This window comes from Pyrus communis, chromosome 7, assembly GCF_041283825.1.
Source record: "Pyrus communis isolate YQ-2024b chromosome 7, ASM4128382v1, whole genome shotgun sequence".
NCBI classification, from domain to species: domain Eukaryota; kingdom Viridiplantae; phylum Streptophyta; class Magnoliopsida; order Rosales; family Rosaceae; genus Pyrus; species Pyrus communis.
In genome coordinates, this window is record NC_142571.1 from 2,138,829 (window position 1) to 2,278,953 (window position 140,125).

Here is a 140,125-nt window from a genome sequence, read left to right on the forward strand (position 1 = left end):
CTTCAATGGCAGCAAAAGTTACACCAATGAAATCATTTATGGTTACTTTTCGTTGAACAGAAAAAAATGTTGGCCCTGCAACCTCAACTTACAAGGCTAAAATCCTGCCAGGCCCTAAGGTTGACATCAAAGTGGTTCCTGAAGTTCTTTCGTTCAAGTCCTTGAATGAGGAGAAGAATTTCAATTTGAGCATTGTTAGAACAGGTTTGCCAGATGGATCTCATGTCTCTGCAGAGCTGATCTGGTCTGAGGAAACTCATAGCATTAGAAGTCCAATTCTCATAAGCAGCTCAGTAATGTAACCATAATTTCATCAGTGGAAACTCCATTGTTGCAAAGCAACAAATTTTCTTGTTATATCTGATCCTTTGTTAAACTAGTTAAGTTTTTAATAAATGCAGACAACCTTGGAACTGTAATGTTACTAGAAAATCTGTTTTTGGTCATCCGTAAGAATTTTTTATTTTTATTTCTTTAGCAACAGTAACTAGAAATTATGCCTTCTGTATGTTTGCAATCTTTCTTTTCTATGGAATTGTGTGAATTTGATGCAGTCAGCAGGAGTTCAAGTTTACGACAACTACTCATAACTACAACAGTTTACTGAATTATTTGCCGATTCTGCGACAATGGCACATAAGATTCATTTTCCGAGCAACAAAACTTTGGTGGTAGCTTTTCAGGACTGATGCATAAGTTTTGGAACTGTTTACAGCTTTCGTAGGGGCTTCCCTCACTCGTTTCCACTAGGTGTCTTCCTCCTTTTTCTGTTATTCTTCTTCCCCTCAAGATCTAGTTTAAATAATTCAAGTCTCAAGATCCCTACGATATTAGTAGGCATGCGCCATTGCTATACCGAAAGCAATATGTTTTCATTATTCTAAATCAACGACGAACGGTTTTCTAACGAAGATGAAAGATATGTATGATAGACTTATGCTATCAGAGCAACCAAATACTTAGCCAATTAACCAGTTATCGAGAAAAAAGAGGAAGAAAAATGTAAAGTAAACTACTACTTTCTTATTGCACTGTATGCAATTTTCAGCTTCGTAATGTAATTACAACAATCACAGTTAAAAGAGTGTGAAATAATTTCACACGGGAAATGTGAATCTTCAGTTGCACACGGGAAATAATTTCTTTGAGTGATGAATAACAAGCCCTGTAATATAGAGCTTCAAAGGGCCGAGTGCAGAACCTACAGTTAAAAGAGTAAACCACACACGAGTTGTGTTAGAGTTTGGTGGCTGAGATTAGAGCCACATTTGTGTCCCACATCGGCTCAAGAGAGAGAGAGAGTCATCTAGTGCTTTATAAGCAATGGTGGCCATACCCATTTCTCTTGGGTGGCTAAAGTTGGTGTGCTTTCGCACAACAATTGGTATCAAAGCCCAGACAACGCTTGGAATTGGTGACTATCATTGAAGTTGAAGAGCTCATTTGGAATTTGGTTGCATGTGCTCAAGGTGGAGCTCTATTTACACTTGTATCGTGAGACGTCAATTTGGTGATGGCTCGAATCTCTCTAAGGTGGAGATTGTTGGCGGTTTGGTGGCTGAGATTATACCTACATTTGTGTCCCACATCGGCGAGAGAGAGAGAGAGATCTAATGTTTTATAAGCAATGGTACCACACATATTCTCAAGGCCTTTTGGTAAAACCCTGTACCCATACCTCCTAGGTGACTAAAGTGGAGGGAATATCATCAACACTGACTCTTGTGTGGGCCCGTTGGTCTCCTAGGTGACTAAAGTGGAGGAAATATCGTCAATACTAACTCGTGTGTGGGCCCGTTGGTGTGCTCTCACACAACAAGTTGAGCAGATAACAATATGGCAAGAGAAAGTGCAACTAACCTTGGAGATGGATTGTTTGCCCTCCCCTCCCATGCCTTCCTGTTTTGTGTGGTCACAGTTAAGCTACGTCAACATTTGTTTTTTGTCTTATTATTTTTCTAAAAAAATTAATATAAAATATTAACGTAGCTTAATCGTGACCGCACAAAACAGGAAGGCATGGAGAGGGCATGTGAAGGGGAGGGCAGACAATCCATCTCCACTAACCTTTGCTGTAAAATAAAGGACAGGGTACAAGAGAAACTGTAGTTCAGTTAACCTTTGCTGCAAGTTGTTAACTTGCTGTAATAATGCAAAACGTAGATTCTTTATTGAACTTGAATCCCAGTTTGAACATGAAAAAGAATCAATAACAACAACATATATGTGCTTTGCTCTTTGCCTCTGAGCAAGCTTTAAATCTCAGGTCTTTTCTTGCGCCCCGAAATCGAAATCATCTTCTCAAATATATCTTCTTGCCGTGAATTAGTTCGCCGGCTCCTCAAAACCGCGATGCTAACTCCTTCGTGATTGTTTTCTTTGACCACCCTCCGGTCTGCATTTAGCATGCACTAACTCTGACATATCCTTGCCTTCTGTTGACATATATAATATTTGCTCTCCACAGGAGTATGGCTGCAGTAATAATTAATAATATTTGTGCCACCAAAAATAATACATAAAATCTTGAAGCTAACTCGTGAATTTTTAACCTTAAGTGATGAGAATGTCCTCATTCCACCCGCAAATCAATCCTCGAGAACACAATCTGACTACAATCTCTCCAAGATCTTCTACTCATGCCAAGTTGAGAAAAGTTAAAGTTATTAAAGATGGGATGAATAACCAAATCCTATCTTTAAAGCTTTTTTTGTTGAAAATAAACTTCATCAAGTAAGGAATCATAATCAATGATACTACGAGATAATTTCAAGATATTATTTAATTCACAATATTTTCGGGATAATTCTTTTCTTCATTCAATGGAATCCAACGGATGATACACCTTGGCCAACTGGACATAGACACATGGCATTGCAATCCCTACACATGTGGCCGACTATCTTCCTATAAATACTCATTCTACACCAAATTTTGGTAAGTTTTTGCTAGGCAATTAAGCCCTAAAAATTCTCTCTTTTCAGATAAACTAACGTAGACATCAGAGATCCATTGGCAACCCCCTACCACCACCACTCTATGGGCTTGTCTTTGGTATTTGACCAAAGGTATTTAATTGTTTAGTAGGTACAATTTCGTCAAAACTGAAGAAGGCGGATTTTTGCTATCACAAATTGGCACTTTCAATGAGAACTTGATTCAATTATGGAAGAAGCTCTTGCAATTTCTTTCGAAATTTCTCCCTCTTTGAATTTATAGCACTCCCAATTTCTGAATTTTTAATTTCGTGATTTGTTTGCCCTAGAAAAAGAAAAACATGGCTGGAAATTCTTAAATCACGACAAACAGCACTCCCTATGTACCTAGACATGGACTGAAGAATGTAGATAACGGCCTGCCCCACCCCGCCGCTCCTCACGGCTGAGCACGTAAGCACGAGGATTCCCTACCACTATAGTAGCATCCCAGTCCACGCAGCCAGCACCGCTTGCCCAAGCTTTAGCAGGTGCAGTAGCCCAGAACCATGCTGCGACTCAGATTGCAGCACGAGCCCATGCGCAGGCACTGCCAACACAAGCAGCTTAGTAAGCCCATGCCCAACTCACCTCACCAGCACCAGCTCAGCACGCGCAGGCCTAAGGCGCGCACGCGGGCTGATCCACTCTAGCGCCCGCTTGCTCAATCCGGACCAACTCTAGTAGACTGCTCTCCAGACCTATTCAACCGAACCGGACATAGATTTGAAAATGTTAGAGTAGAAGTAGAAATATAGAGAACAAGTTGAAGGATGATTTTGAGGTTCGATTTAAATTGTTTTTTTAAAAGTGTTATTTGCCCCACTTAAATGAGTTTGCTAAAGGGTTCTTGGGAAATCACTTTCAAGATACAACAAAATATGAAATATTCGATTAGTAAAACCGAATTGTATTCCTTTAGAAATAACTAGAAAGAAATTGTATGAATATGATGGAGAGAGAAGAGAGAAGAGTGAGCAAATAAAATGTGTAGACCACAAATTTCTGAATAATGTGTGTGAAACATTATGCCACAATAGGTATTTATAAACATTAAAGCACCCGTTCATCGAGTCATTTCATTTTAGTTGAAGATACATAACCATTCTCAATAGTGTTGACCCAAAAGACACGTCTTCTATTTAGAATTTTCAGAAAATAAATATTGACTAATTACATCTTTTAACTCTACTCATACAAGATGAGTAAAAATCATATTTTTAACAAAAAGTTGCAGTTCAACCAAAAGGTACAAGGTTGAATTAAATCCAACATTTCGGTACTATCATTTTTTGCACACACATGCTGCACAATGCAGCACAAGTAATATATATAGCCTCTAAATTCAATTAATATGATTTGCATGTGCATCAAATGAATGTGAAAACATCATTGGTTTTAATGTCGACCAACTTGGCTTTAAATGTCTGAATAGACTCATCTGTATTGTATTTTCTTATAAACACCCACTTACAACCTATTGCTTTTGATCCTTGGGGCAAGTCTACTAAAACTCATGTTTGATTAGATATGAATGAGTCAAATTCATCATATATAGCCTCTTTCCAAAAGATTGCATCTCTTGAAGTCATTGCTTCACTTAGACTTTTAGGATCATCCTCAACATTCAACAATATGGGTATTTTTTTAAAGAACTTTTTTTCTATTTTCTTTGACTGAAAATACAATAGATTGAGACGAAATGAAATCAGAGCCTAGAATCTTTTCTTTTCTTTTCTTATTCTTTGGCTCTTCCTTGGTTCATTAACAATTTCAGACTATTTTCTTTTCTCACCTTGAGAATAACTAGTAGCCGGATTAGAGAAAGGTGTTTGATCATTCTCTTTTCCAGACATTGAGTAGTCGTTATAAAATTTATTTTCTATAAATTCGACATCTCTAGACTCAACTATTGTATTTGAGTCTAAATTAAGCAACCTATATGCTTTTGATTTTTCTACATATCCTACAAATATGCTTTTAATTCCTCTTGGACCCAACTTGGATCTCTTACGGTCATGTGCCTTGTAAAAGGCTACACAACCCCGTACTCTCAAATATGACTAATTTGGTTTTCTTCATTTCCAATTTTCATATGGCGACACATGTGTCTTCGTAGATGTAATTCTATTGCATATATGACATGCGGTAAACAATGCTTCTCCCCATAAATGTTTAGGAGTATTAGCATTAATCATCATGGAATTAGTCATTTTAGTGAATGTCCTATTTTTTCTTTTTGCCAAACCATTTTGTTGTGGTGTATAGGGTGCACTTCTTTGATGTACAACATCATGCTCTTCACAAAAGATATCAAATACATGTGAAAAATATTCACCACCTCTACCACTACGAAGGCATTTAATTTTCCTTCCCTTTTGGTTTTCAACTTCAGTCTTACAACGCTTAAAACACTCAAAAGCTTCATCTTTATGACATAATAAATAAGCATAAGTGAACTTAGAACAATTATCTATAAATATGATAAAATATCTTTTTCCTTCTCTTGTTAAAACACCATTAAATTCACATATGTCAGAATGTATTAAATCTAATAAATTTGTATTTCTTTCGGCGGTTGGAAAAGGTTTCTTATTCATTTTCGCTTGAACACATGTTTCACATTTATCATTGTAATCATCATTGCAAGCAATTAAACCAAATGTGTGCATGTATTTTAAAGATCTAAAATTTACATGTGCTAAACGTAAATGTCATAAATGAGAGGAAGATTTAATAATATAAGCAGAAGAATTCACTTTATTATTAATACTTAGTTTGAACATCCCATCACAAGAATATCCCTTCCCAACAAACATAGTGAACTCATAATATTTGAACATTAAAAATTTATCGGTACCTCTTTTCTCCGTTGTGTACTTGTGTTCAAGTGCTTCCCAAATTTCCTTTGGAGTTGAATGTGTATGTAAAGGCAGTGTTCTAAAACACGGCCTAGGCGCTAGACGACGGTGCTCCACCACAATTATCCCGAAATCATTTACTAAATTGGCAAAGCTATTAGGCGGCGTAAGTTGAATGCCTAGGCGGGCTAGACGACAGCTGGAAGATCTGGGCGGCGTGGGAAAATACGATAGCCTACCCAAAAGTAGGCGAACACTGGGAAATCTGGGCGATGTGCGTCTCGCCGTCTCCTTTAGGTGTGACAATGGTCTACGAGAGAGAGAGAGAGAGAGAGAGAGAGAGAGAGAGAGAGAGAGAGAGAGAGAGAGAGAGAATCTGCAATTGCAGATATGGTGATAAGCAGACGGCGGCAATGGTTTTTTATGAGTAGCTTAGGGTTTTTTCTTTTGAAAGTGACTCGGTGATAACCCGGGGGCCTAAAAACTAGTGTCTAGGATAATAAATGGATTGGATGACTTTGGGTTTTTTGTTAGGGTCTATTAAGCCCATCTATAAATGGACGACATTTCTACTCAAATGTAAAACAAGGAATACATGGCCCAACTTGCATTTTATTTACAGCCTTACAAAATGATACAAAACTAACAAAAAGAGTCTAAATTTTTACATATTTTCATACATATATAATTTTCTTTTTAAGAAATAACATATTATTCAATGTTTATTTACATATTATATAGTAAATTTACTTAAATCCATCTAGGCCTCGCCTAGCCGCCTAGGCGCTAGGCCCCAGTCCGCCACCCAACTAGCGCCTAGTGTTTTTTAGAACCTTGTGTACAGGTCATATAAACGATCAGATAATGTGCCCAAGATGTGTCCTCTACATACCAATTCATCTTCTTCGCGCTTCTTTCGATCCGCAACTATTTTATTCGTGTCTTTGTCACTTGGTTCACAAATAAGCTCTAATTTCGAGTCCAACACATATATGACATTTAAAATAGTAAGTATGAAACGCATCTTGTCCTTCCATCGGATGAAATTTGATCCACCACATTTGTCTAGCTTTTAGACATCTTGATTGATAATCTTTAAAGACATGTTATCATATTTGTTCTCCATGACAAAAATAACACTTTAAGATTGTTAGAGTAGAAGTAGAAATATAGAGAATAAACTGAAGGTTGACTTTGAGGTACGACTTGAATCGTTTCCTTAAAGTGTTATTTACCCCCACTCAAATGAATTTGCTAAAGGGTTCTTGGCAAATCACTTATAGGATACAACAAAGTATATAACATTCGATTAGCAAAACTGAATTGTATTCCCTTAGAAATAACTAGAAAGAAATTGTATGAATGTGATGGAGAGAGAAGAAAAGCAAAGAAATTATGTAGACAACAAATTTCTGAATAATGTGTTGAAACATTATGCCACAATAGGTATTTATAGACATTAAAGCACCCGTTCATCGAGTCCTTTTATTTTAGTTTAAGATATACAACCCTTCTTAATAGCGTTGACTCAAAAGACATGTCTTCTATTTAGAATTTTCAAAAAATAAATATTGACTAATTACATCTTATAACTCTACTCATACAAGATAAGTAAGCATCATGTCTTTTAACCAAAAATTGCAATTCAACCAAAAGGTACAAGGTTGAATTAAATCCAACCTTTCGGTACTATCATTTTTTGCACACACATGTTGCACAATGCAGCACCAAGTAATATATATATATATATATATATATATATATATATATATATATATTATTGAAACTAATAGCTGCAATGCTTCACTCAAAGAGAAGCATCTGTTGGACAAATACCCATCTTTCCAGCCTACGCGAATATATAAATATATTCTTGAAATATTTAACAGAAAATATGTATAATACTACATATATGAGAAAAATAATATACGACAAAATGCCAAGTATTCGAAATAGGGTAGTGCTATTCAATACAACCTTATTTACCTCCCACACATCATTTTTATAAATTGTGTTCATTGATCTTCGATTCGACAGTAAAAATTTGAGAAGGGTGTGTGAAAAGTAAAAATAGGTATGTGAATAGCATCACTGTTCGAAATAATGCATGCTTTTATAATTTTTTTCATTTTAAAAAGCAACTGAAAACCCAAATTACATGTACAAACCGAAGTGTGTGAAAGTGGGAGAATTTGTTGAGTGCTTACTATTTCTAGCTAAAGCTACCCAAGAGCCTAGATACCGAGCACACTAGTGATAAATGGTGTATGAAATATCTGTTATTATCACACACACATATATATATATATATATATATATATATATATTGCAGTCAGTTCAAAGAGCACTTTAACATGCTACCTAGGCTATTATACTAGCACCTGTCCAGTTTATCATGACCATGTTTGATAAAAAATCCAACATTCAAGATAAATGTAGCGTCACCTACGTACGTCTTTGTCACTTGAGTACTTGCCTTCCTTTTCCAATGAATCGTCAACACGCGACCTTCATTTTCTGTATATGACCAGAAGAAGAAGAAGAAGAAGACGAAGCCGCCCTGTTACATCGAATTCGATCGTTTTGGATGCTGAATTCTGGAATTTGTGGAGGATGAATGGTTAGCGATGGCAGACAAAGAAAGCGATCAATGCACACATATTACAGGTGCATTTTTGCTCACCTCACTCAAGTTGATAATATTTCACCACCCTACGACTTTAAATTTGAAATTTGTATCTATTCATTACACAAATCTTGAAATTTAAACTTATCTAAGAATAATTAATGAGATGATGAGTATCATCATTATTTAAAGGTGGTGAGTAAAAATATTCTCCGCACATTACTCCTTGAAGACTTCATTTGGGCCTCATAAAGTGGAGAATATAAACAAACCCGTTTTCATGAAGCTTTATTAATTGCTTGAATTTTGTTGCTATTTACATGTAGAACTCATGAAATAACGAAATACTGGAATGTTCATGATGCTGGTCAGAAAAGTTAGTTGGATTTCACAATTGATCAGGCCCTGCATACACGTTCTCGGCTATTGATTGATGCATTGCAAAACTCACCAACTCACCGATGCATCAACAGTTTCCAACCATTGTTAGAATAATTTCTTCATCATGTGATCTTGCTCTAAGTTGTTGAATTTATTTGTGTCTTCCCAAACCATGCACTGGTGGTCTCACTGTGGGCGCCAAACGATGTTCACCCCAAATTTCCAAGCCAGGGAATAGACCCAGATAAATCAATCAACACAATGATATAAAGTTGAATACTTGGGCACGAAGATATACTTCTAATCAAAGAAATTGTGAAATTTTTTTATAAACAGATAATCCCTAGGTGGATTTGTCGGACCATAGAAATGAGAAATGAATATGGAGAATGAGGGTCATTCAGTCCCATAATTCCAATTGAATTTATGGTGCCAGATGCGTGACTGTAGCCTTTCTGTTCAGATAAGAGAGGGAGTGGAGGTGGAGTCGACGGAGAAGAAAGGGATTGATTGTGTTTTTGGTAATAAAGATGGTGAGAGTTTTACTTGACATATGCAATATTAATCTTATGGGCTACATAAGCGGTCAGTACTCAAATATTATCCTAAAATTATATCATACATTATAATTGATGAGCACAAATATCAAATTCACTACAAATATGTACCCTCCTCGTCCTCATGTGAACTAAACCCAATCCAACCAAATAAAGACAACGACTACCAGACCAAATGCATAGTTTGGTTCCACAACCTTCTGTACATGTAATCACTTGTGTGTTCTTTATAAAGTTTATTAATTACAAAAACCAAAGTGGAACCATTTTTGTTCTTTTAATTATAGGTAGGGTCAAATTGACAAAAGAAAATTATAGGTAGGGTGACACATGAGTTCGTTTACTTTCTTTTCTGTTATTATTATTTTTGGTTCTTGAGGGTCCGGTAGCGGAAGGAGTTGGTCATAATTCTCTAGAAAAGAGGAACAGATACACAGAACCCTAATAGCTAGAGTGGTCGAGTGGATTGCATGGCCCCTTCTCCACCCAGTGAATGTGGTGCCTTGAGATTTTCCAGAAAAAAAAAAGGACTAAGTAACGTGAATGAAGCAGCTGACGATATATATAATAATCAAAGTCATCTTGACAAAGTTATATTGATATATTTGTACCAAATATTTACTGTCATACCTACAATATCTATTAGATATCAATGAAATATTTATTGAATATCAGTGTCGTTACCAAAACATTGATACTTATATTCAGTTTACCATCATTGTCAGCGCCGCTATCTGAGTCATGCGTAATCCATACGCACGACCCATATGTGTAGAAGAGAATTCGAAGAAGAGAGACACCAAAAGATAGAGATCTCACATGCTATTGTAAATTTTTAATAAAGGCTTTTCAGTCAAAATGGTCTTTGAGATTTGCATAACTCCCTTACTTTAGTCCCTGAGATTTGAAATCAATAGAAGTGATCCCTGATTTTGTCCACCATCAATCATTTTGGTCATTCCTATAAAAATTTCCGTTAAATAAATATAAAATGTCAAAAATACCCTCAATTTTAGTCAAATCATTTTAACCTATTATTTATTACATTGAGGCTATTTTTGTCATTTGGTCCTTATTTAACATAATTTTTCAAGGATTGACCAAAATGATTGACGGTGGACAAACTCATAACCACTTCTATTGATTTCAGATATCAAAAATCAAGGTAATGAGTTAAACAAATCTCAATTACTGTTTTAACTAAAAAAATCTTTAATAAATAATAAACAAGACAATCTTAAATTACAATTTGTGGTGCAATATAACCTTAAATATTCTATGGCGATATAAACATAGTACACTTGGCTAAATTAATAAAAAGGGAACACCTCCTCCTCATTACTTGATAACATGGGAATGGCAGGGGAGGGTAGTGGAACCGGGTCAAATCGATTTGACAAAAGACGCACTTAGCTACATAATATGGTCCGGATTCAAAGTTGTGCAAGTACAGATGCACTATTTTATGTCTTTCCTTCGGAAATCAACTAGCTCTTCGTGGTGGTGATATTTCTCGTTCTAGGATTAGATGAGATTTTAAGTTCGAACGTTCATCTATGCTGATGATTAAAGAGAATATATTTGTATAAAGAAAATTTTCAGTGTCAATGTCTCGCTGCATTAGTATGCTAGCATAATGCATTTGTATTCTTTTATTTTCGTTTTTTTATTTAATAAATTTCGGAGATAGAGGACCAGGGTTGTTCTATCAGGGAGTTAGCCTTTTTAATCGTTTTGGATGGAAAGGGAGTAGCCTATTTGTAGTTGATAGCTAATCTAGGGGTATTATTTCTTTCTTTCCACCTTGTGCAGGTTTAGAGAGTAAAGCTACAACTATTGTAGTCCGATGACCAAGCCTTATTTATACGTAGTTTGACTCGCTAATCCATTATCATCCTTTCAATAGAAAAATATCAATAGCTTATATATTTCGTAATAAAGCAAGTAACATCTCAATTTTATTTTCAATTAAAGTTGAAATATTTTTTGTTATTTTCCTTACCACGGAAGAAAACTAAATTTTATTTTTCTTGTTAAAAACAAATATTATCATTCTATTTTAGACTAAGAGGAGAAAGAACGAATTGAACTCAGCACGCAATGTGTTAAAAGAAGAAGAGAATTGAACTCTTGCTCAACATATATAATTCTATGTCATTTTCCCACTCACTTTCACTACTTGGAGTCTTGGACCAATTAACCTCTAGGTCCATGGACTCTTTCCAACTTAAAGCATAAACAAGTTTTGAGTTCATATGACATCATTTTGAGTATCTAGCGTGATCGTCCCACATATTGGTTTCGTGTGGATGGTTGCAAGAAAACTTGATGCCATTTATGTCCTTGTCATGCCCTTGATAAACATGAAATTTTTGAACTTCTCATTCGAATTATTCAACAATGCATATAAATGTACTAGAGTAACACCTTGAATGATAGAGGCAAAACAAAAAACAAACAAACTTTGGTGAAGGTAAATCTAATGAGGAATTAACTTGAGAATCGTATAGTTGTGGCTCCTGAAACATAACACCATATTTACTTATAAGGAATAGGAATTGAATTCGTTTTGATTCTTGAAATCTCTGTATTTATTTACATCTAAAAAGTGTAAGTTTTTCTTTGAAATCTGTAATCAAATATATTGCAAGTGATTCCCTCCTTACTTTCCTTATTTTTTTAAATTCTCCAATTTCTTCCTTTTCCCATTATTGTTAAGCAAACATGGTTAAGTCCACACTCAGTGTATAACTAAGGTCTTCCACAATAGTTTGAATGAGTGTGATACTTATATCTATGAATTAGGTAGACTGAGTTTGAAACCTATAACACTAAGCTACACTAGTGTGAGTCAGTAAGTACATGTGAGTCATACTATTTTTCACAAAAATAGATTGATATATTGAACTCATGAGCTCAGTAGATTAGTATCACACTTAACTTTTCTAGCCCATTGTAGTAGTGTGATTTCTATATGAGTTCAATATATTAGTACCCTACTCACTTTTCCAGGCCTACTGTGGGAGATGTATTATATATATATAGAGTTTGATGGAGTTTCATAGAGTTAAACACAAGGTTTTGAGAGAGTTTACTTGGCTTCCATAGAATTCAGTGGATTTATCGAATTCTACATGGATTGTCGGAGGGGTTTTTTTTTTTTTTTTTTTTTTTTTTCCGGTTAATGGATTGTTGAGAGACTTTTATCATGAATTTTAATAGAATTATGCGATTTGTCATTAACATTTTAATGATCAATATACTAATATGCATTTATGTTTTCAAATTTTCATTATTTGAAACGGTGATTATGATCATGAACTTGATCATATATATGAGATGGTGGCGGAGATACCACATGCTGATTGTTGGCTAAATGATGGTAGTAGAGGTGTTGTCTTTGGTGACGGTAGTAATAGTAGGGATGGTGATTGTGGTGGCTCCATGGTGTTGGGGTGGTGGAGTTAGGGGTAGGAACAATGGTGATGGTGATGGTAGAGTTGGCAGTCATGGTGAAAATGGTGTTAGTGGTGGTCATGGTAGGGGGTGGCGGCCGTAAGAGGTTGTGGAAGTGGTGGAGGTGGCAATGGCAATTGTGGCGAGGATGGGTAAGGTATATAAGGTTTTGGTAATAGAGGTAGCGATCATGGTGGTGGTGACGACGACAAAAAGGTGGGCGTAGGGGTGGGGATGGTCATGGTAAGATGGTGGTGAGTGGTGGTTGTGATGGTCATTGGATTATGGTGGGTGGTGGAGTATATCATCACAAGAGGTTGGATTTTCTATGACAAAAAAACTTACTATAAAAGAATCAAAATCCATCAAAATTCATGATGTTTCAAAATCCTTTAAAATCAATGAAATTTTGAATACACATGGATATTTGTAGACTCACAAAAAACAAAGTTGAATACCACAATAATTTCATAGACTTTTTAGAAAACATGAAAAGTCTGTATTTGATACCCAGTACTACGGTCTGGTGGTATTCCTGTTTGCTTAGAAACGAGAGGTCTTAGGTTCAAATCTCGTGAATGACGAATTCAATACTAAATTAGGCTACCCATTATGTGGCTTAATCAAACTCTTTCTCCCATAGTTTAAAAATATTGATGTACTAAAAAAAAAGTCTATATTTAATGCATAGTGACTTTTATTGCCTCTTTAGACGTTTATATTGAATACATCTATATTTGAGGGTATAAAAGTTCATCAAAGTCATATACAATACACCCCCTAATCTTCTTTATAAAATCAATGACTAATGAAGGGAAAATTAAGATATTGAAAGATTCGAATCATGGAATCATATTGTGAGACATAAGCACCACACACCACTTGTGTGTGCGGTCCCGTCAATTCAAACTCCTTCTCATATTATCACCTTAATTAGTGAGGTTCTCATGCATAATCCCATCATTAATTATTATTATTTTTTGTATATTTTATAGACTGGTGGATACGCACTCGATCATCGTGAAATTGCAGGGAACACCGACTACCAAACTCCACTGTGGAGTTTTATAAAGTTGGAAGAAAATGGTAACCCTAACACTGTGACTAATTATTGTCTTTGACAATTCCTCACAATACATAACTTAATTAGTTCATTTGAGGTCATCCAAATTTACCAATACTATATTCTTGTATTTTTGTCTTCCACTTTCAATGAAATTTATGCATGGTGTCGACTAACACAAATTTACATACCAAACAAAAAAACCAACAAGAATAAGAGAATTTTAATCAATGTTAGAAATTGTTAACCTAAATTAGACATTTAATTAAATAGACTTTTTATATTAGCACTCCACAAAATGTTGAATACACTCCACATTAAAATTTAATATTAAATAACTTATTTATCCTACTATGCAATGACAATTTTGACTTTATTAGGTTAAAAAAAATAAAAAATTCTATATACACCCAAATCATTTTTAATGTATTTAACTATCAAAACCCTTCTGACCCTCCATTGTTGAACAAAGCTCTAACCAATGAAACTACAAACATGTTGATTGAGAAAAATTATTTTTGACGAATGAAACACGAAATCGATGTTTCAGAAGCTTCACATGAGGTAAGACTTCATATTATTTATTGTTTTAGTGATTTTAGCATATCGATAATTATTTAATCTTGCTTTTGATGCGTTATTCAAGCTTCTATGTTCGTATTCATCTTTTAGGGATCACATGGATTACATGAAGAATTAAATACCTAAACTTACCACCAAATATTAAAAACAGACGACATGAGTTTTAATAGTGGAATTGAAAACAACCCACATATACTTTAAATCCCATGCGGCATTTTCGTCAAAATTTTAGCCGGTATTTTTTGTCCAAATTAAAAACTTTATAAGATTTGAAAAATGTGGGGTGTATATAAAATATGGAGTGTATATAGAAAATGTAAGATATATATTAGGAATGTGGGGTGTAAGGGAATTATGAGGAAATATGTGTGGTGTATTAAGATAATTTTTAATTAAAAAAGTAAATGTAAAATGTATTAAATATGTAGGATTTATTCAACAATATGTGAAATATTAATATAATAAGCAAATTAAATATCACCAACCCAATAAGAGGGATTTTTTTCCTTACACAGGCAATACCAAGAGTACGTATAAACAACTATATATAGAGGCATTTGTTATCACATTCCTGATTTATCGTTTTGCACTTCAAATTAATATATTAAAAGTAGGAGATGGATTAATATCTAAATATTTAAAATAGGGGATGGATTTTTAACACTACTTTTCTACAAAAATTTCCACATAAGTTTTTGTAAGACCCATTTCGTAATGTTTTTCAATGATTTAAACAGTCTATCTTTTAGGTATTCTCCAAAAGATTATGTCTACTAAAAATCATCAAAATTTGAAGTCATATGACTGTTGGATTAAGAGTTTAGAGTTTCTTCACTACATATGAATGTCTTAATGATTTTGGATTTGTCTATTTTTTTGCAAAGATAATCTATGAATGACGTTAAAAAAGATAGACGTTCAGATCATTAAAATACATTATAGAGTGTGCCCCATAAAAATGTGTATAAAAAGTTATGTAAAAAAAATGGTGTCACGGATCCGCCTCCTTTAAAGTATTTACGACGAAGCGTTAGAGTGTGTGTGTATATATATATATATTATATATACACACACACTGATACATTTATACTAAGGGTTGTGAGGAATAAATTGGTTGCGAATCATTTTTGAGATTCAAACTTAAGACCTCTCACTTACAAGCGAAAAAAAATACAACTAATGGATTTTCTAGCTATTTGTATGCTATTGCTATCGTTTAAAAGATGGTAGATGTATGATGTATGAGAGACTGCTCATGACTATACAGTGACATGAGTACCAAAGTTCCCAAGTTGTCATTGCTTTTGGGACTTTTCTTGTCTATATAAAGGACCCATAAAACACTCGGAAGCATTTCATCGAGACACTTCCCAAACGTTTTATACCAACCTCCATCAGTCCAGCTCCCTACACCATCACTTTCCCCAAAGACGCCATGACAGAAAATGGCCACCAGATGCAGTTATCCAGCAACAACCCCTCCGCCACCCGCCGCCACAAACCCTCCAGGGGTGGCTGGAACGCCGCCATTTTCGTCATCTGTAACCCTTTAATTTGTTATAATTTTTATTTTTCCCTGAAAAAAGTTCAAACTAATTAAATTACAGATTTAATTGATATTTTTTTTGTTTCGGTTATGTGATTTTCTGAAATATTTATATCTAATTAATGTGCAGTTGTAGAGATAGCAGAGAGATTTGCTTTCTATGGCGTGTCTGGCAACCTCATCATGTATCTTACAAAGGATCTCCACCAGGCCACAGCCACGGCGGCAAAGAACGTAAACATGTGGATCGGCGTGTCGTCACTCTTCCCTTTAGTTGGCGCTGTGGTGGCCGACTCCTACCTCGGCCGCTTCGTGACCATCATTTTCTCATCCTCCATTTATTTGATGGTAATTTTTTTCCAGGGTTAGCCTTATCATATATATAAGGGACGGTTTAGTTATGATCCCTAACGGTTATAGACTCGAACTTTATGCATTTTAGATTTTTGATTGAAGTCTCCTTTCTACTATATAAATTATATAATAATAAAAGAGATACAATAATACCAATAGACTTAACCGTGTTTTTAATTTTAATTTTAATTTTTTTGCTTTCATTTACATTACCAATTTAATTATTCAAAATTGCTTATGGGTTTTGATAAAAAATAAAAAAAAATTAATAATTGCTTATGGGTGCATTCTAGATTATAAAAAAATAGGATTTTATTTTTTAAAAATGAGTACATTTATATAATAAAATTTGGCTACATTTTATATATAAAAAATTGGTACATTTATATAAAAAAACGTGGGTACATTTTATATAGAAAACAATGGGTACATTTTATGTTAAAAAAAACAATGGTATATTTTAGATTAAAAAATAAATAGATTTTACATTAAAAATGAGTACATTTTACATAAAAAATGATACTTACAAAAAAAATAGGGATACATTTTACATGTAACAAAGTGATACATATGTAAAAAAAATGGGTACATTATAAATAAATTATGAGTACAAATAAAAGGTTAAAAAAATTATGGGTACAAATAAAAGTTTAAAAAATAAGGGACAAAAAGAATTAATATATGGGTACAAATTAAAATGTAAAAGAAAATTGGTACAATTTAAAAAATGGTTGCAAATTAAAAATGAGTACAAACTAAAAATAGAAATATATGATAAAAAGTTTAGCCATAAATATAATATATCAAATGTAACGTTTCTAAGACTAAATAAATATATTAAAAAATAAAACTTAATTATCTTGACATGTAAATTTTTTTTTTGAATAATTAATGATGTTTATTAAAACCAAAGAACTTTGATCAAAATTTGAAAATGAATAAAATTTTAATCAATGGAGTAAAAAAAATAAGGATGAAAATCTAATATCTTCTATATATAAACTAATTAATGTGCTCTAGCTAGCTAATGCTGTTTTGTCACATGTAAAGGGAATGCTTCTACTATGCTTATCTGTCTCCGTTATTCCTCGGCACTATCGTGAAGCAGTGTTCTTCGTTGCTCTGTACATTTTAGCAGTTGGCGAAGGCGGGCACAAGCCTTGTGTCCAAACCTTCGCCGCAGATCAGTTCGATGAGGACTCGGACGAGGAGAAAAAGGCTAAGAGCTCATTCTTCAACTGGTGGTATTTAGCGATAGTCGTTGCTGCCACCGTTGCCACACTTGTGGTGATCTACATTCAGGTGACAGACAGTTGTCAAACTATTTTCCCAGTCCCCACATAATCTTGAAATGTTTTGCATTATTAATTATGTTTTAATCGTCAAACTTTATAGATATTATATTTTAGCTGAATTGTTTAGTTAAATTTTTGAATGCATGTCATCTTTTAATTGAATTTCGTTTCGTCATTTCTTAGTTTACTGCTACGTGACAAAAACAAGCCTCAAAATTAATGCATTTTGTAAGATAGGGATCGGAATCTTCAGATCTGTTAAATTTTTCTATCATACTGCAGGACAACGTGAGCTGGGTTGTAGGCTTTGGCATTTTAACCGTGGTTGTGGCAGCAGGCCTGTTATTATTTTTACTTGGAATCAAGAGGTACCGGAGGCAAGCTCCTCTCGGAAGCCCCTTTACCGCGGTGGCACAAGTGTTTGTGGCGGCAGCACGGAAGTGGCGCGTGAAGGAGACGCCTGATTGGGATGTGTATTGTGGGGATGATGAGAGGAGTGGTGGGAGTAATATGGAGGTTCGTAAACTCAAGCATAGGACTTTGGCTCGGACAAAACAATTCAGGTATACGTCACTTTTCATCAATATTTGGATTGATTTTCTGAATGAGAAATACGAAAGAGACTCCTTTAAAAGGAGACTTTTTATAAACTTTTTATCATCTCACAACTTAACGTTAACTCTTGTATTAATATTATGAAGCATTGTGTAAAAAAACAAAAGTGATAAAGAATATTTGAAGAGTCTCATTTTTTGAAAAAATCTCCTAAGATTACACTTTGTCAAATTCTAATTAATTGAGTCGTACCAAAAAACGTTTAATTGGGTCAGGTACGAGTAGTCAGTCCACTTGGCAGGCATGCCCAAGTGTGGGAGGCTTTGCCAAGTTTTCCTAATTGTTGGACTTTATGAGTAAATCACAAGGTCAACGTGCATGGGATAAGTGTTGGAAACGTTTATGGTTGTGGAGAAAGAACCTAAAAACTAAAAAGGTGATGTAACATTGAAAAATAAATAAAATAAAAGTAGATGATGTGAGAGTCGAGTTCAAAACCGCACTGGATCATGTTGTAGATCACATCTTTGATTTAGATGTATCTATAATATCTATTTGTATAGGTGCATTGTCTAGCTCATATGTCACTATATGTGAGTTTTTATTGAAATTATGTCGCTAAATAGTTTTGGAGAATAACTAAGAAGATAATGTCAGAGTTGAGTTAACAAATTTGAATTGCATTATAATTTGGTGGCTATAAAGTTTCACATATCGCTACATGTATACTATAAGCACTTACCACATATATAAGTGAGGGAATAAATAATTGAGTTTATTGTAGGCTTGCAATTTTGGAATTCCCACTTTAGTTTCTTGCACTATATATCATCATGAGTTTATGAGAATTATTAAGTATTCCATCATTTCAGTAGTGTAAAAAATATTGTTGTTTAAAAAATTTAGTATTCAATATGGAGTTTGGTTTTTATTTATGATATAAGCAGATCGACTTATGGTTAGTTTATTATTTTTAGCCTAGTATTTTTCATGTTTATGGACCAAGTGGCTTTAGATTCGAAAGTTATTGTTATAGCCAAACATGAGAGAAATGTCATTTAACCGATACTGACCAGATCATTTTATCGAGAATGGGGTGTAAATTAAGAGTGCCAATGTTATTATTCAAATTAGAAAGGGATTTACATGTTTTGTTTTACATACATACATACATTCATATATATATATATATATATATATATAATTATTTCCATTTGATCATGAACATTAATATACTCGGTTTTTATTTTCTAAACCAAACATGCTTAAAAGTATATTCCAAAACGCAGGTTTTTGGACAAGGCAATGATCATTGACAACCTTGATGCATCAAGCAACGTTAGGAACCCTTGGAGACTATGCTCTCTAAAACAAGTGGAAGATGTGAAGCTGGTCCTGCGTCTTATTCCCATATGGTTGAGTTGCTTAATGTTCAATGCAGTTCAATCCCAGCTCCACACCTACTATACCAAGCAAGGTTCAACGATGATTCGCTCAATCGGACCCCATTTTCAGCTTCCTCCAGCATCCCTCGGAGCCCTAGTTGGCCTCGTAATCTTAATCACCGTGCCAATGTATGACCGGATTTTCGTCCCAATAGCCAGAAAGTTCACGGGACATCACTCAGGCATAACCGTGCTGCAAAGAATCGGCTTTGGCCTATTCCTGTCCATACTCAACATGGTTGTGTCAGCCCTAGTGGAAGCCAAAAGGGTTAGTGTTGCTAAACAACATGGGATCATTGACAACCCTAAAGCAGTAGTGCCAATGAGAATGTGGTGGCTGCTCCCACAATACTTCATCTGTGGTTTATCAGACACATTCACAATTGTAGGACTCCAGGAATTGTTCTACGACCAAATGCCGGAGGCGATGAGAAGTTTTGGAGCAGCTGCATATTTAAGTATAATAGGAGTTGGAAGCTTCATAAGCAGTGCTGTTATATCTGTGGTACAGGCTTTTAGCTCCAAGGCCGGTGAAGAATGGTTAGGTGACAATCTCAACCGCGCACACCTCGATTACTTCTACTGGGTACTTGCAGGATTGAGTGCTTTGAGTTTGTGTGTTTACGTCTTGTTTGCAATGAGTTTTGTGTACAAAATTGTTCAAGGGAAAGACTCAGCCGGGGAGACAGAGGCAAGCACTAGGGTTGGAGAGGCATGAAAGGCTTGGTTTGAACTACTTTAGTGAAAGGAGAAAATTATAGTAGTGATACTTGTACTAAATCTACTAGCTGAGTGTGCAACTATAATACATTCTCTAGCAAAAATTATGTGCATTAATGATGGAATAAGATCCACTTCGAATCTTTGTGTTCGGAGTCCGCAGATCGAAAAATCTGAACCGTTCAAGAAAGAGATTCAAGGAGTTTAAGTTTTTGAATTTTAGTGAAATGAGCTAGTGAGATGGACTAATGGGGGTCGTAAGATTGAAATTGAGTGACATGGATCTCTCGGTCCACGAGCTCCTAACACTGAGTCCGGAGTGGATCTCATTCCATTAATGATAGGCTATTACACAATTCAAAATTTCAAGTTGAGGTTTAGCTATTTCAAAATGGCGTTGGGCCTTAAACCCAAGGGGAAACTCCAACGCCCAACTTGACGAATATCGTACTCGACTTTGAATATGAATTTTTTCAACGAAAATGGGGTTTTGAATTTGGGACGATAATAATTTTTAATTTATCATTGAGAAACACTTAAACAACACTATAACGTAACAATGTTATGCAACATAGCTTTGACATCAAATACTAAATTAACAATTTGTTGTACAAAAATTAGCCTTTGGAGTTTCAGTCGAGGAGGAAAGATTTAAACTTCGGATGTTTTTAATTTTGAAAGTTTATATATTGATGAACAGCTTAGGTTGGTACTTTATAAGGTTTAGATGCTGGGAATGCCATGTCTAATCAATGTGGTTGAACTTAATATTTTTCTGTTAAAATTGTAACTTTTTATAGTTTTTGGGAAAAAAGAAGAATAATTTTTCAATAATTTATAAAACTAATCATAATGCCTCCAACTGTTTGATCTAAAGAATTTCAAATCTAGGCTTTTTTTTTTATGTACGGGTGCATAAATAATGTATCACGCTACATGAAATGAAATCCAAGCACAATTTAATCGATTTTTGCATGTGATGGGCTTTGTGAACAGTGATGACCTGGACTACCAAATGGGCTTCAAATAGCAAGCCCTTTTGGCCAAATATTTTCCTAATGATTTTTATCGTTTCGTTGGCGATAATTTTAGGTGAAAAATAAAGAATATTGGTTATTTGACACCCTATTAGAGATGGACAAAGATTGTCTACCCTCCACTTTCGATGTCCTTCCTCTGCCTTCTTGTTTGTGTGGTCACGGTTAAGCCACGTTAACATTTTATATTATTATTATTTTTATCTTATTATCTCTATAAAAAAACAATATAAAATGTTGACGTATCTTAACATTGATCACACAAAATAAGAGAGCACGGAAAAGACACCGGAAGTGGAGGGCAGACAATCCTTATCCATTAGAGATGACTTAAAAGTTTTATTAAGCTTAACCCAAAAAAAATTAACACGTAAAAAAATAATTTTATGCTTTCGATTAGGTTAAAAGCAGAAGCGGCTTTGGAGAATGGAGCGAAATGTTCGCATGACGTTTTTCAATTTTCACTTTCCTCTCCCTCTTCACGAATCGCAAACCACCCTTTACAAAGTGGTGCACTCTCCATTTTGCCCTCCTTCATTTGACCAAACCAAACAAAATTCTTCGCAAACCAAAACGGTCAACGAGTCCGTTCCAGTCATTTCACACCCCTAAGCCCCCACAAAACACACACCCCCGTAAACCAGTACGGCTCCAAAATTTCAAAAAAATCCATCATATTTTTATTTTATTTTCCTCTAGAAAAACGCGGTTGTTGGGAAGAATTCCAAACATGTTCCGATTTTTGGCCTTAGTCATGTGATGATGGTAACAAGAGGTTGAAATGTCTGTGTGAATTTTTCGATTCCTAAAATGATAGACTGACTTGACGAAGATACTGGCGGGTCCCTATTTAAAAAAAGAAAAACCAGGTGGTGATCTGTGAAATGACCAAAAAGTCCAAAATTCCCAGGTCCCCAACAAAATTCCCTTTCTTTCATGCAAAAACCATTTCACCCTCCCACCATCTCTCTCTCTCTCTGGTCATCACAGTCTCAGAAAAGATGGAGTGAAAGCGACAGCTGAAGAGGGAAACGGCGCCGTTTGAGAGAGTAAGCTCCCTCTGCCGACCAATTTTTGTGTCCGTTTGTGAAAAAAATATACTGAAATTATTTTTGGTTTCAAAAACTTTGACGAGTAGAGCTCTCACTCCGTTGAAAAACCGTTTTTGGTTTTTAGGTTTTTTCAGGGCTTAATCTAGGGTTTTGGAGTCAACAACCCAGTGTCAGAGTACGGAGGAAGCGAAAAATTGTGGTAATTTTTGCTCTAAATTGTTTGCATTTTGCTATTTGGTGTTTGGTGGCTGAGAAAATGAGAGACTTTTTACATGGGTCTTTTTTGTTTTGCTTGGGAAATTTAACTGTGGGGGGGGGGGGAGATGTTGGACATTTGGTTAATTTTCTCTCTGCTACTCAGTGACCAAATGGACCATTCTCTATCTCTCTAACGGTGACGCTAAATGCATTTGTTTGCGTTTTGTTTTCTGGGTTCCAGTTAGGGTTTTCTTGCCTGCGAAGTAGCAGTGAGTACGAACAAGCGCTAAGACTCCGGTAATTTTGCGCTTTCCTATTTCTGCATATTTCTTTTGTGTTTGGTAGCTTAGAAATTGGATGAAATTTAGACCTTGTTTCTGCTTTTTGCCTAGTTGTGCTGGGTTTTTAACTCTTCCCACTTTCTCAGAAACTAAACATACTACATTGGGTCAGATTTGTTGTATTTCGTTATTTAGTTTGCCTTTAACTTATTTGATTATTATTTTAATTGTTTTAGAGGTTGCTTCCTCCCTCAAACTATTTGTTCTTAAATTTTAGCTTAGTAATGCTGTGTGTGGTATACTTGCATGTTGATTTTGCTGTAATAGCTACAGTCCTCCTACATTTATATATATTTCCCTCTCTCTTTCATTGCAGTTTCTTAAGGTTTTGCAAAGGAAATGGAGGAGGCCTCGACCTCAAATATTTTAGATGGGGAAATCGTTGGAATCAAATTTGGTTTAGCAACTCATCAAGAAATTGTAAGTTGAAATTTGACATTTACTTGGGAAGTTATTGAGTTTATGCCATTTGCAGCTGAGAGAGGGCTTAACTGCATTAGTTTGTTTCAGAGAAAATAAAATTGCATTCCTTTGATAGGAGTTCAAGGGAGAATTCTGTTTCGTTTCTTGGAGGGATTAGACTCTATTTTGAATATTTATATTCTGTGCTCATATAAGGCTTCATTTAGGGATTATACCAAAAGATAATTATGGCTTTCTATTGGTCAAATGTAATATGCCTTCAGCAATTTGTTCCCCGTATTGTTCTTAATAAACAAAATAAAGTAAAAGATGCCTTCACAGCTAATGTGTGACTAGTTTCTATGGGAGAGTAAATTAGAAAATCACCTCCAAGTGTTTTTTACAATTTGTTTTATTACTACGAAACTCAACCATTGGAATAATTTGTTTTATATTTTTATGTTTACGTTTTTGGCAGTGTACAGCATCTATTAGTGATTGCTCTATCAGCCATGCAAGTCAACTTTCCAACCCCTTCCTTGGCCTGCCCCTTGAGTTCGGAAAGTGTGAATCTTGTGGCACTTCTGAACCTGGGAAGTGTGAAGGTGCATAAATTTCATTTCTCAACCTTTGGTACAGTGAGTTATATTATACATGTTGTGAAACCAGTCAGATGTAAGAAACATTTTATAAATTGATATTTGAAAGAATATGGTTGGAAATGTAAGTGTATCCTTTATCCCTTTTCAGGTCATTTTGGGTATATTGAGTTACCAGTACCAATATTTCATCCTAATCATGTTAGCGAATTGAAGCGGATGCTGAGCTTATTGTGCTTGAAATGCTTGAAAATGAAAAAGAACAAGGTACCACCTGATTGAGTTCTTCATTGTTTAAAATTGTTGCTATGATCATTACTTGCAGAGCAGATACAATATGTCCCCTTGGTTAGCTTGTTATTTGGACTTTGGTTGTCTGTTAAGGGAAGAGATGCAGATTCTGGTTTGTTTGTTATATTTTTCAGCTGAGGAACAAAATGATTTACATGAAGAAGCAGTTGAATTTTGAAGCTATTTTTGCTGTGTCATCCATTCCAACCATCACTGGGATTGCTTTTGGTTTTTTATTTTATCATTTTGTATAAGTGCCCTTCATTGCACCGTATTTGTAATCTGTGGATTACTCTTGTTTCTTTTCATTTAAATTTCATAAGTTGCTTTAATTTCCCAATTTTTATCAACGAAAGTCTGAAGCTTGAACTTAATACTAGAGAATCCACGATTGTATTATGTGAATAGTTCTTTGTCAACCACAAGTCTCACAATATTTTTGTTGTTGTTATGTAATTGGAGGACAAATTTTCAGTGATGTGGGTTGATCTTCAGCATCTGTAATTATGTAAACTGGTTGTGCGCGCTTTGTATTTGAGTAGCAGTTTTTTTATTTTTATATTTAAAAAGAATACAGTTGACTGGATGCTTTTTGTTATCATAAAAATCTCTGTGCTTATATTCTGTATCCATTTTTCTTACTATTCAGTTTCCAACCAAGAACGCTGGCTTAGCAGAAAGAATGTTAGCTTCATGTTGTGAGGTACGTATAAATTGATCATTTTCTGTTTTTATGATGTCAAGTGTACTTACTGTATCTAGTAATTTTGTGGATCTATTGCTCTCTGAGTTTCTCACGGGCGTACACGCACGTTTACACCCACTCACCCACCCACTAATTCTAATTTAATGAAATACATGTTTTTTGAACAGTAGTTGGACAGCTATCATTACATGGTTCTAGTTTCTAGTTAGAAATGTTTCACTATGCTATGTTTCAATTTCCGGTGTGTCTTTTGTATATTGAAATTCTGTTCCTAGTAATTCAAGTTTCCTAAAAGTTTTATTTGGAATGGCACTACATTCCATGAGCTTGCAGAAAAGATCAATACTTGAAATCCTAATGGAGTCAGTATTCCTGGTTAAGATTGTTTTTCCCTTAAGTTCTTGTAAAAAAGGGTCAATTGATATTAGGATATGTGTTCTAGAACATTAAGTGTGTTATCTCATATGTCTTTCTTTGTTGGGATGCCCCTGCACTCACTAGGGGTTTAGAGTTTTGATTCTTTCAGTTGGTGTACTATGTTTAAAGATCAAACGTAATATAATTAGATAAAGTTGTTTGTTGACCGTCAGTTGTGTGCTTTTTTAGTCATTACATTTGATTTTACAAGCAAAATGTCTGTTTTTTAGGGTAGTCCATGCACGGAATTTAGCATTGTTAATTTGAGTTGGCATGTGGAGGTTGAACGTTTCTGATTTGCTTTAGAAAAGGAGACCTAGTTGTCGTCTTTCTCCTATTTGGGGTATCATGTGTAAAGGGAAAGGAGATGATATATATCATTTGTTGTCCACTGTCCAGGAGCTTTAAATTTGTGATTCTCATTATCCGGAGAGGCTGGAGTGAGTTGGGTAATTTCAGAAGGGTTCCAGTCACTACTTAGTGAAAGTCTTTTTGCTTTTGGTAGAGGTAAGAAGGCTAGACTGTTGAGGGGCTGCTGGTTGTTATGTGGGTGTTATGGATGGAGAGGAACAGGATACTTTATGACAATTCTAAAGGGGGTGGGGTTAGAAAATCTTTCACAATGGGTGATGTTTTTGTCATCTGTTTGCGCTTCAGTTCGGTGTCGTCAGAGTTTTGGGGTTTAACATGTTCTTCTCTTTTGCTCAATTGGAAAGCTGCTATAAGACAACTTGGTTGTTGTATTTTTCAGTTGCAATTATCTAATGAGTTGCATATGTTTCAAGATGGTATCTCTCTCTATAAACTGAGCACGTAATCTTCTGTCAGCTTATTATTGTCATAAACTTTACACCGTCCTCTCCATGGATAACTTTGGAGATAATGCAGTATTAATGTTTTTGTTTTATAGCAACTGTTTAGTTTGTGGGTTTTCCTGTGACTAAGTTAGAAATTTTCTTATCTAAGTTGCTTCTTTTGCTAAAATTGTGGCTCTCTTCATGTTTGGATACTTTTTGGATATAACTTGGAAGACTCTGCAAAATTTTCTCTTCATTTTCCATCTACTAGTTTTATGCCCTCTCATTTCTTATGTAGGATGCTGCACAAGTGTCTATTGGAGAGACTAAACCAACAGATAGCTCTTGTTCCTTGCAATTGAAGCGACCTTCTAAGTCAAGAACACCACCTGGTTTTTGGAATTTCCTAGAACGATATGGTTTTCGTTATGGTGATGATCATATACGGACTTTGCTCCCTTGTGAGGTATGGATCTTACTTCCTGACTGAATTCCTCTTTGCTCATCTCACATTCTTGGATCTTGATTTGAATTTTGTTGCCCAGTTATGTGGATTGAAGTATTTGTTTGATCATAGTTCACTTTCACTTCCATGCTGTTTTTGTTAGTGGAAAAGTTTGATGTTTTCCATTATGAACTTATTTCTAAGTTATTAATTTGACACTAATGCAAAGAAATCCGCACTTGTCACAGAAATAGACAAAGTGAGCACCTTACTTTGGATTCCTCTTTGACTTACTTTATGCATTGATCAGGGGTTGCTGTTGCTTCTGCCAACTTCCTTTGGTGTCAATCCACATGATTGATTTTAGCTCCACTAATTGTTTTGATGGCAAAATTAGTTGAAGTCCTTGTTTGCACATAATTCATTTGTGGGAAATGTTTTCTGGTTTACTGCGATCACTACGTCTTAAATCTAGTATGAGGCACTTACACACATGCAATCATCCCCTCTATCACAGTAATCTGGCAAACTGATTCTTCATTGAATGGATTGATCAGAGGGTGCTGTTGCTTTCATCAGCTCCCTGTGGTTTCAACTGGCACAGCTTATTTAATTCACTAAATAGATGGTGAACTTAGTTAGCAAGATGTACAGCTCCATGTGGTTTCAACTGGCACAGTTTATTTCATTCACTAAATAGTTTGATGGTTAACTTAGTTCGCCAGATGTGTGTAAGTTGATTCTAACAAAATGACTTTAATACAAATCACTCATAATGAAAATCATACTGGTCTTATAGAATTCTGTTGGTGTTTCCTGTTTCTGCTGTTTGTAACTGTTATTTTAATGCTTTTTATCACACATATGATATATTTTCCTGATACATATTATTTTGGTAATGAATACCAGGTGCTGGAGATGCTAAAGCGAATCCCTCAAGACACCAGGAAGAAACTTGCTTCAAAAGGCTATTTTCCTCAAGATGGATACATCTTGCGTCATATACCTGTCCCTCCCAACTGTTTATCGGTACCTGAGATTTCAGATGGTGTTAGCGTTATGTCCGCGGTAAGTTTCTTTAGTTTCTTAGTATGCTAATGGACTGTAAACATTTTTAGTTTGACTGTTTATAACTTGTTTTTCTGTCATTTCCAGGATCCTTCGATTTCAATGCTTAGAAAAGTTCTAAAGCAAATTGAAGTCATCAGAAGTTCAAGGTCGGGCATACCTAATTTTGAATCCCAAATTGTAGAAGCCAATGAACTTCAAGCAATTGTAGATCAGTATCTTCAAGTTAGGGGTACTGGGAAGGCATCACGGGACATTGATGCGAGATTAGGGGTTAATAGGGAGCTTAATGCCTCTTCAACGAAAGCTTGGCTTGAAAAAATGAGGACACTGTTCATCAGAAAGGGTTCAGGCTTCTCTTCCCGCTCAGTGATTACGGGGGATGCATATAAAAGGGTGAATGAAGTTGGCATCCCTTATGAAATTGCTCAAAGAATCACCTTTGAGGAGAAGGTTAATGACCATAACATTAGGTACCTACAACAGCTAGTAGATAAGAAGTTATGCCTAACCTATAGGGATGGTTCATCAACTTACTCATTAAGGGAAGGTTCCAAAGGGCACACATTTTTGAGGCCTGGTCAAGTGGTGCATCGGAGGATTCTGGATGGGGACCTTGTATTCGTAAACAGGCCCCCAACTACACACAAACATTCGCTACAAGCACTACAAGTGTATGTGCATGATGACCATGTGGTGAAAATAAATCCTCTGATATGTGGGCCACTAAGTGCTGACTTTGATGGTGATTGCATCCATTTGTTCTATCCGCAATCGCTTGCTGCAAAGGCAGAAGTTTTGGAGCTTTTTTCAGTGGAGAAGCAGCTGCTTAGCTCTCATAGTGGAAAGCCAAATTTGCAAATGGCCACTGATTCACTGTTGTCATTGAAGATGATGTTTAAAAACTATTTTTTGGATAAATCAGCAGCTCAGCAACTGGCCATGTTTGCTTCATCTTCGTTGCCACGACCTGCATTATTGAAAGCAAATGCTGCTCGCTCATTTTGGACTGCTTTGCAGATATTACAGACTGCATTGCCTGCTCACTTTGATTACTGTGGGGAAAAGTACTTAGTCAATAAAAGTGAGATACTGAAAATTGATTTCAGTACAAGTGAAGTTTCGGCAGTGATGAATGATGTTGCTACCTCAGTTTTCTTCGAGAAAGGTGGCGAAGATGTCCTCAAATTCTTCGATTCTCTACAGCCCTTGCTGATGGAGAACATATTTTCAGAAGGGTTCAGCGTTGGCTTGGAAGATTTTTACATGTCAAAGACATCAATACAAGATATTCAGAAGAATATTCAGGATACTTCAGATTTGTTGTATCATCTGAGGTCAACCTACAATGAATTTGTAGAGTTTCAGTTAGAGAGTCGAATCAAAAACTTGAAAGTACCAGTTTCATGTTTTATCTTGGAGTCATCTGCATTTGGTGATTTAATCGACTCCAAGAGTGATTCGGCAATCAACAAGGTTGTACAACAAATTGGGTTCCTAGGCCTACAACTCTCTGATAAGGGAAGATTCTACTCGAAGACGTTGGTTGAGGATGTGGCCTCTCTCTATCACAACAAGTATTCTTTTAACATGGAGTATCCCTCTGCAGAATATGGACTAGTTCAAAGCTGTTTCTTCCATGGGTTAGATCCATACGAGGAGATAGTTCACTCCATTGCTACACGAGAGGTGATTGTTCGGTCCTCAAGAGGATTGACCGAACCTGGGACCTTATTTAAAAATTTAATGGCCATTCTTCGGGATGTGGTTATTTGCTATGATGGCACGGTCAGAAATGTATGTAGCAATTCAGTAATCCAATTTGAGTATGGAGTCAACTCTGGATCTAGGCCCCCGAATCTGTTCCCTGCTGGTGAACCTGTTGGCGTATTAGCTGCCACTGCAATGTCAAATCCTGCGTACAAGGCAGTTCTTGATTCTACCCCAAGCAGCAATTCTTCATGGGAGCTGATGAAGGTAGTTAGTTTGGGTATTGATTATGATGGTGTTTTTCCTTTCAATACTTGTTTTTATATTTTATATCTTCTTTCACACAATGTTTTTGAGCTGGGGAAGGTACATTCATAAATGTTGATCATAACTTGAATTTGCACTGTGTCTTTTCTACAGGAAATTTTGCTTTGCAAAGTCAATTTTAAGAACGAGCTCATTGATCGCCGTGTAATTTTGTACTTGAGTAACTGTGGTTGTGGTAGAACATTCTGCCGAGAACGTGCAGCATGTTTGGTTAAGAATCAGTTGAAGAAAGTCAGTCTTAAAGATACTGCAGTTGAATTCATGATTGAGTACGCTCTGCCTCTTCATACTTTTTTTGGCAACTTTTTCACATATAGTTTTGTTTAAGGATGTTTCAAGAAATGTATTTCTCAATCCCTTAGTTCATGTTGATATTGTCAATAGTCATATTCCCTGCTTTATCTGCATCAACACCTTTCTTCAAGCTAACACCACCCACAGTTGAACTGGAAATGAGTACCTGTTACTACCTCTTCTCTGCTTTAACTTATTTTCTATGCTGATATGCTTCTTCTGTCTCTTCCCACACTGTAGCACAACTATATTTTAATTTTATTTGTCAGCTTTCTCGGTATCTACTTAAATTTGTTAGATAGCCCTGCAGATCTAATACGTGGTTCTGTTTTCTAGAAAACCTTGCATGTTTCTGAGGAGAATATGCTTTTATAATTCTGGAAGAATTATTTGTTACACGAATAAGTGAATGGAATTCATTTTATTTCTATATATGCCTTCCGTGATTTGCTAACTAGAAAGGGTTTTGCCTCTGCTGAAATATATATTTAAGAGTCTGCAGCTCCTTTTTGCATAATTTGGGTTAACCATGCGAAGTTCCAGCTTAATAATAGTTAGATACCTGAGAGCTGATCAGTTTAGTAATAGTTGTGTACCTGATAGATAACATTTGGTATTTCATCAGATAAGTTGCTATAGCAAAGTCATTAAAAGCAGAGAGTGGAATCTTCTATACCACTTTTATGAGAATATGTTGCTCTATTACTAACAACATATTTTTTTTGTCACCATGTAGTTGACAAGATATTTAGTTTTGCATGTACTACACATTTTACGTATTTGCAGTGGTATAATTAATGTGTGACAGTGGACTTTAAAAAATTGTGTCTTACATGCAGATATAGCAATCAGCTTTCTAGTTTGGGAAGTATGGTAAATGAAGCAGGCCTAGTTGGTCATATTCATCTGAACGAGGTTTGCATTGTTCAAAGTGTTGGAATGCTTTCTTTATACTTTCATTTACAAAGTTTCTTTTAGTTCTCAGTTTCGATAACAAAAGCTTTATTGAACAGGAGCTGTTAAGGGAGTTAAATGTTGGTGTAGACGAGATTCAACAAAAATGCCAAGAAACTGTTAATTCATTTCGGAGGAAGAGAGTTGGGAAGAAAAAGTTCAACATTGGCTATCTTTTCAAAAATACAGTTTTGTTTGCCAGGTCTTTTTTCCCCTCTCTGATTCGATCATATTTATGTTTACCAAGTACCATATTGACTTGATCATTTTTATTTCCTATTTGTGTGATGGAAGATACGTGAGAGGAAAATGAGGCGAAGTCACAGCTTCAATTGATTTTGGTCAATATGATATTAATAATTTTACTGAGGAAAGTGGTGGAACATTATGAGCTATGCTTTTATTTTTATTTATTTTTTATATGTTTTTGGTTTGGATTTATATGGTCCTTCTAGTTATGCTTCCCTAAGATAAAGGAAGGAAAAAATTCTGAAAGGAAAGGGGAGGTGAAAACTCAATAGCTTGATAAGAGAAACATCACCAGTACAAAGTCCACCGTAGTAATTTGGGCTGATCATTCTTGTTGATACATCAAAACATGAATATATACATATATAATATATCTTTTTGTGGTTCGAACCCTACCTGCTTACTGGATTTAAGAGCCCTATAGGTACTGAAATTTCATGTCAAAAGAAGATTCATATTTCAAAATCATTTCCATGTGGCAGTTGCTTACTTTCAAACCATATATAATGTTTATATTTGTGTGACATCCCCTTTCCCTTCCCCTATTCCCTATTGTGTTCCTAAGTTTACTTGTGTCACCACATTAAAACTACTTAATGATAAATGCTTCATTGTTTGCAGTGAGCATTGTTCTTTTCATCATTCCTGTGCAGACAAAAGATCTGACTCCCCATGCTTGATGTTCTTCCTTCAAGCTACTGAAGAGTTGGAGACCACTTCGCAATACTATGCTGACTTGATTTGCCCTGTGCTTTTAGAAACAATAATAAAAGGTAGCTTTTAGAATGACATTCTAAAGAGTGAAAAATAAATTTATTATTTGAGTTTCCTTGTTTTCCAGTGAGTATTGGTCTTTTGGTATGTTTTGCCAATTCACATCTGAAACAGAAATGTCAGTGATTTTATGCAATTTATGTGTTCTGCTTCTCTGTCTGATTGCAGTTCTGCTTTTATTTGTTGTTTGAGAAATATCCTTCTTCTCTTCTGTCTCATGAACCCCCATCTTTACTCTTTTCATCCCATCCCAAGGTAGAAATTTTTGTTTTGTTAGTTGCGTATGAGATGACCATTACTTGTGATCATGTCCAAAGTAAGAGGCCAAATCCGTGCCTATCAATTGTTTGGTGTTAAATGTGCAAGAATGCAGTCCAAATGTTCATCATTTATTTCTAGGTTGAGTTGTGTGTTTTTGTCCTCTTTTATAGTAATTAATTTATTAGTTGAAAACATTATACTTTGAGGAGGCAAATAAAGCTTTGTGGAACTGTGCCGGTATGATATGGTTTTCATTTTGGGTGATTTGGTTGGATACTATTGCTTGAAAGTTGGAGGAAAAGTTTGGAGAGGTGCAGTGGCCTTGACATATAGAGTGAAGCGTTGGACATTTTAGCTTTAAGCATTAGTAATGCCTGAGTTGAGAGATAGTCCTTTCATGATACTTGATCAGATTGGGTGCAGTCAGCCGATCTTTGGAGTTTTGATGCTGGTGATAGGAGCAGTTTTATTTTCTCACTTATTGTAGATTTTACTAAATGGTGGGCATGTTTACTGCTGGAAACTATTTTTCTAATTCTTCTATTACTAAAGTCTTCGTGTCTCTAAAATGGACAGGTGACCCTCGAATTTCGTCAGCAAATATAATATGGATTGATCCAGATACAACAACTTGGATTAGAAGCCCAAATAAATCTCAAAAGGGTGAATGGGCCTTGGATGTTGTTCTGGAGAAATCTGTTGTCAAGCAAAGTGGTGATGCATGGAGAATCGTTCTCGATTCTTGCCTCCCCGTGCTTCACCTAATTGACACCAGGCGTTCCATCCCATATGCCATCAAACAGATTCAAGAGCTGTTGGGAGTGTCTTGTGCTTTTGATCAAGCAGTTCAGGTAAAATCAGAGGTTCACAGTTTTCCATCTTTCTAGTGCGAATCTTGAACTTTATGACCCTGTATCAGAAGCCATGCCAGCTTTTGTGGGTAGTTGTCTATATTATGGGTTGTGATTGGGCTGCATGTATGTTTTGTTGGTTTCATTTAGTAGTAGGCAAGATAACCTAAATAATTTGTTTCAAGCAGTATGTATTTGTGTTGACACTAACTTAAATTTTTCTTAGTCATTTTATGTTTTGATAGCTTGAAACTGAAATTTTCTGACATGGACTTAGTTGTCTCCAAGCCAAGTTCATTACTGAATAGTCAATACATCTTCTGTCAAGTGAAAGTTGCACTCAATCCATGTGTAAGAAAATCTAGGGAAAAACTCCTCATTGTGGAAAGTTTCATCCAATACCAATCAAGTGCACAGGAAAAAATCTGAAATTTTCCTCAGACAATACCAATTAAATTGTTTCTTGTGTCAAAATCTACTGTTTGATACTAACTGAACCTTTTTATTGTTCGTTAACAAGTAGGTAAATTTCAGACACGCATTAAGTAATTGCAATAATATTGTGTTTGGTGGATCATATTTAGCTGCTGTATTGCTTTGGAAATTATCAGCTTTTGTGTCCAGTAGCTTCTATGTGTGTAGTAAGCTTTTCTCCCGTTGGAATTTTTGACTTGCTAGACTTATGTTGTTCTTCACAGCAATTAATTCTTTGCTTCCTTGTGTATTTATTTTCTAGCGGGCATGCTTTACCACATCAGTTGTGTATATATTTGTATGTATACTTTATTATACAGTGATATATTTTCTATATTATTTAACCCCTAGTTATGGATCAGCCTTTTGTGTGACTGATCTTCATTAAGTACGGACCTTCTTATGAATTTTAGATCTTTTTTGTAATTATGTGCTGTATTTGTGGTTCCCTTCGGCATGGCACCTTCTTTTTAGGCCTGTATCATGTACATCGTAGGAAATTTAACTTTTTGAATTGTCAAGGAAAATTGGATCATATTTAGACCCACTCTGGGTGATATGAGAGATATGTCTCCTACTTTTCTATTAAGAACACATTTTTGGATTGATTACACAGCGCCTCGCAACAGCTGTTACAATGGTGGCGAAAGGTGTCCTGAAAGAGCATCTTATCCTCCTGGCAAATAGCATGACATGTGCTGGAAATTTTGTTGGCTTTAATTCTAGTGGATATAAAGCACTATCTCGCGCATTGAATATTCAAGTACCATTTACAGAAGCAACACTTTTTGTGAGTAATTGAACTCTTTTACCTAATTTTGTGAATGGCATGTACCTATAGCTCGTGGTTAGATGAACTACAATCACAACTAATTGTAGTTTCATTACATGTGATTGTAGACACCAAGAAAGTGCTTTGAGAGAGCAGCTGAAAAGTGCCACATGGATTCGTTGTCAAGCATAGTTGCATCATGTTCATGGGGTAAACATGTTGCTGTTGGTACTGGATCCAGGTTTGATATCCTGTGGGACACACGAGAGGTAAATATGTTTTTAACATACTTGTAGTGTTTCTCAGTTGTATGGAGTAGTTTAATCTACTGTTGGAATGTTCCATGCCATTTAATTTAAATATTAATTTTTTTTTTTCAAGGGAGGATTGAATCAAGAGGGTGGGTTAGATGTTTTCAACTTTCTGCATATGGTGAGCACAGCAAATGGAGAAGAAGCAACTACGGGAGCACTGGGGGCAGAAGTTGATGATCTTATGGTGGTAGATGAATTAGCAGATTCGTGCTTGTCGCCAGAACTTGACTCTGGTCTAGATAGGCCCGTCTTTGAAGATATTATTGAATTTGAGGACAAATCAGAAACTCCTCCTGGAAAGTCAAGTTGGGAAAATGATTCCTCTGTATGGGGGACAAATAGTACAAGAGAAGATGCCACATCATCTTGGGGGAAAACTCCAGCTAGAGAAGCTACCACATCTACATGGGGGATAGATAAGGCAGCAGAAGATACCACTCCTGCATGGGGGACAAATACTGCCAGGGAAGATGCGACATCTGCCTGGGGGAAAACTAGAGAGCATATCACTTCTGCAGGGGGCGCAGATAAGACAAATGAAAATGATACATCATCGTGGGGTAAAACTCTAGCTAAAGAACCTGCCGCATCTTCTTGGGGGATAGCCAAGGCAGCAGAAGATACCACTCCAGCATGGGGGACAAATACTGCCAGAGAAGATGCCGCGAAAGCTGGAGAACCTCCCACTTCTGCCTGGGGGGCAAGTAAGGTAAGTGAAAGTGATACACCATCTTGGGGGAAAACTCCAGCTAAAGAAACTTCGACATCCACTTGGGGGATAGATAAGGCAGCAGAAGATACCACTCCTGTATGGGGGACAAGTACTGCCAGAGAAGATGCCACACCTGCCTGGGGGAAATCTAGAGAAAAGACTGCTTCTGCCTGGGGAACAGATAAGGAAAGTGATAATGATACATCATCTTGGGGGAAAAATCCAGCTAGAAAATCTACCACCTCTACTTGGGGGATAGATAAGGCAGCAGAAGATACCACTTCTGCATGGGGAACAAGTACTGCCAGAGAAGATGCCACATCAGCTTGGGGGAAATCTAGAGAAAATACTGCTTCTGCCTGGGGAACAGATAAGGAAAGTGAAAATGATAGATCATCTTGGGGGAAAACTCCAGCTAGAAAACCTACCAACTCTACTTGGGGGACAGAGAAGGCAGCAGAAGATACCACTGCTACATCGGGGACAAATACTGCCAGAGAAGATGCCACATCTACCTGGGGGAAAACTAGAGAACATACCACTTCTACCTGGGGGACAGATAAGGCAAGTGAAAATGATTGGAGTGGTAGAGGGGCAGAGAAAGTCGCACCAATAGACTTCCCGCTGACAACAAAAGACGTAGATGAAAAGGACAATGGATGGGGTGCTGTTTCTTCTGGGGAAACAGAAACAGGTAATGAAAATGCTTGGGAACAGAATAAGTCTTCCGAAATTTCAACTGGTTCTTGGGGGCAGAAAAATCCTCCCGAGACAGAAACTCAACCTGCAAGCTTGTCTGGGTGGGATTCACCTAGTGGAGATGGTAATACTGGTGAAAGACATCACCAATGGGGACAAAACAAGAAAAGTCGTTTTGAAGGTTCAAAGAGTTGGGTTTCTAGTCCCGGGGAGTGGAAGAATAAGAACCGTCCTGCTAAACCACCTGGTATGATGAATGATAATTCCAGTGTGGTTGGACTATATACTGCAACAAGACAAAGATTGGATATGTTCCCTAGCGAGGAGCAAGATGTTCTTTCTAATATTGAACCTATTATGCGCTCTATCCGAAGAATAATGCATCAATCTGGGTTAGTTTTCTATTTATATTCTTTCTTATCAATTAGGATGAGACTAATCAAATTATCAAAGTGTATGATGCTATTCAATTTTCTGAAGGAGAACTGAGTTTTTGACACTTAGATGTCTTGTCTGAAGTAAGAATGCATTTAAATCTGGGGAATTTGCTGACAAAATCCTCCCTCACAGTCGACTGCTTTTTAACATTTGAATTATCATAAATCACATGTAGTGCAATGATGTTGTTTCATATTCATATGCCAAAACTCTAGTTGAGCCTGAGTCTAAGACCGAAGTCCCTCCCAAAATGTCATGATAGAAGGTAGTTGGCTTTACAACTCTTGGGACTCCAAGTTTAAAGACAAAGTTGGGGAGGTTGTGGACTATTTATGAGAGACGGCTTAGGTTTCTGTACCTCTCTGGGCTTCGGTCACGTTTGTATACCATGGTTGCCCTTGCCCATTCTTGTCAATTTCTATTAGAAAACTGCTATATTGTAGTTGTCCTGATTGTAGTATGGGTGGTTTTTGTTCTGTTTTCTACGTTGTTGGATGGTGCACTCTGTCATACATTTAATATCTTGGTTTGCAGGTTGTCAACAGCATATTTGTGGACTGCTTGTCCACTTTGATTGTACTTCCCATTCATATGAAGCCTATCTTTACACAAATATTAAGCATAACAACCATAAAGGAAAGGCATCTAATAGCTTAATGAATTTTACATGTTGCATTTGACTTTCCTTTTGAGATGTCTTAGGGACATCATATCTTCACTCATCTTGATATTAAATAATTGATTTCATTTTGGGGCATTATAATTATTGGTGCGTTATTCTGTAACTGTTTGATTTTTTTTTCTTTCTTTCCTTTTTTGAATGTTTTAGTTGTGGCAACATCATTGCTTGGTGCTTGACAATGTACTAACCTAATATCGGCTTTTAAATTATTTTATCCAGGTACAATGATGGGGATCCACTGTCAGCTGATGACCAGTCATTTATAATTGATAATGTTCTCAATTACCACCCGGATAAAGCTGTTAAAATGGGTTCTGGAATTGGCCATCTCACAGTATGTTTATCTGCCCTGTTCTTGCTTAACTATTTATTTAGAATTATGTTTCTGTGCATATTTGATACATTATGCTTGGAATCTATGACTGATGATTTCATTGTTATATTGGTTAGTCTAATGTTCATTCTACTTTTTACTGAAGTATAACGTTTATACTGAATTTTGTACATTGTCCGTTAAGGTAAACTTCCATGTGTTTTGTGACTTTTGTCGCATGCCTAAATTTGTTCTGCTTCTCAATGGAATTCAAACCCTTTTTTAGTCAATATTTAATTTTTAGCAAAGGGTTGCTACAGATAGGAAGATGATCTAGACGGGGTTTAGTCGGAAAACCATTTTTCTTCTCATTTGGTCTAGCTATTCACTCGTGGCTCCAGCCTGCCAAGGTTGAGGAGATCTAATCTTTCAGATAATAAGACATTAGAGGAGTATATACTTGTCTTTAAATACGAATTATGATTCCGGTCTGTGTCGAGGGTTTTTAAGTCTGGACAAGTAATGACGGGGAAGATGTTTCTTTCATAGTACTTGGAAAACATAGCCAGGCCAGAATACCTCGTCTTATTTACCTTTTCTCAGGAATTATTTGCCTTGTAATGACATACCTCCCCCCCCCCCCCCCAAAATTGCTTATGTTGTGTTCTTATCGAAAACCAAAAGAAACACAAATTTTCGAAGCTGTGTTTTTTTTTTTTTGGAATGAATTTGGCTTATGTATTAATGGATTTATTTGGTCTCATATTGTCCTAATTTACACCGGCCATTGATGACAGGTTGATAGGCACGGCAGTTTCCAGGACAGCAGATGCTTTTTTGTTGTGACAACAGATGGTCACAAGGAAGATTTTTCGTATAGAAAATGCCTGGAGAATTACATTAAGGAAAAGTATGCTGATGTTGCCGAAACATTCATAGGCAAGTATTTTACCAGGAGAGGAGGGAATCGGGAGCGAAACCCCACTCCAAGTCAATACCCCATTCCACAACAGACTCCAAGCCAAACTCCCATTGCAGAGGAAACTGCAAGTCAAACCCCCATTTCGGAGCAAACTGGGAACGAGGAGACGCAGTAGGGCATGGCTATTCCTGGGCATCGGTCATTTTGAGATTCTGATGTAATTAGGTTCTGAACATTCTGCAACTCTGCCTTTTGATTTGTATATATTAGGCAGTCGTTAGCAGCTCCCGACAAATTCAGCATTTCGTTCGTTGCTTTATGTTTAATTCGAGAGCGTTGATTAGTTTAACTAGTTTGTAGCTACTGGATGCAGTTAACCTGAACCCTGAATTGGGAGAAAAGTAAGCTGCTTACTTATGTTGCAGTTGAAAAAAATCAAGTTATTATATATGAAATGCAGAAGTCTTGTCAATGGCCTTCAGTGGCTTCTATTGCTCTGTTTATTATGCATCTGATTTGGTATTTTTTTATTTAATGCTCCTCTTTTTTTTCATTTTTCTGGTTTAGTGCTTCTGGTTATGGATGTAAACAAACCAAATCACTTTGCTCGAGCTTCGACGCGCCAAACACGAGCCCAATCCGATACAAGCTCGAGCTGTTTCGAGCAAACCTGTTTGAGCTATTTGGTTTGGTTTTTCACCAATAACGTGTAAATTGAACCAAGCCAAACCAAACTCGGAGTACATTGTATTTGATTCGTTTTGCCTTATTTGAAAATCGCTTAAACCAAACCAAACGAAAATCACCTACATGTTTTGACACTTCGGCATTTTCCCCTATATGTTATCACAATTTTAGTGAAACCTTAGTACCAAACAGATTCTCAGTCTATTACTATTTTAAATTTAGATTATGAAATTCCTTATATATATATGTATGTATGTATGTATGTATGTATGTATATCTGAGGTGATATAATCGAACCAAATCAAACAAAGCCGGCTAATTGGGCCACCACCCCTACCTGGCATAACCAGGCGAATACTTGTCGGATTCTTTTTATAAGAATCTCCATATCCGTTTATAGTATATTATGCGATCATAAATTATTGTAAATTTTTTATTTAAATTTAAATATAAACAGTACTTAACAAAACTTAACGCACTACAATGATGAATATATATGATTAGAGGACCCGATAGAGTCCTCTAAAAAGATCCGATGAGGATCCTCTCCCTACGATTGAAAAAGAAACGTGCAAGGTTATCCAATCAACCATTATTTTATTTAAATTTTTTGTGAAGGAATATGCCAAATACAACAATCTATACAAAGTCACCATTTTCTTGATGTCTTACTGCTTTATGAGCTCCACTCTCCCACTCCCACTCCAGTCTGAGTGATCCACAACATCTGAGTTTCGGCCATGGCTGCTTCTTTGCCGGGTCAACTCGTTTCCCTCTTAGAGAACGGGCAGCATCACGTGTGGGAGGACCAGTCGATCATCAAATGGCGGAAGAGAGACGCCCATGTCCCTTTACGCTGCCATGAATCAGTTGAAGGTCAGACACTCATGGCATTCCATTTTCAATTTCAGTTTCTTGTTGCTTTGATTTTCTAAAATTTGATTTCTTGAATTTGGTTTTTGTATTTTTAAGCTTTAGGTTGAGTAGTTGAATTGTTTTTTGCTGGGGTTTATTGATGAATTGTTGAAGTAGAACTGTTTGATTGAGATTCACATTGTATTTTGGATGTAAATTTAATGTTCGAATGCGTTTGGCTGAGTTGTTTACTATGAATTTGAGGTTCTACATGCGATACATATTGTAAATGATGATGGTTTAGTAATTTCATGTAAAGTTTTGACTTTGCAGATTATACTCGACTGCGTTTGAGTATAAGGTTTTTGGTCTAAAGTTGTTGTTGGAGTTGTGATATATTAGGTTTTTGGTAGAAATGTTTTTTTTAAATATCTAGAGTGAATAGGGAAAGGTGTGGCATGGTTGTGATGCCGATTTGTATTATCGCACATTGCTCATGAACTGTGCCATGGTTTGGTATGTGAGCATGGTGTTGCATATTGCCAATAGTATGGGCGTCTTGTTCAAGGTTGGGGGCATTAGCCAGTTACACATGATAGTACACATAACTGGGTAGGATTAGGAACATGGGTGAGGAATTTTGTACCCTTCCCAAGCCTTAAAACCGTTGAACCAAATGGTTCCGCGTCAGACTCAGATGTTTGGGTGCACGATTCAGGAGCACCATCATCTAAGTTCTGATTGAATGCCTGACTTTTAGAAGATATCTGACGTGCCTTATGTTGTGCAGGGTCTCTGAAATATTGGTATGAACGCAACAAAGTGAATTTTCTGGTATCCGACTCTGCTGTTTGGAATGATGATGCTGTTCTTGGAGCTCTTGACAGCGCGGCTCTTTGGGTCAAGGGCTTGCCTTTTGTCAAGTCCTTGTCAGGCTATTGGGGAAATTCTTCTTGGCTTCCTGTCCTAAAAATGTTCCCGTAAATTTTTATGACTCTGTGTTTCCTGATATTCAGTGGGAAACTTTGCCTGGTAAGCATATCTGTATCTTTCACCTTTTCTTCCTTATATTTCACTTTTCCTTCCTTATATTTATATTGTGTGTTGAGTAGGAGTGTAGAATTGATAGTCAGCTCGCATCCAATCAAGTTCTAGGAACTGATGGGAAACCAATAAAATTTATCAAGATATATTTATATCTGCAACTACCTTCAAGGACCTATCTCTTTGGGATTCAGTCTCAGTAGATCCAAGGATCCACCACATTCAACTTTTCTGCTAAATTGGAAGGCAGGTCTGGGGGAGTTTCTTTGTGAAGTTCTTCCAGTTACATTTCTTTTGTGGATAGATAGGTCAAGTTTCAATTCAGGACTCCTTCACTGCTACTGTTCCATTTCATGAAATGATTTATGAATTTTGTTTCTTCTTAAAAATGTCTTTCTCAACCGAATGCATAGGTTGTTAGAAGGAGTTCTGTTATGCATATAACCTATAGTATACCACCTAATTATCATGCATGCCAGCGATCTACTGGATCATTTTACTTTCAACATGAGTTTTCTCCACACTGCTTCTTTGTATATTCCTTTTTTGCAACGGTGTAGTTTGCATTCAATGTTATGGATAAGTGAGAGACGTTTGAAGGCACGTTTAGGTTACGCATTTTTAATTGTTCAGTTAACTTATGTTCACATGCACGTTGACTAATTGTTATTCTGGTAGAAGATTTTTGCTTTCATGAATCGGCCCTGTATTTCACCACCCTTTTTCTTTCAAGAGACATAGGCATGTCAGATAGTGAAACTGCTCAATATGTGCTGCTTACAAATGAGTCAGTTCCTTCCAGATACGAATTTGTGCTGTGAACTATAGTTGCTAACTGAAGCTTGTGGAATTTTGAAAATTCTTTGCTTGTATTGTGACTTCATGCCATATTTATCTTTTCATCTTTATTTTAAAAAAATTAGGAAATTTAATAATATTTTTATATTCTTAGTTGTTTATGTCCTTATTCCTTGTAGTGATTTGAGCATGAACAATACCTTTATGTTACAAGTTTGTGAACTGTTTATGTTATTCATCGATCATGATTTTTCCATATCTAGGACATGCAATTTTCATCCAACTCATTATTTTTTTCTCTAATGGAACGGTTCCTTCAAATTGGCAGATGCATGGATTTGATCGGCCTATTTATACAAATGTTCTTTATCCATTTCCACTGGATCCACCTTTTGTCCCTGTGGACAATCCTACCGGCTGTTATAGGACATACTTTGACATTCCTAAAGAATGGAATGGTATGATCAATTTGAATGCTTCCTATTTAGTGACGCTTTTGAATTCTTTTAGTTTTGTCCTTTTTTCCTTCTGTTTTTTGTTTCCTGATCTCTAAACCTGTACCTCCTTATAATTTGTATGCTTCGAAATAATCTTATTTTCAACTTTAAAGTAACCATTTTGAAATGTAATTATATTCCGGAATGTATGCATGCATCATACCACACACTGAGGATTCACCTGCACGACATCCCTTGTGCTTTCTGTTTTATATGACATGTGACTAGCATTTGACAGGTCGCAGGATTTTTTTGCACTTCGAAGCTGTTGATTCTGCTTTCTGCGCGTGGGTGAATGGCATTCCGATAGGATATGGGTAATTATTTAATGGCTTTTTAATTAGTTAGCAATAACCGCACTTGTTGATCTTGTAGATTGTAGCACTCAGTTCATACAGCAATGTGAAAGTGAAGATCATTTTGCGTTTATAAAGGATGCATGGTTTGATAGGAATTTCTGTCAGATACATTAACAAGCTTCATTTCGTGCTAGGTTAGTCAGGACAGCAGACTTCCTGCTGAATTTGAAATCACCGACTACATTTACCCATCCAGTACGGACAAGAAAAATGTATTAGCTGTTCAAGTTTTCAGATGGAGTGATGGCTCTTACCTTGAAGATCAAGATCATTGGTGGTTACCTTGAAGGTTTTATTATCTTCTTGCTTTTGTTTTTTCTTTTAAATACCATTAGACTGTGCGATGGTCTTTTCTTGGAGCTATTATATAGCGGGAGACTGGGGACATGTATCATGTATGCATTGATGATTTAAATCTACAATAAGATCTTTCCATCTCTTCGCAAGTCAGCATGTCAGCGTGCGGATGTGTTTTTGTAAAAAATTGAAGTCATGATCTAGTTCATTAATTCGCTAATACATATTTTACGTTGGTTAGACATATAAAATGATCTTAACTATTTCCTCATTATTTTGAATAACATAAACTGCTGTTTGCTCCTAACTTTACTTGGGCATTGCATGCCATTAAATCCTAAGTTTAACTGATGTGCAGGTATTCGTTGCAGACTATTTTTTTCATATCAACTCTGGCCGAGGACTTTTCTTATGCAGACATACAGGCAAGTATCTATTAATCGAGGAAGGATGTCTTTGTTTTAAATGATTAACTATCTGTCAGGCTTTTGGAATATACCCGTTTATCAATGTACAATATGACGTCATTATGTTCTCTTCTTCATGCTATTTCACTACATCGAAAAGAAAAAAAAAAATATTATTTAATTTAATTTTGTTTTTTCATTTTTTTACCAGGTTGATGTGAAAATAGATAACTCCAGAGAAACATCTAAAGATAGTATTCTTTCCAACTACACAATAGAAGGCTAGAAGCCGAGGCCTTGGTCTGCTGAGCAAGTAAGGGCTCTTGATTTGTTATTTCTTTTTGTTCCTTCCTGTCTTGTTCTTAAGGTAAAAGCAACCATTTTAAGTTATATGCACTTTTTTTCTTATTAGTATTCATTGGGTCGTCGATGATTTCCAAAAGTATCTGTCAGATGCTGGACGTACCTGGGCACTGGGAATATTTTAATGTAATGTGTAGTATTTTTGTGTGCTGCACTTTTTTGCTGGATAACTTATTTTGATTTCTTATTTTTATAGGGAGAGATGGAAATTAAAAGATCGGATGAGGAGGAATCAAAAAAAAAAAAAAAAAAAAAAAAAAGATCGGATAAGGACACATGACGTAATATGAAGGGGTGAAAATCTTTTTGTAAACCTACACGGATTCTAGTTATAGGTGGCACACAATGGCGAAGCCACTAAGGGACCAGTACGTGTCCCATCTTGCCTTTTTCTTTCTTGTTACTATTACAGATGTTGCATATCAATCTAGTATCCTTAAAATTCAAGTGTGTTCTTAATTTAAACTCTTTTACTTTGCAGGCCAAGCCTCATTTTTTTCTCCATCCATCTTTTTGCAGTGCAGTTTTCACTTCCCCTTCTTATTCTATCAACTTTTCCTTGGGTTATCTTATATTTCAAAAAAAAAAAAAAAAAAATCATACTTTCCTTTTACCTCATATTCAAGTTTCTGGATTTGTACAATGTTTTTAGTTTTCTCTATTGAATTTACGGTCCTTCAATTTTTATGCAAATTACTCCAATCTCTTATGTTTTGAGTTCAAATTGCCTATGTATGTGAGAGGCCTCACACACATAAAATTCCGACTTTGCCATTGGTGGCGCAACGTGAGTGATTGAAATTTTTTACAGAAATTAAAAGCAATAATACGGCGTGAAGAATAAAATAAAATAAAACAAATAAAAATATATATTTGCGAATAATAATTGACATAACAATGCAAAACTTATAAAGTTGCACATAAATAATCTCTATTAATTAATGAAATCTTCTTTGTCAACCAAAAAAGGGTGAAAAAACAATTTAGTATTTTATCACAAAAAAAAAAATGATGGGTAATAATGTAATTTCACAGGTTTAAATTTTATTGTTTTTTATTGAAGCTTCATCTACATTTGATGTTAAAATATCTCTAATATTAAAAAAAATAAACCAAAAACAAAAACCTCCCACTCTCGTCCACATTCTCTCTCTCGCTTTCTCCTTCTCATTTTCTAAAAAAATATGTTCATATACACAAAATATAGGTAAATGCTAGTTACTCTTTATGGTAACAAAACAGCTCTCTAAGTAAAAATTGCTTAGTTTCCTCATTTCCCCAATTCGGCGTCACGTGTGGCTGTGGCTATGTCGTTTTTGTTTTTTTTTCCGCCGTTTGTTGGCAACTTTGCCTCCTTAAGCCGAACTGGACTAGACTCTGAAGTGAAGACTGAAGAGACTCAGTTTTGTCTCTTCCTCCAGCTCTGCCAAGTTCAGAACAGAAAATGAAATTCCTCGTACTCGTCTCTGCTTCCGTCGCTCTCGTCGTCGCCGTTCTCGTTCTCAATCCCGACCACCGTAACACTCCTGCTCCCACTCTTTCAATTTTCACCATTTTTTTTCTTTAATTTTCAGTTTTAATACTTGAATTTTATTGCAGAGTGGCGGTGGAGTTTGTGGAGGTCTCCGGTGGCGGACCTGGTGGTGAGAAATGCCAAGATATACACGAGCGACGAGTCTCTCCCTTTCGCCGATTCCATGGCTGTTCGCAACGGAAGGGTTCTTCGTCTTGGCAACTACTCCTCCGTCCAGGTTCACCATGTTTCACAATTTTTTTTTTTTTAAATTTTAATTTTTACAAATTTTGCAAAACAAATAATATAAAATAGTCTAATTTATGGTGAGAGGATTCGAACTTAGGTGCAATAGGGCGAACAGCTTGATTGATATTATTGTTGTTATTTTTTACCACTTCATTCTTTTTGTTCAATTTCATAACAACAATGCTACTTAGACATAAAGCCGACCACATTGTTGAGCACCGGTCTAAATTTAGTACAGGTGGGGACCACTGCTGTACGGCAATGTGGTCGTATGTCTAAGTAGCATTTAGGTATTGTATTTTTTATGGCCTTTTATTAACTACTTATATTGCAAATCCCATAACCTTTTTCTTTACATTATATGAGCTTAGTTTCTAAACAAAAGTACCAAGTTCAGTGAGTTTTGAATATAACCTTCTCAGATGCAGGATATAGTTGGATATTGGACTAAGGAGCTCGATCTTATGGGAAAAATTGTCGTCCCTGGATTTATTGATTCTCACGTCCATCTCATTTTCGGTGGACTCCAGGTACGGCAGAAGTGTCAAATTTAAAATTGAGTTTGGTCTGAGTGTTATGTGCTCCTTTTTTCCTTGAGAAATACTCTCTGTAAGGAAACCTTTGTGTTTTTTGTTTTTGAGAAGAAACATGCTTTATTACAACCAAAAGTTATGTACAAAGATGTGGATGTGACATCCACATACAACTTAAAATAAGAAACTATACAGTAAAGTGGGCAAGTAATCCGCCATAAATAGTAGAGAAAAGGACATTAATTAAAAAAAGCACATCTAGCTTAAGAAACAAGTGATTTTGTGACTCTACTTGTCTTACGCTTGTATTTTCCCTTCCTAATGGGAAATGTAAAGTTCTGTGTGCTTGGGTCCAATGCATATATTGTTTGTGTTTTTAGTTTCTACTTACGCAATCTAAATATGCAAAACCACTATTTAAACTCAATTGAAAGCATAAGCCTTGAAAAATTGAGCATTCAAGAGGCTAGAATTCCTTTCATTATGTATCTTCCATTCAAAACATGTTGTAGTGTTTGTTATTGGAACTTTTTACTTCTCTCAGGTTTGTGAATTGATTTATTGGATATTCCACTGTGTTAGCGTGCGTGTGCGTTCATTTATGTGAAAGTTTAAACATATCTATAAACTATATTGTCTGGAACTTTCTTTCAACAACTTCTATCCTTCACGAGTCTTCAAACTGTGTTTTCCAACTATGCTTTTCCCATAATTTTTGTAATATAAACTTTGTACAATAACCAAATGATTTCTTATTTGTCTATTTTCCTTCTTATTCAAGTTTCTGTATGTGCATTTGAAATGTTGCCAATGGACAACAGATGGGGCGCGTGGAACTACGAGGCATAAGTCAAAAAGAGGAATTTCTGAAGAGGGTCAAAGAAGCAGTGAGAAGTCAGTTCCCTGCCTTTTATGCTGTGTTGTTTTTTGTCTTTTTAAAATAGTATAATGTTTTTCAAATTGCCTAGAATCTTGCGAAACCTCATCGTTGATAGAATAAAAAATGAAAAAATCAGACGCAAAACAAGGTTCTTGGATTTTGGGTGGTGGATGGAACAATGATTTTTGGGGAGGGGAATTTCCAGCGGCTTCTTGGATTGACAATATTACACCTTACAATCCTGTAAGTCTTATAAATAAAAGTTTGGTGCTTTGATAGTTATCATAGTAGGTGTTTTAATGTCATTTGTATACCTCGTTGACAGGTTTGGCTATCAAGGATGGATGGCCATATGGGCTTGGCTAATTCAGTGGCACTTAAGTTAGCTGGCATTACAAATTCATCAGAAGATCCAATTGGTGGAACTATTATGAAAACAACCAGCGGAGGTATTATTTAACTTCCTTTTTTTTATGTCTTAGATGCTTTCAGTTGGGCCATCCTGAATCTTTGCAATTCCTTGGATATACCAATAGGCAAGGGAAACGGCATACAATTCTTTCAATATTTAGGGCGTTGGGTATTTGTTGACATGACACTTGTGATACTGCTGTACCAATAGTATCCTTGACATATTCGACAAAAGTTCAAATTTTTTAACACAATCAAATCATTTTCATCTATTTTCAGTATCCTTAGATCTTTAGATAAGTAACATCTAGAGTGATAAGTTACTTATGTTCCAGCTCATTGTTCTGCAGAACCTACTGGACTGTTGATTGATTCAGCAATGAAGCTTCTCCTTCCGTCCATTCCAGAGGTATCAGTAGAGGAGCGGAGGGAAGCTATGCTTAGAGCCAGCAATCATGCCTTGATGAGGGGTGTAACAACAGTTGTTGATTTTGGTAGATACTTTCCTGGGGCATCAGTAAAGCAATCCTGGGAAGATTTTTCAGGTTTCTGTTAAGTTTCTTAAGGGTTTATTTGCATGTCCTTTGAGTCGAAACATTATTATTCTAGTAAGTCGGTTCACATGACTTTTTGGTCATGTAAAGGAATCGCTATCAACATTAACATACTGACAACAAAAGTTTAATGCAGTTCTTAAGGTGATATTGTAAAAATGATTAGTGTTCAGTCAGACGACTGTTTACAACTCTATTACATCCATGGAACATCAACATGCTATTTTTTTTTTTGGCCATATATATTAAGATTTTAATTAGTCATGCTGCTTCAGATGCTTGTTTACTTGTTTTCTCATTTGGTTACTTTTGGCAGATGTTTACCAATGGGCTGATTCTTCAGGGAAGATGGTGATCAGGGTCTGCTTATTTTTTCCCTTGGAGACTTGGTCACGGTTACATGTATGACTTCTTATCGGTTACTTCTTTGGGGTCTAATCTTACGTAATAATTTATTTTTGAAATGAAGTCTCTTGACATTTGGTTACTTTTGAAATGAAGTCTCTTGACATTTGTTTGACCACTAGGAGATGTCACTATGGGGAATTTTGCATTGGACAACTTACTTTCTAGAATATTTGTTTTTTATATCCAACCAACCTAGTTATTAACTTCACTGAATGTTTTAATTTTTGTGTCGTTTATTGTCTGTCTTAGAGTTTTGTTTTCCTTTTCAGCACCTTGTTAACAAAGTTGGACGTACTCTGAGCCAATGGATTTACTTGGGCGGTGTTAAAGCTTTTGCTGATGGCTCACTGGGTTCAAATAGTGCACTGTTTTATGAGGTGAAGACCTCGGTACTTTTGCATCTTCACTTCTTTTAGTAAATTTAGCATATAAATTTGAAATCCGTTGACTTTGGCCACTTCCATTTATTTTTTATATATTGTCTTTGTCTCATATTTATTCTTCTTTCTCATGCTATTGCTGTTAAGGCAGGGGAAATGTTGTTAGGAAGATAAGAATTCGTTGTAGTGAGCTTATCTAATTCACCTCATACCCTTGCATCATCATATCAAGCAACTTTTTTTATTTCCACATTCAATATATTATCTTCTTGATAGATTTCTTTTAAATTCTGTAGCCATATGCTGATGAGCCTCATAATTACGGCTTGCAAGTGACGGATAATGAAAGTCTCTTCAACCTGACCTTGGCTTCAGATAAAGTTGGCCTGCAGGTGTGGTCTCATCTCTTTTGAAATGTCTCAACTCTCTACAAGATGTAAATGAAATCGTACTTCTAAAATTTGTTTTATGTTGTGTTCAGGTTGCTATTCATGCTATAGGTGATAAAGCAAATGATTTGATCCTTAACATGTATGAGTCAGTGTTTTCAACAAATGGAGTAAGGGATCGAAGATTCAGGGTAAAAATATTTTCTCTGAACGTTGATTGTTCAAATGTAGCATATGCTTCGCAAACTTTTTCCTTTTCAAAATTTTATTATGTCTTGCTTGACTGGAGAAAAAATTGCTTTCAGATTGAGCATGTCCAACATCTAGCACCTGAGACACCAGCCCGATTTGGTGAACTCGGGATTGTTGCTTCAGTACAGGTTTGATCACACTATTATCCTTTGTATGCTGTGGGATCACATGTTACTGTAATTTCACATTGACATTTGCATCACTTTCTGGTTTAAAGAGTAATCTACTTAATAAAATAGTTTTTTGAAAAAAGGTCTTGAGTGGATGAGTTCCATTTTCTTCTTTCATTTTATTGCTATTTTTTGCCCCTTTGGTCTTAATAGTTTTCAAACCTTTGAGTGATTATCGTTACTCCGTTGTTGCTGTGAATAAGTTTCATTCTAAAACTCAAACTTCAATTCTCCACAGCCAGAGCACCTATTAGATGATGCTGAATCTGCGACAAAGAAACTTGGGATAGACAGGGCTCACAAGGGATCCTACTTATTCAAGTCACTCTTGGCTGGCAATGGACAATTGGCACTTGGTTCTGATTTTCCGGTAAGTGTAATGACTCTTGCAGATATATTTTTCACATGTACGTAATTATACGGGAGGCTCTCTGATGCACTTTATGTTTAGTGTGTGAAACTTTGTGTAGTTTTAGATTGTTGCTGTTCTTGCAGGTCTCGGATATTAATCCTTTAGGTGGTATTAAGACAGCAATGAAAAGGATTCCCCCTGGTTGGGATACTGCATGGATTCCCACTGAAAGACTTTCTCTGAATGAGGCATTGAAGGGGTATGCGACACTGAATCATTTGATCCTTTAGATTTCATTATTTGTTGACACAATTTCCTTAAGACTGCTATTTAGGTTATTCGTGTTTCTTCTTGATCGGTGTCCCAGACCAGAGTCACTAAGAATGTGTCATCCAACCGATCAACGTTGTTTTGTACCATCTCTCATACTTGCCGCTGTATTATAGTTCCACCTGATACATTAACAATCATGACAGGTACACTATTTCAGCAGCTCGTGCATGCTTTCTTGACAGTGATTTGGGATCTCTGTCGCTCGGAAAACTGGCAGACTTTGTCATACTGTCTACGGATTCGTGGGATGATGCTGTAGCTGAAGAATCTGCATCAGTTGAAGCAACATATGTTGGTGGCGTACAGGCCTATCCTTAAAAGCGCCAACATTTTAGGTCGTAAGTGTGCAGAAGATATAGTTTGTGAAGGACAACAGGTGTTTGCAAAGTATGGTGCGATTAAAGATATGCATTTGTTTACCAAGTAGTCATTAATTTAGTGACATTTATCTTTCTAATATATTGAAAGATACCAAGTTCAACACTCTCCACTCCCATTTTCGACATGTGATATTTTAAACTACTGTAGTCTGGTGAGAAGGATGCGAACTGGATTGTAAAAAGGCAGACGCATTACTTGGCCAATTGGCCTAACCCACATCTACCACATCTCTATTGCGGAAAAAAAGGTGATTCTATTGCCATCCCGAATTCATTAAAGGAAAATTGGGCTTACTAGACTTTTCACAAATACACCAATTATCTCTGCTCTCAAAATGCAATTTCTATTAGTCATCTTTAACGAAAATGCCTTTCATATTGTGTCAATACTTTAATCAATATTGTGTCGATAAGATATTAACTTGAGAATATTTTCATCAAAGACGTCAAGTAGAGGTTGCATATTGAGTGGAGAGTTATTTTTGTTGTTGGAAGATGTTGTAGAAAAATTGATGATACGCCTTAACCTAATTTTGATGGGGGATGGTTGAAGCAATCCGTCATATGTTAGAAATATTCTTGGTAACAACTATGAGCTATGGTAGTGCTTCATGTACGTTATTGGTGACAACAGTAGAATAAAATAAAAAGAAATAGATAAAAATAACCTATTTTCTTAATTTTGGGACTAATATATGACAAACCGGCAAAATGTACGACATCGGAGTTCGTAAGGCATCTATTATCTGCTTGTAATACGTTAACATGTACTCTTTTGTAGATGTAAATTCATGTATATAACATGCTATTTCTATTTTGATTGAGTAACAAAATGTTACTTTATTTGTGGTTTTGTAATAATAGATTTTATGTATCCTCACTAGTCGGTTAGGAGAGAAACTTAAGGTCGCTTAGTAACTATTTGGATTTCAGTTTTTAGTTAAACGGTATCATGCATTTACTCCCAAATGAGAAATATTCTCTTATGACTTATAAATCGGTAACACCACGTGACAAATATCAATTAAACGTATACTGTATTCTTTGAAAACAGGACAATTGTCTATTGCACCGGCGGTACGATTCACTTTTATCCAAAGTAGAAAGAAAAAATGTTTCCTCATCCCACCGACACAATAATTTAGCCTCTACTTTTCCACTCACAAAACAAAGCACGACCATCAATTTTCTCATAATTATTGAGCGTGTGTGGTCCACTGAATTATTGACCAAGACAATATCTAGTCGTCCAGCTCACAAAAGTGAAGTTCATAAGAGTTTAAGCTTCAGTTTCCATCACAAAACTCTTCTCTAAGATTACTAGTTTCCAGAAAGAAGGAAAAAAATGGCAGGAGCTTTGATTGGAGAGGCTTTTCTCTCTGCTTCCATCCAGGTGATGTGCGACAATCAATATTGTGTCGATAAGATATTAACTTGAGAATATTTTCGTTAAAGAGGCTAAGTAGAGGTTGCATATTGAGTGGAGAGTTATTTTTGTTGTTGGAAGATGTTGTGGACAAATTGATGATACGCCTTAACCTAATTTCGATGGAGGATGGTTGGAGCAGTACGTTATATGTTAGAAATATTCTTGGTAACGACTCTGAGCCATGATAATGCTTCATGTACATTATTCGTGACAACAGTAGAATAGAATAAAGAGAAATAGATCAAAAATAACCCATTTTCTTAATCTTGGGACTAAAATATAACAAATTGACAAAATGTACGACAACGAAGTTTGTAAGGCATCTATTATCTGCTTGTAATACTTTAACATGTACTCTTTTGTGAATGTAAATTCATGTATATAACATGCTATTTCTACTTTGAGTGAGTAACAATATGTTTTTATTTGTGGTTCAGTAATAATAGATTTTATGTTAGATCCTAACTAGTTGGTAAGGAGATTAACTTAAGGTCGCTTAATAACTATTTGGATTTCAATTTTTAGTTAAACGATATCATGCAATCACTTCATAACAAAAGAAATTCTCTTATAACTTATAAATTGATAATACCACGTAACAAATATCAATTAGACGTATTTTGTATTGCTTGAAAACAGGACAATCGTATATTGCACCGGCGGTACGATTACTTTATCCAAAGTAGAAAGAGAAAACGATTCCTCATCCCACCGACCCAATTTTTTACCCTCTACTTTTCCACTCACAAAACAATTATTGACGTGTTTCGTCCACTGAGTTATTGACCAAGACAATATCTAGTCGTCCCGCTCACAAAAGTGAAGTTCATAAGAGTTTAAGCTTCAGTTTCCGTCACAAAACTCTTCTCTCAGATTACTAGTTTCCAGAAAGAAAGAAGAAAATGGCAGGAGCTTTGATTGGAGAGGCTTTCCTCTCTGCTTCCATCCAGACGATGTGCGATAAGATTGGTTCCGGCGAGTTCTTGGATCTGTTTCGGGGGAAAAAGCTTGATCTTTCGCTCTTGGAGAACCTGAAGCTGACGTTGTTGACCCTTCGTGCAGTGCTCAATGATGCAGAGGAGAAGCAGATTGTCAACCCTGCTGTGGGAAGCTGGCTCGACGAGCTCAAACATGCTGTCTTTGATGCGGAGGATCTACTTGATGAGATCGATGCTGAAGCTTTGCGCTCCAAGGTGGAAGCTGAATATCCAACTAAGAAACCCCAGGTGTGGAACTTCCTATCTACCTCTCTTAATCCTTTTTATTCAAAAGGTTATTCAAAAGGCATGAATGGTAGGATACAAGAGTTATTCAAAAGGTTAGAACACCTCGCAAAACAAATTAAGCTCCTTGGTCTTATAGGAGGTGTTAAGGGGAAAATTTCTCGAAGAGCTCCCACAACATTCTTGGTTGAGCATGAATTTTGTCCTTGTGGTAGGGTTGGAGATCAAGACAAGTTGAAAACAACGTTGCTATCTGATTATGCGAGTAGCAGCGACGTATCAGTAATCCCCATATTGGGAATGGGCGGGGTTGGTAAGACAACCCTTGCTCAGGTCCTGTACAACGACGACACAATAAAAGAGCATTTTGATGTTACCGCTTGGGCATGTGTTTCCGAAGATTTTGATGCTATGAGGGTAACTAAAACCCTTATTGAATCAATTAGCTCAAAACCTTGCAGTCTTCCAGATAGCTTGCTTCAAGTTGAACTAAGGGAACAAGTGAGGGGGAAAAAGTTCCTATTTGTGTTGGACGACCTTTGGAATGACACGAAGAGTGATTGGGGTCTTGTACGGGTTCCTTTTACTTATGGGGCGAGGGGAAGTAAGGTCATTGTAACAACGAGAAACGAAAGTGTTGCATCCCTAGTGCGCACCGTGCCTATTCCTATTCACGACTTGAAACCTTTGTCGGTTGAAGATTGTTGGTTGTTACTCGCAAAACATGCATTTGGAAATAAAAATCCTAGTGCGCATCCAGACTTGGAAGATATTGGTAAGCAAATTGCACGCAAGTGCAATGGTCTTCCTTTAGCTGCAAAAGCGCTTGGGGGTCTCTTAGGTTGTAATGTGGATTACGAGGAATGGAGTCACATATTGAACAACAAACTTTGGGAGAAACTGCATGATGAGGGTGTTCTTCCATCATTAAGATTGAGTTACCATTATCTCCCTACTTATTTGAAACAATGCTTTGCTTATTTCTCAATTTTCCCAAAGGACTGTGAATTTGAAAAGGAAAATATAATTCAACTTTGGATGGCACTGGGTTTAATTCCAGAAGCTAAGAGTGGTGAAGGATTGGAAGAGGTCGGCAAGAGATACTTTGATGAACTATTGTCACGATCACTACTTCAAAGATCATTAACTAGGAAATCAAGTTTCACAATGCATGATCTCATTAACGACTTGGCTATGTCTGTGTCTGGAAAATTTTGTTTTAGGTTGGATGAGGGAGAGCCACATGATCCTAAACGAGTTCGGCATTTGTCATATATGAGAGGAAGATTTGATACTGCTGCAAAGTTTAAGCCATTGGACGAAATTAAGTGTTTGCGCACCCTATTTCCCATGTCTTTAAGACCATACAAGTGGTGGGATAAGAACTATGTAAGTGTTAAGGTTCTAGAGGACTTGTTACCAGTACTAAAATGTTTAAGGGTGTTGTCACTGTCAAGATATAAAAATATCACTCGAATACCTGATAGCATTGGTAAACACTTGCACTTGCGCTACATTGATTTCTCTTACACTGCAATTGAAAGGTTACCAGATACGGTGTGTACTCTCTACAATTTGCAAACTCTATTGTTGTGCGGTTGTTCCTCACTTGTTGAATTGCCTGCAGACATGAGAAAATTGATAAATTTGCGTCACCTTGATATTGGTGGAACTTGTGTAAAAGAGATGCCGGTACAAATGGGTAGTTTAAAAAGTTTGAGAACATTGACTGTTTTTGTGTTGGGGAAATCTACTGGGTCAAGTGGCATTGGAGAATTGGGGCAATTGTCGCACCTTCGAGGAAAATTATCTATCTTGAATTTGCAAAATGTAGTCAATTCTATGGATGCCTTGGGGGCCAATTTGAAGGATAAGAGAGATCTCAACGAAGTAGAGTTGGCATGGGGTCGTGAGGAAGTAGATGATTCCATAAAAGAGAGACACGTACTTGAAAGCCTACAACCTTCTATAAATCTGGTGAAGCTGACCATCAGATTTTATGGTGGAACCAGCTTTCCGGATTGGTTGGGAGACTCTTCCTTCTCCAACATACAAGTCATGCATCTCACTTATTGTAGTACTTGTTTGTGGTTGCCACCAGTTGGGCGGTTACCCGCTCTCAAAGAGCTCTATATAGGAGGGATGGAATCTGTCAAGAGTATTGGTGTTGAGTTCTACAGGGGTAATGGAGCTTCTTTAATTCAGCCATTTCAATCTCTCAAGAAGCTAGAGTTCATAGGGATGCCGGACTGGGAGGAATGGCTACCTTGTCCAGGCAGAGGTCAATCTCTAGACTTTCCTCGTCTCGAGGAGCTGACTTTAGAGAATTGTCCGAAGCTGAGGGGAAACTTGCCCGATCATCTTCCTTGCTTGAGAAAACTTTATGTGTCCGACTGCGGGGTTCTACATGAAAGGTCTCTCATCGTTAACACGGAGTCCTTGCGACAATCTCTTCAAAAACTGAAGATAATTAGATGTCCTGGTCTCTCGTCGTTACTGGAGACGGAGTCGCTCTCCTCGCTTGCCAAACTTGAGATTCAATTTTTTAGTCGCAGAGAGTGCTTGCGGCCGCACTTGAGCAATTGTCTTCAAGATTTGACTCTGTATAACTGCGCATCGCTCTTGTCGTTCCCGAGAAATGGTCTACCCACTTCGTTGACACGTGTTAGTATACACCATTGCGGGAGATTAGAATTCCTATCTCATGAGATGATGGCCAAATTGACATCCCTTCAACAATTGGATTTGTGGGACAGCTGTGATTCACTGAGGTCCTTCCCGCTGGGCGTTTTCCCCAAACTTTCAATTCTTAGTATCGGCAGAATTAAAAATCTAGAATCCCTTTCCATTGGTGACAATCTCACTCATCTCAACTTTCTCGGTATCTATGGTTGTCCAAATCTGGTCTCTTTTCCCCACGGGGTATTGCCCACTCCCAAACTGGCTTGTTTTAGAGTCCATGGATGCGAGAATTTGAAGTTATTGCCCGACCGATTACACACCCTCACAGCCCTTCGAGATTTGGATATAGGCAAACTTCCAAATGTTGAGTCATTTGCAGAAGGGGGTTTGCCTCCCAACCTACAATCATTTGCAATCGGTGGTTGTGAGAAACTGAAGCCTTCAGTGGAGTACTGGGGTTTGCAACGACTTGTCTCCCTTCGAAAATTTTTTATCGGGAGAAGCGAGGATGTGTTGGAGACGTTGCTCAAGGAACAGCTGCTCCCTACCACTCTTCCCGAACTCCATATCGGTGGGATGAAAAGTCTGAAATCTTTGGAGGGACTTCAACACCTCACTTGTCTTCAAGAGCTCGGCTTGAAAACGTGTGATAGTCTCAAATTCCTGCCAAAAGAGGGTCTTCCGGCATCGCTCTCTTTCCTGAGCATCCAGAATTGCCCTTCTCTGACGAAGAGGTGTCAGCAGAAGACGGGAGAAGAGTGGAGCAAGATAGCTCACATTCCTTGCATCGAGATAGGCGACTGGACAGGACGGAACAACAGTGTCATCATTTGAGATCTCAGGTCAAAGTGAGGTACGTACATGGCACCATTTTCATTCCATAGCCAAGATTCAGATTCTGTAGTAGTTTCATCTCAAATAAAATGTGAAGGCATTATTCCAAAGGCTTTTGTAAATATGTTACATCTATCTTTAGGTTTATGTATTAGTCAAATGTTAACCGTGAAATTCAACTATGCTTTCAGGGCAGAATTATGTCACTGACGTGTTTGTCGGCTTTGCTAATCCAGATAGCAAACCTGGAATTGTAAAGATTGGATTATCTAAAGCCAATGATTTTAACGTCCATCAATTAATTGTCCATGAATGGTTCTCCTGCAGTGTGGCATGAATATGATTCTCCTTCAATTGGATAGGTAACCCTTGGAATGTTGTTTTACTCATATACTGCTTTATTTTCAATACAACCAGCATATGCCTTCTCATCTTCTCTTCATGTTGCTGCCATCTTCGAGTGGGTGCAGATATGTTCTTTTTGTACATACAAAGCTGTTGCAGTGAGAACGGGTGACGATGACCACAAAACAAAAATGAAGGCCAGGTTTCTTTGGAGCACTGCCTGCATGCTTGCGCTTGTTGGAAGTCAGTACATTACGTTACTAGAGCAGGTGGGTAGTTGCTACACTACACATTTCACAGGAACGATATTTCATATGTTAAACACTGCAGATAACAAAAATTGAGATCCATTTCACTTTTGTTTCTTCAGAATTGTTTCTGAAAAGTTCATAAACATACTTTTTTCCCTTTCTAAGTGTGATAAAGAGAGATGGAGATAGGCAGAGAGACGTTGATTATATTCGTTAATATAAAGAAAAAGTCCACTTGTTAACGTGTGCGTAATAAAGTGAATAGCTCATGTATATGTTGATGCTAACTCAATCTATTTATTGGTTGGAATTATTTAAGAAGCTGAACGAATTAGGTTTCATTTTAAGATCCATTTGCTTGGTTACTAAAGATCAATCAATCGTTTATAATTTCACCATAATTGAATTTAGGAGCATTCAGATATGTTGAGCTGGGGTATGAAAAAGGAAAGAACTTGTGTTGGCATCCTATCAAAACGGATATGAGAAGAAACAGGATTTTCACAACTTAATGTGGAAATGAAGTGGGAGAACACATTGATCTGAAGGTAAAGCGCTGTCTTCTTTCACTACATTAATTGTCCACAAACCTTCCATGAATTTTTGTTGCAATGTCCTCATACTCTCCTTAAAGAAAAAGATCCTGCACTTTTATTTTTATCTGAAATTGTGCCTATTGTCACAGCCTATGAGCATCTTATTCTCGGGAAGTGATCCAAAGGAACTGAGAGATTACAGCATTTTTCTCTGCCATTGGGGATGTTATGAGCCGAAGAAACAAGGGAGATGGATGTCGAAAGCAAGGATGGTTCGCCACAAAAACTTATGGCTTCAAACGAAGTTTTAGTGACGTTTAAGATGCCCTCCATTTTTTTTTATAGGAAACCAGTGTGAACCAGTGTTGGTTCACCAAGAAAACGAGGGAAGAAGAAATCACTTGATGGAAGCAATGATATGAACTTGGATGCATCTCCAAAATCTGATGAGCAGGAAACTAAGAAAACAAAGCAGGAAGAGTTGGTGGAAATTTGTAATGGCAGCAGAGATGGTGCTGCTGCTATGAGAAATAAGAATGTCGATGCCAAGGAAGTCAGAAAGCATCTTAAAGTCGAGGATTGAGACTCAAGAGGTTGATTTTGGCAGCAGAGATGGTGGTGCTGTTGATTATAGATTTTTCTTTGTGAATTCATATTGATATTGTTGTTGGTTGGTTTTAGTTCTGTTTAAGAGGGCTTATGGTCTTGAGTTTTTGCAGGCAATGTGTGTTGGTTCACGTAGCAAATGAGAGAAGGAGAACGTCCTTGATCAGAAGATGTGAAGTACTCGGATGTAGCAAAGCAGGACGAGTTGATGGAAACTTGTAATGCAGCAGAGATGGTGGTGCTGCTGTGAATGAGAATGATGCCAAGGGCAAGGGCAAGGGCAAGGCTGTAAGAGCGTGTCGCAGGGTCAAGGAATGCCGCGTTGAGAGCAGAGAGATAGATCTTGAGCTTCCCCTACCTCAGGGCACCATTAGCTGCTGAGGATATGGAAAATGCTCTCCAGTTTTTGAAGTTCTGTGAAACATTTAGCGAGGTAATTCTTACTTTTGTTCGATTATATATTTGATTAAATGTTTTTCTAATCTTGTTTTAATTGATTTTATGCACCGCTTTTCTGTGCTAAAAACATTCCTGAACTTCCAAGTCACTTGAAATCTCTTCTTTTTTTTTTTTTTTTCTTGTTTCTTTTAACTCTAGTGTTTTTAAATTGAAAAGTCCCAAGCTGAATCTGTTCTTCAAGAACTATCTCGTCGAGGAAGTGGACGAAGTGGATGGCCTGGACAGTACTCCATTGTTCGATTTCATAGCTATATGCTCTTCTTCATACAGGAGTAAGAACTCTGCCTAGTGTATTATAGTTATGCATAAAGTACTTTAGTAAGCTGTAATGGTGAAAATAATTCATATGGTTTACGCCAACTTTATTTTCTCTTAGATCTCTATAGCAAGCAAGCACCAACTGCTCATGGTTCCAAGATTTGGAGAACCTGATCTCCGCATCCAGGGTCTCTGTGGTTGACCCCATTATGAAGGAGTTGCCTTCTGAGTGTTTTAGTGGAGGCGGGGATGGATATGATGCCTTAAGCTTCTCCCAAAATCTTAGGCTTTTGAATTTCCTCTGTGATGGGGCTCTTAATGCAAAGTAAGTAGAAGATACATAGTATGCAGATTATAACTTTGTAGTTGTCTGCTTACTCCGTTACGAGTGATGAGTTCTTTTCAGTCCCTTGTCCAGGACGCTGAGGGGATGGATTGAGGAGCAAAATAAAAGAGTTGTCCAACGTAAAAGGTTTGCTCTAGCAAAGAATAAGGTCATATGACAAGAAGGAAATCTTTGAGGCAAGCATCTTTCGGATCCAACATGGAGTTCTGTTTTTAACTAAATCGATCATATATGTGCAGGAGAGAGATCTTCCAAGCAAAGTTGCTGGAGGAGATGGCTAAGAAAACCACTGCAGATAATGGCAGTGCTGTCCCAATTTCAGAGTCGGACTCCATTGTTTCATTACTCTGACGTAAGGCTGCTCAAGCTCAGACGGAGGTGGTCGATGCTATGGCCATGATACCGGAAAGTAAGTTCCCATTTCTAACATCTTTATCCTTTCAATTACCCTTTTCGCTTTCTGTAATTGATGTTAAAACCATTGTTAATACTTAACACTTGAGATGTTTTTCCAAGTTTCCATGTTTTGGATGTTCATTAAAATCTGGTTAAACATGATTGTGCCAAAATTGTTTTGACTTATTTTATAGGCGATGGAATATGTGAGGCTGTTAGAATACAGCCTTATCTTGTCGATGCTGATGGACATTGCTTTTGGAAACCGAAAGGTGATTTTGGTGAAGATATATTGCTTCAAGGTTAGTTTCAACTGTTCTAAACAAAATGAGTTGATTTCCAGTTTTTGAGTTATTTCGATGTAATAATTTTTTTCCAAGTATTTTACAGATTTGGGAACCTGGGATGGGACTCCATCTGTTGAACAACAGTCCGTCTGCAGTGCTAAAGAGCCAATAGACAAATACCACTCTTCTCCGGCTCTAAAGTACGCAGACATACATGTCTTACATTGTTAATAATAATGTTCTGATATGGACAGTTCCCCTCCCTGCCAATCCCATTTTTTATGAACTGGTTGTTGATGCATCAACTGTTTGCTTGGCTTGCAGGGAAAAACAGGCCAAGAGGGAGCATAGGCATTCCAAAAACTTGCAGCTTTCCCAAACTTCTTTGGAAAGCAATAGCGAAAATGCGCAGGTTTCCCAGACTCTTGATAGCAATGGCAAAAAGGGGCAGGTTTCCCAAGCTCCTGAATGCAATCGAGAGAACATGGAGCTTGGTCCTGAGGTGAATTAAACTTTTTTAGCCCAGAAGACATTAAATTCCTTTTCTTTTTCGTAAATACATAGGAAGGGGTATACATGTGCGAGAAAATATGTATACATACAACTATACGAGTCGGCTGCCCAGGTTTCTGTATGCATTCCTACATGGGAAAGCTGTTTCCCAGTTCAGATTTCGCTCTCTACGAATCTGAAGGGGCGGCGGTCTTGAGAAACTGGCACAGCTGCCTCCGAGCAGAAAGAATTGAGGAAGAGTGGTCCTGATATGTTGGGATGAGCTTTGTCATAGTTATTTCTTAACAGCTTATGAAATTTTCATGTATCTTCATCTCTTGATATATGCTCCCAGTTTAACTTTCCAACTATTGCAAAGTGCCCTGGGTTTGGTCTTTTTGTGTTCGTTTGAGATTGCTTTTGCAGGAGTCATTTTTTTCGTTCATAAGCGTTTTTTAAAAACTGATTTTATTAGAGCTTTGGACTTGGTGGGGAGTGATTTAAGAAGAGCTATAAAAGTGTTTTCTAACAACTAGACACTTTTTGACTACGTTGAGTAGCAAAAGTTAAAAAATGTTCTATGGAGAATCACATGTGAGATGCTTTTTTAGAAAGCAGCATTGGAATTTTTAATAAAAATTTCATGCTTCATAAACTTTCCAACGTGCTTCTAATGAAAGCACTATTAGTCAAAACACGTCTATTCCAAATCAAACCCCTCCCCCTACCCCTCCCCCTCCCCCTCCCCCCACCCTGGTGGCCACGATGATTGTCGAGAGGTTGCTTCTTGAAGCACCAAAATATTTAAGTTATTGGCTCCGTTCTTAAGAGGTTGAAAAAAAGTCTCTTGGTCTTGGGAAAGAGTGAGTTGTTGGGAAATTGTGAGAGATGGTACAGATATATAGGTAGATTTTGCCAAACCTTATAAATTTTAGAGCACTATATATCTTTAATTTCGGTTTATTATTGGGGTCAAATATGGTTTGTATTGTGGTGTGGTTGTACATTGAATTTTGATTCCGCGAATACGATCATCCCCAAAATTTATTCAAACCAATAAATATACATAGTAGCTTCCTTAGCAATTTCTGATACCACTGATCTTCAGGTACGTAGCACTAAGTAATACCAAAAATGAATGTGAGATTAATATGAAAGATCTAACAGTTGTGAAAATCAAATCTAACAGCTAAAACACACGTAGCATTGAATGTTGCGTAGATTTTATTAAGATGCAACTAAAGACTATATTTCACGTACCTAACGGTGGGGGTCTAGGTATAAGATGCAAAAGAACATCTCACTTTAGTTGGAGAATGTAAAATACTCGAACTTATGACGATGAGCCTCTCACCTTATTGCTAATTGATTTTGGAATTAAAACGTCACCCGGCACTTCAAAAAGTCATCCTGCACTCCAAATTTATAAAAAATGTGCATGATGACATATTTGAAGTGCCAATAACAACACCAAAATGAAACGTGGACATTCCACAAAGAAGCAACATTTCCATTAAACCGAATGAAACGTCGTGGTGGTATGGAGATGAAATCAAATTCAGCAAATACATTGAAAAAACAGAGAGAATGTAATATTTTGAAGACATGTACTCTACCCTAGAGTAGACTGACCACTTCATATTGTATATGGGCTTATTAATTTCACCTAACCTTCATACACACGAAATAAATTATATGGTGGAAGCAATCAGTGAGCTTAACAGTTGAACTCATTGTAATCTATCTCCACATATGACCAGCTATCGCTTTGCTACCGATCTTTTTTCTTAAGTTCATACGCCGTCCCAAGGCAACAATCATATGCTACAGTACCTTGTCAGGAATGATCACCGAACTACGAACAATTATATATATCAAGAATCCGCGTGCACATCAATCGATGAGCTACTAGCAGGAGGTTTGCATGGAAAAAACCCTACCTCGTCAGTCAAAAATTCTCTCCCCAGTTGAGAACAGCAAAAATACTAAAGAACTAAAAATGCAGAGCAAACCCGGGATGAAGAACACCAATCTCCAGCTCTCTGGACTTGAGAGACTCGAATCAACACTTCTAGCGGCTTCAAGAAGTTTGCCGGTCAGATCAACTCCAATAATGCCAGCTAACGTACCAGCAGTGTTAGAAACTCCCATCACAATGCCTGCATATCTCGGGGCAACATCCATGTGATTTACTGCGAAACCAGCTCTCCCAAGCGCCAAGAAACCCAGAGCCACAGAAGAGCAGAGGACAGCTCCACCAGATGTTCTGAAAATGGGAATTGCCATCAGTGCAAGAGAAGCAACTATGAACCCTATGGTGTTCAAGAGCTTCCGCGTTCTGGTCACAGACAAGATTCTCTTTGTGACCAAGTGATCAGCAACCACCCCACCTATATTTGAGAAAACAAACATGTTGAGATACGGCAACATCTTAGAAGAACCCATTTCCTGAAGGCTAAGCTGGAGCCCCAATTCAAAGTATGTCGGCAGCCAGTTCATTAACACATATAAAGCGTAGTGGAATGTGAAATTATTAACCACGATTGCCCAAACTGGCAAACTGAGTAAAATTTTCTTCCATGGGATTTTCGCACTTCTGATGGAACTTCCTCCATTCTCTAGTTTCAGCTTTTCACTTCCGTTGATTGGCAACGCTGATTCGCCAAAACCAGCAGCTGTGGCTTTTGGATGTTCTGAGCGAGGTGGGTCACTGGCATACTTGAACCAAAGCAAAGACCACATGGCACCTAGTGCTGCCTCGACAAGAAAGACAGCCTGCGGACCTTTATACTTTACAAGGCTTGGAAGAAAAAGCATTCCTGCAGCTGCACCTAGGTACATACCAGAAGTCGTAAGAGAAACCGATCTGGATCTTTCATGCGGTGGAACCCACTGTGCTAAAACTGTGTGAATTGAGGGGAATATAAAACCTTGTGCAACACCAACAAGCAACCGAGCAACCACCATGACAAAGACTCGATTGGGGTCCAAAGGAACCAATGCACAAGTCGCTGACCATAATACAAAGGAAAGGAGAAGGACCTTCCTTCCTCCAATTTTCTGGGCTGCCCAGCCTCCAGGCACCTGTGAACAAGCATATCCATAATAGAATGTAGAAAGAATTGTGCCTTTACTTGCTTGATTCACCCCAACAGCATCAGCAGCAAAAGTGTATGCAATTGAAAACCCAACACGTTCTATATAGCAAACAGATGTGCAGATGAAGGTCAATATGACGACTAAATAACGCTTTGGAAATTTCATCGTCCCCATACCTCACCTTTTGTGACATTAACAAGTACTTTACATTGCCAAAATTGCCTTCAGAAGCTTTTCATATTTTCATTAAAAGAGTCAACTTTGTCAATGTTATCAACTGTAGCTATTATGTCTGCTGCTATCTTTAAGTGAGCTGACTTTTAACAGCTCACATTTCTTATAAAAGTGGTTCAGAAGAGGAAAGCAGCAACTTCAATAGTATCACAAATCAATGCTTAGATATGTTGATGTAATCTGCAGGAGGAAAAAGTGGGTTATAAGAAGAAAGCAGCAGCTCAGAAACAAACAACATAGCATACATAAAAAACCAAAAACGTTTACTGTACAAGGGCTTCCATGTTCCAAGAAAGTGAAGCTAGGCGATCGACTACTTGTTAGTCGAAATTTCAACAGAGCCCTCTTCATTTTTTATGGCATTTTCCAAATTTATAGAAACTGCCACTTCTACTAGTTCCATAATATATGCACGGATTCACACCCAAGGGATTCTTTTATTGTTCGGTGACCAATTTTTGTATAAAAAGAAAACATCAATGAATCAACAGCCTTTGCACTGAGAAATGTATTCGTTTACAGCCAAGGAAACAAACCCCAGCAAAATGGGCAATACATATACTTTAGTGCTTTGGTTTACTTATGTATTGCCGCCATTTATTCTATGTTAATTCCCAACTCTAACGTATTGTAATGCTATGTTTAATAACTGATTGGACTCTTTGTTTTTTTATTTATTTGGTTAACACTCTTTGTTTTCTTATCTACAAGCAAGTTCTACTATAAAAACGTGAATTTCCTTAAATAAGAGATAGGGTAATCAAACGTGGAAACTGAAGGCTAAACTGCCTCACAGTTGAAGCAATTCTGGACCCAATACAATTTAGTTGCAGATTCTAAAACATATCTAAAAAATGGTTAAGAGTGAAACAATACAGAGTCAGATATCTACACAAACTTAATGTGCTTAATCAATGAAAAGAAACAAGAAAAATGTCGAGAAAACCAACTTTAGGTTCCAAAATCAAAATCCTCAAACCCCTAAAAAACAAAAACAAAAACATAAAAAACAGATATGCAGAATCTTAAGAACCCGAAGAAGATCGGAAGGACGTTGACAAAAAAGAATTTGGAAGGACAGATCATATTCCAAAGTGAAACTTTCCCGAATCTGAAGTTGAAGACAAATCCTAGTTTGGTCTAAAAACTCCCAAAAAGCTCTAAATTGAAAATCCAAAGAATTTTCTTTCGGGTTCTTTCGTTCTCCCATTTGGGTCTACATTTTCCACTGGTGAGAAAACCCATTGGCCACTAAAAAGAACAAAAATTCTATGACGAGCGGGTTTTAATAAGGGGAAGAGATAAGGGGCTAATAGGATCCATTAGATTGAACCGAGCTGTGCAGTTTAAAATGAAACCAGGTCAACTGAAACGCATAAATCCAGAAGAAATCCAGCATTTTCCAAGCATTTCACAGTGCCCCAACCCAGATTCAAAACCTCTCTGTGTATTTCTACATCTTCAGCTATACAATCAAGTACAACAACACAATGTCCATTCAAAACAATAAATCATACAAAGATCAATTGAAAACAAAAGGTCCACTTGATGATAATCACAAAGCCACAGCACAGAAATAAGACAATAATTGAATCCATTAATCCGATTAATTTAGAAAATTAACTGAATCCCTAATTCTTAAATCCCAAAATTAAGATTCAAAAAAATAAAATTGAAATTAGATGGCGAGAAGAAGAGAAGTAGGGGGTGGTGAGGTCAGCGGTTCGGTGGAGTATTGAAATCTGAAGAAGTAGAAGAAGGAGGAGGAGGAGGAGGACTTACAGTTAGAGAGCACAGGAGAGGAGAGGAGAGGAGGGTGGAAACGCGGCGCCTGGATCCGTGGAGCGGCGGAAGCACTGCACTGTCGCTGCTGGGCAGATAAATTGGAAATTTGGACTCTTATGAGTATTTTTTTATTCTTTGGTTTTGTTTTTGGGTATGAAGATTATGTGTGCTGGCATAATTTTTTTATAATTTGGATTATTCTTCATAGTTGTAATTTTACCGTTAAATATTTGTTTGAAAAACAAAAATTTGTATCTAACGGTTATAAAATCATGAAGTATTATTAAGATTTAAAATATTGATACTAGTGAAATCGATATAAAATTCGTAGAAATATCCATCAATATGTCAAATATTAATCCCAATATCTATTGTTTTTTATAGAACTTATAGACAATATACGTCGATGCCTAAAAAATATGTGTCGGAGAAAATTTTAACTCATGAGTAAGGATGACAATAAAAAAACAAAAAAAAAAATGAAAAAAGAGAAAAGAAAAGGAGAGCAGGTGCACAGTGACCCTTGCTTCTCTCTCTTCTGCATCTTTCCACGTTCACATTGTACCAAACAGTCGCGAGCAACCGAACCGCCACCGGTGGCGCCATGGTTCCAACGGATGTCTGAATTTAAAAATAATTTTAAGTGTAAACTTCAAAGAAAAACAACATGGAAGCCCAAGCCACCTCCCCCACCTTTCCCTCCCCTCCCCTATACACCCCCTCCACCCTACGCTCCCTTCCCCATTCGTTCATCCCCACTTCTCATCGCCCCCAAATCCCCAGCCCAATCACTTCAGTGCCAATTTTTTTAATTTAAATTTGATTTTTTTTTTTAAAAAAAAAATAGGGCTTTTATTGTTGAGGTTCACGTAAAAAACAGTAAAATTTGTATTCATGTAATCATTGAATTGCCCGTAATTTTTTATTTAATTTTAATTAGAGAGTTAAAATTGTAATTTTATAGTAGTTTATGTTGCATCACATTTGCATTGCCATTGCCTTTCTTGAATTGATTGTAGCTTGTGGTTGTGGAAGCTTAGGGATCTGATGCAACATAAACGCAACAAGTGGCATGGGTTGATGAGAGTAATATTCTACAACTAGCAATTCATTTATTTTCAAACCGATTCATTTTACTTTTTCCATTGGCATGAAGTATTCCAATTTGTAGTTTTTTAATATCCGAAGTTTTTTTCGTATCAATTTCAATCTCAAACATTGATTTTTTCTACCAATTACATACATCCATTTGTTTGCTTTTTAAGGTCTCTGTTAACTTATAGCATGAGGAACCAAATGGAATAAATTTAGCAGGCCAAAGTTGCACCATATCATCAGTTAATTCCAAGAATTTTTCTTGAAACTACATCTAAGTATATTCTGAACCAAACTGCATTTGCATAATTGCATGTAATTAAGGTATACTGTAAACCAAGAAAAGCAAGATTACAATTCCTGTGGAGATACCACTGTGACTGTGTTGCCCAAAGGCGTCTATGCTACTACAAAATGACGACGGATCACTCACTTATACTGAGTATTATTTCCAACTACAAACAGAAGAACCATTATATTCTTTGGCCAGAGAAGATACCACTGTGGCTTCGTTTCAAAAACGTCCTCTGGAATCCATGTATCCCCCATATTTGGAAAAGTATTATAGGCATGCCCCTGCACTAAGTAGATATAGTCCTTCAACTTGTCAAACTATAGAGTAGTGATCCTTCCGTTATGTTCACTGTTAATGTGCTTGTGTGGCAGCACAATGAGACCCACGTTATGTTAAATGGGTGCCGAAAGGAATAAAAAAATTATGTATATAAGTTAGATTTTTATTATAAATATTCTACAAAAGAAACAAAAAATAAAAATAAAACATGATTGCCCCCTCCCATCTTTCATCTCCATATCTCCACAGAAATAAAACATGATTGCCATCACACACTGCAGACCTGCCCCCACTAAACCACCTTCGATCTTCATTATTCGGGTAGATGGGAACTCGGCATTACAGATATTGCTACTCCATTCCAGGGCTGGTCTTCAGATTTTGGAGGTCCTGTGCGGAACTCTAACAGGGACCTTATATGGTTTAAAATTTTGATTGCTACATTTCTTTTATATTTTATATATTTTTTATTATGGATTAAATTGATATAAAGAAAAAAACAACATGAAGCATAATGTGGTGGAATGCACCTGTCTGAAATCCTATGTTTTTTTTTTGTTTGAAACTCCTTAATTTTTAAATACAAAAAGCATGGAGTGATGGCTATGTAGTTATCGTATCACCGTACAAATACCATAATCATAACCATTAATGCTCTTTATTAGCATCTAGAGTTCATCTCACGAAAAATTTGTGTTAAACGAATCACTAGTTATGATATTGATGGCATCTTACAATGAAATATTATTTTTATTGCATTTTTGCTCACGCCCTAAAGCAAGAATTATTCTCATCACCCCCACCCCCCTTCCCTTTTCGGTTGGTTGCTGACACACCCCGACCGGAATCAAGGCATGTTGGCCGTCATGTGAGGGTGACGTAGCCATGTGCACAGTGCGGAAGCAAAAGTTAATAATAAAAGTACGAATAAATAAAAACCAAACTACTAAATAAACTAGTTAAAGTAACACACTAGTGTGATACTAAGTGGGATAAACATAATCAAAGCACAGAAAACCTAAGTGCAGTTCAGAAGAAAGAATACTAATTACACAACACCTAAAGGTGATCCTACATTTGTGATGTTCTGTCAGACCACCGTCAAGTCCTCGTGAACCACCAAAGCTGCTTCTAACTAGAACCTAGAGGGGTGCAAAACAGAAAGTGAGAGTAGGCAAAAACAAAGCTTTTCAAAATCATTTCATTATCAAAAGTTCTAACCCCTCGCCGTAAAACCTATATAGTTTCCCAGAAAATGAAATGAAATGTTTATATGTTTTAAATGCCATGCATAGTCTTTGCCTATTTTAATTATGCATTAGTAGTTGCATATATTTATGATTAGTGCTACAGACGCACAGGTAAGTGTCAGGTAAGTTTATAGATTATGATTGTGAATTAGTGGTTATGTGAGATGCATAGAGAGTTCATAACATGCACCCCCGGTGTTAGTGCTCCCGCCCAGAGCAGGGCACAGTCCTTCACGTGATGTTCACCTCCCGCACTACACGCTCATCTTGGATCCAAGTTAGGTGCACAGTCATGTCGTACATACCACTCTAGGTGGTTCCGACTCGTAGGTGACCCGTGATTATTCACATAGTCTTCACATGATCGTAGCACTTGAGCGTATTTATTTACACCCAGTCCTGTCGTACAGACCATTTTAGGTGGTTCCGACTCGTGTGCAAATATAGTTAGTGAGTTAGGGATTTGAGCTCTAGATTTAACCGTACAGGCCACGTTAGGTGACTCCGGCTGATATGTTACTTGCATTGATTGACATTACCTGGGTTACTTACATTTTATGTGGAGACATTCGACATGGCATATTTCTGAACATGTTTTCGATATATGTGTGGGATGTTACAATCCACCCCCCTTAGGGCCCCGACGTCCTCCTCGACACACACGCGGCCAAGGTGTGATCCTTATATGTATATTCCTATCTTTCTCTAACACGAAGCCTTTTGGGAGCTCACTGGCTTCGGGTTCTATGGGAACTCCGAAGTTAAGCGAGTTCGCGTGAGATCATTCCCAGGATGGGTGACCCATTGGGAAGTTCTCGTGTGAGTTCCTAAAAACAAAATCGTGAGGGCGTGGTCAGGGCCCAAAGCGGACAATATCGTGTTATGGTGGAGTCGAGCTTGGGATGTGGTGGGGGTCCGGGCTGGGATGTGACAGTTGCTGTTAGATTAGTTAAAAATTCGAGATTTGAGATTCGTGTCTTTAATGGTAGGTATGAGCAAAGTTGTATTATAATTTTCTTTTGATATATAGATGACTAAAGTCTTCAAATGGATGAAACTTATAATTTGATAATTTTAAACAGTGATCAAAAGAATAAACTAATCTTATTATTACATATATTCTATTAAATGGTATCATACAAGGAAGGGGCTTTTAAAGATTGTATTTTTAAACATTTACGCATTTTAATTTATTATGATATCACTAATTGCAGATTTATTCGCAAAAGTTATGTTATATAATGAAAGAAATGTTTTTTTTTTTTTTAACAAACAATGAAAGAAATTAAACTACAAGTATTAAAAAAAAAAGAAACAAATAGTCTAGCTTAAAAAAAGGCCCAAAATGGTTACCCAGACAATGCCCAATAGGAAAGAAAACCTAGCATAGCAGGAAAAAAAAATCAAAATTAATAAACATGAGCAAGTGTGTAGTCGAACCCGTTAACAAGTAAATGACAGTACCACCGGTTGACAACTCTGCCAAGAAAGCATTGTGATAATGTTCAGGTTTTTTTTTATCTATATATATAAAGGTTTTTAGAATTTGGGGGCCCCAAAAAATCGAGGGCCTTGTGCGGTCTCACACTTTGCACCCCCTCAGGGTCGGCCCTGCTTCATTCACCGCCAATTTGGGTTTGTTTGAGTTTTGAGAACCATATGCGGCGGGGCAAACTAATGGGGTTTATTTTCAGAGGGTTTGGGAGGAGCCGGGCAAAACAAAATTGAGAGAGATGGAATCAATTGGTGGCAATTGTGACAATCTTACTGTTGTGCAGAGAACTACGTTTTTAAGAATTAAAAGAGTATTCTTCATACATATTTATTATTCATAGAATACATTACTCAACTAAAATCCAAGTGAATTTCGAAATGAAGATATTTTTCATTTCGATTTCAATTTAAATATAAAATTTTAAATTGAAATAGTGAAAGTTTAAATTCAAATATTTTTTTTTGGTCAAGGGTTTTCAAATACTATTCTCTATTATTGTATTTGTGAGCCCTATATGCCAACCATGTAAACACCTCAAACGGAGAATTTGACAGTATTTAGAACAAAGGACTTATGCTCTACATTTTATTAAGTTAAAGGATTATATTTAATAAAATTTTAATTAAGGGATCAAAATTACAATTAACTTAAAGTTCAACGACTATAGCTACGATTAACTCTTTTTTAAAAGAAAAAAAAAAAGTATGATCCGATCAGAGATGCTCGGGAAAAAGGGGCGGGCCATGGGTTGGATGTAAAGATACAAAAGAAAAGGAATATTATCCAACAGATACTCCTAACTCAGCTAGGGTTTTTCCCAGCCCAAATATAATATAAATAGGCAGCTGTGATGCAGCCTAACAAATCTCTCTCTCGCCCTACTACTCGCACTCCTCGGCCGCCTCTCTTAACTCTCTCTCGCAAATCGCCATGGCCATCACCTTCTCAGATCTCTACACCGATGCCGGTCTCAAAGCCCTCGATGAGTTCCTCGCCGGCAAATCTTACATCTCCGGGTAACAATTTCTTATTCTTCTTCTTCTTTATTTTTCTGTATATTTCAATGGATTGCACTTTATTTTTGGTTAATAATTCACTGCTAATCCCAATCTCAGAGACAAGCTGACTTTGGATGACATCAAGGTCTACGCCGCCGTGTTGGAGAAGCCCGCCGGTTCTTTTGCCAATGTCAGCAAGTGGTACAACGCCGTTTCGTCCCAACTCGCTTCCACCTTCCCCGGCAAGGCTGCCGGAGTGAGAGTCAGCAGCGGCAAGGCTGAGGCTGCTGCACCCGCTCCCGCTGCCGCCGCTGGAGGCGATGACGATGACGATTTGGACCTCTTTGGCGACGAGACTGAGGAGGACAAGAAGGCCGAGGCGGAGTTGGCGGCAGCCAAAAAGGCGTCTACCAAGAAGAAGGAGAGTGGAAAATCCTCTGTTCTTTTGGATGTCAAGCCTTGGGACGATGAGACTGACATGAAGAAGCTCGAGGAGGCTGTTCGGAGTGTCGAGATGGAGGGTCTCTTCTGGGGCGCATCGAAATTGGTTTCCGTTGGTTACGGGATCAAGAAGTTGCAGATCATGCTCACCATTGTCGATGACCTTGTTTCCGTCGATGACCTCATCGAAGAGCAGCTTACTGTTGAGCCCCGCAATGAGTACATCCAGAGCTGCGACATTGTTGCCTTCAACAAAATTTAATCCTACTACTGCGGTGCACTACTCTTCGTTATCATATTTACTTGTTCGATTTGGATTTGTGGTAGCAATTTTCGCGAGTCAATCTACTTATGATCTTTACATGATGATATATGGTTTTAATTTGTGCTTCTAGTTGTTGGCTTGTGCTATTTTGAGTTTTGTAATCCTTAAGTTATACAGTTAATGTGGTGATTATAACATAATGCTTAATTGCTATCTAGATTTTTTTTTTCTTCGGCGAATAATTGCTCTAATTGTTTTCACTTTTCAATTGAATTCTTTATCCAATCAAGAGGAAGTTGGGATGGGAGAATCCGTGGTCTAATTAAATTGTATTTGTGAATTGTCGTGGAAAGTTATGAGATGATATATGCATCAAGTTTGATCGTTGCGCAAATTGTATCTTGAATCGCTTTGCTGTTACTCTTAGGTGTTTGTTAAATTGGGTCATAAGTAAAGATTAACTAGGTTTTTGTGGATTATGTTTTTAGTTCCTATGCAATATTCGGTCATCATGTAAGTTGGTTAGCAACGGATATCTCTTCTCTGCGTGGTCAAAAGACTCAAAACTAAGTATCATTCTTTCTATCCTCTCTCTCTCACGTGCTTTTTCTTAACATCGTGCTGCTGCCGTACTTTAGTTTTCGTTCATGTAATGTTAGGATGACGTAGAGTATTTGGATCTAACGGAAGATGTGACACAGAACCGAGCGCAATGACGTTCTAGGATTCATATAGCCGACCCTACTTAGTGGGATAAGGCTTTGTTGTTGTTGTTGTGGTGCCAGAATGCAATGAACTTGTATTTTCTGTCGTAGTGTGAGTTTATCATTTATCGAACATTTGCATCTTAGAAGTACTGTTTTCTTTTGTGAATTGTCCAATTGTGTGTAATATTTTTTTTTTACTTTAGTTTGAATCCAAGTCCTGTACGAGAAGTTGAGTCCTCAACATGATCTGTGTGAAAGAGGGATGTTGAAGAAATGAAACGAACGACGCTTGTAAACTAATGTTTAATGCACGTTGTATTTCAGTTGAAGTGCTTCGAACAGAAACAACAATCATTCGTAATGCAAACGTTAGTAAATAAAGTATTCATGGCGCGTTTACGTAACGGTAATGAAAATAGGAGGAATTGAATTGAGGATGAATTGAATTAAGGAGGAGTTGAAATGAGAAGTCAGAATTGGATTCCTGTTGAAGTTGTTTACTTAAATGTTTTGGAATTGGAATAGAATTTCAGAAAGCTGTTTACTAATTTAGCAGAATTGGAATATAAACTAGTATGATTACTAAAATGCTCTTGTTTCAAATCAAATATTTTATATACTTTAATGGGTTTATAAAGGATAGTCTTGGAAATAAAAAAAGTAAGTGAGGAAAGGAAACAAAAGTGTCATTCTGATTGTTCAAACAATCAGGAATTGAATTATCACCTATATCTAGGGAATCTAATTCCACCAATACAAGGAATTGAATTCCAAAATTTGTGTGGGCCCCACTGCTTTTTTTATTCCTTCATGTTTAGTAAATACTGAAGTACTCTGTAATTGGAATTCAATTCTACATTCTCATTCCGATTATGGATACGTAAACACGTCGTTAAATCCATGCTTTTTTGGGACGAAAAGAATGAAAAATTTCGAATTAAAACCATAGCTGTTATGGTTCGGTTAGGGAGATACCGAACATCTTCCAAAAACAGTTTCAGAACTTCTGTTCGGATGCGTACTACCGAACCTTCCCAAATGTGTGCAAGGAAAGATGACGAAGTTGTGTTTAAGGGTTTAAAGAGATTAGCGCACATTGTCGTCCCATGTAAGGGTATAATTTGAAGACAATTTCATTAATCTGCTGGGTGCGAAGAGAGATTATTTGGGTGTAAACATAAACTTCCTTTGTAATATGAATTAGAAATTAACTCAACGCTTTCATATGCTTTGTTATCGATTTATGAAATTTCGTGCTGATTCGAATTTTTTATATTATAAATCATTTTAAAGATTATCTTTTAAAAAAATCAATAAAATAAGGGATACTTAGTTATCGAATTGTGTAAATTAAAAAAAAAAAAAGAAAAGGATACTCGCCGGATCATTTTCATAGGATCCCGTGATCATGACCGTTTATCGTACATCGTGTAATCAGAAATAATTTTAAATTTAAATTTTAAAATTAAATATAAATAGTACCTAATGAAAACTGATTACATCATGTACGATGAACGGTCATGATCAAGGGATCCCATGATGGATCCGTTTCCTAAAAAAATCGTCAGATACAATAAAAATATTATCAATCATCTATTTATTTGCTACAGTTGTTTTCTAAATGACCTTATCTTAAGTTTGTGGTCCAATATCTTAGTTTATAAGACCTTTGATTGCACCCATATGTTTCAGGAAACTTCTTCTTTCCTATTGTATTACTTTAGAACCCTCTCCCTTTTTAATAATACTTTAAAAATAAACAATCTTAGTTTTAAATTAATTATTTTATCCATTATAATACGAAGGATTTTGATCGTAAACACGGAGATTCGTCAATTTGTCACAAAGAATTTTGGAGATGAACAATTATAAGAGTCAAGCTTTCCTCTGTGATTTATATCACCTTCCACTAATCTTATCCAAAACATATAAACTCGTTACAGTCTCATGAAACGTAGAGGGGCAGAAAACGATGAGCTCACAGCTCTTATCTTTCACACCTCTACACCCCATAACCAGCACCATAACGCCGCCACTTCCACCACCACCGCCACCAACTCCATCTCGTCTCGGCCCTCCAGTGTCAACCCCAAAATCACAAACCTTTCACACCCTTTCCCAACGAACCCACATTCCTTCTCATGTCTACAAGCACCCTGCAGCCATCCTCCTCGAGCTCTGCACTTCCGTGCAAGAACTCAACCAAATCATCCCCCTCATCATCAAGAACGGTCTCTACAACGAGCACTTGTTCCAGACCAAGCTTGTCAGCTTGTTCTGCAACTATGGCTGCCCCAATGAGGCCGCTCGGGTTTTCAACACCGTTGAGGACAAACTCGAGGTCTTTTACCACACTTTGCTCAAGGGGTATGCCAAGAACTCGTCTTTAGGTGACGCCTTTTCGTTCTTTTGTCGAATGAAGTATGATGGTGTTAAACCTGTTGTGTATAATTTTACATATTTGTTGAAAGTTTGTGGTGACAATGCTGATCTTAGGAGGGGAAAAGAGATTCATGGTGATCTAATTAGTAGTGGGTTTGCCTCAAATTTGTTTGCGATGACCGCGGTTGTGAATCTGTATGCGAAATGTAGGCAGGTTGATGAGGCATATAAGATGTTTGATAGAATGCCTGAGAGAGACTTGGTTTCTTGGAATACCATTGTTGCTGGTTATGCGCAAAATGGCTTGGCAAAGATAGCTATGGAGTTGGTTATACGGATGCAGGAGGAAGGTCAGAAGCCTGATCCGATCACGTTGGTCACCCTTTTGCCTGCTGTTGCAGATTTTGGGTCTTTGATAATTGGAAAATCAATTCATGCGTATGTTGTAAGAGCTGGTTTTGAATCGCATGTAAACCTTTCTACTGCTCTTGTAGACATGTATTCAAAATGTGGATCGGTGGGGACTGCTCGGTTGATTTTCAATAGGATGAAGCACAAGACTGTTGTTTCTTGGAATTCCATGATAGACGGGTACGTACAAAATGAGGACCCCAAGGAGGCAATGGAGGTTTTCCAGAAGATGTTGGATCAAGGCTTTGAACCAACAAATGTTACTATAATGGAAGCTTTGCATGCTTGTGCTGATTTGGGAGATCTTGAGCGAGGAATGTTCGTACATAAACTATTGGATCAGATGAAACTCGGATCTGATGTTTCGGTCATGAACTCTTTGATATCCATGTATTCGAAGTGTAAGAGAGTTGACATCGCTGCAAAAATATTTAACAAGTTGCAGGGTAAGACCCCAGTCTCATGGAATGCCATGATATTAGGTTATGCACAGAATGGGCGCGTCAGCGAGGCTTTAAGTCACTTTTGTGAGATGCATTCTCAAAATATAAAACCAGATTCATTTACAATGGTGAGCGTCATCCCTGCTCTCGCGGAGCTATCAGTTACACGACAGGCTAAGTGGATTCATGGACTTGTAATAAGAAAATGTTTTGACAAAAACGTTTTTGTGATGACTGCTCTTGTTGACATGTACGCAAAATGTGGAGCTGTGCACACTGCTAGAAAACTTTTTGACATGATGGATGAGCGGCATGTGACAACGTGGAACGCTATGATTGATGGATATGGAACAAATGGGCTCGGAAAATCTGCTGTGGATCTGTTCAATGAAATGAAAAAAGGAACAATAAAGCCGAATGATATAACGTTCCTATGTGTGATCTCTGCTTGCAGTCATTCGGGTTTAGTGGAAGAGGGTCTACAATACTTTGCAAGCATGAAAGAAGATTATGGGTTGGAGCCTGCAATGGATCACTACGGGGCCATGGTTGATCTCCTTGGTCGAGCTGGCCGGCTAAATGAGGCTTGGGATTTTATTCAAAATATGCCTATGGAGCCTGGTATTACTGTCTTCGGAGCCATGTTGGGGGCTTGCAGAATTCATAAAAATATAGAGTTGGGGGAAAAGGCAGCAGATAAGATATTTGAGTTAAATCCTGCGGATGGCGGGTATCATGTTTTGCTTGCTAACATATATCAAACAGCTTCGTTGTGGGACAAAGTGGCCAAAGTGCGAACGATGATGGAGAAGAAGGGGCTCCAGAAAACCCCGGGCTGCAGTTTAGTGGATTTGAAGAACGAGGTTCACACTTTCTATTCCGGGAGCACGAGCCATCCCCAATCCAAAAGAATCTATAGTTTTCTGGACACTCTGGGAGATGAGATCAAGGCAGCTGGTTATGTGCCGGACACCAATTCAATTCATGATGTGGAAGCTGATGTTAAGGAGCAGTTGCTCAATAGCCACAGTGAGAAGCTGGCTATTGCGTTTGGGCTCTTGAACACTACTCCTGGTGCAACCATACACATTCGGAAGAATTTACGAGTTTGCGGTGATTGCCATAACGCAACCAAGTACATTTCGCTTGTAACTAGACGGGAGATCATCGTGCGTGATATGCACCGGTTCCATCACTTCAAGAATGGAACATGTTCGTGTGGCGATTATTGGTGATTATATCTTTGTTCGATTTATATTTTTGGCAGTCGTGCACTCGCCACTGTCCTGTTGTTTTAACGGGCTAAATTGCCATCCCTGTCTGGACCGAAGAATTCTCCTGTTGCAGCCCTGGGGAACTTTCAGGGAACAAAATTAATAGATAAGGAAAACAGTAATGTTAAAAATGTTATCACAAAATACTATGTATCGGCATTCATCTCAACTCAGATTCTTTGAACACGAAGTACTGCGTAACTGTAAGGCCATACTTGTTACAAAACTATGTAGGCTATATTGCTCACTTATATTCTGCAATCTCAAAAACTCGGGCAGTTCCGTCAGTAGATACTGAAACAAGAAACTCTTGGTTGGCAGAAACGGAAAGAGACTGAATGGTTTCGGTATGGCCACTGAAGGTTCTAACACAATCACCAGAGCGACTATCCCAGACTCGAACCTTTCCATCCCCGCAACCTGTTGCTAGGTAATTTGATTGACCAAGCCACGTCAAGCATGTCACTCCATCCTGCCCACGAGTACGATTTTATTCATTAGACAGCAATTTGAAATTAACACGAAAACTGGCTGGAAGTAAACACGCTGGTAACAACTCGGAATATTGGAACTGGATAGGTAGGTATATATATATTGTACAAGAAGAAACTCCAACAGACCTCATGTTCACATGTAGCACGGGCCGACGAAGAAGGCAAATCCCAGATAACAAGCTTCTTATCCATACTTCCAGTTGCAGCCCATGGAGAGCTGCCATACCCAATTAAATTTATGAGTATAGTGAAAGTATACTACATGATTTAGAAACACATTGATTGCAATTGCAAAGATATATACGATACATATAGTTTCCTTGTACAGTCTTTCATAAATTCATAATGAAAACAGTTCAATTTGAATGTCTGAAAGGCTTGAATGTACCTTGGTGCAAGCCCGACGCATTCAACAGAATCGGAATGTGAAGATAGGGAACTAACAACCTGTTGTTGTGAAAAAGGAATTCTATTGAAAGCCTGATAACTAGTAGAGCGAAACCAAGGAACTAACCAATAAGCAATCGCAATGCAACAAAACTACATCACACCTTTCCGGTAGTTATGTTGACGATATGGATAGAGCCATCTTCAGAACCAGTATAAGCTAGAGTTGAATCAGAGCTTATTGCCAAACACGTTAATCCAGCAGTATGGTACGGGTGACCTAAAAGACAGAAAAAGTCAAAATTTCCAATACGAGGACAAACAAATACCGTTTCTGCGACAAATTCAAATAGACAAAACTGCTGGATATCAGAAACAACATCAGTTCAGTCTTTCACTTCGTGTTAACGTTACCAACTTTTAGCAAGATAAAACGGCACAACTCATTAGTATAGCATGACGGATTTGGTCTGCACAGTTTATGCATTGAAGCTCAAAACTCAGGATTAGCATGCCCAAATGCAAGGAATTAACTCGTGATACATAAGGAATGATAGATGCCAGCACCATGATAGAAAAGGTACTTTAGGTGAGTTAACTGAACGAACTAAATGAAAATGGAAATATAGAATTAAAAGAAATTCATCATGGGTAATCAAATTTGGTGAAAGGATGAAAAGATAGAGCTTCAGCCCAAGTTTCTGTATTGACACCTCATAAAATCTCAAATTTCTGCCCATATATTGTGTATATTGGCCAAAATTTTGGACCTTGTATCGAATGTCAGTCTTCTCGGATGTATTGCAACAAAACATCAGTGTCATCCTTATCATTGTTTGGTTTAGGGGGTTCTCTGCTCTGTCATATTACGGTTTCAAACCGGTAGCTTCTTAATGAACTTCGAACATTGCAACATCAACCGGTAGCTCCAAAAAATTGTGGGGAAAACTAAATAATCACGATCATTTGGATTCAAGGTTTCATACTACCTATTTCTATACTGATTTTTGCTCCAAAACTTCAACTAACTCGTAAGAGGAACAACATAGGAAAGTTATATAATAACTTGAAAAGATACCTTGTATGACATGAACGTTTTCACCACTTTTTGGATTCCATATTCTCAAAGTTGCATCAGCAGAACCAGTGCATATTGTTTTACCTTAAGCAAGCAGCAAAAGACATGAAACATATATCAATGGTGACAGTTAAAAAAACATCAACATGCTTTTTCAATCAGTTTAAATAGATGAAATTCATGATATAACAGTTTACGGAGTGAGAGAAGCAGACAGATTGAAGCACAAAGATGAATAATAGTTACCATCAGGGGTAAAATCACCACAACTCACGTTACTACCATGGCCTGAAAACATATTAAGATAGGAACCATTGTCAGCATTCCACATCCAGACCGTGCAGTCCTCTGAACCAGCCAGGACCAGATGCCCCCTAGGATGCCACCTGACCCACTGAGAAATCACATAGTCCATATTAAATTTCTAATAAAGTAAAGTACAATCACAGTAAGAAATAAAGCCTAAAAGTTTTACCTCGATGCCCCCTCCAGGACCTTCAAGAGTTTTTTTCAGAACTCCGTTCGCTACATCCCAAATTTGAATAATTCCATCCAAGCTTCCGGATGCAAGCAACAGCCCATCAGTACTAAATGATAAACTAGAAACAGAATCCTTATGACCTGCAGAGTAGTGTAGATGAAGTTAAACTAGCAAAGTGGGCATAAAATCCAATGAGCACATAGTTTGGTACTTTTAAGCTAGGTTTCTAATATAAAATTGGGTTCAGACAAATGCACACGAGCATGTAAAATATGCAGATATTCTCTCGTACACCTACCTTGGAGCTCAAAAGCATAATTTCCTACTCCAATTCTCCAAAGAAACCCTCTGTCATCTCCACCACCGGTTGCAACCAAAGTAGGATCTGTTGGGCTGCAGACAACTGTGTAAAGCTCACCTGTCCCAGAAAGGAAAGGAAAATGGTTGATACCCTAAATTTTCAAGCAATCCAAGAAATAGAATTGCCCGAGCTAAGCAGCAAAGCATCAAGCTAAAGCCAAAGCTAATACAGATTTTATTTCCTAACCAACCCAGGTGCAGATAAAACAAACATAACAGGTCATAAAGATTTCATTTCCTAACCCTAACACAAAAAGCAACAGTCAAGAACTCCGTCGAGGGGCAGAATAATCGACAGTTTCAAAATCAATGCAGCTAGAGAGTGAAATAAACATTAACCCTTGCATCTTATCTCAGTGATGCCTATAACAACCTTAAGAAAACCCCTTCAGTATAAGATTCTGAAATTCCTCCAGCATAGCAAGTTAATAATGATGCAAAAACATAAAACATTTCTGCCTAATGCTAACTATTTGCATCTTTTGCGGTTGAGTTCCACTCACTTCATCATTGGCAAAATATATAACTCTTGCAAGTACAAGGTAATAACTTGGTAGTCAAGTCACCATTGATTATTTCAACTTAATTGATTGTTAATAACACATAATGTCTGTAGCAGGTGAAATGCAAAAAGAAACACAGCAACTGAAACACTTACCATTATGGCCGGTGAACGTGTGCATGGAATCATCGTCATCAGGCTCATCTGAAACCACCATAAAACATACATACCATACCAAATCAATGTAATTAACTAAAGAGAAGAAACAAAACAAAACCCATTTCATACACTTTGAATTATTAGTGTCCGAGATGATATCAGTTCTAGTGAAGTAAGCATACCAACACTTTGATCATCTGCATCAGGAAGATCTGCAATCCACAAGAAATTAACAAAAATTTCAAATATTACTCTTTACACAAATATATATATATATATATATATAGAGAGAGAGAGAGAGAGAGAGAGAGAGAGAGAGAGAGGGTGAGGACCTTCGTCATCAACAGTGGATTCTCGGATTATGTCATCTTCATCAAGAAATATCTCCCCCTGGTCATCTTCTTCTTCATGAAAATCATGAGCTGGATTGCTCATCTTCGTCTCTAACACACAGACACAGAGAAGTTAAATTAGGCTTGAATTCTTACGAAATATATCACGGAGGAGGAGGAGGAGGTTGGTGGAGTTTGCGCCGACCTGTGCTCTGGGATGGCGGCGGCGGCGGCGGCGCAACAAGAGACACAGAGAAACAGAGAGAAAGTTGGACAAGGAAGAGTTGTGCGGCGTCGGAAGTGAATGTAATAGTGATCAGATGTTACATGGTCCATTATCTTTCTTTCTAACAGCCACTTGTTTACCGACACGTGTAAATAATATTTCCTTTTTAATTAACTTTTCACGTGTGGTTCCCATTTTTGCTGCGAGCTGAAGCAAAACCCCAATTTCAAATTTTAGGGTTTTGCAGAGAAATTAGGGTTTTGCAGAGGCATCTTCTTACTCTCTCTGTGTTGGTTGCAGAGATGCTCCCAGTGTTGAAGATCAAGTAAAATCCGCTATCTTCAACCATGTCATGGTCTGGGGTTTGTAAGAGAGCTCTTCCCCTCTCAACTTACCTCAAAAGCTCACACCTTTTCACTCTCCAGTCCAGGTAAATATTTCCATTGCTTCAAAGGACATGATTTCCGAACGCCATTTTTCTCCTTCTACACGCCCCTGTTTATTTCTGTCTCTTGATCCTCGATTGGCTTATTCAATCAAATGGCAAGGATTAAACAGGGGTTTACAGAAGCCGGAAAAAAAGTGTGCGGAAATCATTTCCCGGCTTAAAATTGCTGTTAGAGAATATAACTTTGTGAATGCCATGTGTGCTTTGTATCATGTTTTAATTTTTTGTGTTGAAATGATATGATGATCCAGATGCATACCCAATTGTAATTTCAATGGAGGTGGTAGTAGTATTATTGCATATCAGAGGCATTTCAGCTATGATAGTAAGAATATGTGGCGGCGATTTGAGTTAAGCTCGTTCAACAAGCGTGGTAGTCAGCTCTCACCATTTGCTTCTCAATCTCTGTTGAGAAGAATCCAGAGACCCTATTCTTCTCTGGCTGCCACGCAACGAAAATCACGCAAGATGCTTTACTACTTGATGGGTTTGGTTTTTGCAATGGTTGCAGCCAGTTATGCAGCTGTTCCTCTTTATAGAAGATTCTGCCAAGCTACAGGGTATGGAGGCACTATCCAACGCCGTGAGGTCTGATTCTGTTCGATTTTTCGGGCTGCAATATTGGTTTCTTTCATTCCGAATTTGTTTGATTTAACAATGATTTGCACCTTTGCTTTCTTTAGAGTGTTGAACAGAAGATTGCTCGGCATGCTAAGGATGGCACAGTCACAAATAGGTCCGCATTCTGCTTCTAAAGTGACAGAGCTTGTCTCTTCTTATGGTTGTGAAATTATCAAATCCTTAATTTTCATTTTACTTTTATGTTTTCCATGCCTATGGTATTCATAAATGAATGCTTTCTATGTCCTACTCCTACCCCTATCCCAATTACACAAGAGTTTCACTCGATTTCAGAAAACATTATGGAAACCTTTGTCTCTTATTCTTGAGTTGTAAATCAGAGTTTAATTAGTAGATTCAGCGGAATCTGAATGATGTTATTCTCCAAGATGTGTAATTTTTTACTTATATTGAATGAAGTTACCAACGTTTATATTCTCATATGACATCCTCTTGTAGGGAGATAGTGGTGCAGTTCAATGCTGATGTGGCTGATGGAATGCAATGGAAGTTTATTCCTACACAAAGAGAGGTTTTTTCTTTCACAATGTATTTATTTGTTTGCTACATCCATTATTATTCTTAACTACATATTTTTCAAAGCAAAGGGTCTCTCTACAATTTTGGTGCTTTACCGTAACGTTCTTGCCTTATTTCTGGAAGGTAAGGGTAAAGCCTGGAGAAAGTGCACTTGCTTTCTATACCGCTGAAAACCGAAGTTCAACTCCAATAGTTGGTGTCTCAACATATAATGTTACCCCTATGAAGGTACTGCCCGATAATGTTTCTTTGTGTTTATTCACGTGTCTTTAAATTCCATTTCTTGACTCTAGTATGAACATTGCCTCAATGTATTTCGTTGGGTTTTAATAAACCTCGACTATCTAGATCTCATGGAACAATTTGTAACCCGAGACAGGTGATAACACAAAATGCACTGTAGGATGAGCCTGAGATAGCTCTATACAGTGCCATGAAAGTTTCCATTTTCTTGGCTTTTGAAATACAGTTTATTATATTGATGTAATTTCTTGACAAAGAGAGTGGTATGAGGACAGTGAAGGAACAAATAGAATCATTGTATGAAATCAATGCCAGCCTAATGAAACATTTGAAAGATGCCTTGAAATAATATGCGTCGATATGGCCATAGAATTGAAAGCATATTTGTGTGCGGAGAATTTCTAGTCATGAGAAACATCTCGTGAAATCAAGAGCACTTATGACGAGGCAAGGGATCATTGGTTTGTGCCAGTTTCCATCGTTGACACAGCTTATGAAATCATGAGGAAGAAATTAGTTGGGTTGCGCTTGATTCTGGTAGGGGCTAGTGAGAAATCTCCTGGTCCAGATGGTTTTCCTATGACAGTTTTCCAAGAATGTGGGATGTGGTCAAGGGTGATTCTTGACTCTTTTCCAGGATTTCTTTTCGGGGTCGTTAATGCTTGCAATAATATGACCTATATTTGTTTGATTCCCGAGAAACCCCATCTTAGCAGCCCATCATCTTGGTTATAAGTTTGTATAAGATTGTGGCAAAGATGCTGGTACAATGTGATTTAGGTGTCGTCTGGTGTAAACATATGTTCACTTTATCTCGATTCCAAAATCATGCCTATTGTTTCAGTACTACATTTTTAAACAACCTTTCTAATCTAACAGCTTAAAAGCATGTTTCTAGGAGTTTCATGCACTTCACATCAGAATTTTTGGGTTCTGATAATTGTTCATTTCATTTTTCCTGTAAAGTATTGCTTAACTATGCTCTGGTTAGTGATAACGTAATGTTTCTTTTTCCCAGGCTGCAGTTTACTTCAATAAAATACAGTGCTTTTGCTTCGAGGAGCAGCGGCTTCTTCCGGGGGAGCAGATTGACATGCCTGTAAGTAGTGTGCTTTAAATTACTAATTGCTTAGAAGCAAAATTGCTGTACTGAAAGACATGTTACTTTTTCGCAGGTGTTCTTTTATATCGACCCCGAGTTTGAAACAGATCCAAGAATGGACGGTATCAATAACATAATTTTGTCCTATACATTTTTCAAGGTCTCAGAGGAATAAAGACGGTCTGCCATTTCAATAATTCCGAACGTGATTTGCATAAAGCTATAGAAACGACCAGACTCGAAGCGTCGAGGAAGAATATTTGGTGTTTTCTTTTCCATATTTATTGCAGATCATGTTCCTGCAGTAGGTTTCAATTTATGGATGAAAGAAATGTGAAGGAAGAGGTCTTGGTTTTGACAATAAAACTACATCGGTTATACTGTTTATACACTGAATTATTTGTTCATTCATTTGTTTCTTCAGTATACCTATGAGTTTGTCGATACATCTGCCCAGCAGCATACGCCTGCAATCAAGGTCTCTAGTCCGATTACCGCCTCCCCAAGTACAGCTTGTATGTGAAAAATTAAGAGCTCGTTTGGATGGGTTTTCAAAATGACTAAAAGCGCTTTTAAAGAAAATGTTTTTTTGTTCCAAAAGCACTTAAAAGTGCTTTCCATAAGAAGCGTCAATTATGTACTTATTCCAAGAAGCACATTAAGTGTTTTTTCAAAATTTACTTGCATTTTTACTAAGAATTGGTTCCAATAATATTTTCACCAAAAACGCTTTCAGTCATTTTAAAAACATATCAAAACGAGCTCTAAGTAGCAAAAAGTCTAATATAGGGTTGTCATCGTTTAAATGTTGATGAAGAGATATGAAGAAATTGAGGTTTCATCATAAAACTAATTTGCAATACGGAGATTTTTTACTTTTATAACCTCATAAGATGAATCGCCTTCCTTATAAAAGCATCTCCTTGCGGTAATGCCTATAATGACTTGCTAGTTCGAGTTGCAAGTTGAACTTCGAGATTCAACTAATTGAGATTTAGAAATCTCAACGGTTCACTCATGAAAAAAAAATGTACGGGTGAGCAAAGCTCCATACATAAACACAGAAATGACCAAATTAAACAACAGATACAACTCTCTCTCTCTCTCACTTCACCACCCACAGCAACTTAATTATGTTTTGCACCGTGAATGCCAAAATTAGCGTCAACAAACAAATAAAATCATCAACAAAATGCAATTAAAATAAACATATTTGATCGCGGCAAAGGACACATTAAATTCATGGCAGAGCTGAATGAGGAAAAAAGACTTGAAAGAACTACACCGGCAATTTCGGGTTTACAAGAAACACCGGATAAACGGCGACTGCAATCTTTAACTTTCAAAAGATGCAGCAAACAAGGTGAAAATGACTACATCCTGGCTTGCTAACCAAATACGATATTGAACCTGCGGATATCTAGTATCTGTACATACACCTCCGGAAACACAGACCAAAGGCGATTTAGTATTTGTAACCCGACAAACACAAGTCTTCTTGTAAGCTTGAGAACTATACACCCAGAGGACCCTAAAATTGGGATTGAGAGTTACTTCCACCACCAGAACTGTCTAAACAAGTATATTTTCCTCATCCGAGCATCGTATGCCATGAAGGCTCGCGCTTTGACAGGGTCAGCATTCAAATACTCAAATGCATACATCTGTTTAGCCTCTTCCAAACCATCAATCTCCATCACAGCCTCTAGTAGTTGAGAGGCGTCAATTGAGTATTTGCTTTGCTCCATTGCATCAGCCAAGCGACGAATGCTTGACGCCACAGCCATCATTGCATCCTGAAGGGCTTCTGAGCCACGAGGGCGTTTCGGAAGTTGTCTAAGTGGCTGGATCAGAGGGGGGTCTTGAATACCATCTGGCACCTTGTTATACCCTTCTTCTGGTTCACTATATGACTCAGTTCCATCTGTCTCACTTAGTTCATCTGAGCTTGGAGAAAGAAATGAGGCAGAATCATCTTCACAATTCTTCATCTCACTTGGATGGCCTTCATCCTTCATCTTAGCCCAGCGACTAGGGACTTGATAGTTTCCACAAACAATTTTGAGTTCATCATACATCTCTATTGGCTTGCCTCGAAACCCTTTTGCATCAGGATGTGCCTATTTATGGAATTAACAATATCACCAATATGCAAACTATAAATAGAAGCATGAAAATTGGAAGAATAAAGAGGAAATCGACTCACTGCAATGTATCTCTTCCAAAGTTCTTGATTGTCACACTCGATCATCTTTGTAGTGGGATTCCACCTGAAACCATCTTGACTCAGGATATCCTTCATTGCCTTATACCTCTTCTTTATGGTCTTAAGACGATTAATGACCTTTTGATTGTTTAAATTCAAGTTGAAACGAGAGTTCACAGCAATACAAGCAGCAGTGTAAGCATGTTCATTAAAGCTCTTGTCAATTTTGTTTCCATGCCTAGCTTGAATAGCAAGGGAATCAATTAAACACTTATCCATTGCATGTGACCATACAACATTTCTTCCAGCATTTCTTCCTTTTTGCTTCAAATCCCTTCTCTGTCTATGCAGGTCATAATGATCCATCTCGAACTCTGAAAATCAAATGATAACAAATAAATAAATAACCCAATAACTAGTTTGGTGCTATATGAAAGAATATGGTGCACATAAACTTGCAGGTGAGGAGTAATTATAATGGAAATCCTGAGGAACTCAAGTATCAACATAGGAAAAGAAAGAAAAACAATGCATAATGGTTTTCAAGATCAACTACTACTTGCAGTTTTTCACCCAGCTTTTTATAATCTCCTGAGCTGGCCATCGTGATGTGCATATATGAAAATGGAATTCCAATGTAGTGTAAGATATAAAACTATTAATATGTATTTAATGCACAAGAAAAAGATCAAAACATGTACAATATTCAATCATACATCTGCCAGAGGTCATGATGGTCACTCAAAGGGTTATAGTTTCAACAAATCGACTCTACACTTTGATAACTATAACTACTTAAAATCCATGTACGGATTACCAATTCCATGAATGGATAGCTCTATCTACTTAAAATCTATGCTCCCTAATCCAATGATCTCCCACTGCTGAAAGTGTATTTATTAATGACATGTGAAATCATACACTAATAATAAAATTACGCTCAGCATATAATGATGATAACTACTACTTACAGGTCCTATCCATACTCGTATTAGATTTATCTCAGAGGTAATGATACTTTCACTCGGCATCACAGGAAAAAAAGGATAGGGTCAATTAAAAAATGTGGAAGTGTCACAGGGACTCATACGCAACAGTAAACTTCAGCTAACATCTCATAGCACCGAAAACGAGTATATACATTCATAGACAAAGTCAATGAAAAACGTTCCTTCCAAAAAAAAAAAAAAAGTCAATGAAAAACGAGGATAAACAACCCTTATAGAGATTTCTGTTCTTTCTATTTTGTCAAAAAGCAATCCCAATCCCATATGTATTATGCTTCTCAAGATCGCAGAGAAAACGGAGGTCGGGAGACAAAAGAATTGTAAAGTACAGATTTTTCAAGCCTCTCAAAAAATAAACACTCTTGCCTTACGAAGTCCCCAGTGTTTCGTTTACGTGCAGTGTAAACTAACAATTGTTCAAACTACAGAAACTACATTGTTAAAGCAAGTAAGAGTGTAATTTCATTCCATTCCTCGAAAACAAAAGTAAGCACATTCATATGGATTGGGGGTGACTTCAATCTTTTCATAGGCAAAACTTCATTACATATGTTTATATAAAGAATTCCATACCACCTAAACAAGCTCAATCAATTAGAATAACATGCTATATATACACTCGCACAGTGATATAGTGTATGCATACATGCAAACATACATTTATACAGCGAGAGAGAGGGAGAGATACCCTGGTCAATGGAGAGAGGAAGTAGCGATCTTTTCAAGTGGTGGAGCTCTCTCGCCGGTCAAATTGCCTATTCCCACTGCATCTGATCGCCGGGAGATGCAGAAACGGCGTTAGGATGAGGAATGAGGACCGCTGCCACACTTCATTTGGGAAATTAGGGTTTTTCGTTTTTGTAATTTTTCTTTTCTTTTCTTTTTTTTTTATCGAGAAAAGTTGGAAAATTTTTCTCGAGTGGTGACACTTTCTCGAAAGCCAAACGCCAAAGAAAAGCGCATTTGGTCATCCGCTCCCGTACGCAATAGTTTGTGGATTTGCAGGACGGACTTATCATGAAGTGCCACGTATACTTTAAGACAGATGTACCAAGAGAGGAATGCTGCTGTGACTTCGTAATTGGTATCGAATTAGTAATTACGAGATCTAAACTTAAATTTTAAGTTATAAAAGAATATTATTGGATTAAGTACAAAAAAAACTTCTATATGGTTGGTTGATTTTGAGTTCTATTACTAATCATGGACTGCTTTAATTATGAAATTCTTCCTTTGGATTTCATTACACAATTCTCGTGGGTTTATTTTAATTTAGTTAATTTTAAATTTTTGGTTTCTTAGTTAAGGTTGGATTTTTTTATAAGTATTCATTAAAAATTTGTAGACCTCTCAGGATCATTCTTGGTAATTTTGGATAAAGCTCAATCACACGAATACATGGGAAAAAATTGTTCGAGAATCAAAATTATAAGGAAAGAGAAATAGACACGCAAAGGCATGAGCATTTTCCTCAATTAGAATTCTATATATGGAAATCTCCAACAAAGTTGGAGTCAACTCCTTCCGTTATAGAAACTGCGGTCAACCTATTTGACCTAATTCATCTGCGACTATAACTCTGCTTCCAGGTGAGTTTTCAGGCGTCGTTTCTAGCAGTTTTCGACGACGATGAGCTTATCCACCACCCCTGATCAACTCAGCATCACCTTAGCTTTCTTTTCCACCCAAAATTCACTCCATTTGATTGCCATTTTCGATGAGTCAACGTCCTCAGCTTCTGAGCTCCTTAACGGCAAACTTGTTGTTTCCAACCATTTTAATGCCATCCACTACCACCAATCGACAACAACCCAGGAACCCAGGAGGAGCTCCTTGGATCTTGATTGCTCGTTGGTGTAGTGATGATGGCACGGTGAGGCCACCATTTCTTTTGTGGTCCATGAATTTGACAGTGGTTTTCGCCATCCTCCAGCCAATTCTAGACTCCGCTGAAGGTATGAAAATTACTCCCTTATTCGTAATGTAGCTCTTGGTAAATTTTGAGCCATTTTGGAGATTATTGAAAATTTCATCAAGTGAGGTCTACAGTCGTCGCCTTCAGTGGAGCTTGACCACTGACTCGACGTGAACTTTCTAAGCTAATTACGATTCTCTAAATCCGTATTTGATATCTATTTGATGTGATTTTATTGTTTGCATTTAATTTAGTAAAGAGCCACCAATTAGCCTTTATGGTAGGCGAAGATTCGATCGCTGGTTCGTAATGAAATTTTGTATTTTGTTTTGCATATATTATATGAGTATCTTAGGAACTTACGGATTGGAAATCTATGTGGATCTTCTGGATTGAATTAGTAGGGTAGTTGACCCTACCATTGATCATGTTGATCAATGATTGACTTTTGGTCAACATGTTCCGAATCATTTGTAAATATGGAAATTAACGTTACTAAAGACTCTGATAGAGTCTAGTGGGCCTACCTTGGTCACTGTGACATCTTGGGGATGTGCACTTCGGTTTGCATGCAAGTGGTACCTTACCGGGATTCATATATTGCTTGAGCTTATAAGTGAGAGTCATGAAATGTATGTTACCTTGCATATTTGAAATCTTTGTGAAACGAGAGGGCTAGTTGAGAACTGTTAAGCCATTATTATAGGGAGTTGTGATATCAAACTTGTATCCTGTCTGGTTTCATTAAGTTATTCTAAACTAGGTTCCTAGAATTTTATTTGCTTCCATTGAGTTGGTCCAAAACTGTGTTTCATTTGGGTTCTATTGAGTTGATCTGGAGTGTTGCTTCGTCTGGATTTCGTTGAGTTGGTTCGAAATCCCATTTCCTATTCGATTTCGGCGAGTTGGTCTAAAACCCTTCTCTTCTTTGATTCCGTTGAATTGGTCCGGAATCCTTCTCCCTATCCGGTTCTGTTGAATTGGTTTGAAACTCTCCTCTACTTTGATTCAGTTAAGTTGGTACAAAATCCCTCTTCCAACTCAGTTTCGTTGAGTTGGTCCGACGCTGTGCTCTGTTTGGTTTCTGTTGAGTTGGTCCTTAAACCCTCTTTTTACTCAGTTCCGTTGAGTTAGTCCGAATTTTGATATCAAGTTTGATATCAATTCATTAATGTATCATTTTGTTTAACAAACGATATTATCTACTAACACCCAACCCCGATATCCCCAAATATCAGGGTAGACACATGTTGGCTGACACTCGAGGGTGATGAAGCCATTTTAAACATGCATATAAATAAAATATGTAATTAGAAATAGGTACACCAATGCAGAACCGTGTTTAGAGCATACAACCACTCAAGAATCTTGTGAAGGAATTATAATAAAAGGTACAAACAAAAGAATGAGTCATACATTGAGGAAACTCGAAGATACCTATGTAGAAGTGTTCTGATGCCGGGATTATATGCCTCGATTCTACTCTTGAAAGGGGTGCAAACCTAAAAGAGTGAGTGGACCAAAGTTTATAACAATAATACTAATAATAAGAAAACCATTTCTTATGAACATACTAACCCTTTATTTTGAAAACACACACACACACACACACACACACACACACACACACACACACACATATATATATATATATATAGTACTACATAGTAGGTTTTTCTGAAAATTCTAGCATGCCATGAAAAATGTTCGTAAAACTAGTACGTATAAAACATTGTTTAGTAATGGAAATATCGCCGCCCGAAGGCAAATCCGTAAATCTCATCCATGATGTACTCACTAGGGGTATCATAGTGGCCCGAAGGCATAACCATCACCAAAGGTGAAGTTGTACAACACTGGGTTACACCAATGAAGAAATCATGGTCCATCACCAGAAGGTGAAGTTGTACGACTCCGGGTTACGCCAAAGAAGAGATATATCGATATATATGTATATGCCCGAAGGTGAAGTTGTATGACTTTGGGTTACACCAGAGAAGAAAGGGGGGGGGGGTCCATCACCCGAAGGTGAAGCTGTACGACTCTGGGTTACGCCAGAAAAGAAACATATACATATAACATATCACACCGACACTAGCCCCGGGCTAGTGAAGTTGGGGGGGTATGTTATAAATATCATCAATTGTGTCATATGGCCATAGATGTCTACATATCCAGTTGTGTGTATGTGATGTATGATAACCTACTAGATAAGCACCGAAACATATCTCAAAATCTCATATCAATCCGGAGCTCAAAAGCTCAAAGTCTCATCATATAAATCCATGATAATTCACATTCGTAAATCCATAGAATTCCATATATGAAAATCCCATAATTCATAACCTTTAGTAAAAACGTAAATTCGATAAATCATAAATATGCATAAAAGCAATTTTAATAAATCATAAATCATTCATAAAGCATAAATCCAAAAATCTGTAAATCATATCATAAAACATAATCAAGTCATGAAATATGAAATGAATGCAAGCCTAATATTTTATAAAAACATGCAATTTAAGCAAGGGTCCACTCACAGATATTTTGTTGCCCAAGAGCCGCTCGAGTTAGTGAGGATGAAGTCACTTCCCACCGATGCACCTAACCACAATTTGTGACCATTCAGTAAAACTCTACCTAAATGGTAGAATTTGGGAAAACGGACATTGGATTCGGATTCGGCACGTCGAAAAACTTAAAGAGGGACCTTTGGTTCCCCCCACATGCTGCCGCATGTGGCGGTTTCCGGTGAATGGAAACCCAATTTTTCAACCAACTCCAAAAATTACCAAATTTTACAGGAATGTAGAGCTTATCAAGGGGAAGAACTTTCATACCTGAACCGAAATCCAATTCGGCTGGAACACACCTGAAAACCACCTCAATCCGTCGAACATTCTAAAAATGGGTGTTCTTCGATTCGTCAAATCCGCAGCTCCGCTGCCCTCAAACTTGTTTGGGCTTTGTTCCTAACCTCAAGAGGAGTCATTTGGTGGTGGTCATCGACGGTGACTATTGCTGGAGTGGTGGATCGCCGCCGTGGTGTCCTCGAAGTTGTCGGCTTCGATCTTTCTGAATTAGGGCCAAATTGGCTTGGGTATTTTTTTTTTATAGAAATTAGAGAAGAGAGGTCACAAGCCCTTTTCCAGGTTGTAGCTTGAAGAAACTCGCTGAAAAATTGATGGAAAACTATCAAAAAACTCACAGGAGTCCGGCTAAACCGGGTCGGATCCATGGGTCGAAGGGATGATCCAGATTGGGTGGTTTTTCTCTCCCTCATTTCCCCTCCTTGCTTTTTTTCTGATTGGTCCGCCTCCCTTCCTTTCTCTCATTTCCCCTTTCTCTCCTCCGCCCATCTCTCTCATTTCCCTCATTTCTCTCCTTATCTCTCCATCCTAGCCACACACGTGGCACCAGATCAATGCTCCAGCGAATTTGGAGCCTTCCAAATTAATAATCAAATGACCATTTTGCCTTTGTCTTTGTTCATTTATAACTTATTCGTTATAACTCTAAATTACATTCCGTTTGCGCCCACGTATTCGTAACAACGAGTACTATCACAATGTGTCAAGGAAACAAATCTTATGTGACATGACAAGGCGGTCAACAAAAATCAATGTTTTTGCTTTGAGGGCATTTTCATAACTTCACGTTCTAAAATTATAAAACCGTAATATTTGGGGATGGGTCGTTACATCTACACTAAAGGGGAGGGAGGTGGGCTTAGCCTTACAATGGGCTAGCATAATGTGATTCAAATTCGCCTTTGGCTTGATTTGAATTTAAGACCTCTCACTTACAAGTGAAAAGGAATACTATTAGACCGTAGTTCTAAGCGACAATTCATTAATCTATCATTAACTGTCCTTAATTAGCTTGTTCGAGTTTTATTTTATTTTCATCAATTTAGTTCACTAAACATGATCTAACACTTATTTTTCTAAGTCATCTTTCTCGGTGTTTTCCATGGTTCGACGGTTCCATGGGGATAGAGTTGGAAGCAACCCCGACATATCTTCCACCTCGGAGTTTTTCTTTGATGTACACTCCAAGGTTAAACAAGAAAAGCCCTATCAACTTGTGGAAGCAGTGATGGCCCTGTTCAAACAAGACTATAGGATTTTCCAGATTCTACTGATCATCTTTAACATTATAGTGGTCCTTGCAGTTTGCAGAAAGTAAATAACAAAGAGCGCAAGATGTTTCACGAATCCAGTACAATTTACAAACATGTCAAAGATTGAGATGTGTAGTTTGAAGGGATTCAACACTTGCCTATACCAATCAAAATCATAATCCTAGCCGGAAACTTGACTTGCAGAAAGAAAAGGCCACACTAGCTTCCTGTTTATATAGGGCTTGTTCTGCATTTTGCTGATACAAAACCGTACGACCAGACTTTAATTTCTGGGTCTAATCGATTCAGTCTAGCTAAGATTAGCACTTGCGTATGTTGATATGACGATGCTACAGTTTACTGTTTTGTTAATTATCCAACATCCCGTAATGAAAAGAAAATAATAATAGTTGAGCACATGTAGATCAATACTGAAGAAACAAGGCGTGATGAAGTCAAGACATACAAGAAGTAGAGAGGGTTTGAATTGAAACTACGAATGTTCAGATACCTCAAAGAACCAGATACATCAATATCTCATCAGATCACCATATCTACACAATGTGCAGTCAAAACAAAACAATCAAGCATTCATCACCATAACTACATGATGCTCAGCTAACACAGCAAACAATGAAAACATAAACCGAATTCTGCTCAATCAACGAAAAGCAAACCATCCGGAAGTACTGTGACTACATCAATTTGCAGTTGAGAACTGATGCTCCGTCCCATGATGTACACACTTCAGAGAATAAAAATTGGAAACTATGGTGTTTCCATCAGCTTGAAGTCACAGTCGTCCCAAATCAAAAGGGAATCAGCATTGCAATTTAGTGACTTTGGAGACTTGCAACGAGGTGGAGAGTCAAGCTTGTCAGACAGCCAGGGGAAATCATGCTCAGGCATCTCTTCCAAATCCCACTCCCTCGGGGGACTCTCGGGCTGAAAACCAAAAAAACAAACAAAAGCAATTGGTTACCCAACATCCAAAATACAAAATACTCCTGGAGCAAAAGAAGAATGAAATCTGAAACTTACATCATGTTTCCTTGGCAGTGGAGGTGCACTTTGAAATGAAAGCTTCTTGGAAGAACCTGAACAAAAAAGGATCAAATAATAAATTGAAGTGTCCCCAGAAAATCATGAATTTCAAGAAACGCAAACTATTCTAAACATATAATCATACCAATATCTAGTCCGAGTGTCATCAGAAACTGACCCATGTCCATACTCTTGGTCTGTTCTTTAATGCACTCTTCATGATTGTGCAGAAATCCTTCCCCTGAAACATCATTAAGACAAAGATGCCCCTCTGCCACATCACTCACCTGCTTTGTGTTGTGCTTCTTCTTCTGCCCCTGTTCATTCTGTCTGTTTGAAATGTCAATTAGCGCCGTCCTGCTACGAGTTTGAACTGTATCCGAGACTTTAGACAAGCCTTTCTTATTGCTTGAATCATCACGAATGATTTCCTTGGAAGGCTGCTTTTGTAATGCCTGGATCAGAGCAGCAGGCTTCCCTGAATTCGATAGATCACCAAGCGGTTTCCTGCCACCAAGCCCCACTTTCCTTTGTGCTTTCAAGCCACCACCCTTCCCCACAAGAGATGCTCCTGTTGCAGATAATATAAGGGTTAACCATCTAACTGTAGCCATACAGGAGTTTTAGATATTGAAATAAGAGCATAACTAGACTTTCAAGTACCATTAGAGTGAACGCTGAGATCCTGATCTCGAAAGAAACTACCAAGTTGTGATGCCATTGGTTCCCTTCTATAGCCAATTCAATTTGATCCTCTACTAACTGTAGAAACAATCCATACGGAAACAACGGAAACTAAGCATGTGATATAGTTCCAAACACACTGCCGAAAACAAGATACAATGCAAAAAAAACTCTTTCAGCATATTCCTTCGCACAGATAATTGAGCCTGAAGATGCCAGATCACTGATTGTAATCTCATGTGGCCGTACATCCAACAAAGCATTCTCATCGCCGCTATGCTCATTTTTTGCATGTGTTGATATTAAACATTATCAGCACACAAATAGTTGACAAGATTCTTTTAAAACACTAAAGAAATTAGACACCAAAGAACTAGGAATTCACACCTCACAAGAAATAATACTTTTTTGGGTAGTCTTGATCCTTACGCTCAAGAAATACTCAAGATTAGACGTTCATCTCCGAAATTCGGCGTCTTTAAAAATTAAACACTGATAGATAAAGAGAGATTACACTGTAATCATAATTAATAATATCAATTTCTTATTTAACAAACACTGAAATGAAATTAATTAGGCATTAAAGGGCCTTTCTTTCTGCAAACTGTTCACCCCAACAGAAATGTTGATAGTGGGTTTCAAAGCCGAAGCCAAATAATTTACAAGATTAAGCATGATCACAAAAACCCTACCCTTCATATGAACCCTAAATCGATTATAATCCCAAATTAAAAATTGATTGAAATACAATTAAAAACGAAGAAATTAGAGATTAAAAACGAGAAATAATACCTTTGAGGGAAAACGGCTTATACGAAATAAACGACGAAGAACGCAGATTATTGACAAATATCACGATTCACGACAGAGGAGATGACAAGAAGTTTTTGAAATTTGAGAACGGAGTGTGGGTAGCCGTTTGATTATAGATGGGTGAGAGTGAGTTGCAACGGTAACTTTATGTTATCATTACACTTATAACCCTCATGGGAAACTGTAATTACGAGACTGACACCCGTGCTTATCCGTTCGATTTAGACAATTTGAATCACCGCCGTCCCTTTCTCAAAATTTTCTTCTCATATTATCCGTTCGATCTAGATTTACCTTTGATAGCAAGTAAATTCATATTTTCACAATTCTAAGAGAATTACGTACCACGACAATAAGTATAGTTAGTGAAGCACTTGAAGTGATTTTTTAAGATTTACTTGTGTTTTACTAAGAATTTGTTTTAAAAATATTTTTACCAAAACGTTATCAGTAATTTTAAAAACACTTCCAAATGAACCTGTAAATTTCAATATAAAATATTCAAAAACAAGTTTTTACAATTTGTAAACACTAATGGATGGTCAAAGATTTATAAGGTGATATAATCCGCAACACTTAATTTACAACATCCGGAACACAAATAAATTGATTAATCTGTACAACTAGCCCAGAATCTGAACAAGCACTGTGTTTTGGACATACAAATTGATTAATCAAGAAGCACTGAGACAGTCTTCCCACTCTCCATACTTGGAACTCAAGTTTCCTCCCCCATTCTGCTGTGCATACTCGGAGATAACGGCTCGCGCACAAACGTCCCACGTCCTTGCTATCTCCCCAAGTGACAAGGGTTCCGTCAGCCTCCGGAGAGACATATTCAGCTTTGATTTTACCTTTGCTGAAAGATCTTCTAGCTCATCACTGCCAGACCAACAACGGATTAGACCAAAAGGATAAACGGAAACTAGGCGTGCTAAATTCATTCATCCAGGATACACAAAACGATTCGACCAAAAGCTTCTAGTACATTTTCAACATCCGGGATACAACTTAAGAAATGCCTAGGCGCACACAAAATGTATGCGAGAGTAATGTCTCACCTGACTTCCACTCTCAGCTTGTGTAGAAATATGGGAGAGCACAATGGATAATTTGCAGGAACAAGCAATCGTAAAGGCTGGATGGGAAACTGCATAGACATGAAAAAGCAGTCATACTGGGATAGAATCGTCACATGTATAGTTTATGAATCACATTTAGACTAGTGTGCAAGACACACCGTTTGAGGTGAAACCTGCTGTGACTTCAGATTGGGACTGATGGACACGGCAATGAAGGAGCACCGGACAATGGTTCCTTGACCACCTCTAAATTGAGCTGAGACTACTGTCGGAGGGGTATCTTCATCACTGATATCTAGTACAGTGTCTATTAGTTGGTGGTTGATCGCTGTAATTTCTTCTAACAGGGTTTGATTCACCTGCAACATTTAGTATATAATTATAACCAGAAGAGCATCTTCAAAGGAGATGTCAAATTTTGAACATAAAATTTAAATTTGACAGGCTATGTGGCATTTTAACATTTTTTTTTAAGTTTTATTGTCCACCCGATATGACAAATTAAATTATTATTTTATTATATTATAAAATAAATGATTAAATTAATAAAAACTGAATAAAAGGCACTTAATAATTATGAAATCCGAACTGTTCACCATTTCTTTTTAACAAGAGGGAACCGTTCACTTAGCTCGATTGAACAAAAGGAAAACGGGTCAATAACAACATTAATTGCAATGATGATTAAACCAATAAAAAATTAATAAAAAGCATTCATAATTAATTTTGAAGATGTTGTCAAATCTGACAACAACTCTCTTGCTGCCAATCCATGTTATCGCCGCATAGGATTTGACATTTTGGTTGGAGAACATTAGTGTGGTCTTTTTTTTACTGTTATAGCTTATGTGGACATTTTGACATCTCCTTTGGAGATGCTCTAAGGAGGCATACTCAAACCCAAAGTTTTGAGATGGGAGGTAAGATTCATATTCTTTTCTATGCTGCTTCTCTTCTGATTTATGTACCGACTAAACAAATTCAAAGCCAAGACCTACCCGGAGAACCCTACCAGGAGTCTTACTTTAAGAGATGTACAAAAGATTACCAGAATAGGATACCACAAAACAACTCAACGACAATATCAAATAACTGGAAGGGACTTGTTATTAGTATCCAAAAATCTCATTTGGTACTCCAAATTTTCTATCATTAGAAAAAAAAAAAATACACTTGTGAAGAGTGTAGAATGAGATTTTTGAAGTGTTAATAACAATTCCCAACTAGAATAGTGAAAAACAATTGACTTTCTCTGCCTAAAAATTATGAATCAATTTCTAAAAAGTTATACCAATTAATATGCTGAAAAATCCATCACGGAATTCAACTTTCCTGGCTTAAATATGGAGATAATATATTATGACAATAATGATGAGAAGTGAGAACTTGCTATATATTTAAAAAGATGACACAAAAAAAAAAAAAAAAGAAAAAAAAAGGAATCTACATCTCAGACAAATATGGATGAGAGAACGCTTGGTAGAATTTAAAGTTCAAGAACTATTACAGAACACATAATACATGAATTTTAATCTTTTTCACGGCATTGTCTAGGTTAGGCTATGGGCTACTATAATAAAACAACCCTAAAAGAAATGAGAGATATGACTACAGATTTCCTGTCACAGAAGTCAGACAGTTGTAGAAAATGAAAGAAAGAGAATAGAAGTCAAGAGTATTTGGGTCCTCGAGTAGAAGAGACCGGGAGATGACCTTGTTTTTGAATCAGATGGTGAAGGAAATAAAATGACCGAACCATAACAACCAGAAGGATCACACTGATGATAATTTTTCAGCTAAATTGATTTTCTGTCGTAAACAGTATCTCCATGACATGGTACTATTATTTAGATAAATCATATATAAGCTTTAAACAATTAAAAAGAACCTCTCAGAGCAGCATCATACCTCAATCCTTGGCCTTTTGAATAAAGATACTGCAGTTGACTCCAAGTCAAATATCTCCATATCACTTAACTTTGAACTATCACCGATACTTCCAGTTGCTGACGCAATGACATCAATTGGCACTGTACTTCTGCAGCGTTTCGTATTTTTTGTTCCAAAGGTCATACCTTGCCATGTTAAATAACTCTTCTGCAAACGAGAATTGGTCATGCCCACTAAATCCTCACCTATTGAACCTCCAGATCCTGTAAGTGTTGCTGATCCTGATATCCTATCAGTTGTACAAACAACAGAGCCAATGTCCAAAACAGAAGCACTTAGTGCCTTAGATGACATCAAGTTCACCTGAAATAGAAAAAGAAAATTACATTGCATCTTATATATCTTAATTTTGATGTTATGCAATAAATCCAACACTTTCTAAAACAATCAAAGAGAAACTTGCAACAGTTCAAACTGACCACTTTAATTAAGCGCTGAATAGGCTGCTCAGAAGCACTCAACTCATCAGACATTGTTGTAGATGTATCACAATGAATGACGTTACTGGACTCTTCAAGTAAGGGTGAAACAGATATCCCAGGAGTACCGATGGCAATGGGTGATGGGGATTTTGCTGCAATATTTACTTGTTCATCTCCAATACTTCCAGCATTTGATAGGGATGAAGTATTAGAAATAGGTCTCTCAAAATCTCCCGTGACAGATGATGAAGGCAAGGGAACCAAACAAGAAGTTTTAATAGAGCGTGAGTTTATGGGATGGAAAGTGGTTCTAGCTTCTGTTAGAGGCATCGGAAGATTTTTCTTGTCAATAGTAGAACACTGAGGAACTTGTGAGCAGGAAGAACCATAAGTTTTGGGCAAAGCAGTAGGAAATGAAGCTCCAGATTGCAACCTTACCAGCCTGCTATGCTGTTGCACAATTTGTTTTTGTTGTACTGATTGGTGCAGCATCTCATGCCTATCTTGAAGTTCTTGCTTCTGTGTCTGAGTCTGCACATCCCGCTCTTCTTTAGGTTGTTTCAGGCACATCTCTTGAAGTGTATTACAGCTTGACTCAAAAGCAGTCACGTTTGACTGTGGTCCATGCACGGGGCTATGTGACAACAAGGTCTTAACGTGTTGGAGATTGCTTCTAGGAATATTTAAGTTTCCTGAGGAAACCTGCTGCACTATGTTAAATGAGCCTATCTTTCCTGAATACTTCTCAGTCGACTGCAGGGTTGGGTGCTCATATACAGACATAGAATCGTTTTCCAAGTTCGTTGCATTGCTCCGCTGCATTGTTGTTGCAGAATCCTGTGAGTTCACTGGCTGAAATGTTGGCTTCTTTTCGTCTTGCTGTGTCTGAACTGGAGAAGTTTGAGAACAAAGTTGTACGAATTGACGCATAGAGTGCACATCAGAAGATCGTTGTCCATGCTGCTGTGAGGGACCAGAATTTCCCCTTCCACGTACACTAAGAATAGAAATAATGTACTTCTCAAATACACCCAGACTCTCCTTGTAAGAAGGTGGAATATTGCTTTTGGGAAAACTTAGATTAGAAATGATTGTATTCACCCTATTCCTCAATGAATTCAGTTTCTCAATGCTGCCTGTTTCTGTCTGTTGAGAGATAGAGTTGAGCTGGAGAAAATTAAGAGAACTTCAACAAATAATCATAGAAACTTGTCGTCCTAAAATTTTAATGTAAGAGAGCCATTGATCTGATGTTGGATACCTAAGGCAGAAAATTTGAAGTGAACGATAACTTACCTGCTGGAGCCTACACGTTATTGTACTATACATATCAGTCAGAGGTGTTAAATACTTGCTTTTTAGACTTTGAAGCTGCGAAGTAACATTTTAAAAAATTATTCAGTCACAGCTTTATTCTTTAATTAACTGCCCTACACAACAATGGGCTCATAGTAATTTTAGTTTTACTGACAAAATCAGGAAGAGAGAGAGAGAGAGAGAGAGAGAGAGAGAGAGAGATTACCATCTGGTAGGCATCCTCTTGCCAGTTCTCTGTGAGTGAAACCCTTCTTGCAGATGTACAAGTTAGTGTGCCTGTCGAACGAGTATAAAAGGATGGAGTGCAAGTCAATTGAGAGTAGATCTGACAGGATGAAAGCGGAAATAAGATGATGATTGCATGTAATTCTGCAAAGGGTTTTCAGAGAAACATCCGTACAGAATCAAAATAAAAAGATACCCCAAGAAGTGAGCCTTTCTTTGTACAAAATTAACAATTGAGGGAAAATTTCCAAATCCACAGGATTGCAGAAAATGACAATGAGTTTAAATTAAAAGAGCGAGCTTATAACATCGTTACTGCAGATATTTACATTTCCTAGAAGCCAGCTAATGTAGTTGGGCAGATTTTGTAGTTTGTTAATAGAGCATTCAAAAGCTTCGTAATAATATTGCACATACAAATACATAATCACATGAAAATATATTATTGCGCCACTAAAAGATGTGAGAATCCAGAAAAACTGCAAGAGAAATTAAGCAAGCAGGGCTCATACTGAAGAGAAGGCCACGTCAATCAGTAGATAACAAAACCAACAAAATGATAAGAAAATAGGTAGTCAGAACATATATTTTCAGGACAGATACCCAAATGTTACTACAAAGTTAGAACTAATTTTAACAACAAACTACATAACTTCATGAGCTAATTTTGATTATTAGGTTGATCAGAACTAGCCTGTCCTAGTTAGAAGTTTTCCACACTTCTGGAATAAGATCATAGAAATTAGCAACTCAATAATTTATCAACAATGAATCTAGGGCGGTATTTCTACTTATTTTCTTATTTAATAAATCAACTTTTTCTGCTGATACATAATTCGGTTTCACAGTTTTACCTGATGTTTGATATGTTTGCTGCTGATCTTCTGCTGATGGATTTGGCAGTTGTTCCATCTTCTGTGGCTGTGTTTGTGAGTTCAGTCGTCTCTCAAGAGAATCTGCTTGTGATTCTTGATCTTGATTTGGCAGCAGAACTGAAGCTTTCTGTTGCGTTTGCCCCTCCATTTTAACCTTGAATAGGCGCATGCCTGAGCTGGCACACTGTGTTTCAAGCAGCTGTGAGCTTTGTGGCAGTACATACATATTGTTTCTTTCACTCAATTGCTCATGATGTGCACTTGAATGATTTATTTTCTGTACCTGAAACTGCTGTTGTACAGTATTCTGTTGGCATGGTAACCTGGGCTGTTGCTGGTGCAAGTTAGGGCAGCCATTTGGTTGCCCATCTAAGTGGCTCTGTTGCATATTAGTAGCAGTCAACTTTCTCCCTAATAAATGTGCTTGCTTTTGTGATTGCATTAATGGGTTCTGTGAACTTGATGACACATTTTGATGATTATCCAGAGCCACTTGTGAATGGTTTGTTTGCCTAAAGGCTATCTGTGACTGAGTCTTATTCCCCGGCTGTGTTGTCTTATCGAAATAAGACATCTGATCCTGCCAAATATCAGAAAGTGGAGCAACGCGCGTCTCCGAAGGGCACATGACAGGAGTTTGCAACATAGATTGTTGAGAGGTCTGTTGCTGGGTAGGGTTTAAGAGTTTCGGTTGGTAGTGGTGCTGCGGCTGTAGTTGCTTCTGGGTTATATACGATGGTGAGATATTTTCCTGCTTACAAAGATGAGGATTTAGCTGCTCAGGGTTCTGCTGGGAAACGATCTGGGGTGAATTTTGTCTCCCTTGCTTCTGTCTCAAATTATTGACAGAAATATTAAAAGGTTGGCCACTCCCTGATAAATTTCCTACTGACCTTTGTGAATTACCAAACACACTCTGCAAATTGGAATTTTCACTAGCATTGTTTGGCACAGCAACGTGAGGCGAAATACTGACAGTGGGCCGTGCAGATGCTAAACTAGCAACGACTCCACCAGATGCAGTGTTATCTTGAACATTAGGCAATGAATGTTGTTCATGTGCTTGGGACAGAGTTGTGGCTTGAACAGAAATCGATTGGCCTTGCTTACCACCTTGGAGATGAATATCATACGATGTAATTATAAAATAATGATAAAAAAAAGATTAATTAATTCAAATTTTGAAGAATACAAGAAATATATGTAGGAGATCCTGAACTGGAATCCTAGTAATTACAACTTCCCATTGGAAGTTCAACTCCTGATGTTAGGCATTATAATGGTTGGTTGAAGTACACATGCGACACAAGTATTAGAATACAAAATAATCCTTGTCCCTTGTCGGAGCAAAAGCTTCTGAGAATATAGTGATCAACAAATTCATCACTATTCAAAATGTAAATATTCTTCCGTCACTACTGAAAAAATAGTATCACTTGGGAAAGCAAATGACGTGAAGATACACACACACACACACACACACACCAGAGAGAGAGAGAGAGAGAGAGAGAGATTTGATATCTCAAGCTTCCAGTGTAAGCATATTCATAGAAAAGTTTCTCGTAGCCACCAAAGATATAAAAAACAGTTCTCAGATTTTCCCTACAAAAACCACAAATGATCTTCCGTTTTATGATTTAAAAAAATATTGATTATGTAGCCAGGGAAGATGATATCATGTGCACCCAACAAAGATATAGCTAACATTACACTACATGTTAACACCGTTCCAGATTTAAGGAAAAAAAAATATATAACCGACTTTTGTTTTCTTCTTTAAAATGAAGGCAAGCATACATAATGCACATAAACAGTCTATTTTAGAAGCAAAACTTCAAACAATCTGATATTGCTAAACTCAATAATTTAGTTTTCAAAATAATGGCATACCTGGATTCAAGTTTTTTGACTCCAACCTCGATTTGATCCGCATTATATAGTCTTGCTAAATTAAACAAGAAATGTTTATTTCAGGCTGATAAAAAAATATTTACTCAACTATTCTTTCTAATCAGCATATATAAAAAAAAGCGTCAGTGAACTGCAAAGATTTATCTTCTAGGTTTATTTCCAAATTAAACATAGGTTGTTAGGTTCGAGAGGGGAAATTCTGAAAATAACAGAAAATATAAGCTTGAGAAGAAAGGCATCTCATAACTTAAGTTACCTGGTCTCTGGCAACCATATAAACCTTTTCCTCGAAATTTACAGCTATCCTCTTGTAATCAGACATATGTTTCTCGTGCTCAGAAAATGGAAAACGCTTCATTAAGCTACTTATACTGCATGATAAATTGTTCTGGAGTCAGAATGTATTGGCCATGCCAACCAATAAAATTACAAAATTAATTTTATTCGTAAACTAATCAGAACCTGCTTAGTAAAATAACAGTATCATAATACATATTTAGTCTATCAGATTCTCATAACTTGGCTTAAAAATTTCATATCTAGTTCAGAAGATATATTAAATATTTCCCTTCCAGGCTTGTCAATTGGTCATCCTGAAGCTCACCCAAGTTCAGCCATCATAAAGCTTATCACCTCTAAATTGAATTTTCGGGTACTTAAACAAGTTTTAAAGTACTAATCCAAAAATCTAATGATAAGACAGAATCAAAGTAATAAAAAAAGGAAAAACCCTTACAGGGGAATTCAAATGATGCTTTGATATGAATAATGCAATTCAACTTACATCTTGTTCACAACTTTTTCTCGAGACTCTGCAGGAAATTTAGTTCTCCAATTGACTGGATCCATATTGTGGTCAGCTTGAGCGCGCCTTTAATATTGAGAATCCATAAACAACAGAGATTTTGTAAGGTTTAAAGCTATGTAAAGTACTTCACAAGCAATTACATTCAAAAGAAAAAATGGCATGTACAGAAATGCAAACATTGAGGAGAGCTATATAAGCTTTCATAAAACACCCTCCCAAATGACAACCTACTTGTTATTTATCGTACAATATATACATGCATTTTTCTCTGTTAAACACTTCTATCAGTTTCAGGTAAATAAAGCCACATACAAAGCATATCCATACAAGGCATCTCCAATGACTAGATTTATATAAAATCACTTGCACTGCACTTAATCAAATGATACTATAAAAAAACCACGCTTATTAAAGACAAGTGCCAAGTCTATCTCCCTGTACAATGGGAGACCAAAACTTAAAATCATTTATAAAAAATATTGAGATATGGCTTACATGATCCTATCCTATGTTTATGTTTTATGTGATGTTACTTTTGTTCAAGACTACATCATTTTAGGATTGCATTAGATTATTTTATGGTTAGCGGGTAACTTTCTAAGAGCGAGCCTTGGCGCAATGGAAAAGTTCGTGGAAACAACCTTTTTGCAAAGCATAGATGGAGAACCACCACTAAACCTCCAAAAAGGTAGCTTACAATTCCAAAATGCATTTCACCCTGTTTTGAGTTTCACTATTTTTTTTTTCTTCTTTGTCATCTAAGCATTTTGCCTAAAAGTATATTAACTTCAGAGATTTCTCCCAATTCCGGGATGACATTGCAAGAAAAACCTTCAACAAAAACAGCCCCCACCCCAAAACAAATGAATTTAACTAAACCAGTAGCGGCATTAACTCGAACAGAAACATAGTATCTCCAATAAAATCTCAAAAACAAGTGCAGTAAAAATCCCAAAAAAAAAAAAACACCAAATTTAACCAATCCAATACATAAATTTAACATACACATAACCAATTCACAAAATCATCACCCAGTAAACCCCAGAAAACGCAGGCACCCAAATAAAAAGTTCAAAAAATTAAAAACCAGAATTAAAAATCTACAGAAGGATTTTATACCTATTTTGTGTCTTCACAAAAAGCGCCGGCGAGAGTATCGGTTGAGAAATCGGAGATTGACACAATCGGAAAAAGGGTTTTGCGGAGGACTCGCGGCTGAGGAAGGGGCGACTGATCGACTGCGTGCTCAAAAGACCCTTTCCTTTCCCGCCGCGTGTAGTTTAGTGCATGAGAGTGTGTATATATTATACAGTGTAACCGTGCGTAGGTAGGTATGCTTGACAAGCAAGGAATTTGTATTCGTGTGGACTTGCCACAGGTCTAAGTCATTAGATATAAAATCCCCGCCAAAGCGTGGATACCGTTCAAGTTGGCAAGTTGGGTCACACATTGGATTTTGTTACTATTTTGTTATTTTTTTTAGTACATTGCACATGTTCAAACAACGTTTCACATCTTTTTTTGTGAGATGTTGTTTTGTGTTTTCTAAGAACGTTACACGTCGTTTCTATCACATATTTCACATTTTGTACAAACGTTATGTGTCTGTTTTATCGATTTTCATTGCACATATCCAAAGAACGTTAACTTAGTCTGTCATGTTTTCATATAGATGATTTTTAAATGGCTCGTAATGGTAAGAACATCTATGGTGTAGATATACATATTTTTGAAATTGGGTACATTGCGCATCTCTTAAGAATGTTACGCAATTGTAATGTTAGATTTTATTAGGCATCTACTAGGAGCATTACAACCACTCGGTCAAATTTGTTTAACGCAATATTCTAAACTATTCTTAATTAAAGAAAAGAGGTTTCAAACTCGAGCACAATCCAACACATTGTCTTAGCCAAATGACCTAACCAATATATAAGTCACTTTGTCATTTTAAATATTTCTGATTTTTAAATTTTAGGGGCTCATTTTTGTTATCCTTCGTATTACTTATCAATACTCAAATGTTTCTTTCAACTAATACTCATATTTAAAAATAGACTTTGATATTCACCAAGTGGAGAAATTTTACAACCCTGGTGATTAGAGTATTCATCTTCAACCCACTGCGTCTCCTATTCAAATCTTCTCATTTCCCTTTGTGTACATGATATTCAACAAGTAGAGAGATTCTGTTGAAAAGTCTAGTGGGTATTGAATGCCCACATAGAAACTGTAGACATTGGGTGGATTTTCAATGCCCATAAAATTAATCTTGACTTGGGAGATAAAGGAAGTTATATTGTCAAAGATGTGTGCTTGGAGTTGCTCTATAAATAGAGCACTCCGTATGCTTTCAATATTGAGCAGAAAAAGAAAGAGAGGAAGAGGAGAGGAGAGAATACATAGAGTTATCTTTGTACTCCTATTATTCCAAATTATAATGAAAGCATCACTGCTGCCCGAGGACGTACTCCAGTCACACTGACTGTAGAGGAACCTCGTAAATTTTGTGTCTTATTTTATTTATTCCACTGCACACACACCGTCGATTTTACAACACGTTATCAGCACGAAAAGCTCTCATGTCAGTGGAAAACACAACGCCATAAATCCGGTGAAGCACTATCCACCTCTCACCTCCGTCATCTAAAATCTCACAGAATAAAAGGTATGTCCATTTTTCGTCTCTCCCACTGCGCCAGAAGCGCCCCACCGAATTCCGATGAGAATTGAAATTTACGACCTGAAGTCGTCACGAGATGAGAAAACTCGTACTTGACAACTGGTTTCCAGAGATCCAGAAGAATCTCATCAGACTTGGAAACCCAGATCACGTTGTTTTCGACGGATCTTGAGAACTCCTATGAATACTTGGTTGTTTGAGATGGTGATGGCAAGAATGAATCCACACAGGCCTCCCTCTCTTGTGCCTCCGTCAACCACACTGTCATTTATGTCTCTGTAAGGAGGTTCTTGCTTAACGATGCCATGTTCCCTGGATCATGCAAGAACAACGCCAGTCTCTGAATTGAATTTGGGCAACCTCCATAACTACCCAGCTGGCCTTGTGTTTCGAGACTGGCAGAGACAGAGAAGAAAAAAATAATAGAAAATGGGGATTGATGGAATGACAAGGCACATGTGAAGAAAAAAAAAAGGATGTTGACTGCAACCTAAGAAAAATATATAAAAAGGATTTGAATGGTGCATGACACCATTTGGTCAACATAATATAAATGGTTTCTGTTGGTGCATGGCACCATGCTACAGAAATAAGAAAAGTAACAATAATAAGGTTTGAATAAGTGCTGACAAAAAGAAAGAAAAATAATAAAAGGCGGTATGATACTTCTTGTTATTTATGTGAATTGGTGTTGGTTTAAAACCCTTTCACAAGTTCTATTTACTTTAAAGTAATTTATTTATCATGGACGGTTTTACCGCCTACCGCTTTAAGTTTTGATTTATGTGAATGGTGCTGAATTAAAGCCCTTGTCACAAGCTTTATTTACTTAAATGCAATTTATTCATTATGGCTGGAATTACCGCCTATTGCTTTAATTTATTTATTGTACTTCTTTTTGTTACGATGAGTACATACTGGACCCGAAGTTCCTTAATCAGATCAGAACCTGCAGTTTCTTGATCCTCATCAAATAAAAATGATTGGACCTGAAGTTCCATCAAACAAAAGATCGGGCATGAAGTCCCTTGATCCTCAAGATCAGGACATGAAGTTCCTTGATAAGTACCTTAAGTTTGAAGTGCCGCAGTGCCTCAACTTAATTGCAATAAAAGCTATAAGAGTCTCAATCTACAGACTATTAAATAAGGACCAAAAGTTCCTTATGTCCATACTAAAAAAATGGTTTAGCAGAAACATTTATTAAGCGGATGAAATTGATTACCCGCGATCTGCTCATGAAAACAAAATTGCCAGTTTTTACATGGGTACATGCTATTTTGCATGATGCATTATTGATTTGGTTGAGTCTTGTTGACAACCATCAATACTTCTCAGTACAACTCGTGTTTGGGAACCAGCCAAACATTGTACATTTACGAGTTTTTGGTTGTGTTATCTATGTGCCTATTGCACTGCCACAACATACTGAAATGAAGCATCATTGCGGATTAGGCATTGATGTTGAACATCATCTATCATTCAATATTTAAAACCCTTGACTGGGGATATATTTACCGCGTGGTTTGCGGACTGTTATTTTGATAAGATAATTTTCCCGCCATTAGGGGGAGAAAATAACTTCGTTTCAGAAGAACGATGAACAAATATCATTCTAGAAGAATGATGAGAAAAAAAAAACCGTTCCAGAAAAACGAAGAGAATTTGTCTTATTTTGATTCATGAAGCAATCAATATACAAACGAAGTGAGAATAATTGAATGATGCAACGATATGCAAATCAAATGCTAGATGCATTTAATGATGAAACGAAAGTAATAAAATCACATATACTTGCTGCAAATGTGCCTATAAGAATTAATGTCCATGTTGGACAAAATAATATGGCAGCAAATGATTTATCTGTTACATGCCTGAAGCGTGGCAGATTCTCAGACTCAAAAGGTTCAGTCCTTCGAAAGAAGAAGAATATGGCACTACTGAACTATTGCATAACTGTCACATGTCAGACGCATAACAGTTGCCGCAAGGATACTTGTCCCGAAAAGGTCAATCCGCGGACATGGGAATATTGATGTCTTATGCATGAAGCATGATAGATGTATAAGTTCCAATGACTCAACTCTCGGAAGTGGAAATTAAAATCCAAGCTCTATAACGCTCAAGAGGAGGTTATGATCCGCATTCTCTAAATTATGACTATCCTGGAAGAGATAGTGTAATGCCCTTGAAGAGGCAATGGATATCCCAAAAGAAATGAAAAGCTTTTATGCATGCGCATGCACATGAGAATATGGGATCAAAGATTGATGATAACCGATGGTAATTTTGGTTTTTACAAGTAGCTACTAAATTCATCAATGAGCTGTGGTGATATTGAGTCCCATTCTTTTTCCATCAACAAAATTATGGGCCAAAAATGGAGAAATGCAATTCCATTATAATTTTGTAAGAACGTGGAAAAATAGACCTATATACTTGGATACAATACAAATAGCCAAAAGATGTTGAACCTAGAAGGTTACATATGGGCATTTGTAATACCATGAAATACATCCACATGATATGACACAAGATTAGAAACGAGTTCGTATAAATGGAGAATTATATACGAAGGGTTATGAGTCGCCCACGTCATATGTCCATAAGTAAATCCCTCAAATATACATGGAAGCGAATTGCTCTGTATAAATTCTAAAGGAAAATGTGTCATGAAGTGTAGAAAATCCATGAAGGATTCAAATTGCTTGAAGTAAGCCCCGGAAGGGTAAAACATAAAATATGTACTCAATATCAATGGATGATATAAATTGCCTTAGTGAGTATTTTCGTTATGGTATTGTTGCACCATACTAAAATCTCTTGCAAGAGTTGATGATATTAAATTGGGACTCTTGAAGAGTCAAGAAAGATTATAAAGTGTTGAGAGAAATATTATCTCGAACTGCAAAATCGAACAATATGCGAACACGAATCTTATCCATGATGTTTATGATATTAAAGAATCATATGGATTGAAGATCAAAAGTTGAATACTCAAATGATTTAGACACTAAGAATGATCATTTATCTTCGCAAGGGTAAAGATAAATTGATATTTGGTCCAGAAGTACCATATTTTAGTGAAATATATGCTTTATTGTATTTAACACAATACACTAAATGAAATAAAGCTTATATATTAATATCTCCGAGAAATTACATACACATGAGTTAAAACAAACAAATAGGAGGGAACCTTCACAAAAGTTGCTCATGTGAAGCCTCAGTACTCGGAAGTACCCTAGAAGGGGAAGACACCAGAAGTTGATTATTTGGAGTCTCAATACTTGGTGGAACTCCAGACAGCTGAGACAATGGATGTCTTTGGAATAAAGACTCGAACCCCCGATTGTCATTTTGAGTCCGACTTTCAGATTCTAGTAGCTGGTTGAGCTTTCTTTTCATGCTCGTAGAGTAATTATTTGCAAGCATGTGTAACACTCTATTCTCATGCTTGAGCCCTCTAATATCTTGTTTAAGACTTGCAACCTCAGCTATTAATGATTCAACTTGGTGAGTTCGAGCAAGTAAGCGCTGGCCCATATTGGATACAGAGCCCGCACATTGAACATTGAAAGCCAATGAGTCTTGAACAGCTGCCTCATCAGACCGGTTTGAAAGGATTCTGTTATCCTTTGGAGTGAGAAGATTCCTGGCTACCACTGTAGCGGTTATGTTATTCTTCATCACAGAGTCCCCAACCGTAAGAGGACCATTAGAAGATGAGAAGGACGGGCGCCATATGTTATCCTGACGCTGCTCGTCTGTATCAATCTTGAGACTCAAATCTAAGCAAATGTTAGATGGGCAAGCCATTTTCAGAAATGATGAAGAAAATCAGATAAAATCTCAGAAGTGCAAGAAAGGGAAATTTCTGCAGGCAACAATTTTCTGAGTGTTATTGAACAAAATTGATATCTCTATAAAAGGAGGGGCAACATGACCACTTATTCAAAAATCGAAAGGACACCGATTTTCGAATTTCAAAAGCTAGATTTCCCTGCACGACGTCTGTCAACATTTCTCAGACGTAATCTCAGCTCTTGGATATCACGTGCAACTTTGTCAAAGATCTCTGATAAAGTTGAAAACGCGTGAATCTTACTGTTCTAATTACACCACAGTTGCTGACAAGAGTAAAGGTACAACACTACTACCTGCTATTGGGAAATCCATATATATGTCAACCTCTGTCCTTCATGGCAAGGCAGAACTGAAAAATATCTAACTCTTCCTCATCTCCGAGAATGCATCTTTCACAAAGTATCTCGAAATACTCAGTTTTCTTCCTCTCTGAGAATACCTCTACAAACAAGTCACACCAGAGTAAGAGTATCTCATATCATCAGGAACGAGAGCAAGAGTATCTCATATCATGCAATCTCCCTGTCCTTTCCTTTGTCCTTGTTCTTACCTGCCAAGACAAGGACAGAGAAATCAATATGTCGGAACCTCCACTCAAACTTTCGTTGCCACCAAGAAGTGATGGTCCATTCAAATGCAAGGTTTGCATTCCACTCCTGTATCAGAGGACAAATACTACAAGAGAAGATGCCAAACCTGCATAAGGAAAATACCACTTCTGCAAAGGGAGCAAGTAAGGCAAGTGAAAATGATACATTGAAGCATGTGGAGACAACCACAACAAACACATGTTAGTTCATCCCCGACAAAGCCTAAGATCACTTGTCACATGAAGCTCCTCATGATACAATTTCATTCAAGATCAAGTCTAGACGGCCTTTGAAGAAATCACAAGTCCAATTCAAGATCAAGTGTCCACCATCCTTGAATCAAATTCAGCTCCAGATAAAATAGGTAAATTCAGACCTTTGGAGGAAGTCTAGCAGAAGGCCCTCTAACCCAGTTCAAGAACAAGTCTGTGGAAAGTTAACAACAAGTGAAACACCTCATTCGGCAACTATCACCGCTAAAAGACTAAAGCAGCAGGATCAATGATCAGCCTAAATAATTTGAAATCAGGGGGAGATACTCATCAAGGGGGAGCATCCAAAAATAGATCAAGATCTTAACGAGGCAACTCATGTTGATATGTGGGCATCCAAGGGGGAGTGTTGAAAAGTTTAGTGGGTATTGAATGCCCACATAGAAACTGCAGACATTGGGTGGATTTTCAATGCCCATAAAATTAATCTTGACTTGGGAGATAAAGGAAGTTAAATTGTCAAAGATGTGTGCTTGGAGTTGCTCTATAAATAGAGCACTCCGTATGCTTTCAATATTGAGCAGAAAAAGAAAGAGAGGAAGAGGAGATGAGAGAATACATAGAGTTATCTTTGTACTCCTATTATTCCAAATTATAATGAAAGCATCACTGCTGCCCGATAACGTACTCCAGTCACACTGACTGTAGAGGAACCTCGTAAATTTTGTGTCTTATTTTATTTATTCCACTGCACACACACCGTCGATTTTACAACAGATTCTACATTATTCTTTTTAAAAAAATTGTATAGTACCTTTTATTTTAATAAAGTTATATCATAATTATTGAAGTTTTTATTTTATTTTATTTTATTTTTTATCCAATGTTACATAATAATTGTGAGGCTATCAAATGATATCGGTATTGCACTACCAACTTAGATTATTACATCTTAAACTGTTAGAAGTAATCTAAAGAAGTTAGGTTAAAAAGACATTCTGATGTTTTATTCTAATCGACAACGAATTGAGTGATTTAAATGACAAAGACATATCTTGCCTAAGTTAATATAGCTTAAGGCATTTCAAGAGGCCAGTTTAGCCTCAGCTTGCACCCAGGACTCCTCAAGGGACCAATTTATGATAGAACTGGTACTCAATAAAAACTGTTACCTAACACTTCTTAACCTCTATCCGCTTTTACCATTAGAACAACAGAAAATTTAAATGCAAGATTGCTTAAATAGTGTCACTTTGGGGGCTAGATTTCGTCTTTAGTCCATGACTCTTGCCCTTACCATTAGACATGCTCTAATAGACCGCACACCCATAGATTGGGATGAACACCAAATGATGGAGTAATTAATTAATTAGATTAAAAGTTTTTTTTTTTGACAAACAATATTATTTACATTAAGATGTGAGAAAGTGAGTTAAATCTCATAATGATCTGGTAATATTGTGGTTTAAATTTGAATGGAGATAGAAATTAATTGAAAAGAATCAGTTAATTAAATTGACGTTTATACGTTTATATTGGGCCTTAAATAGTTTTCAGCTTAGCCTAATACAAAGGGCACTCATTGGGCTTGATTTAAGTTAGAAAATGACTTTAGAATATACAAAGGTGGCCCAAGAGACCCACTAACCCATTTTGTCAAATTTTAACATGTGATACATCAACAATTTAGATCTTTGATCTTAAAGGGAATCTAGTTTATTCTCATGGTTTTTGCTTCCACCATATCTAGCTTTACATGTTGATTTAATTGCTAGATCTTGTCATACATGTTAGATTATATGTTAAATTTTGAAGTCCCAAGCATGAATTTCCCTATGAACATTTTTTTTACAGTATAAGCACAAGTTATTATTAGTGGACATCAAGGAAAACAAATACAAGTATTTTAATTATAATATGAATAAACGACACGGTGGAACACAACCACTTAAGTTGAAACTTGAAAGAGTTGAAGACTTCACGTGTAGAACCAATTAAGTCAAACATTTAAAAAAATATGTGTAGGTTAACTACGAACTGCAAGAGTTTGATACAAGTTTCTTGCAGAACAACAAATGCTAAAAAGAATTGAGAAACATAATTGCTCGGCTTTCTTTCCTAATTTCAGCTATGATCCTAACCTTGTTTGCGAGGGTAAATGCTAATATGATACGAGTATTTTGTTTGGTTTTTTCTTAACATTTAAGCTTCGTTCTTGTTTCGATTCTTCTGTGAACAGGAGGAGCTCTGTAATATGATGGCATTATTGCAGGAAAGAACATCTGTCTAACTCCTTCGTCTTTAATTATCGGGAATATGATTCCTGATGCACTCTGAAAATTGAAAACCAAAAGATTAGTTAGCGATTCATGCTTGTATTGTTTGTAATATGACTTATATAACGAGCTTGCAGATGAGAAAGTACTGGGAAAATGAGTAAACATACCACGATCAATCTAGCCCCTAACCACATCCGTTTCGGTTTAGGGAATGGAATCATTAAGCGGCTGACTCCATAGACAGCCACAACAAAGAAATGGAGAAACAGGCTGATTGGACGAGGGTTAAGACCGGAGAGTAGAGATATTGGTCCTTTTGAACAGATGCCGCCAAGGCTCAAGTAGTCGAAACATGCTTCACGCATTTCCTGTCTTGCGAGGTCAGGCGATGCACAAAACACCTTGTAAAGGGCACCGGCCAATGTGTTTATAGTAGATGACACAGGCTGCAATGAAAATTAACTAATTTCATCACACACATTTCCACATGCATGATAATATGCTCTCACCAAGATAGATATATATATATATCCGACTTGTTATGTTGTTAAATTGTGAATTAGTGCTTGACGTAACAATATAACATGTCAGACTATCTAATAAGAGAAAATTTTAATTTACATATAGGAAATGCGGCAATATACCTTACGGAGCGTGTAAAATGATTCGAGATAATCACACAAAGCAGGTGCATCGTTGAAGTCACTTAGGGGTCTCAAAAGATCCCTTAGAAGAACAATGTCGGAAAGAGCCACAGTCATTCCTCCTCCAGTTAAAGGATGTCTTATGTTGAAAGCATCCCCCAATAAAATTGCGCCAGGGGTGGGCTGAGGAGCAGCCGGCATGCTTTTGTTTTGCATTGTTCTGATAATTCCTTTATCAACCGCTGCTAGAAAAGCCTTTAAGAGCTGATGGGGAACCTGAAGCAAATTCCTCAGATTAGTCCCTTTCGATCGAAATGAATGGCATTGAAATTTAATAAAGTCAAGCAAAATAATAGATACCTGAGGAGCCACCATGGTTTTCAAATACTGAGCCATTTCACCGTTAGCTACTGATGGTACTTTTGTGCCGGGTACATCTACCAAACAACGAACCTCGGTGCTACTAATAGGATAAAACAAGATGGGTGAAGGGTCTCCCAAAATCACATGTCCATGGTTTGCATGAGGAAGCTCACAGTTCTCCAAGATCAAACCGACAAAGCAGGATGGATTTTCAATCTGCAGTATTTAGACAAGTTAGTCTTGTTGGTCTATAATAGCAAACACTTCAATGCTAAAATATAAAAGAAATGTTCGAATTCTGAAGACTGAAATCAATGAATTACATTGGGAGTAGAGATAGAGCGGCGCAAATTTGAAAAGCAGCCATCGCATACTATTGTTAGCGGAGCATATGTTCTCATCTCCTCTCCGGCCTTGTTCTTGTACATCACTCCTCTGATAGTGCCATTTTCTTCAATTAGTGTTGTCACTGTTCCTTGTTCCATTTTCACACTGCAAAGAAAACATTCTCAGACATTATAAGAGGTACAAAACAAATTACATCAAAACAATGACAGCCAAGAAATCATGATGATCTGCTCATCATACTCAGAAGGAAAATGGGAATTTACGTACTTTGAAAGAGTTGCAGCCCTTTCGCGCATTCGTTGGATGAAACGTCCATTGTGGAAACTTCTCCCGGCGATATCTGAACTATATGTTTCTAAGGGATATGACAGTTTTGTGTCATTGCCATTTTTGTAAAGGGCATAACCAAACACTTTTTGAGCATCAATGGACTCATTAGCACAATCTTCAAGACCCAATTCAATCAACTTGAGATAGCCTCCAGGCTGCAATAGTTCACCAACAATTCTGTCTGGCTCGTTCAAGTCTCTTTCGATCACATGTACACGCCGTCCTTCCTATATTTAACAAGAACCAAAACTCACGATTAACTCAAAAGGCTACATAATTACAACTTTAATTAAGCTCCGCTAGGACAAGAAGATCCGAATGCTTAATTAGCCAAACGAATGACAGTTACAAACTGCCAAAAACCAAAGTTTACTAATATACTGTTTGGACTGCACTATTGCAATTAGCACCCCATATTAGAGCCAACTCATAAAGATAAAAACAAAGAAATTGGCTTTGATAACTTCATTTATTGACTGAATCCTCCATTGTACGGTTTATATAAATGCTACAAATGTTAGTGAGAAACATTTAAAAAGCACGTTTAGGGTAATATTAAGGTCCATTCTTGTTTTCCCTGGTTAAAAACGATGTTTCAAGCATTTTTAACTATGAAATCGGGTTTTGATTAAGAAAAAAATGAATCAATAAGAAATAAAAAGTCAAAAAATAACTAGAGTTGAAAAACTATAATGCTAATAACGATTGACGATGATTACGATTTCTATTGAACATTCATTCATCTTAAAAAAATAAGAAATATAAACTAGAGAATGTAGATTATGAAGATAAAGAGAGAAAAATGATGATCACCTTCCCAAGAGTGTAAGCAAGCGCAGCACCAGCAACTCCGGCACCAACAATGACAACATCAGTATTTTTCTCAATCTCCGTCGCCGAAAAAACACCAGTTTCAGAAACATTCGCGACGTCTTCCTTCTTCTTTTCGCTGTAGGTGGTGTTTATGATGAGGAAGAAAACAGAACTCAACAATGAAACCAGGACACCAGCAAGAACATACTCATAAACCATAATTTAATTAATTAATCTTTACGATTTAGTGTTTTTGTTTGTCTAGAATTTGGTTGTGAAGGTGAAGTGCTTGATGCTTATGATGGAAGTTGAAGGGCGTTTATATAGAATGGGAGACTGCAGTTGGTAACTTGGTAGGCAACTGCCGCGGTGTTTCTGGCCATTTTTTTATTAATGAATTTTAGCAGCGTGTGGATTATGTGAAAATCGTGTGGGCAAGAGGACAAAGATACAGTCACTTGGGGGACAATTTAATGGTGTCACAATCATTTATGCATTATTTGATTTTGATTACAGCTAATCTTTTTATTTCCCTTGTCCAAAGTTATATAGAAACTTATTGTGTGTGTGTGTATATATATCCGAGGTTTTTCTTTAATTTATATATATATATATATATAAGCAGTCCGTAAGTTGCTTTTAAAACTGCTTTCATAAAAGCAGAGAGCTTTTAATGAATATTCTTCATTCATCTAATACCGTCATTAATTTTAAAAAATTACATTATTGCTTAGAGAACAAAGTGACCTCCACTACATACTACTACAACCACTTACCTTACACAACCACCACGATGGTTGTCACACTCCGACCCGCGAATAAAGACTATTCACGAACTAGGATGTGAGCCATATATTAGCTATAGAAATAAATTCTACAACCAAGATATGGTTCACACCCTAGCTCGTGAATAGTCTTTATTCGTTGGTCAGGGCGTGACAATGGTTGTCACCATCTTTGCCACCACAATTGTCACCACGCCACAACCACTACAACCGCCACCACAACCACAATAACTTTTGCCACCACCATCATAACAGTCCATAGCCGCCCTTACCACTAGTGTTATCTTTGCACGCCAACCACCACACCCCACTATTGGCACAACCACCCCCAACCATTGTCACTGCCATCACTACCGCTACCCCCATTGCCATTGTCACCGACGTCGTTGTCATCACCTACAATTGCAACCACCAACCTTACCACCACCATCGATGTCACCGCTATTGACACCACCACCACCACACCAAAATCACCATCACTTCCGCTGCCACCAATGCTACTTTTACACCCCACCAACACACCTTACTATTGGTACCATCGCCATCGCCATCGCCATTGCCAACCACTGCCTTCGCCATCACTGTGGTCGCCACCATTTGCTAGCATATTTATTTTTGTCATTATATAGAATTATATTATATCACTTACATTAAAATTTAACAAGCACCTTTACATTGCTTTTTATACTCACAACACTTTTAAAAATAGAGCTTATCAAGTGCTCATCTACTTTATTTTACATTTGAATATTCTTGAAACACAACAGGAAGTAGTTTTTTATTTTATTTTATTTTATTTTTAATTTTTTTAAGGCACAACCATCCATGATGGGCCCTAAAACATTCATTTGTAATGGAGAAAGTGGATGACTGAATTTTTTTAAAGAAACACTAAAATGACTACTATTTAACTCAATAGTCATAGCTTCGAATATGAATGATTTTTAGTAAAGATGATATTTGAAAGAATATCTAAAATATAAACGGTTTGTTGAAATACATTATGAAACGAGACTAACCGCACTGTGCCAAAAATATGTGCTAAAATGTATCTCCGGATCATGACTATATAATCTTTTGGGTAATCATTTAACAAAAAAATAAGAAATAAAAAAATGAATGCAACTTCCATGAGTAAACCTGTCGAAACACATGAATTGGTAGCTATTTTTCATTTGCCTCCTATTCTTATATTAATTGGATAGAATTTGGGAAATTTTAGGGATCTTTGTTCTGCCTTTAAAATTTCCAATTCGAACTCGAAAAAATCCAATGAATGCATTTGTATAGATTTTTAGAACTCCGATTGTTCTCTTTGAATTTTTTCGTAGTGTTCCAAATTTATTAAAATAACACATGGTGGATTAAAGATCACGTATGACGTACCATGATCTCCGAGTGTTGACTAAAAAAATGAAAAAGATGACAGAGCGAAACACACGGTGAATTCATCTAAAAACTTAGTCAAAGAGTGTTGGCACTGCCATTGAGACTAAGTTTGGTCGATGTGTCAAAGATATGTGCGTGGGCTTACAGATGTCCGCCACATAATAAATTACAAACCATTTTTTTTAATTTTCGAATGGATGAAACTAGGAGTTGATTGAAGGCTGAAATAGCTATCAGAAATAATTAAAATATGCGTATAGAAAAATAAATTTATAAATAAATAAGTAGTTAATTTTTATTTTTATTTTATCAAGTGTAGATTTTCTAAAAGGTTGTGTTATCTACACACTTATTTTTGAGAGGTGTATGAGGTAAAAACATAAGTGTGTGAATGCACCACCCTTTTGAAAATTAATATTTTTTTGAGTACATTGATATTTTACACTAAAGGAATAGAGAGTTCGGCTAAGCTACACAATAGGCAGCCTAATTTGGTATCGAATTTGCCATCTACGAGATTCGAATCTAAGACATCTTACTTTTAAATGAAGAAGAATACAACCAGACTGTAGTACTGAGTGACTCGAAAATTAATATTAATACTTAAAAACAAATGATTTATAATAGTATGTAGACGTGGGAGCAATGGGGATGTTTTTGTTTTCCTATATTTTATTTTTTTGATACATCGACCCCATTGTTTATTTGTTTGCTCTTGGGGCAAGTGGGAAAGTCAGGTCTCCAAGCCATTAGTACGGAAGCAATGCTTTGTCAAAGTCGAAGCTGAAAACGAGGATAGATCGATGAACTCAAACGTAACAGGTAAACAATCCAAATAAAAATTTCTAAGTGGCATGATTGAATCTTGGTTTCAATTATACTACGTAAATGTGAACAAGAAGAAATATGTGGATGCAAATAGCATAATATCATTGACGTGGTAAAACCCACACACAACGGGGAAAATTCATGGACACACAACCAGTTAAAGAATCCACTGACGAATAAGATTTTTACAAGACTCAATTTGATAGAAACTAGACTCGAAGCTTTACCAAATACTTATGTCTTGCAATACACTGTTTTTTTTTTTTTTTTTTTTTTTTTTTTTTTTTTGCTCTCTTTTGGATGATTGCATCACAATAGGTCCTCCTCACGAGCAAAGAGATCCACACAGCTTGTTCACCAATAATGTAGGATTATGAATGAATGCAAGGATTCCAAAGGTTTCACAAAGTTGCTCACACTAAGCCGAGCAAACATAAAACCTCTCCCTTTTAGATGTAATATTGAATATTACGGTTATGCAAAAGGTGAAGAAAGAACGATGTAGACTTATAGGACTGGGATCGCCTAACAACAAGGAGTAATAATAGGGAAAAACAGTCTTAGGTGTGTTCCTAAGGTAAAACTAATTCTACAAACCTAATTAACCAACCTAAATAAATATGATTTGATTAGATTTGATATCACTCTCCTAATTTTTTTTTTTTTTAAACAATCGATATTATCTACACTAAGAGGAGTGGGTGGGCTTAGCTTCACAATGGGCTAACAATAACGTGATTCAAATTCACATTTGATAAGAATCGAACCTAAGACCTCTTACATACCAGTGAATAGGAATATCACTAGACCGTAGTACTAAATGACGATATCACTCCTAATTAACTCAACCTCCAAACATAATGAAAATTACAAACTCACGTATACAAGTCTAGGAAAGAAACCAATAAAAGTCTTGCATGTGGGACCTTGATTTTCGGACTGTCGGACCAAAGTGGAAGAAATAGTGAAGACCCACACGAATGGTAGGCTAGGACCTACGAGTCTATATGGTTGGAATGACCCACACGATCTGGATCAGATCATCTTAGGTTTTATCGGGACAAGTTAATCTGATAGGCACTGGAATGGTAGGCCAGGTTTGGCCTCAAGAATGACCTACTTGGCCCTCAAGGAACATATCCCCTAATCCTAGACTTATTAGGAGAGAATCTTCGGAATTACTATTATTATGGAAATTAATGTGTGCTCCAATTAATCACTAATAGGGAGGAAAATGTTTCTAGATTTCCTATTAGGATTATCTCGGCTTTTAATACTAATTTCTATCATCATAAGGACTCTCATTAAACACTATAGATACACCCTCTATATCATATTCTCTACGCTTTATCCCACTGCTTGAAGCTCTTAAATTTTGTCCTAACTTGATCATCGTAGGGTATTTGGCCGGTTCCTCATCGGTGCGTAGGTTCTCGTAGGGTCCTTGGCTGGTTTCTCATCGGTGCGTAGGTTATTTTACGATCTTTTCTTGTTGGCTTGTAGGTTTCCTACAATTATTCGTATCATAAACAATGATTTGCTAATTTGGTTCCAACATTGCGCTTCAGAATTCTCTTATTATATGAAAATATTAGCCATTAAAAGTTTGAACTTGGGACATAGTGAATTATAAGTGAAATTGTAGAAAGGGGGCCATAATTTCTAGTGGTGCCACCGCGTTGGCAAGTATGCTCAAGAATTTTCAAATAGGTTAAGTGTCATGAATATGCTCAGGAATTGTCAAATATATTTGGATAATTTTTATATTATTTCATTACTTTCTAATTGGTGAGATATATAGGAATTACAAGAGTTGTTTACAAGTATTTCATCGATGTGGGACAAGAAATTAACAATAGAACTAATATATACAACTCGTAGCACTCTTTTCAAGTTGGAGCAAAGATGTTACGCATGCCCAACTTGTCGAGCAAGTTGGAAAACACACTACTAGAGACAACCTTAGTAAGCACATCAGTGAGTTGATCTTCAATTTCCACAAACGAAAAGGCAATGATTCCAACATTCAATTTCTCCTTGAGGAAGTATTGATCAATCTCAACATGATTTATATGATCATGTTGCATTGGATTATGAACAATCTTTATAGTTGCCTTATTATCAAAATGTAGATTCATAACTTGGTTCCCAAACCGAAGTCTGTCAACAATTTCTTCCACCACAACAACTCACAAACACCATGAAACACATCATATAGTTAGTGTTGGAACCAAATTCGAACATCACCATCCAGGGAGGAGTGCTCGAACAGCGATCTGCAAGAAAGAGCAAACAAACCGTGAACTCCTTAGGGCACCAGTGTGGTACTGGCCAAAGGATCTCCGACGATCAAGTCAATAAAGGTCTTAGAATTCAAGTAGTTGGCAAGAGAGTGAGAGAATAATATTGTATGCAATGTGCACGATATCGGAATACCTTTAATGAAACCTATACGGGAGTGTATGTATAGTTATCATGAGTGAATCCTCTTAGGATATTGAATCCTAATAAAGTCGGAAGAATTCTAGAGGATATCTAGCAATATATATTCTTTCCTTGTAGAATTATGATTAATTGAGGCTTAATTAAGCTAATTTTTAGATTATAGGAATCTCCAAGATAATAGGAAACTGTTGGAAAATTAGTTATTATTTTATTATTTATGGTTTTCTTGTGGGCAAAGGATATTAAAGGTTTTTTGCCCATTTAGAATTAGGATTTTGCTTTAGTTTTCACTAGTAGTGCTTGTATTAGTTTAATTTAATAAGTTAGTCAAGATATAGTTCTTAATTTGTAGCCATTTCGGCATTCTTATTATTTAATAATATTTTTATTATTTTGTAATCTTGTTATGATATTCAACTGAAACTAGATCGTCGAAATAAATTTTGTATCTTGCGAATTAAGTATGGTTATTCTCGACAAGACCTGCGGGCCTTGCCTACCATTTCGGAGCCCCACATGATGTGGTGCACTGTTGGTCCATTTGTATGGCCCAACCTAACCGAGTCTGGTTAGTTCATGATCGGACCAAGGAAACACTTGTATTCCAATCCACCTTACTCCGATTCTAAAATTTTCATGATCCCGCAAATAGTAATAAGTTTAATCGAAACGGGTTCTTTCCATACCAATTAATTTCTTAATTTTACTCATTCCTAACTTATCCGATTCTTTAAAAATGAGAAAAAGTAATTCTACAAATAAAAGAAACAAAAAGTCATGATAAATATTTAATAGCGAGAGTACTTTGACAAAGTATTGCTCCACAGTCCACGGTCAATCCACACTAATGAATTGACCCAACTTCCCCCCGCGTCCCCACTTTCCATACCAAAAATGACCTATTCGACCACACGTTCAAAAGAAGCACTATATCAATATATACACTAGGCAAAATTAAAAAACAAAAGAATGACTACTTAATTAATCATGCATGAACCTCTTTTATATTGTATATATGTATAATTAATTATTTCTGATATCTTATTCCTACGTACGTATCAACAAAGCAGTCATGGTAGGCGCCTACACAGAAGCTTCAAACTTTCCCCGACAACAATTCTCTCTCTCTATAAGCATTCAAGTTTCATAACAACCATAAGCATTAAGCACTTTACATTCACAAATCACAAACTACAGCGAAATTAAAGAAACTAAAGCAGATATTAATTAGATTAAGATGGTTTACGAGTATGTCCTTGCTGGTGTCTTGGTTTTTCTGCTGGGTTCGGTTTTCTTTGTGATCATAGACACTACTTTGAGCGAAAATAAGAGGGACGTTGCAATTGTGTCAGAAAACGGTGTTTGTTTGGCACCGTAGATTGACAAAAATGTACCGACGTTGTCATTGTTGGTGCCGGAGTTGCTGGTGCTGCTCTTGCTTACACTCTTGGAAAGGTGATCATTATTTCTCTCTCTATTTATAGAGTCTAACTCTCTTGATATTAATAATCTCTATTCGGAGTTCCAAAGTTCTCTATTTTTTTTTTTAAAAGATGAAATATAAATGCTGAATAGTAAGTTTTTTAGTTTTGTTCCTACTTTTTTAACTCTATTTTCCTCAGTAACTCAGTTAAGTTAAGCAGTCAAAACTTGAAGCTGTGTTTTTCTGACTTTTTATTTCTGAACGATTTATTTATTTTTTACTTAAATCCTATGAATGAATCCTTCAAAACTCGCTTTCATACTTAAAAATACTTGAAGCATCGTTTTAAAGAAGAAAAAAGAAAAATAATGGTCCTTATCATAAATATTGCACCCAAAACTCGCTTTTAAATCTTTCTCGCTAACATTTGTCTAAGAGCTGAGTAAACTAATTAGCATATTACATCTAGTGGATACGAGCCTAGTCAAGTTGACTAAAGCAATGTACACCCCCTTTACACCTAAGTTTGGATCCCCCTTCCCATAACTTAATCGAACTTAGTGTAGATCATTCTATTGTTTATCCAAAAAACCAATTAGCATTTCAAACCAACCCTTTCTTTCCTTGTACATATAAGGCTTCAGTCAATAGATGACGTTGTGAAAGCTAATTTATTTGCTTTCATTTTTTATTCGGCTCTAGTGGGTGCTAATAATTACAATAATGCAGTCTATACAGTTGTAATCTTGTTCACACTTTAAAGTTAGGCTTCCGTCCGTTTGTAATTGTCCTAGAACATTGAGAAGGCTTGCTAATTAAGCATTCAGATCTTATCCTGGCGTTGATCGAAGTCGTAATTATGTGGCCTTTTGAGTTAATCATGAGTTTTTCTTGTTGTTAAATGTAAGAAGGACGACGTGTACATGTGATTGAAAGAGACTTAAGTGAGCCAGATAGAATTGTGGGTGAACTATTGCAGCCTGGAGGCTATCTCAATTAGGTCTTGAAGATTGTGCAAATGATTCCATTGATGCTCAGAAAGTGTTTGGTTATGCTCTTTACAAAAATGGCAATGATACAAAACTATTATATCCCTTGGAAACATATAGCTCTGACATCGCCAGCAGAAGTTTTCACAACGGGCGTTTCATCCAAAGAATGAGCGAAAGGGCTGGAAATCTTCCCAAGTACGTGAATTCCCATCTTCCTGTGGAATATGATTAGAAGATAATCTTTTTCGATGTAATTTCTCTTGTACCCCTTACTCATGTCTCAATTACATTTTTCTCTACAGTGTGAAATTGGAACAAGGAACAGTGACAACACTAATTGAAGAAAAGGGCACCATCAAGGGAGTGATGTACAAGAACAAGGCCGGAGAGGAGATGAGAACATATGCTCCGCTAACAATAGTGTGCGATGGATGCTTTTCAAATCTGCGTCACTCTATCTCTACTCCGAATGTATTTTATTCGATCGTTAGAAACTCGAGCATTTCTTTTATATTAAAATGGAAGTGTTTGCACTTTAATGAGACCAACAAGACTAACTTGTCTAAATACTGTAGATTGAAAACCCGTCCTGCTTCGTTGGGTTGATCTTGGACAACTGCGAGCTTCCTCATGCAAATCATGGACATGTGATTCTGGGAGATCCTTCACCCATCCTGTTTTATCCTATCAGTAGTACCGAGGTTCGTTGTTTGGTAGATGTTCCGGGCACAAAAGTACCTTCAGTAGCTAATGGCGAAATGCCTCAATATTTGAAAAGTGTCGTGGCTCCTCAGGTGTCTATTATTTTGCTTGACTTTATTATGTTTCAATTTCCAGTCATTTCGATTTAAGGGGACTAGTCTGAGGAATGTGCTGTTTCAGGTTCCCCATCAGCTCTTAAGGGCTTTTCTAGCAGCGGTTGATAAAGGAATCATCAGAACAATGCAAAACAAAAGCATGCCGGCTGCTCCTCAGCCCACTCCTGGTGCAATTTTACTGGGGGATGCTTTCAACATGAGACATCCTTTAACCGGAGGAGGAATGACTGTGGCTCTTTCCGACATTGTTCTTCTAAGGGATCTTCTGAGACCCCTAAGTGATTTCAACGATGCACCTGCTCTGTGTGATTATCTCGAATCATTCTACACAATCCGCAAGGTATGTATCAACATTCTCGATATGTAAAAGAAAATTTTCACTTATAAGACAATCTGACATGCTATGTTATTGGATCTGACAATAACACATCATATATATAATTATCATCCATGTGAAAATGTGTCTAATGGAATTCGTTAATTTTCATTGCAGCCTGTGTCATCTCCCTTAAACACATTTGCCGGTGCCCTTTACAAGGTGTTCTGTGCATCGCCTAACCCCGCATGACAGGAAATGCGTGAAGCATGTTTTGACTATTTGAGCCTTGGAGGGATCTATTCAAATGGACCAATATCTCTACTGTGAGGTCTTGAACCTCGTCCAATCATCCTGTTTCTCCATTTCTTCGCTGTTGCTATATGTGGAGTCGGCCGCTTAATGATTCCATTCCCGACGCTGAAAGGGATGTGGTTGGGGGCTAGATTGATCTTGGTATGTTACTTATTTTCCTAGTAGTCTCATCAGCAAGCTTGTTACATTAGTCATATTACAAACAACAAAAACATGAATTGCTAACTAATCTTCTGGTTTTCAATTTCCAGAGTGCATCAGGAATCATATTCCCGATTATTAAAGCTGAAGGAGTTAGACAAATGTTCTTTCCTACAACAATGCCAGCATATTACAAAGTTCCTCCTGTTCATAGAAGAATCAAAACAAGCACGAAGCATGTATTTTAAGAAAAAAAGCCAAACAAAATACTTGTATCATACTGGCTTTTTGTTGTCGTTTGTATTACTTATAAATACTCAAATGTTTCTTTCAACTAATACTCATATTTAAAAATAGACTTTGATATTCACCAAGTGAAGAAATTTTACAACCCTGGTGATTAGAGTATTCCTCTTCAACCCACTGCGTCTCCTAATCTTCTCCCTTCCATTTGTGTAAATTAGTGTAGAATATCGCTTGTAATAAAAAATAAAAAAAAGTGGACATAATATTCAACAAGTAGAGAAATTCTACATTATTCTTTTAAAAAAAATTGTATAGTACCTTTTATTTTAATAAAGTTATATCATAATTATTGAAGTTTTTTTTTTTTATCCAATGTTACATAATAATTGTGAGGCTATCAAATGATATCCGTATTGCACTACCAACTTAGATTATTACATCTTAAACTGTTAGAAGTAATCTAAAGAAGTTAGGTTAAAGAGACATTTTGATGTTTTATTCTAATAATTGAGTGATTTAAATGACAAAGACATATCTTGCCTAAGTTAATATAGCTTAGGGCATTTCAAGAGGCCAGTTTAGCTTGCACCCAGGACTCCCCAAGGGACCAATTTATGATAGAATTGGTAGTCAATAAAAACCACTACCTAACACTTCTTATCCTCTATCCGCTTTTACCATTAGAACAACAAAAAATTGAAATGCAAGATTGCTTAAATAGTGCCACTTTGGGGGCTAGATTTCGTCTTTAGTCCATGACTCTTGCCCTTACCATTAGACATGCTTTAATAGACCGCACACCCATAGATTGGGATGAACACCAAATGATGGAGCAATTAATTAATTAGATTATTTATTTTTTATTTTTTTGACAAACAATATTATTTACATTAAGATGTGTGGAAGTGAGTTAAACCTCACAATGATCTGGTAATATTGTGGTTTAAATTTGAATGGAAGTAGAAATTAATTGAAAAGAATCAGTTAATTAAATTGACGTTTATACGTCTATATTGGGCGTTAAATAGTTTTTAGCTTAGCCTAGTACAAATGACGCTCGGGCTTGATTTAAGTTATAAAATGACTTTAGAATATACAAAGGTAGCCCAAGAGACCCACTAACCCATTTTGCCAAATTTTAACATGTGATACATCAACAATTTAGATCTTTGATCTTAAAGGGAATCTAGTTTATTCTTATGGCTTTTGCTTCCACCATATCTAGCTTTACATGTTGATTTAATTGCTAGATCTTGTCATACATGTTAGATTATATGTTAAATTTTGAAGTCCCAAGCATGAATTCTCTATGAATATTTTTTTTACAGTATAAGCACAAGTTATTATTAGTGAACATCAAGGAAAACAAACACAAGTATTTTAATTATAATATAAATGAACGACACGGTGGAACACAGCCACTTTTCTAATGAATTCCAAACAAAACAGAATGCCTCCAAGATTTTCCCCAAAAGAAAAGTAGTTGAAAGTTGAAACTTGCGAGAGTTGAAGACTTCACGTGTACAACCAATTAAGTCAAACATTTAAAAAAATATGTGTAGGTTAACTACGAACTGCAAGAGTTTGATACAAGTTTCTTGCAGAACAACAAATGCTAAAAAGAATTGAGAAACATAATTGCTCGGCTCTCTTTCCTAATTTCAGCTATGATCCTCACCTTGTTTGCGAGGGTAAATGCTAATATGGTACAAGTATTTTGTTTGGTTTTTTCTTAACATTTAAGCTTCGTTCTTGTTTCGATTCTTCTGTGAACAGGAGGAGCTCTGTAATATGATGGCATTGTTGCAGGAAAGAACATCTGTCTAACTCCTTCGGCTTTAATTATCGGGAATATGATTCCTGATGCACTCTGAAATTGAAAACCAAAAGATTAGTTAGCGATTCATGCTTGTATTGTTTGTAATATGACTTATATAACGAGCTTGCAGATGAGAAGGTACTGGGAAAATGAGTAAACATACCACGATCAATCTAGCCCCTAACCACATCCGTTTCGGTGTAGGGAATGGAATCATTAAGCGGCTGACTCCATAGACAGCCACAGCAAAGAAATGGAGAAACAAGCTGATTGGACGAGGGTTAAGACCGGAGAGTAGAGATATTGGTCCATTTGAACAGATGCCGCCAAGGCTCAAGTAGTCGAAACATGCTTCACGCATTTCCTGTCTTGCGAGGTCAGGCGATGCACAAAACACCTTGTAAAGGGCACCGGCCAATGTGTTTATAGTAGATGACACAGGCTGCAATGAAAATTAACTAATTTCATCACACACATTTCCACATGCATGATAATATGCTCTCACCAAGATATATATATATATATATATCCGACTTGTTATGTTGTTCAATTGTGAATCAGTGCTTGAAATAACAATATAACATGTCAGACTGTCTAATAAGAGAAAATTTTAATTTACATATAGGAAATGCGGCAATATACCTTGCGGAGCGTGTAAAATGATTTGAGATAATCGCACAAAGCAGGTGCATCGTTGAAGTCACTTAGGGGTCTCAAAAGATCCCTTAGAAGAACAATGTCGGAAAGAGCCACAGTCATTCCTCCTCCAGTTAAAGGATGTCTCATGTTGAAAGCATCCCCCAATAAAATTGCGCCAGGGGTGGGCTGAGGAGCAGCCGGCATGCTTTTGTTTTGCATTGTTCTGATGATTCCTTTATCAACCGCTGCTAGAAAAGCCTTTAAGATCTGATGGGGAACCTGAAGCAAATTCCTCAAATTAGTCCCTTTCTATCAAAATGAATGGCATTGAAATTTAATAAAGTCAAGCAAAATAATAGATACCTGAGGAGCCACCACGGTTTTCAAATACTGAGCCATTTCACCGTTAGCTACTGATGGTACTTTTGTGCCGGGTACATCTACCAAACAACGAACCTCGGTGCTACTAATAGGATAAAACAAGATGGGTGAAGGGTCTCCCAAAATCACATGTCCATGGTTTGCATGAGGAAGCTCACAATTCTCCAAGATCAAACCGACAAAGCAGGATGGATTTTCAATCTGCAGTATTTAGACAAGTTAGTCTTGTTGGTCTATAATAGCAAACACTTCAATGCTAAAATATAAAAGAAATGTTCGAATTCTGAAGACTGAAATCAATGAATTACATTGGGAGTAGAGATAGAGCGGCGCAGATTTGAAAAGCAGCCATCGCATACTATTGTTAGCGGAACATATGTTCTCATCTCCTCTCCGGCCTTGTTCTTGTACATCACTCCTCTGATAGTGCCATTTTCTTCAATTAATGTTGTCACTGTTCCTTGTTCCATTTTCACACTGCAAAGAAAACATTGTCAGACATGAATAAGAGGTACAAAGCAGATTACATCCAAACAATCACAGCCAAGAAATCATGATGATCTTCTCATCATACTCAGAAGGAAAATGGGAATTTACGTACTTTGAAAGAGTTGCAGCCCTTTCCCGCATTCTTTGGATGAAACGTCCATTGTGGAAACTTCTCCCGGCGATATCTGAACTATATGTTTCTAAGGGATATGACAGTTTTGTGTCATTGCCATTTTTGTAAAGGGCATAACCAAACACTTTTTGAGCATCAATGGACTCATTAGCACAATCTTCAAGACCTAATTCAATCAACTTGAGATAGCCTCCAGGCTGCAATAGTTCACCAACAATTCTGTCTGGCTCGTTCAAGTCTCTTTCGATCACATGTACACGCCGTCCTTCCTATATTTAACAAGAACCAAAACTCACGATTAACTCAAAAGGCTACATAATTACAACTTTAATTAAGCTCCGCTAGGACAAGAAGATCCGAATGCTTAATTAGCCAAACGAATGACAGTTACAAACTACCATAAACCAAAGTTTAGCTGTGTGAACAGGATTAATATACTGTTTGGACTGGAATTAGCACCCCATATTAGGGCCAACTCATAAAGATAAAAACAAAGAAATTGGCTTTGATAACTTCATTTATTGACTGAATCCTCCATTGTATAGTTTATATAAATGCTACAAATGTTAGTGAGAAACATTTAAAAAGCGCGTTTAGGGTAATATTAAGGTCCATTCTTGTTTTCCCTGGTTAAAAACGATGTTTCAAGCATTTTTAACTATGAAATCGGGGTTTTAATTTTAAAAAAAATGGCAATAAGAAATAAAAAGTCAAAAAATAGCTAGAGTTGAAAAACTATAATGCTAATAACGATTGACGATGATTACGATTTCTATTGAACATTCATTCATCTTAAAAAAAAAAAAAAAAAAAAAAAATATAAACTTTAGAGAATGTAGATTATGAAGATAAAGAGAGAGAAATGATGATCACCTTCCCAAGAGTGTAAGCAAGAGCAGCACCAGCAACTCCGGCACCAACAATGACAACATCAGTATTTTTCTCAATCTCCGTCGCCGAAAAAACACCAGTTTCAGAAACATTCGCGACGTCTTCCTTCTTCTTTTCGCTGTAGGTGGTGTTTATGATGAGGAAGAAAACAGAACTCAACAAAGAAACCAGGACACCAGCAAGAACATACTCATAAACCATAATTTAATTAATTAATCTTTTGCGATTTAGTGTTTTTGTTTGTCTAGAATTTGGTTGTGAAGATGAAGTGCTTGATGCTTATGATGGAAGTTGAAGGGCGTTTATATAGAATGGGAGACTGCAGTTGGTAACTTGGTAGGCACCTGCCGCGGTGTTTCTGGCCATTTTTTTATTAATGAATTTTAGCAGCGTGTGGATTATGTGAAAATCGTGTGGGCAAGAGGACAAAGATACGGTCACTTGGAGGACAATTTAATGGTGTCACACTCATTTATGCATTATTTGATTTTGATTACAGCTAATCTTTTTATTTCACTTGTCCAAAGTTATACAGAAACATATTATATATATATATATATATATATATATCTCCGAGTTTTTTCTTTAATTTAATCTTCTTCTTTTTTCGCAATATATATATATATATATATATATAAATGCACATATATGTAAGTAGTTCGTAAGTTGCTTTTAAAACTGCTTTCATAAAAGCAAAGAGCTTTTAATGAATATTCTTCATTCATCCAATACCCTCATTAATTTTAAAAAAATTACATCATTGCTTAGAGAACAAAGTGACCTCCACTACATACTACTACAACCACTTACCTTACACCACCACCACCATGGTTGTCACCATCTCCGCCACCACAATTGTCATCACATCAAACCACTACAACCGCCACCACAACCACAATAACTTCTACCACCACCGTCATAATCGTCCACCGCCGCCCTTACCACCAGTGTTATCTTTGCACGCCAACCACAACACCCCACTATTGGCATGACCACCCCCAACGATTGTCATTGCCATCTCCACCGCTACCCCCATTGCCATTGTCATCGATATCGTTGTCATCACCTACAATTGCAACCACCACCGAACTTACCACCACCATCGATGTCACCACTAATGACACCACCACCGCCACACCACAATCACCATCACTTCTGCTGCCACCAATGCTACCTTTACACCCCACCAACACACCTTACTATTGGTACCATCGCCATTGCCATTGCCATTTTCATCACAACCACTGCTGTCGCCGCCACCATCCACTAGCATATTTATTTTTGTCATTATATAGAATTATATTGTATCACTCACCTTAAAATTTAACAAACACCTTTACATTGCTTTTTATACTCACAACACTTTTAAAAATAGAGCTTATCAAATGCTCATCTGCTTTATTTTAGATTTGATTATTCTTGAAACACAACAGAAGTAGTTTTTTTTTATATTTTATTTTATTTTATTTTTTTTATTTTTTAAGGCACAACCATCCCTAATTTGCCCTAAAACATTCATTTGTAGTAGAGAAAATGAATGACTAAATTTTTTTCAATGAAACACTAAAATGACTACTATTTAACTCAATAGTCATGATTTCGGATATGGATGAATTTTAGTAAAGATGATCTTTGAGGGAAGATCTAAAACATAAACGGTTTGTTGAAATACATTATGAAACGAGACTAACCGAACTATGCCAAAAATATGTGCTAAAATGTATCTCCGGATCATGACTATATAATCTTTTGGGTAATCAGTTAACAAAAAATAAGAAATAAAAAAATGAATGCAACTTTCATGAGTAAACCTGTCGAAACACATGAATTGGCAGCTATTTTTCATTTGCCTCCTATTCTTATATTAATTGGATAGAATTTAGGAAATTTTAGGGATCTAAGTTGGAATTTGTTCTGCCTTTAAAATTTCCAATTCGAACTGGAAAAAATCCAATGAATGCATTTATATAGATTTTTAGAACTCCGATTGTTCTCTTTGAATTTTGTCGTAATGTTCCAAATTTATTAAAATAACACATGGTGGATTAAAGATCGCGTATGACGTACCATGATCTCCGAGTGTTGACTAAAAAATGAAAAAGAGAGAGCGAAACCGAAACTCATGGTGAATTCATCTAAAAACTTAGTCAAAGAGTGTGGCACTGCCATTGAGACTAGTTTGGTCAATGTGTCAAAGATATGTGCGTGGGCTTACAGATGTCCGCCACATAATAAATTACAAACCATTTTTTTAATTTTCGATGGGACGAAACTAGGAGTTGATTGAGGGCTGAAACAGTTATAAAAAATAATTAAAATATGTGTATAGAAAAATAAATTTATAAATAAATAAGTAGTTATTTTTATTATTTTTTTTTTTTATCAAGTGTAGATTTTTTGAAAAGTTATGTTATGCACACATTTATTTTTTAGGTATGTATTTGTGAATGCACGACCCTTTTGAAAATTAATATTTTTTTTAGTACATTGATATTTTACACTAAAGGGAGAGGGAGTTCAGTTAAGTTACACAATAGACAGCCTAATTTAGTATCGAATTTGCCATCTACGAGATTCGAAGCTAAAAATAATTTAAAAATAATTTATTTCATCCATCCATTCCATCTCATCATTCAGTGTACTACTCCCACTACTTATTTTGCATTGCACGTTAGTCTTCTTATTAGTTCTATCTGCTCACAGTTGCAGCAAATGTTTGATTTGATATTTGAATTGGTTGGCGCGTGCTTACGCGCGATTGGGTTGGATTATTTTTTATTTTTTGTCCTTATCATTAAATAAAGTTTGTGAGGGTAAAGCCAACCAAATCCTTTCAAACTGACATCAACAATCTCCAAAAAAATTTAAAAGGAGAGAGAAATTTGAGATAAAAAAAAAAATATTGCTAACATCAATACATGACAGTAATTTGTAAGGAAATAGTTTAAAAAATAGTGATAGTACTAGTGTTCGATTTTAAGAAATAATCAGTGTTTAGTTTACGAAATAGTTAGCTTTTTGTTTAAGAAATAGTTAGTGCTTAGTTTACAAAATAGTGACAGTACTAGTTTACGAAACAGTGATAATACTATTGTTTGGTTTGAAAAATAGTTAGTACTTAGTTTACGAAATAGTGATAGTACTATTACTCGGTTTAATATATATAGTCTATTGTGTTCAGTTTAAGAAATAGTCAGTGTTTCAGAAATAATCAGTGTTTAGTTTACGAAATAATAATAGTACTAGCGTTCAGTTTAAGAAATAGTCAGTATTCAGTTTACAAAATAGTCAGTGATTAGTTCAAGAAGTAATGATAGTATTATTGTTCCGTTTAAGATATAGTTAGTGTTTAGTTTAAGAAATACTGTTCAGTTTAAGAAGTAGTTAATGTTTAGTTTACAAAATAGTGTTTGGTTTAAGAAGTAGTCAATGTTCAATTTAAGAAGTAGTGTTCAGTTTAAGAAGTAGTCAATGTTCTATTTAAGAAATAGTCATAGTATTAATGTTCATAAAACTAAATAATGAAATTTTTCTTTATTTTTGATTTTGTAATATTATTACTTAGTTTGTTCTAAAACAATTGAAAGAATAATCAAATAAACAAATAATAAAATAAAAATAAAAAGTTTATGGAGTGAGGTGAAAGGAGAGAGAAGAGCGGGGAGAGGTGAAAAAATAAAACTAAAAAAAAAAAGAGAGAAAAAGTTGATGTGGATGGGTGAGGTGAAGGGAAAGAAAAAAATGGATGTGAACGTACGAAAGAGGGAGAGAGAGAAAGAGGTTGCACAGTTAAGAGAGGAAGAAAGTGTGTGTGTGTGATGTGACGCGCGGTCTCACGCGTCAGTATATGTTTTTTTTTTTTTGTTTTTTTTTTTGTTTTGTTGTTATGTAAAACTTTTGTCATTTTCATTAAAATTTGAGTCATTTTTATTAAAGTTTAAGCTTTTTTTTATTAAATAAAGTTAGTAGATGTTTTTTGGTTAATTAAAAGTTTTGAGAAACCATTTTCATTAAAGTTCTCTTATTTTTTTTATCTTGGGGCAAGTGGGAAAGTCGGGTCTCTAAGCCATCAGTACGGAGCAATGCAGTTGAAAACGAGGATGGACAGATGAACTCAAACGTAACTCGTAAACAATCCAAATAAAAATTTCTAAGTGGTACTGTGGTATGATTGAATCTTGGTTTCAATCATACTACATAAATGTGAACAAGAAGAAATATGTAGATACAAATAACATAATATCATTGACGTGGTAAAACCCACACATAATGGGGAAATTCAATTTGATAGAAACTAGACTCGAAGCTTTACCAAATACTTATGTCTTGCAATACTCTGTTTTTTTTTTTTTTTTTTTTTTGCTCTATTTTGGATGATTGCGTCACAATAGGTCCTCCTCACGAGCAAAGAGATCCACACAGCTTGTTCACCAATAATGTGTTGGAGCAATATTAGAAAATATGAAAAATAACAAAATAATTCCAATCATAATAATCATAAAGAAATTTACAACATCAATTATATATGAGATTAATATAAACAACTAAAGAGAAAGTTAGAAAAAATTGACAGACTTGGAGATTGAGGCTTGCATAAATCCAATGTCCTAAAGATATAATTTCGCTCATACTCTTGTGCTTGTAGTTTGGTAGACGTCTGTCTCCCAAGATTCAACAATCTATAATCTGAAGTCAAATCATTTCAATCTTCGGACTCTGGCAAACTTCATATATTTCATACTCTCAAGACACGACTCGAAGATTAACTAACAAATAATAAAAGACATTGGAGAAAACTCTTTTTAGAATCCATTAGATATGTGGGATGTTTGAGTTTATATAGAACTCAAGCCACCCATTTTTGAAATATTGTGACCGTTGCCTAAAGTTCCAATGAACAGTCACAACTTATGAATTTGAATTCAACTATGACACGACTCTTATTTTTCATTCATACAGAAATTAAATATTATAAACTAATATTATAATATATAATTTCCGACATAATGTAGGATTATGAATGAATGCAAGGATTCTAAAGGTTTCACAAAGTTGCTCACTAAGCCTAGCAAACATAAAACCTCTCCCTTTCAGATGTAATATTGAATATTACGGTTATGCAAAAGGTGAAGAAAGAACGATGCAGACTTATAGGAATGGGACGCCTAACTACAAGGAGTAATAATAGGGAAAAACAGTCTTAGGTGTGTTCCGAAGGTAAAACCAATTCTACAGACCTAATTACCAACCTAAATAAATATGATTTGATTAGATTTGATATCACTCTCCTTTTTGTTTTTTTTTTTTGAACAATCAATGTTATCTACACCAAGGGAGGAAGTGGACTTAATCTCACAATGAGCTAACAATAACGTGGTTCAAATTCGCCTTTGGCGAGAATCGAACATAAGACCTCTCACTTACTAATGAAGAGGAATACCACTAGACCGTAGTACTAAGTGGTGATAACACTCACCTAATTAACTCAACCTCTAAACATATATTTTCCTAAAATGAATGCACATGTTTTACCTCAAGTAATCCACGACATTTGTTTTCTCCTGATTTTTCTTGATGCACAAATCTTTAAAACACAAACCAACAACACTAGAATCAACTTATCCTAGAACTCGACAAAAAAATAAAGAAAAAAAAACCTATCCTGGAATGAAAATTACAAACTCCCGCATACAAATCTAGGAAAGAAGCCAATGAAAGTCTTGCGTTTGGGACCTTGATTTTCGGACCGTCGGACCAAAGTGGAAGAAATAGTGAAGACCGGATCTCCAGATCCAGAGAAGCGGATAAACTCAGATCATGCCTTGGACCTACAAGTTAATACAATCAGATCTATATGGTTGGAATGACCCACACAATCTGGATCGGATCATCTTAGGTTCTATCGGGACAAGTCAATCTGATAGGCACTGGAATGGTAGACCAGGTTTGGCCTCAAGAATGACCTACTTGGCCCCCAAGGAATGTATCCCCTAATCCTATACTTATTAGGAGAAAATCTTCGGAATTACTATTATTATGGAAATGAATGTGTGCTCCAATTAACCTAATAAGAAGGAAAATGTTTATAGATTTCCTATTAGGATTATCACATCTTTTAATACTGATTTCTATCCTCATAAAGACTGTCATTAAACACTATAGATACACCCCCTATATCACATTCTCTACGCTTTATACCACTGCTTGAAGCTTTTAAAATTTTGTCCTAACTTGATCGTTGTATGATCTTTGGCCGGTTCCTCATCGGTGCGTAGGTTGTCGTAGGGGCCTTGGCCGGTTTCTCATTGGTGCGTAGGTTATTTTACGATCTTTTTTGTTTTGTAGGTTTCCTACGATTGTTCGTATAATAAACAGTGGTGTGCTAATTTGGTTCCAACATTGCACTTCAGATCTCTCATTATATGAAAATATTAGCCATTAAAAGTTTGAACTTGGGACATAGTGAATTATAAGTGAAATTGTAGAAAGGGGGCCATAATTTCTAGTGGTGCCACTGCGTTGGCAAATATGCTCAAGAATTTTCAAATAAGTTAAGTGTCATGAATATGCTCAGGAATTGTCAAATAGTATTTGGATATTTTTTATATTATTTCGTTACTTTCTAATTGATGAGATATATAGGAATTACAAGAGTTGTTTACAAGTATTTCATCGATGTGGGACAAGGAATTTACAATAGAACCAACATATACAACTCGTAACATTCTTTTCAAGTTGGAGCAAAGATGTTACACCTACCCAACTTGTAGAGCGAGTTGGAAAACACACTACTAGAGACAACCTTAGTAAGCACATCAATAAGTTGATCTTCAATTTCCACAAACGAAAAGGCAATGATTCTAACATTCAATTTCTCCTTCATGAAGTATCAATCAATCTCAACATGATTTATATGATCATGTTGCACTGGATTATGGACAATCTTTATAGCTGCCATATTACCAAAATGTAGATTCATAACTTACTTGGTTCCAAAACCAAGGTCTCTTAATAATTTCTTCCACCACAACAACTCATAAACACCATGAAACACATCATATAGTTAGTGTTGCAACCAAATTCGCACACCACCATCCAGGGAGGAGTGCTCAAAACACGATCTACAAGAAAGAGCAAACAAACTGTGAACTCCTTAGGGCACCAGTGTGGTATTGGCCGAAGGATCTCTGACGATCAAGTCAATAAAGTTCATAGAATTCAAGTAGTAGGCAAGAGAGTGAGAGAATAATATTGCATGCAATGTCCATGATATCAGAATCCTTTTAATGAAACCTATACGGGGGTGTATATATAGTTATCATGAGTGAATCCTCTTAGGATATTGAATCCTCATAAAGTCAGAAGAATTCTAGAGGATATCTAGCAATAGATATTCTTTCCTTGTGGTATTATGATTAATTGAGGCTTAATTAAGCTAATTTTTAGATTATAGGAATCTCCAAGATAATAGGAAACTGTTGGAAAATTAGTTATTATTTTATTAGTATTTATGGTTTTCTTGTGGGCCAAAGATATTAAAGTTTTTTGCCCATTAAGGATTAGGGTTTTGTTTTAGTTTTCACTATATATAGTAGTGTTTGTATTAGTTTATTTTAATAAGTTAGTCAAGATGTAGTTCTTACTTTGTAACCGTTTCAACATGCTTGTTATTTAATATTATTTTTATTATTTTGTAATCTTGTTATGATATTCAACTAAAACTAGATCATCAAAATAAATTTCGTATCTTGTGAATCAAGTATGATCATTCTCGACAAGACTTGTATGCCTTGCCTACCATTTCGGAGCCCCACATGATGTGGTGCACTGTTTGTCCGTTAGTACGACCCAACCTAACTAAGTCTGGTTAGTCCATGATCAGACTAAGGAAGCGCTTGTATTCCAACCCACCTTACTCCGATTCTAGAATTTTCACGATCTCACAAATAGTAAAAAAGTTTAATCGAAACGGGTTCTTTTCATACCAATTAATTTCTTAATTTTACTCATTCCTAACTTATCCGATTCTTTAAAAATGAGAAAAAGTAATTCTACAAATAAAAGAAACAAAAAGTTTCCAAAAAAATAAAAATAAAATAAAGGAAACAAAAAGTCATTATAAATATTTAATAGCGAGAGTACTTTGACAAAGTATTGCTCCACAGTCCACAGTAAATCCACACTAATGACTTGACCCAACTTCCACCCGGGGCCCCACTCTCCATACCAAGAATGACTTATTCGACCACACGTTCAAAAAAGCACTGTATCTACATCCTACGCAAAACTATAAAACAAAAGAATGACTACTTAATTAATCGTGCATGAACCTCTTTTATATTGTAATACGTATAATTAATTATTTCTGATATCTTATTCCCACGTATCTATCAACAAAGCAGTCGTGGTAGGCGCCTACACAGAAGCTTCAACCTTTCCCCGACAACAATTCTCTCTCTATATAAACGCATTCAAGTTTCATAACAACCACAAGCATTAAGCACCTTACATTCACAAATCACAAATTACAGCGAAGTTAAAGAAACTAAAGCAGATATTAATTAGATTAAGATGGTTTACGAGTATGTTCTTGCTGGTGTCTTGGTTTCTCTGTTGGGTTCGGTTTTCTTTGTGATCATAAACACTACTTTGAGCGAAAATAAGAGGGACGTTGCAATTGTGTCAGAAAACGGTGTTTGTTTGGCACCGGAGATTGAGAAAAGTACCGACGTTGTCATTGTTGGTGCCGGAGTTGCTGGTGCTGCTCTTGCTTACACTCTTGGAAAGGTGATCATTATTTCTCTCTCTATTTATAGTCTAACTCTCTTGATCTTAATAATCTCTATTCGGAGTTCCAAAGTTCTCTATTTTTTTTTAAAAGATGAAATATAAATGTTGAATAGTAAGTTCTTTAGTTTTGTTGCTACTTTTTTAACTCTATTTTCCTCAGTAACTCAGTTAAATTAAACAGTTAAAACTTGAAGCTGTATTTTTCTGACTTTTTATTTCTAAACGATTTATTTATTTTTTACTTAATCCTATGAATGAATCCTTCAAAACTTGCTTTCATACTTAAAAAATACTTGAAGCATCGATTTAAAGAAGGAAAAAGAAAAATAATTGTCCTTATCATAAATATTGCACCCAAAACTCGCTTTTAAATCTTTCTCACTAACATTTGTCTAAGAGCTGAGTAAACTAATTAGCATATTATATCTAGTGGATACGACCCTAGCCAAGTTGACTAAAGCAATGTACACCCCCTCTGCACCTAAGTTTGGATTCCCCTCCCCATAACTTAATCGAACTTAGTATAGATCATTCTATTGTTTATCCAAAAAACCAATTAGCATTTCAAACCAACCCTT

The 140,125-nt window shown here is 36.7% G+C and overlaps 16 protein-coding genes and 2 pseudogenes across 82 annotated transcripts in view; 11 read left to right on the forward strand and 7 right to left on the reverse strand.

The window, feature by feature from the left end:
• LOC137733543 (subtilisin-like protease SBT4.4 pseudogene) overlaps positions 1-302 on the forward strand; it is a 3,224-nt pseudogene extending 2,922 nt beyond the window's left edge.
• A 15,543-nt stretch (positions 303-15,845) lies between these two features.
• LOC137735668 (protein NRT1/ PTR FAMILY 5.4) lies at positions 15,846-20,557 on the forward strand. Its single transcript, XM_068475115.2, has 5 exons — positions 15,846-16,042; positions 16,178-16,395; positions 17,452-17,703; positions 17,979-18,259; positions 19,541-20,557. The coding sequence occupies exons 1-5, from the start codon at positions 15,937-15,939 to the stop codon at positions 20,412-20,414; spliced, it is 1,731 nt and encodes a 576-aa protein (XP_068331216.2). The 5' UTR covers positions 15,846-15,936; the 3' UTR covers positions 20,415-20,557.
• Positions 20,558-22,362: 1,805 nt separating this feature from the next.
• Positions 22,363-38,987, forward strand: LOC137733326 (DNA-directed RNA polymerase V subunit 1). The gene is made up of 20 exons (XM_068472481.2): positions 22,363-22,502; positions 22,630-22,704; positions 22,945-23,000; positions 23,361-23,464; positions 23,925-24,051; positions 24,197-24,312; positions 24,986-25,039; positions 26,555-26,722; positions 27,611-27,769; positions 27,857-29,746; positions 29,900-30,075; positions 30,940-31,015; positions 31,114-31,256; positions 31,925-32,076; positions 32,915-33,189; positions 34,280-34,453; positions 34,564-34,704; positions 34,817-36,552; positions 37,500-37,614; positions 38,391-38,987. Exons 4-20 carry the CDS (start codon positions 23,384-23,386, stop codon positions 38,688-38,690), a joined length of 5,883 nt encoding a protein of 1,960 aa, XP_068328582.2. The 5' UTR covers positions 22,363-22,502; positions 22,630-22,704; positions 22,945-23,000; positions 23,361-23,383; the 3' UTR covers positions 38,691-38,987.
• Positions 38,988-39,792: 805 nt separating this feature from the next.
• Positions 39,793-44,524, forward strand: LOC148695443 (uncharacterized). Of its 4 annotated transcripts, XM_088697544.1 has the most exons (10): positions 39,803-40,078; positions 40,848-41,089; positions 41,170-41,351; positions 42,228-42,357; positions 42,635-42,713; positions 42,895-43,044; positions 43,411-43,477; positions 43,671-43,772; positions 44,019-44,190; positions 44,304-44,524. In XM_088697544.1, exons 1-2 carry the CDS (start codon positions 39,943-39,945, stop codon positions 41,039-41,041), a joined length of 330 nt encoding a protein of 109 aa, XP_088553670.1. In that variant the 5' UTR covers positions 39,803-39,942; the 3' UTR covers positions 41,042-41,089; positions 41,170-41,351; positions 42,228-42,357; positions 42,635-42,713; positions 42,895-43,044; positions 43,411-43,477; positions 43,671-43,772; positions 44,019-44,190; positions 44,304-44,524. The 4 variants fall into 4 exon arrangements, with proteins under 4 accessions (XP_088553669.1, XP_088553668.1, XP_088553671.1 ...); XM_088697543.1 differs by lacking the exon at positions 41,170-41,351 and having other exon boundaries at positions 39,793-40,078; positions 42,890-43,044; XM_088697542.1 differs by lacking the exon at positions 41,170-41,351 and having other exon boundaries at positions 39,795-40,078.
• A 493-nt stretch (positions 44,525-45,017) lies between these two features.
• Positions 45,018-50,729, forward strand: LAF3 (Amidohydrolase family). 11 transcript variants are annotated; one of them, XM_088697536.1, is made up of 15 exons: positions 45,022-45,339; positions 45,422-45,573; positions 46,007-46,114; positions 46,939-47,011; positions 47,134-47,240; positions 47,323-47,446; positions 47,744-47,953; positions 48,279-48,364; positions 48,640-48,747; positions 49,047-49,142; positions 49,232-49,330; positions 49,445-49,519; positions 49,800-49,931; positions 50,057-50,172; positions 50,404-50,729. In XM_088697536.1, exons 1-15 carry the CDS (start codon positions 45,267-45,269, stop codon positions 50,423-50,425), a joined length of 1,581 nt encoding a protein of 526 aa, XP_088553662.1. In that variant the 5' UTR covers positions 45,022-45,266; the 3' UTR covers positions 50,426-50,729. The 11 variants fall into 11 exon arrangements, with proteins under 11 accessions (XP_088553666.1, XP_088553665.1, XP_088553662.1 ...); XM_088697534.1 differs by having other exon boundaries at positions 45,026-45,339; positions 46,013-46,114; positions 50,390-50,729; XM_088697533.1 differs by having other exon boundaries at positions 45,027-45,339; positions 50,390-50,729.
• Positions 50,730-50,884: 155 nt separating this feature from the next.
• On the forward strand, positions 50,885-61,141 carry LOC137735610 (putative disease resistance RPP13-like protein 1). 50 transcript variants are annotated; one of them, XM_088697503.1, is made up of 14 exons: positions 50,885-56,813; positions 56,986-57,156; positions 57,265-57,408; positions 57,802-57,938; positions 58,076-58,198; positions 58,272-58,544; positions 58,646-58,965; positions 59,148-59,263; positions 59,368-59,574; positions 59,656-59,743; positions 59,835-60,004; positions 60,186-60,293; positions 60,382-60,478; positions 60,603-61,141. In XM_088697503.1, the coding sequence occupies exon 1, from the start codon at positions 52,958-52,960 to the stop codon at positions 56,792-56,794; it is 3,837 nt and encodes a 1,278-aa protein (XP_088553629.1). In that variant the 5' UTR covers positions 50,885-52,957; the 3' UTR covers positions 56,795-56,813; positions 56,986-57,156; positions 57,265-57,408; positions 57,802-57,938; positions 58,076-58,198; positions 58,272-58,544; positions 58,646-58,965; positions 59,148-59,263; positions 59,368-59,574; positions 59,656-59,743; positions 59,835-60,004; positions 60,186-60,293; positions 60,382-60,478; positions 60,603-61,141. The 50 variants fall into 50 exon arrangements, with proteins under 50 accessions (XP_088553629.1, XP_088553640.1, XP_088553631.1 ...); XM_088697514.1 differs by having other exon boundaries at positions 58,272-58,541; positions 59,656-59,721; XM_088697505.1 differs by having other exon boundaries at positions 58,272-58,519.
• Positions 61,142-62,246: 1,105 nt separating this feature from the next.
• Positions 62,247-66,235, reverse strand: LOC137735612 (putative anion transporter 5). Its single transcript, XM_068475058.2, has 2 exons — positions 65,886-66,235; positions 62,247-64,283 (listed from the first exon to the last, which is right to left on the reverse strand). The coding sequence occupies exon 2, from the start codon at positions 64,041-64,043 to the stop codon at positions 62,715-62,717; it is 1,329 nt and encodes a 442-aa protein (XP_068331159.2). The 5' UTR covers positions 64,044-64,283; positions 65,886-66,235; the 3' UTR covers positions 62,247-62,714.
• A 4,914-nt stretch (positions 66,236-71,149) lies between these two features.
• On the forward strand, positions 71,150-72,235 carry LOC137734704 (elongation factor 1-beta 2). Its single transcript, XM_068473966.2, has 2 exons — positions 71,150-71,318; positions 71,418-72,235. The coding sequence occupies exons 1-2, from the start codon at positions 71,233-71,235 to the stop codon at positions 72,001-72,003; spliced, it is 672 nt and encodes a 223-aa protein (XP_068330067.2). The 5' UTR covers positions 71,150-71,232; the 3' UTR covers positions 72,004-72,235.
• Positions 72,236-74,520: 2,285 nt separating this feature from the next.
• Positions 74,521-77,413, forward strand: CRR22 (Pentatricopeptide repeat (PPR) superfamily protein). Its single transcript, XM_068472960.2, has one exon. It carries the CDS (start codon positions 74,686-74,688, stop codon positions 77,182-77,184), a length of 2,499 nt encoding a protein of 832 aa, XP_068329061.2. The 5' UTR covers positions 74,521-74,685; the 3' UTR covers positions 77,185-77,413.
• On the reverse strand, positions 77,357-81,444 carry LOC137733777 (uncharacterized). The gene is made up of 12 exons (XM_088697546.1): positions 81,222-81,444; positions 81,017-81,127; positions 80,867-80,896; positions 80,682-80,729; positions 79,962-80,081; positions 79,658-79,803; positions 79,429-79,576; positions 79,183-79,266; positions 78,269-78,384; positions 78,106-78,164; positions 77,844-77,934; positions 77,357-77,695 (listed from the first exon to the last, which is right to left on the reverse strand). The coding sequence occupies exons 2-12, from the start codon at positions 81,117-81,119 to the stop codon at positions 77,468-77,470; spliced, it is 1,173 nt and encodes a 390-aa protein (XP_088553672.1). The 5' UTR covers positions 81,120-81,127; positions 81,222-81,444; the 3' UTR covers positions 77,357-77,467.
• An 86-nt stretch (positions 81,445-81,530) lies between these two features.
• On the forward strand, positions 81,531-84,622 carry LOC137733778 (cytochrome c oxidase assembly protein COX11, mitochondrial). The gene is made up of 7 exons (XM_068472961.2): positions 81,531-81,672; positions 81,942-82,278; positions 82,374-82,426; positions 82,771-82,843; positions 82,975-83,079; positions 84,113-84,193; positions 84,270-84,622. Exons 1-7 carry the CDS (start codon positions 81,590-81,592, stop codon positions 84,369-84,371), a joined length of 834 nt encoding a protein of 277 aa, XP_068329062.2. The 5' UTR covers positions 81,531-81,589; the 3' UTR covers positions 84,372-84,622.
• A 767-nt stretch (positions 84,623-85,389) lies between these two features.
• On the reverse strand, positions 85,390-88,417 carry LOC137735119 (uncharacterized). Of its 2 annotated transcripts, none has more exons than XM_068474495.2 (3): positions 88,098-88,417; positions 86,403-86,776; positions 85,390-86,316 (listed from the first exon to the last, which is right to left on the reverse strand). In XM_068474495.2, the coding sequence occupies exons 2-3, from the start codon at positions 86,766-86,768 to the stop codon at positions 85,747-85,749; spliced, it is 936 nt and encodes a 311-aa protein (XP_068330596.2). In that variant the 5' UTR covers positions 86,769-86,776; positions 88,098-88,417; the 3' UTR covers positions 85,390-85,746. The 2 variants fall into 2 exon arrangements, with proteins under 2 accessions (XP_068330596.2, XP_088552350.1); XM_088696224.1 differs by having other exon boundaries at positions 88,068-88,348.
• Positions 88,418-93,910: 5,493 nt separating this feature from the next.
• LOC137735694 (uncharacterized) lies at positions 93,911-96,126 on the reverse strand. 2 transcript variants are annotated; one of them, XM_068475139.2, is made up of 5 exons: positions 95,968-96,126; positions 95,155-95,253; positions 94,637-95,062; positions 94,489-94,544; positions 93,911-94,392 (listed from the first exon to the last, which is right to left on the reverse strand). In XM_068475139.2, the coding sequence occupies exons 2-5, from the start codon at positions 95,210-95,212 to the stop codon at positions 94,216-94,218; spliced, it is 717 nt and encodes a 238-aa protein (XP_068331240.2). In that variant the 5' UTR covers positions 95,213-95,253; positions 95,968-96,126; the 3' UTR covers positions 93,911-94,215. The 2 variants fall into 2 exon arrangements, with proteins under 2 accessions (XP_068331240.2, XP_068331241.2); XM_068475140.2 differs by having other exon boundaries at positions 94,012-94,392; positions 94,670-95,062; positions 95,968-96,104.
• A 383-nt stretch (positions 96,127-96,509) lies between these two features.
• Positions 96,510-105,845, reverse strand: LOC137733215 (mediator of RNA polymerase II transcription subunit 15a-like). The gene is made up of 12 exons (XM_088696498.1): positions 105,698-105,845; positions 104,555-104,641; positions 104,027-104,141; positions 103,750-103,804; positions 101,839-102,972; positions 100,965-101,035; positions 100,739-100,813; positions 99,440-100,609; positions 98,979-99,323; positions 97,229-97,429; positions 97,050-97,138; positions 96,510-96,870 (listed from the first exon to the last, which is right to left on the reverse strand). The coding sequence occupies exons 2-12, from the start codon at positions 104,617-104,619 to the stop codon at positions 96,663-96,665; spliced, it is 3,528 nt and encodes a 1,175-aa protein (XP_088552624.1). The 5' UTR covers positions 104,620-104,641; positions 105,698-105,845; the 3' UTR covers positions 96,510-96,662.
• An 8,068-nt stretch (positions 105,846-113,913) lies between these two features.
• Positions 113,914-117,012, reverse strand: LOC137733449 (squalene monooxygenase SE1-like). Its single transcript, XM_068472600.2, has 7 exons — positions 116,708-117,012; positions 115,832-116,121; positions 115,540-115,708; positions 115,214-115,432; positions 114,854-115,129; positions 114,377-114,655; positions 113,914-114,263 (listed from the first exon to the last, which is right to left on the reverse strand). The coding sequence occupies exons 1-7, from the start codon at positions 116,924-116,926 to the stop codon at positions 114,126-114,128; spliced, it is 1,590 nt and encodes a 529-aa protein (XP_068328701.2). The 5' UTR covers positions 116,927-117,012; the 3' UTR covers positions 113,914-114,125.
• A 6,131-nt stretch (positions 117,013-123,143) lies between these two features.
• Positions 123,144-126,653, forward strand: LOC137733544 (squalene monooxygenase SE1-like; annotated as a pseudogene). Its single transcript, XR_015963869.1, has 7 exons — positions 123,144-123,607; positions 124,483-124,764; positions 124,872-125,040; positions 125,145-125,363; positions 125,452-125,727; positions 125,881-126,159; positions 126,270-126,653. The product of XR_015963869.1 is annotated as a squalene monooxygenase SE1-like (transcript).
• Positions 126,654-127,766: 1,113 nt separating this feature from the next.
• On the reverse strand, positions 127,767-131,150 carry LOC137733450 (squalene monooxygenase SE1). The gene is made up of 7 exons (XM_068472601.2): positions 130,740-131,150; positions 129,846-130,135; positions 129,553-129,721; positions 129,227-129,445; positions 128,867-129,142; positions 128,388-128,666; positions 127,767-128,275 (listed from the first exon to the last, which is right to left on the reverse strand). The coding sequence occupies exons 1-7, from the start codon at positions 130,956-130,958 to the stop codon at positions 128,138-128,140; spliced, it is 1,590 nt and encodes a 529-aa protein (XP_068328702.2). The 5' UTR covers positions 130,959-131,150; the 3' UTR covers positions 127,767-128,137.
• Positions 131,151-139,235: 8,085 nt separating this feature from the next.
• LOC137733451 (squalene monooxygenase SE1) overlaps positions 139,236-140,125 on the forward strand; it is a 3,488-nt gene continuing 2,598 nt past the window's right edge. For both annotated transcript variants that reach the window (XR_015964737.1, XM_068472602.2), the window contains exon 1: positions 139,236-139,544. Coding sequence is in view for 1 of the 2 variants with exons in the window: in XM_068472602.2 (XP_068328703.2) it covers positions 139,329-139,544 (216 nt within the window). In the remaining variant the exon portion in view is untranslated. The remainder of the gene's footprint in view (positions 139,545-140,125) is intronic.

Coding starts and splice junctions, on each gene's coding strand:
- LOC137735668 (XM_068475115.2), top strand. CDS start 15,937: ATGACAGAAAATGGCCACCAGATGCAGTTATCCAGCAACAACCCCTCC. Junction 16,043..16,177: donor CGCCGCCATTTTCGTCATCT/GTAACCCTTTAA, acceptor ATTAATGTGCAG/TTGTAGAGATAGCAGAGAGA. Junction 16,396..17,451: donor CATCCTCCATTTATTTGATG/GTAATTTTTTTC, acceptor TCACATGTAAAG/GGAATGCTTCTACTATGCTT.
- LOC137733326 (XM_068472481.2), top strand. CDS start 23,384: ATGGAGGAGGCCTCGACCTCAAATATTTTAGATGGGGAAATCGTTGGA. Junction 34,454..34,563: donor TTACAGAAGCAACACTTTTT/GTGAGTAATTGA, acceptor ATGTGATTGTAG/ACACCAAGAAAGTGCTTTGA. Junction 37,615..38,390: donor CTGGAATTGGCCATCTCACA/GTATGTTTATCT, acceptor CATTGATGACAG/GTTGATAGGCACGGCAGTTT.
- LOC148695443 (XM_088697542.1), top strand. CDS start 41,048: ATGACTCTGTGTTTCCTGATATTCAGTGGGAAACTTTGCCTG. Junction 41,090..42,227: donor TCAGTGGGAAACTTTGCCTG/GTAAGCATATCT, acceptor TCAAATTGGCAG/ATGCATGGATTTGATCGGCC. Junction 42,714..42,894: donor GGCATTCCGATAGGATATGG/GTAATTATTTAA, acceptor GTGCTAGGTTAG/TCAGGACAGCAGACTTCCTG.
- LAF3 (XM_088697533.1), top strand. CDS start 45,267: ATGAAATTCCTCGTACTCGTCTCTGCTTCCGTCGCTCTCGTCGTCGCC. Junction 48,365..48,639: donor AGACTTGGTCACGGTTACAT/GTATGACTTCTT, acceptor TTTCCTTTTCAG/CACCTTGTTAACAAAGTTGG. Junction 49,932..50,056: donor CACTTGGTTCTGATTTTCCG/GTAAGTGTAATG, acceptor CTGTTCTTGCAG/GTCTCGGATATTAATCCTTT.
- LOC137735610 (XM_088697488.1), top strand. CDS start 52,958: ATGGCAGGAGCTTTGATTGGAGAGGCTTTCCTCTCTGCTTCCATCCAG.
- LOC137735612 (XM_068475058.2), bottom strand. CDS start 64,043: ATGGGGACGATGAAATTTCCAAAGCGTTATTTAGTCGTCATATTGACC.
- LOC137734704 (XM_068473966.2), top strand. CDS start 71,233: ATGGCCATCACCTTCTCAGATCTCTACACCGATGCCGGTCTCAAAGCC. Junction 71,319..71,417: donor GGCAAATCTTACATCTCCGG/GTAACAATTTCT, acceptor TCCCAATCTCAG/AGACAAGCTGACTTTGGATG.
- CRR22 (XM_068472960.2), top strand. CDS start 74,686: ATGAGCTCACAGCTCTTATCTTTCACACCTCTACACCCCATAACCAGC.
- LOC137733777 (XM_088697546.1), bottom strand. CDS start 81,119: ATGAGCAATCCAGCTCATGATTTTCATGAAGAAGAAGATGACCAGGGG. Junction 79,804..79,961: donor TTATGCTTTTGAGCTCCAAG/GTAGGTGTACGA, acceptor ACTACTCTGCAG/GTCATAAGGATTCTGTTTCT. Junction 79,577..79,657: donor GTCCTGGAGGGGGCATCGAG/GTAAAACTTTTA, acceptor GTGATTTCTCAG/TGGGTCAGGTGGCATCCTAG.
- LOC137733778 (XM_068472961.2), top strand. CDS start 81,590: ATGTCATGGTCTGGGGTTTGTAAGAGAGCTCTTCCCCTCTCAACTTAC. Junction 81,673..81,941: donor CTTTTCACTCTCCAGTCCAG/GTAAATATTTCC, acceptor ATGATGATCCAG/ATGCATACCCAATTGTAATT. Junction 82,279..82,373: donor GCACTATCCAACGCCGTGAG/GTCTGATTCTGT, acceptor TGCTTTCTTTAG/AGTGTTGAACAGAAGATTGC.
- LOC137735119 (XM_068474495.2), bottom strand. CDS start 86,768: ATGGATCATTATGACCTGCATAGACAGAGAAGGGATTTGAAGCAAAAA. Junction 86,317..86,402: donor TTTGGAAGAGATACATTGCA/GTGAGTCGATTT, acceptor TTCCATAAATAG/GCACATCCTGATGCAAAAGG.
- LOC137735694 (XM_068475139.2), bottom strand. CDS start 95,212: ATGGCATCACAACTTGGTAGTTTCTTTCGAGATCAGGATCTCAGCGTT. Junction 95,063..95,154: donor TCTCAGCGTTCACTCTAATG/GTACTTGAAAGT, acceptor TATCTGCAACAG/GAGCATCTCTTGTGGGGAAG. Junction 94,545..94,636: donor GACACTCGGACTAGATATTG/GTATGATTATAT, acceptor TTTTTTGTTCAG/GTTCTTCCAAGAAGCTTTCA.
- LOC137733215 (XM_088696498.1), bottom strand. CDS start 104,619: ATGGATCCAGTCAATTGGAGAACTAAATTTCCTGCAGAGTCTCGAGAA. Junction 103,805..104,026: donor ATATGGTTGCCAGAGACCAG/GTAACTTAAGTT, acceptor TGTTTAATTTAG/CAAGACTATATAATGCGGAT. Junction 97,430..98,978: donor TCAAAAGGCCAAGGATTGAG/GTATGATGCTGC, acceptor TAAATGTTGCAG/GTGAATCAAACCCTGTTAGA.
- LOC137733449 (XM_068472600.2), bottom strand. CDS start 116,926: ATGGTTTATGAGTATGTTCTTGCTGGTGTCCTGGTTTCATTGTTGAGT. Junction 114,656..114,853: donor CATTTTACACGCTCCGTAAG/GTATATTGCCGC, acceptor TTTTCATTGCAG/CCTGTGTCATCTACTATAAA. Junction 114,264..114,376: donor TAGGGGCTAGATTGATCGTG/GTATGTTTACTC, acceptor TTCAATTTTCAG/AGTGCATCAGGAATCATATT.
- LOC137733450 (XM_068472601.2), bottom strand. CDS start 130,958: ATGGTTTATGAGTATGTTCTTGCTGGTGTCCTGGTTTCTTTGTTGAGT. Junction 130,136..130,739: donor TTGCTTACACTCTTGGGAAG/GTGATCATCATT, acceptor TGTTAAATATAG/GAAGGACGGCGTGTACATGT. Junction 128,667..128,866: donor CATTTTACACGCTCCGCAAG/GTATATTGCCGC, acceptor TTTTCATTGCAG/CCTGTGTCATCTACTATAAA.